The sequence below is a fragment of the Sminthopsis crassicaudata genome, chromosome 2 (genome assembly GCF_048593235.1).
Source record: "Sminthopsis crassicaudata isolate SCR6 chromosome 2, ASM4859323v1, whole genome shotgun sequence".
NCBI lineage: Eukaryota > Metazoa > Chordata > Mammalia > Dasyuromorphia > Dasyuridae > Sminthopsis > Sminthopsis crassicaudata.
Window position 1 is genome coordinate 447,648,002 of NC_133618.1, and position 144,179 is coordinate 447,792,180.

The 144,179-nt window shown below is 36.8% G+C and overlaps 3 protein-coding genes across 4 annotated transcripts in view; all 3 read right to left on the bottom strand.

Annotated features, from left to right (window-relative positions):
- Positions 1-31,131: 31,131 nt before the first annotated feature.
- On the bottom strand, positions 31,132-85,774 carry DHX35 (DEAH-box helicase 35). The gene is made up of 22 exons (XM_074292660.1): positions 85,598-85,774; positions 79,866-79,999; positions 73,021-73,113; positions 72,273-72,350; positions 66,275-66,379; positions 64,833-64,894; positions 63,961-64,030; positions 62,446-62,505; positions 56,648-56,760; positions 55,428-55,524; positions 54,336-54,494; positions 52,797-53,007; positions 49,243-49,367; positions 47,905-47,959; positions 43,978-44,073; positions 42,137-42,231; positions 40,790-40,867; positions 39,869-39,998; positions 37,584-37,665; positions 37,161-37,232; positions 35,367-35,478; positions 31,132-32,556 (listed from the first exon to the last, which is right to left on the bottom strand). Exons 1-22 carry the CDS (start codon positions 85,635-85,637, stop codon positions 32,512-32,514), a joined length of 2,112 nt encoding a protein of 703 aa, XP_074148761.1. The 5' UTR covers positions 85,638-85,774; the 3' UTR covers positions 31,132-32,511.
- Positions 85,775-98,201: 12,427 nt separating this feature from the next.
- On the bottom strand, positions 98,202-126,271 carry FAM83D (family with sequence similarity 83 member D). Its single transcript, XM_074292661.1, has 4 exons — positions 125,733-126,271; positions 106,139-106,306; positions 101,850-101,974; positions 98,202-99,737 (listed from the first exon to the last, which is right to left on the bottom strand). Exons 1-4 carry the CDS (start codon positions 126,201-126,203, stop codon positions 98,729-98,731), a joined length of 1,773 nt encoding a protein of 590 aa, XP_074148762.1. The 5' UTR covers positions 126,204-126,271; the 3' UTR covers positions 98,202-98,728.
- A 5,953-nt stretch (positions 126,272-132,224) lies between these two features.
- PPP1R16B (protein phosphatase 1 regulatory subunit 16B) overlaps positions 132,225-144,179 on the bottom strand; it is a 159,784-nt gene continuing 147,829 nt past the window's right edge. For both annotated transcript variants that reach the window (XM_074292662.1, XM_074292663.1), the window contains 4 exons: positions 143,496-143,571; positions 142,217-142,346; positions 141,936-142,104; positions 132,225-139,105 (listed from right to left, as the gene is read on the bottom strand). In XM_074292662.1, coding sequence (XP_074148763.1) covers positions 138,518-139,105; positions 141,936-142,104; positions 142,217-142,346; positions 143,496-143,571 — 963 coding nt within the window. In that variant the 3' untranslated portion in view covers positions 132,225-138,517. The remainder of the gene's footprint in view (positions 139,106-141,935; positions 142,105-142,216; positions 142,347-143,495; positions 143,572-144,179) is intronic.

Genomic DNA, 144,179 nt, shown 5'->3' on the forward strand with positions numbered 1-144,179 from the left:
GAAAAATCTACCCTAAAAATATTGTACATACATACATCCTAGATATTTGGAGTGCACATATGTTCCTATGTCTGGACATCTGACTATGGCTATTCGTCCTCAGTGTTTCTACATACATGTATAAATGCTCACAATCACACACTGTGTTTTTTGAGGAATGGAGTATAAAGAGTGCTGAAATCAGGAAGATAAAGAAGAAGTGAGATTCTAGGCTTGGGATATGAATTAATTGTACCATCATTCAAACCAATAAATGTTTCTTCAGCATGTCTGTGAAAATAAAGAGAAAAAGCATAGTAGAGTGGCCACTAGGGGACATACTGGGTAGACTGCCAGGACTCAGTCAGACTGAATCTCCTGAATTCAAATCCAACCTCAGACAGTTAATAACTTTGTGATCCCAGGCAAGTTACTTAGCCCTGCTTGCCTCAAGTCTGCCTGACTCTGAGGCTGATAAACCACCACATTTTTGTCGTTGTTGTGCAGTCATTTTTCAGTTATATCCAACCCTTTGTGACCCCACTTGGGAATTTCTTGGCAAAAATACTGCAGTGGTTTGTTATTTCTTTCTCCAGCTCATTTTACAGATGAGGAAACTAAGGCAAAGTCACACAGCTAGGAAGTGACTTGAGGCTGGATTTGAACTCAGGGAGATGAGTTTTCCTGGCTTCAGGCTCAGCTCAGTACCCACTGCACCCTCTAGCTGCATCCACTTGGCTTCTAGATTAGACTCTCTAGGTTGAGCTCTCTGCTTCCATAGTCACAGAAGGCAAAATGATCAAGGCTTCCTGCAAGCTCCCCAATAAGCACCACCTCTTCCTGAACAAAGCCTCCACTTATTCCCTCTGGTTGGAACTTCACAGCTTTTGTCTCTTTTATGTCTCCCAGTATAATGAAAGCTCCTTAAGGGCAGCAACTAATTTTTTTTTTTGGCTTGTGTGTGTTTGTTGTTGTTGTTGAGGTTTTAATTCCTTTTGTGTTTGTCCCCTGCACAGAATAAGTCCTTGATATTTGTTGAAATAATAAAATCCTAAAATTGGAACCTTAGACATCAGCTTGTATAGGAATGCTCTTCACAGTATCCTCGATCCGGTATTTGAATCACTTTGGACACCTCCAGTGTTGGGGAAGTGTCCACCTCCCAAAACCGAGCTAGGATCAGGTACACTTTCCTGTTTTATTGTGAAGAGCTCCAATTATAACCATACTTCATGCTAACCTTTGTATATTTTACTTATATGTATACATAATATATCTATATATGCAGAGACAAGGAGAAATATATTTGATAATTAAGTATGGCAACTACACATGGGCACAAACTCACGGGTCTGACAAGGGTGAGAAAAAGAAGCACTCACACAGACTCACAAAGACTCTTGCACAAGTTGGAGGCTGTGTATACAGTGGACACACCCCAAACTTACATAGGCACTGGTGGATTCTGAGCCTCCCCAACTGTTCTTTGCTTCTCGATGAAGCTCAGAAAGATGAATGGTCTCCTCTCAAAGACGAGATACCTACCCCACAAATCACTGCTCCCAGGCCCCTCCACCATCTCTTCCCTCTGACCCTCCCCCATTACTCATCCACTGGAGGAAAATGCAAAGAGTAATAATAATTAGACAAGTACAAATAGCGGGGCTGGGATATGGATGGCCTGCTTCACTAAATAAAGGGCTGTTTCCATGCCAACAGAAGGAGCTCCTCACTGATCTCCCAGAGCAGGAAGGTGCCCAGTCCCAGCCCAGGTTTGCTGCTCCAGCAGGGGAGCCAAGAAAAGTGTATATGGCCCTTTTATATGGGCTTTTGGAGAGCAAAGAAAGCCGAGTGTCCAATGTCTCCCATCCTATTCCAAAGGTACAAGGTATAGAAATAACCCTTCCTCTCTGATAAAAGTAGATAGAGAATGATAAGCATGTGCTTAGACTCTATACAATCTTGTATAACAGTGTGGTCCCCAAAACATTCTCCTACCTTCCAAAAACCCCTCATTCCTTTCTAAAATAAGTTTAACAATCATCACATCGGGGAACATGATCGTTCTTTTAAAATATCTGTTTTATAGAGCTGTTTTATGGAATACAGACTGAAAATGTTCTTTGTCTTCAGAGGAGAATGTATTCCCAGGAGGCAAATTTGGGGTACAGGGGAAAGTGGGACTGTAAGAAATAAATAACTCCTTGCCAATTAGAACTATACTTATCCAGCAAAGGAATAAGTTTCTTTGTGAGTGAGTGGATTAAATCCAGTCTTTACTGAAAATAAAAGCCAGTAGAGGCCAGATTAGTACCTATCAAGGACTTTCTTGTATAGAGTAAAAAGGCTGTACCAGATGACTGTTAAAAGTGTCCTTTCCATCACAGAAATACTAAGATTCTAGATCAGATAAAATTGTACAGAAATTTTTCAGTCATATCTGATTCTTCATGGCCCCATTTGGGATTTTCTTGGCAAAGATACTGGAGTAGTTTGCCATTTCTTTTTCCAACTTATTTTACAAATGAGGAAACTGAGGCAAAACAGGGTGAAGTGACAACTAGTAAGTATCTGAAGCCAGATTTGAGCTCAGGAAGATAAGTCTTCATGACTCCAGGGCCAATGCTCTATTCATATCAGACAGAATAGAAGGAATCAGATTAAAAAAAAAAAAAAAAGTTTTTGAAGGCTGCCAGACAGAAACAACCCTGGACCACTGTGAGAAAGACAAATGGACACATCCTTTCCATCCCCCGAACTTTTGATTTCATTGATTTAAGGAACTCCCTCTGTGGATATTCATCACACCAACATAGCCTGTTAACTTCTCAGTAGCAGTTTTAGAGTTGCATGGAGTGATGGAAAGTTGTATAATTTACTCACAATATCACTAACTAGTATGTGCCAAAGGGAAGATCTGAACCCAATTCTTCTTGATACGAAATCCATTGTACTCTTGAAGATAACAATTGCTTCTTTATGTCATCTACATATCAGTGACAGTTTAATCTAGGAAACAATTGATTATGGCTGTGTCTTTGATATACACTGCACACTTTATTTAGGGAAGTGGAAAGCCCACTTCAAAAAGAACAATTTCAGTTATAAAATATCTTTTTCAGAGCCTTGTAAGGTTTTTTGTTTGTTTGTTTGTTTCATTTTAGTTTTGGAGGCAGTCATGGTTAAGTGACTTGCCCAGCTCAGGTAATTAGTAACTGTCTAAGGTCACATTTGAATTCACAACCCATATGCTAGTTTTCCTGATTCCAAGGGCTACCACTATCCACTACAGCATACTGCCAATCTGTTTCTATATAAATAGGTACTTATATTTTTTCCCAAGTATTTTAACCACACACACATACCCACCAAAATCTTGTTTAAATTCCATTTTCATAGTCCCTGACAGACTTTCTAAGGTAAAGTAGACATTGCTCAGGACCTGTTTCCAGTTCTTACTCATCCTCATTCTCATCCTCAATGGGAGGACACAGAATGAATGAACTCTATAAAATAAGAACCTACAAGGGTTCCTTCTTCAAGAGAAATTATTCTGATGGGACTACAGAGACAGCTGCAGCAGCAATCAAGGGCAAGAGAAGACAAGAGCTGCATCCTGGAAATCCAGTCAGGGAGGGGACTGAGATGCAAGTACAGAAGCAGAGAAAATAGTACTTCCTTAGTCTAATACCTGAAATCATACAAAAAGAAATGGGCATTCACTACATTTTCACCTTTTAGATTGTTGTTTGCATAGTGTTTTTTTTCCTTATCATTTTTCCCCTATGTTTTTTTTTCCCTTTTAATCTGATTTTTTGTATGTGTGCATCATGATGAACATAGAAATATGTTTAGAAGAATTGTACATATTTCGTATTGGATCTCTTGTTGTCTTGGGAGGGGGAAGAGAGAAAAGGAGAAAAAATCGAAACACAAGGTTTTGCAAAGGTGAATGTTGAAAACTATCTTTGCATGTATTTGGAAAAATAAAATCCTATTTTTTTAAAAAGTGGACATTCAAATCAGGAAAGAGTTTGCAATATCCTTGCCTGATCCAGCAACTTTCCTTTTTTCACTACCAAAACATATGATACTCAGCCAAAGACCTTCACCCTTTGAGCTAGCACCTGACTAAGGTTCTGATCAAGGATACAGAAATAGCTATGGCAAACCTGCTACAAATTCTGAGAAACTGAGTGCCTCATGGGGAAGATCATGATTCCTCTAAACTCCAACCCATTGTCCATCTTTGGGCCCTACGTCTTTCAAAGACCTAAAAAATCCCTGGATTCATGCTCCATCATCCACATGTGGCTGCAAGGATAGAGCCTTGGTACCTGCATGTGACCAGAGGATATTATTCTAGAGGCAGAAAGACCCATCTCCTCTCTAACCCTCAGCAAGTCATTGAACCTTACAAAGCCTCAGTTTCCCCATATGTAAAATGGAGTTAATGATAGCCTTTACCTCACAGGGTAATGATCCAATAAAATATTTCCAACACTTTACAAACTATAAGTGCTACCTAAATGCTAGTTGTTTTGGTAAATAATGATTCCCCCTGTGTTACTATCAAGATGCAACAATCTGAAGTTAGTGACCAGAATAAAGGTTCAAGAGATCTAATTTCTACCCCTAGCTCTTTCTTTATGATTTTAGGCAGTGGGATTCAATTTCCACATCTGTGACATGAGGCTGATTTTCCATAAATCTGATCATTACTTTTGATCAGGACATAAGGGTACTGCTTCTCTAGGTAGAGGGGAAGGGTTATGTCTTTGGGATATATGTGTGTGTGTGTGTGTGTGTGTGTGTGTGTATACATAACAAGCATACCACATGTAAAACTAGGATATGTACAAGCCACAATGTAAGTACACAGAAAGCCAGACACCACTCCTAGAATGGATACTAGTTAGAATCCCCCTGTGCCTCCTATAGCCCCTTCCCCTGAGAGCCCCTTATTCTCAAACAAGAGTAAAAAAAAGAAAAAAAGGAGCCAAGGGTGGGGCCCAGATGGAGAATCTAGGTCTAATGGGAAAGCCTGGCTGGTCATTGTCGCCGGCCACCACAAACAAAGACAGTTTAACAAGAACTTTCCAGCTAAGTGTATTTTTTTTCCTTAAGACCTTCGCAGCCCTTACTCCCCTGCCCACATCAGCCTAGCTGTTCAGCTCACTTTATTAGTGAGTTTGGCCTTCAGTGTCTCGGCTGTTTGATCAATACTACAGGGGGGTCAGTGATATTTTCTCCTTCGCAGGGACTCGCAGCCTCTTCCTTTGGCACCTGATGAACAGCGATGCCCCTGGAGCGCTTATCTCCTATTGATTTTTCAGATCTCCTACCACATTTCCAGCTGTCCCACCATTTCCTCCCCTGTCATCAGGGTCCATTTAGCACTAAGTTATCCCCCCCACTCCCCAGCTCCCCAGCTCCCATCAGTACAGGGCTTCCCTATCCCCTCCCCTCCTCCTGAAATTGTCAAAAAAACAATTTCCTTCTACCCTTCCCCCTTTCCCTCCAAACCTTCAGTCGTTTATTTGTGTCTGGATGGCCTCTCTCCAACCCCTCCCTAGCCCACAGCGCTGAGCAGAGACTAGAGATATCAGGTTCCCACTCGCTTCATGGACCAGACTGACTTCTCAGCTGCCCCACTGGCCCCCATTGCACAGCTCCCTGGGATCCTCTCTGGGGTCACCAGCATCAAGGGTTGCCAGGGCTCTGCAACAAGATTGAAAATATTAACCCACACTGCCATCCCATCTACATTCTAGATCTGTTCTTGTCATTGTGATTACAACAAAGCACTAATTGGGTCTAGACCTGTTTCCACATCTATGAGAATTTACAAAAATCATTTATAAAATTACAATGACTTATAAAATGGCAGGTGGGATGGTATTGGACTAGTTCATCACTAAGGTACCTTCTAAAAAATACAGTAGGTTCATTGGCCTGCCAGCCTTACAGTGTTTTCCAAGTGTGGTCCAGAGAATCCTGGATAGTCTCTGAAACCCTTTCAGATGATGTGTATATTGAAAAGCAGTTTTATTTCTATTATGGCAAATATCTACAAATATAACTCACATAAACAAAAACTCTTTGGACAGATTCTCAATAATCTTTAATAACATAAAGGGATACTGAGACAAAAGTTTGAGAACCAGTGGTATAAATGATAAATTACTTTATTTTTTTTGGAGGCAATGGGAGTTAAGAGACTTGTTCAGGATCCACAGCTAGTAAGTCTCTGAGGCCAAATTTGAACTCAGTACCTTCTGACTCCAGGACCAGGTTCATCTATTATATCACCTGTCTGTCCTGATAAGTCACTTTATAAAGACAAGTCTTTACTATTCCTTTTCCTTATGTAAAACTTTTGTCAAGTATACTGTCCTCACTGAAGAGTCACATTAGCATCTTTACCAGTAGTGGCCTTTAGGCTAGGCAGAATCCTTATATGGTGGAAAGAGCTTTGGCCTCGGATTCAAATCCTACCCCCACCCCCCTAGTCTTACTGTCTACATGAACTTAGGCAAACTGCTTTACTGTTCTCGGCAATGTTCCTAGTTCTTCAGTTTCCTCATCTATAAGTTTCTCAAGTTTCAGTGAACACCAGATCCAGGAGCCTTTGTAGCTGGGATTGTGACAGCTGTCTCAGTTTCCCTTTTGATGGTCAAAGCTGAACTGCCAGACTCTGGTCAGAGGGACTTGAGCAGGGGCCACCTTCTGCCTCAACTTTTAATCCCGAAGACATCATGGGGAGGTAGAAAAAGCACAGAATTGGAAACAGAACACAGGTTTGGGTCCTGGATTCACTGATATTGAGCAAATCATTTCACTAAAGCTGGATCTCTGTATCTTTGACTGCAAAATGGGGGCGGGGGGAGGGAACTAGATGCTCTCCGGTCCCTCCCAACTTAGATGTTCTTCGATCCCTTTAACAAGTTCATTCCTCTGTCAAGTGTAACCTCGCAGGAGGAAGGTGTGGAGAATTTATGATTCTAACAGGTTTATTCCTTTCCCCAGCAGCTCGCTATTCATTTATGCAGACTGGTCTTTATTAGAGTCTGTGTGCATAACCAGGCTTAAGGTTCCCCCTCGTAAGTCTCCAGTGCCCTCTTGTGGACAGATGAGACCCAGAGGGGTCCCCCACCCCCCATTAATCATAGCAGCAGGAGTGTAAAATTCAATTTTACCTCTCCATTCATTCTGAGATGAGCTGAAGGCCGGCCTTGTACACATAAACCACACTTTACTTCATCAGAGCTCCGTAACAAATGGAGTGTCTTCTTTGGGGAGTTTAACCATCAAAAAGCCCCACGCCATTTAATTCCCGTCGCACTGAGGGTCAGGCTGGGGGCCCAGCATCAGCAAATGTCTCAGCACTCAGCTGTGCAGTAAACTCTGCTTTCCGGATTGTTCCTCAATATGAAATGATCAGTCCATTTATCTGCTAGAGCAGCCTGTCTCTTTGCTCTGCCTCCCAATATTTTTCCCACTGACCTGATCTGGACAATAAGCCAGAGACTTTTTTTTTAAGATATCTGAGAGTCCATTTGTTTCCTCATTCTTCCCCTTCACCCCCACCCCAGTCTTTCCAGAGCCCCAGTGCTACACATACAGAGCAGACCCCGAGGCCTGGAGATGCTGAAATTTTGTTCCCCTACAGTCTTTCACGAAGATAATCCAGGGGAGCTGTGGTTATCACTGGCTGTGGGAGCCTAAACAGCTGTTTTTCTGATTAGGTAGAAGTATATCTGGCCAGTATGTGCCTTAAAGGTGGGCTAAAGATAGAGCTGGGATAGTGCAGAGAGGAGAGGCTTTAAAAGGATAATTATCACTAAGGTTTGCAAATCACTTCCCCCTTGTAACAAGCTGGGAGGTAGATCCTAGTTTTACAAATGAGAAAACTGAGGCTGAGGATATAAAGTGACTTGTCAGTGTCAAAGGCAAGATTTTAATATAAGTCTTCTAAACTCCAATTCCAGCATGCTCTCTATTATCACTTATCTGCCTCCTCCTAAGATTTTTTTGTGGAAATGCCCCTAAGCTTGGGGAATGGGAGAGAGAGAAGACAGCTGGAGTCAACGATTTCCAAATCTTTCTCTTCAGCCCCTAAACCCCAAACACTTCGAATTTAAAATATCTAAAATTAAACTCACCATCTTTCTCCCATCCCCCTCCAAACTTTCCTCTATTAAGAATACCTCGTCATTCACAACTGATCATCTTTCAAATATTTTTTTTTAAAGAATACCACCATCTTTCCAATAAACTAGGCTGACTACTTTGATTCTTCTTTGATCCTTAGTCCCAGTATCCAATCAGCTACCAAAATTCTGAGTCTACCTTTACAACACTTCCTACAATTCATCTTGCTCTCTGACTGAATTAAGACCTCCATTACCACTCACTTAGACTAGCATTTGGCTTTTATTGTGGACCTTTCTCATCTCCATTGGTACTGTTTGGGTAATTATCTATTCAAACACACTTTTCTGAGCCTTTACCTATACATTTCTTTATAATAGACCAAAACAAAACATGAATTCCGAGCAAAATTATTTATTGCAACAGAATAGTAAAGTATAATGGGGAATTAAATAAGGTATTAATTGCAATTGACACCCATCTCCTACTGATTGTCACTTCCAAATATCTCCAAAGTGATCAATTCCTAATTAACTTTGTCCCTTCCCAAAGCAAAGGGACAAAACAGTTTTGAAAAGACTGGAGAGTAATACGACCAACAGATTCTACTTAGTGACCTCCCTCTCCAGCTCAATGAAACAATATTCTTGCAGCACTAACTGTGACAAAGGATGCCACTGGCTTCTCCATTCATACCAGTAGTCTAGAATAATCTGAGTTCTTTCACTACTGGTCCACGTTCACCTTTCTCTGTCCAAGAAGTAGCTTCCATTTTAACTTCTCTCCCTGTGCCAGTCTTTCTCATGAGACTTGAAGATTTTTCCAAATTGTACACACTGGAAGAGTACCTACCCAGGCAGATAATTATGAGGAAACATCACTATGCTGCAGAAGCCTTATGGGACTGTAGTTCAGAGACAATTCTTTTCAACGAGTGAGGCTTTCTTAACCCCAAGTAGTGTGAATGCAGGACCCTAGCACCATGCCAGTACAATTATAAGTTTCTTCATCTATCTTTCTGCCTTCTGCCTCTATGCAATCTGCAAAACAAACTTCATAAGGCTTAGCCATGTCCTTTCCTGTCCAAAACCCTTCAGTTCTTCCTATTGTCACTAAAGAAGAAGTCACAATAATATTTGCTTAGCATTCTAAGTTTTGAAAGTGCTTAACAGACATTACCTCCTTTAATAAAATACAAATGCCTTCACCTGGTATTTAAGATCCTCCACAAACTGGCTCCAATCTATCCTTCTGGGCTTATTTCGTTATTTTTTTCCATTTTCTTTATGCATTTATTATAATAAGAAGGTGTGATTTGAATCCACAAAATACAGTGAGATCTTGAATTAAATTTAATGCAACAGAATACTTATTGTAAGAAAAGGGATAATGAGATAGTGACTTTTTTTTAACTTTAGAAATTTGTGAAGACTATCTATTCAAAGACGAAAAAAGGTGATATTTGTTGATAAGTACCCGGCTTATTTCAAATAGAGATATGTTGATTTGGCCCAGAGACACATCACATCTCTTCCTTTATGCATTTTACATTCTAGCCAAAGTTCACTACCAACTAATATTTCCCCACCCCCACCCCCCAAAAAAGACTAGCATTTATTAAGCACCTATTATGTACCAGATGGGGCAGGTCGGTGGTACAGAATTCATGTGTCACTTGTTTTGGTCTATTATAAAGAGATATATAGATAAAGGCTATGGAAAGTATATTTGAACAGATAATTACCCAAACTGTACCATGAAAATGAGAAGGATCCACACTGAAGTGGCCAAATGCTTTTCAATAGTCTAAACTGGAATCTGGAAGATCTAAATTCAGATCTAGCCTCAGACACACTAGTTAGCCATGTGATGCTGAGCAATTCACTTAACTCTGTTTACCTCAGTTTCCTCATCTCTAAAAGGAGCTGGAAAAGGAAATAACAAACTACTCCAATATCTTTACCAAGAAAAACCTCAAATAAGGTCACAAAGAGTTGGACATGATTGAAATCATTAAACAACAAAAATGTTCCAAATGCCAAGATAACCATTAGAGATACAAATAAATCTAATCCCTAACCTTAATTTTCATCTGTCACCTCACACTCATACAAGCATTCTGTCAGTTATTTATGGTTCAAAAAATAAAATCTCTCATTTCTATCCTTGAGCTTACTTATCTTCTTCAGAGGCTTAGCTCCAGAGCATCTCTCTCATGCCTCTTAACTCTTTCCCTCCCCCCCCCAAGTTATGGATGTTTTTCCTCTCCTCAAATATCCCTAAAATTCTTCTTTTTCCTTAACAACCCTTTATCCCCTACCTTATATTATACTTATGTGTGAATTTTTTATTTCTCTCCCAACCCTTAGGAAAATGTAGGGAGATTAGGAAGCCTTTTGTTTTCATCTTGTATTTCTATACTGCTTTGCATATTTGTTGGATTTAACTGAATTTAATCAATAAGCAAACCTTTATTAAGAACCTACTATGTGCCAGAGACACTGTGCTAGGTTCTAGAGATACAAGAACAAAAATAGTCCCTTCTTTCAAGGAGTTGATTATTCTATTAGATGGAATGACAGGTGCACATGTAAGAAATATAAAGTATATCTAAGGTAAATATGCAATATTTACCTTAGATAAACCTTAGATATGGAGGATGGACAGTAATAGCTGTAGGAACCAAGGAAAGGTCTCATATAGCAAGAAATGACACTTTAACTGAAGTTAGGGATTTCAAGAGGTAGAAGGAAGGAGGGAGTGCATTCCAGGAAGGAGAAATAGCCTGTGTAAAGGTACGCAAAAATAAAGGAGGCATATATAACATTCATATGAGAAAGTGCAACCAAGCCAAGCTATCTGGACCATGGAGTGTGAAGATAAAGCAATGTGTAAAAATAATATGCTTCAATTTGCATTTAAGTCCATCAGTTCTTTATCTGGTTATGGATAGCATTTTCCTTCATGAGTTCTTTGTACTTGCCTTGGATCATTGTGTTGCTAAGAGCAGACACATTCATTGTTGATTATCACACACTGTTCCAGATACTGTATATAATGTTTCCTTGGTTCCACTCACTTCACTCAGTATCTTTTCATGTAATCCTTTTCAGGCTTTTCTGAAATCAGCCTGCTCATCAATTCTTATTGCATAATAGTATTCCATTACATTCATATACCACAACTTGTTCAGTCATTCCCCAATTGATGGGCACCCCCTTAATTTCCAATATTTTGCCAGCATGAAAATAGCTATTATAAATATTGTTGCACATATAGGTTTTCTTCTCTTATGATCTCTTGGGTTACAGACCTCGTGAGAATATTGCTGGATCAAATGGTAAGCACAATTTGGTTGCCCTTTGGGCATAGTTCCAGAGTGTTGAATCACTTTACAATTCCACCAACAGGGCATTAGTATCCAAATTTTCCCATATACTTTCCAACATTTATCATTTCCCTTTTTTGTCATACTAGTCAATTTGATGGGTATGGGGTGTAGTTTATTTTAATTCGCATTTCTCTAAACAAAAGTGACTTAGAGAACTTCTTCAAATGACTATAGATGTCTTTGATTTTTTTTAATCTGAAAACTCTTGTTCATATCCTTTGACTATTTATCAATTGAGAAATTTGAGCCAGAAATTTTGAGTCAATTAAAGCATTGTGCTAAGTAAACTGGGAAGGGGGAGAAAGAAAGAGAGGAGAAAGAAAAAGAAAAAGAATACTAAGGTTTGCAAAGAATTTTACAAATATTATCTCACCTTATTTTCACAATAGATCTTAGAGATATAAACTATTTCCCTATTTTACAGATGAAGAAACAGACCAAGGGAGACTAAAAGTTGGAAGTTTGGATAAAGAGGAAATTACTTCAACCTGAGGTATAGTCAGTGGCTTCAGTATTGGCTCTATTGGGAATATTATGGAAATATTCATTTAACCTCTCCAGGATTATGTCCTTATTAGTGAGCAATGTAGCTCTCCTAGCTCTGAATAGGTGAGATGCATCAGAGATCTTAAACCCAAAAATAGTCATCAGGGTATCATATAAAGAGTTTGGATTGTTGCCATCAGCCTAAAACTGAATCTTACCTGCCTTCTTACAGAGTCAAGAATCTTGCATGTCTCTAAACTTCATTTTCATTATACTTTTGATGGAGTTAAATGTTGCCTTCTTAGAGACTAATGGATTATCCTTCTGGTAAACCCTGTGGAGTTCTCGTTTTTTAAAATTTAGCAGCTTCTGAATTTTCCATAATTTTCATCAAAACAATCCTGATGTTTGAGTGTTCTAGCCCAGATAAGTAAATGCAGTACTATACACCAAGTATCTGAAAACTGCCCACTTCTTTTTTGCTCCATTACTACTATGTGTTGACTCAGCTTTCCCTAAGAGTCAGCAATAAACTATTCACATGTGGAGAAGCACTCTCATCTATTGATATCAAATCTTCTAGGAGTCATCTTGCCTTAAGGCTGCCATTTTTGTTGAATATAAATGTTTAGTTTAGAGAAAATAAGTCTATAATTAGTCCAGAACTGTACCACACATTGTCTCCTCGCTCTCATATCCTATCTCTTTTCCTCACAATGACATAATTTATAAATGCCAGTGATTGCTACAAGGATTCATCCATGATGTTTAGTTGCATTTTGGTAAATGTCAGTGATTAGAAGGTCATGAGATGTCTAAGTCTTTGGTAGTAACTGTTGCTATTGCTTTTTCCAACTGTATTCCTCCCAGTGACTCCCTGCTATGTCTGATGGTCTGTGCCTATCTGGCATTAATGTCAGCCAGAGTTACAAGCATGTCTTTTTTCAGCACATTGATGATGAGGGTCTCTTCTCTTTGTTCTCGTGAGGATTTGCCGTGGTAGGAACATAGGCACCGGTAGTGGCATAGCACTTTTCTGCAAATAGCAGTTGCATTGTCATGAGGCTATCATTCACTTCTTTTGCAAGGCATGCAAGCTAACTTGATTGCATAGAGGAATTAAGGGAGAAAAAATTTGGACCGTAAAGTGTTACAAAAATTAATGTTAAAAAACTATCTTTACATGTATTTGGAAAAATAAAATGCTACTGAGGAAAAAAAAAAAGAAACACCTGTGCCAGTTTTATAGTGTCCACTATAAATGTGTATCCAGCTCTAATTTCAGTAAGCTGCCCTTCATTTGCTTGTTTCACTTGTTTCACTCAAGACTTGTTATTTTGGTGAAGTATTTGATGAGTTCTCTCGCAAGAAGAGTTGTTCATCTTTCAGGTCTACTGAGTTTTATGTTGTCCATGAACATGCACATATTCCATATACTAATGGTAAGAGGACTCATGTTTAGAAAAAAATTTTGTACATTTTTTCCTGTGTTTTAACCACAGGATGGAATCATTGCCTTTCTCAGTAAGCAAGCTAGGCTGGGTGAAGCAGACAGTTTTTAGAGCAATTTTTCCTGCCTTTTCTTCATGCTGGGAGAATAGTGCAATCCTTAGAAAATTCTGCTCAGACCTCCAGGCTGCTGAATCCCACTGCAGTTTCAGTACCGTGGAGAGGGTTGTGACAGCTCCTAGTGTAACTGCATCTGCTGCTTCATCACTTATTTGTCACCACAGGATTTCAAGGTAGATAAAATAGTAAGACAGGAAAATCATAACATAGTAAAAGAATAAAATAATGGATAATGGTGGTTTTGACTTGAATGTGAATGGGATTTAAGTGAGACAAAGTTGCACAGTCATCAGCCTCACTTTCTTTTCCAGAGTAATCAAAGTCCAGTGGCAAGACAAAAATCAAAAAGACTGATGATGGCCTAGGATGCAATGGATGACCTTGCCATCTTCAATTTCTGACCAAGTTCTAAGTGTTCCACAGCATCTGCTTCTGGTCCATTGGAACAAATTGCTCTCATATGCCCATTCCACTGAGATGTTTTTCCCCATACTTGGGGTAGACATTACCCCAATTGCCTGATGGGTTTGCAACCATCCTGATATCTTCAACTAGATTTAGCCCATCTGCAGAGACAGTTTTGCTACTGTACATGCTACAGCTTCTTAGAGCCACAGGTGAGAGTTGAGTGAGAGGTCTGACACCAAAAGTGGATAAGCAGTTCTAAAAAGGTCTTCAAAAGACCTCACAACAGAGGTACCCTGTATATCCCATATGCTTCAGGAGAAATGCCTGAGGTCTGGCTAAGACTTTCATACTGTCAGTCAGGAAAGTTTGTGGAAGATCATGGGGAGCTTTGGTTGCCCACAATTCATCAGTATTATATGGCAGCTTAATGAAAATATGCTTACATGGGTTTTGGATAAAGGACAATATTCTAACATGTTCCCAACCACCAATAGTTTGAAGCAGGACTGTGTGCTTGCTCCCATGAATTTTCATCTTCAATCATGTTGTCTTCAATGATGTTGTTAGATACCTTCAATGAAGACAAAAGTGGCATCAAGAACACTGACAATTATTTAACTGTAAAAGGCTAGAAGCCAAGGTTAAAGTGGAGGGAGAGTTGATGAACAACTTTTTGTTCACAGATGGTGCTGTGCAGTCAATGCAGCCTCTGAGATTGAGATATAAAAGTAGGGACCAATTTTCTGCCACTTGTTCTAATTTTGGCCTGACAACACCAAGAAAAAAAATGTCTGTCCCAACCAATAGTATACAATCCATACATGGATTGTAGAAATGTTGAATACTGTGGCTAATCCCTTGGCAGCATATTTTCCAGGATTATACACATAGATAATGAAGCTGATGTACGCATTGCCTGAACTAGCTCAATGTTTGGAAGGTTCTGAAAGAATGTATGTGAAAGTAGTAGTATTAGACTGCCTACCAAACTGAAGGTCTACAGAACCTTTGGGCTGACCTCATTGTTATATGCTTGTGAAACCTAGGCAATTTACCAGTGCCATGCTAGAAAATTGAACCATTTCAATTGAATTGTTTTAGGAAGTTTCTAAAGCTCACTTGACAAGATACTAGACACTAGAGTTTTCCCTTAAGTTGAATTGCCAAATATTTAAACTACTGTACAGAGCACATCTTTAATGAGTTGGCCACTTAGCCAAAATACCAAATATATGTTTACCTAAAATATTATTTTATAGAGAATTCACACAAGGCAAGCACTTGCGTGGAGGTCAGGAAAAGCAGGACAAGGATACTTTCAAGGTCTCTCTGAAGGATTTTAGTACAATTGTAATTCATGGGAAATACTGGCCCTAATCCTAAATTCTGGGGAATGGTACATGTTGTATAAGCAAAAAATTGTAGTAGCACAATAGGAAACGTGAGATGCACAAATGTAGAGATATTGTCACCCTGAGTGTTCAAATGTACTATTTGTGCCCAACTCATTGTAGAATCTTCTGAACTTCTACTGTGCCTTGATCACAGCATGTGATGTGATTATGAAAAATGAGCAACAAAAAGGAAGCTAAGGATTTCAGGCAGTGGGAGTATGTAAGGAGAGCATTCCAGCCTTGGGAGAACAGCCTATGAAAAAGCATACAAGTAGCAAAAGGGAATGCCAAGTATGGAAAATGAGAGGTAGGCTAGTTTGGCTGAAATCCAAAGTCTAAAGAAGAATAATGTAAACTAAGTCTGCAAAGGTAAGCTAAAGCCATATGTAAAAGTCTTTATGTGTCAACCTAACAAGTTTGTATTTTATCCTAGAAGTAGGAGGGAAATAAGTGAAGATTTATAAACAGAAAAATGACATGGATAGGCTTAGCTGAAGATCTCAACAATTAAAATGGGCTCTTTGAAAGACTAGCTGTTGACCAGAGTATGTCCCTCTTACACATTTTTATTTCATATTTAAATTTTTTCTTGTGATTTGAAGGTAAGCAAGAATAAACATTTATAGCATTTCCTCCCTCAACCTTCTCCAAAGGAGACTTTGATTCCTGACAGACACTAGGGGAAACAGAATACGGTGGCCAGAGGTTGACTGCTCTGCTCCTCCTCAAGGCTAGTATTATAGCTACTCACCTACCTAAATATTATTAGTTTAGGGAAAATAATTTATAGGTTCAAGCTGATTTCCTGATCACTATCCCATAATATGAAAGAAGTATCCCAAAATACACATCCAGAACATGGCTCTTTTCCCACCAAATGCCAGTTTCACAAAGAGAACACATAATAGCAAATAAACTCATTTTTTTTCAAGTTGATAGCAAAACAGAAATCAGAAAAGTTGTACATATGAGAATAAATCAGGTAATACAGAGTAAAGGACCTAGTAGAATCAAGAGAGAAGAACTTCAGATTTTATTCAAACCTCTAGTGTATTTGGCTTGGGGCAGGGACATGATCAAGGTGCCTGCCAGTTCTTCTACTTCTACTATTGATTTCTTCCCAGAATCTTTATCTCCCTTTGGGGACATGAAGAGAATCTAGAACCCTGGAACTTTCTCTCTCAAAGCTGGAAACCAGAATCTCTTCTCTTTTAAAAGCTTATCTACTTCTGTTCCCTCATGAGTGTGAGGAACATTGAATAATTACTCTCCAAAAAGATAGTCTTATACAAATGGGTTTTGAGCCATTGGTTACATGCGTTTGCTTTTATTTTTCCCATATTCACAGAAACATGGATGTCTTGCCCTTAACCTCTTAAAATAGGTCTAAACTCTTCAATCTGACTGAAACCTTATCACAACCTACTGCTACCCCTTCCTTATCTTTCCAGTCCTGTTTCACATTGTTGCTGTTATTGAGTCATTTCAATCTAATCTAACCTTTCATGACCCCATTTGGAGTTTTCTTTGTAAGGATATTAGAGTGATTTTGCCCTTTCTTTTTCCAGCTCATTTTACAGATGAGGAAGCTGAAGCAACAGTTAAGTCCAGGATCACATAGCTAATAAGTATCACACACACACACACTTTTAAATTTAATTTGGATAGACTTGCCTATCCAAATTAAATTTAAAAGTGTGTGTGTGTGTGTGTGTGTGTGTGTGTGTGTGTGTGTGTGTGTGTGTGTGAAAAATACAAACAGGAAGCTTAGGTAACTGGTTTAAAATATAGCAAGAAGAAGAATTTGGAGACCAGGATATAAACCTAGGAACAATAGAAATTATAAAAATCAAAGTCACAAATAAAATTTACTTTAAAAAAATTTTAAGAACTATGTTACAGTTAAAAGGAATTTCCACATCCCTAAATCCTGATGCTGTAGAGGAAGCTATAAATTGTCCTCTGAAAATCCCCCAAAGATTGACCAGATTTTTTTATTCTGATATATTCAGAATTGCTATCCCTGATAAATTATTTATGGCATGGCTGGTAGATGAAAGCTTCTGCTTGTCACCCTTTCTGTACCCCCCCCCCTTCTGCTTGCCCCATCCCTGGGTTCTGCCATCCTCACCATTTCTACTTTTCTAAAAGCCAATCAAAGTTTCAGGGACACAATCTCAATCTGGCCAGCAGAGGCCAGTGCTTTCCTGCTTATCACAGTTTAAGCAGCCTCTATCCTTGCATTTATAGCAAATCCTCATTGAAGTTCCCCTGGGTCAATGTTTAACAAATAGGGGAGAACTGAGAGATACAATGTGTGAGGACATGTGTTCATGCATGTGTCTGCATGAACATGTGCGTGCATGTATGTCTAAGCATTTCTGAATGTCTGAAGTGTTGTGCTGGAGGAAGAGCTAGGGCCACTACATAAGGGGGTCCCTCTCTCCTGCCCTACAGAGTTGGCAGGATTACAGATGTGCCTCTATTTCAGAAGGGGGTGAGTCACTATGTATCTGTAAGCAATGGGGAGTCTTAGATATTTTTAAGGGGCTGTAGGAAATGACATGTTTGGAGCTGTTCTATTCTTTATGTAATATTTATGATTCCAAATGAAATGCACTGTGGCTTAATGAGAAGCATGCTAGACCTGGAAAACAGAGGACCTGGCTTCAAATCCCAATGGTTGTTTTATTAGTTGTCTATCCTTGGACAAGACACTTCTCTGAAACTTTTTATTCCTGTGTACCTGTATCTACTCCCACAAAGCTGTTATAAGAAAATAATTTATGTAGATCACTTTACAAATTTTAAAGTCTTGTATAAATGTGAAGGGAAAATTCATCTGACAGCATGTGCAGAGGGGTTTAGAATGAAGAAAACCAGGAGGCAGAGAAGTCAACTTGAAAACTGTAATGATGTTCTAGTTCTAGGGTTGTATCTTTAAGGTCTAGATAGACATAAGCAGCTTAATGAAAGGAAAACTCTTTGAGATAAAAGATCATAAGACTTACAGCTAGAAAGAACTTTAAATATAATCTAATCAAGTTATTACATTTTGCAGATGAAGACACTAATGCCCAGAGAGTCAATCTACCAAATAGCATTTACTAATCTCCAACTATGTGCCAGGTGCTGGGCTGAGCACTGTAGGTATTCATCCTTCTCCTTCATTTAAAAAAATAATTAGGGCTTTTTATTTTTAATATATATACAATGATTATTTTTGACATTCATCCTTACAAAACCCTATATTCTAATTTTTTCCCTCCCTTCCCCTCACCCCCTCTGCCTGTCAGAAGTTCCAATATATGTTAAACATGTACAATTCCTCTATACATGTCCACAAATATCATGCTGCACAAGAAAAAAACAGATCAAAAAGGGAAAAAATTAGAAAGAAAACAAAACATAAGCAAACAGCAATAAAAAGAGTGAAAATACTATGTTGTGGTCCACATTCAGTTCCCATAGTCCTTTTTCTGGGTGTAGATGGCTCTCTTCATCACAAGATCATTGGAACTGGTCTGAATCATCTCATTATTGCAAAGAACCATGTCCATCAGAATTGATCCTCATATACTATTGTTGTTGAAGTATATAATGATCTCCTGGTCCTGCTCTTTTCACTCAGCATCAGTTCATGTAAGTCTCTCCAAGCCTCTCTGAAGTCATCCTGCCGGTCATTTCTTATAGAACAATAATATTCCATAACATTCATATACCATAACTTGTTCAGCTATTATCAACTGATGGGCATTGACTCAGCCTCCAATTTCTTGCCACTACAAAAAGGCTGCCACAAGCATTTTTGCACACGTGGGTCCCTTTCCCTCCTTTAGGATCTCTTTAGGATCTTGTTCTTCATTTTTAAAGACAATCAATGACCTATGAAGGTGATATCTTGACTTGAAGTGAAACAGAGCTGTACAAAGTCATCAACTTCACTCTCCCCTCCAAAGTTCTCAAGAGTTCAGTGGCAGGGCAGTGGCCCAGAATGCAGTGGGTGACCTTGGTCTTTCTACTATGTTAAACATTAAAGAAAGGCAAAAAAGAAAAGGCAAAAAAAAAAAAAAAGAAAATCCCTATTCTCAAAGAACTTAACAGACTAAAGAGGGAAACAATATACAAGCAACTATACACAGACAAGATCTATCTATGGGATAAAGTAAGTAGTCTCAGAGCAAAGATTAAGGATGTGTTGGAAGGGCTTCTTGCAGAAGGTAGGAATTTAACTAAGATATAAATGAAGCCAGAAACTGGGAGCTACAGACAAGGAAGGAGAGAATTTGAGGATTACAGGGCTACCAGGAAAAACCCTCAGAGCAAGAAGATGCAGTATCCTGTGTGCTAGTCATGGAGAAGGAACAGTCAGGAGACCACTGTCACTACTTTGCAGATATCATAGTGGAGAATAAGATAGAAGAAGACTAGAAAAGTAGGAAAGGGCTAGTTTATAAAGGGCTTTAAAAACCACAGAAAAATTTTTATTTGATACTGGCAGATAACGATGAACCCCTGGAGTTTATTGAATGAAGGGATGACATGATCAGACCTGAACCTTAGGGAGATCAGTTTGATAACCAAGTAGAGGATGGATTGGAATGGGGAGAAATTTGAAGCAGAAAACAACCAGCAGGCTACTGTAATTGTCCAGAAATGAGGTGATAAAAGCCTGCACTAGGATGGTGAAAGTGTGGTGAGAAGGAGTTATATAAAAGATGTTACAAAATTACAAATAATAGTGATGAGGTTTGTATCCCCTGGATTCCCAGTGGTGATGAAGTGATGATGACCTTTTGGTCAGCCCACAGATTCAAAGTGAAAGATTCACTTATACTGAAATATTAATGGCAAAAATGAAGTTTATTGTTGGATAGAAACCAGTTTGATAAAAGACTGATTTCTACAATGGCAGAATCCTGGCACTGAGAAGAGAATGCCTTCTCAGTGGGCAGGGTTCTAGCAAACTGCTTGGGCCTTCTGCAAAGAGTGAGTCTAGAAACTGCCCTTTAAAAGGAGTCTTGAGGCTTCAGGACTCGGCTTCCCAGCCTAGATGCTTATCAGTGTCCAGCCCAGATCTCCAATTGGAATTAACACTTCCAATGGGTGCTTTTTGACCAGAATTTCTAATTGAATCAAAGGCCCTGGCATCCATGAAAGATAACTTATCTGGGGGGGGGGGATATGCCTTCCCCAGGAGGGGCTGAGTCTCTAAAAGGGATCACAAATCAAAAAGAAATATAGCTTCAGAGTGATAATCTTAAAGGGAATACAGCTTCAGTAAAGGGAACAGTTTCCCTCCCCCTTCAATATGATCTGACAACTGATTGGATCTAAAGTAAAAGAGTGAAAGCCTTCTTAGAAGACTTCAAAAAGGATCTTAAAAGAGAAACAACAAAAATGGAGGACAGAAATGAGGGCTAAGCAGAAGAATTCTGAAGTTTTTTGGGGGGGAGGAGGGAGAAGCCAACAGCTTGGAAAAGGAAGCACAGAAATTGATTAAAGAAAACAACTTTTTAAAAAATAAATTTGGCAAAATGGAAAGAGTGAGAGCCTTGGAGAAAAAGAATGAGAGCCTTGCTAATTGGAAGGGTAGTGATTCCCTTGACAGCATTAGGAAAGTTAGGAAGAGGGGAAGATTTGGGGGTAAAGATAATGAGCTTAATTTTGAATATATTGAGTTTAAAATGTTTTCTAGTTTTCAAATTTAAGATGTCGCTTGGGCAGCTGGAGATGCAAACCTGAAGATCAGAAGAGAGATTAAGATTGAATAAATATATCTGAGTTAAATGCAATAAGATATTAATTTATATCATGAAAGTTGATGAAATCATCGTAGAAAAAGAAAATGCAGAATAGAGGTTGAATTCAAATCCAAATCATCCTATTTCAAAATTCAGTGCTTTTCTTACTACATTTTGATGACTAATATGAGGAGGGCAGACAAGATATTAGAAATCTATTTTCTTAGCTCTCCTTAGCAAGAATCTAATTTTAACTAACACCTTATTACTTTCTAGTTATTTTGAATGGTTGTTAGGACATCATGTGTTTCTATCCTATTTAGCTCACACCAGAACTACTGATGCTGGGTAAGGAAGTGATAACAGGTCATTTTGAGAAGCCTGCAAACATTAAAATGAATTGATGTCAAATAAAGTAAAATGATGGCAATATATACAATTACTTCAATGATATCAATAGGAAAAATATCACAAACCATGCAGAACACTGAATAATTATAATGACTATATTGAGCACCAGAAAAGAAATAGGGAACTATGGGTATGCAACATTGCATAAATTGTCAGGCTAAACTGATGTGTTGGTTACTTTTGGTGAACTGTTTTTTCCTTTTTGAAAACTTTTTTTTTCCATGTTTGTAGCAGCCCTTTTCATACTGGCAAGAAATTGGAAACTGAGTGGATACCCATCAGTTGGAGAACTGATGAATAAGTTATGGTGTATGAATGTTATGGAATATTATTTCTGTAAGAAATGATCAGCAGGATGATTTCTGAGAGGCCTAAAGAGACTTATATGAACTGATGCCAAATGAAATGAGCAGAACCAGGAGATCAGTGTACATGGCAACAGCAATATCATAAGGCAATCAATTCTGACAACAACAAGATGATTGATGCCAGTTCCAATAATCTTGTGAAGAGAGCCATCTACATCTAGAGAGAGAACTGTGGGAACTGAATGTGGATCACAACATAATATTCTCACTCTATTTGATGTTGTTCACTTGCATTTTGTTTTCTTACTCATTTTCTTTCTTTTTTGATCTGATTTTTTTATGTTTATACAATTCTTGCTGCATGTTTATATATATGTATATATATATATATATATATTGGATTTAACATATATTTTAACATATATAACATATATTGGATTGCTTGCCATCTAAGGGAAGAGGTGAGAGGAAGAAGGGGAAAATCTGAAACACAAGGCAATGCAAGGTTAATGTTGAAAAATTATCTGTGCATATGTTTTGAAAATAAAAAGCTTTTAAAAATTTTTTTCAATCTGCTAAAAAGCTATTAGAAATAATTCAGAATTTTAGCAAAGTCGCAGGATACAAAATAAATCCACATAAATCCTCAGGATTTTTATACATTACCAACACAATCCAACAGCAAGAGATACAAAGAGAAATTCCATTCAAAATAATGGTCGATAGTATAAAATATTTGGGAATATATCTACCAAAGGAGAGCAGGAATTATATGAGAAAAATTACAAAACACTTGCCACAAAAATAAAGTCAGATTTAAATAATTGGAAAGACATTGTGTGCTCTTGGATAGGCCGAGCGAATATAATAAAGATGACAATACTCCCCAAACTAATCTATTTATTTAGTGCTATACCAATCAGACTCCCAAGAAACTATTTTAATGACCTAGAAAAAATAACAACAAAATTCATATGGAAGAATAAAAGGTCGAGAATTTCAAGTGAACTAATGAAAAAAAAGTCAGAGGAAGGTGGTCTAAGTGTACCTGATTTAAAGCTATATTATAAAGCAACAGTCACCAAAACCATTTGGTATTGGCTAAGAAATAGACTAGTTGATCAGGTTAGGTTCACAGGGCAAGATAGTGAATAAAAATAGCAATCTAATCTTTGACAAACCCAAAGATCCCAACTTTTGGGATAAGAATTCATTATTTGACAAAAACTGCTGGGAAAACTGGAAATTAGTATGGCAGAAACTAGGCATGGACCCACATTTAACACCACATTGTAAGATTAGATCAAAATGGGTCCAAGATTTAGGCATAAAGAACGAAATCATAAATAAATTGGAGGAACATGGGATGGTTTACCTCTCAGACTTGTGGAGGAGGAAGGAGTTTGTGTCCAAGGGAGAACTAGAGACCATTATTGATCACAAAATAGAACATTTTGATTACACCAAATTAAAAAGTTTCTGCACAAACAAAACTAATGCAAACAAGATTAGAAGGGAAGTAAGAAATTGGGAAAAAATTTTTACAGTTAAAGGTTCTGATAAAGGCCTCATCTCCAAAATATACAGAGAACTGACTTTATAAGAAATCAAGCCATTCTCCAATTGATAAATGGTCAAAGGATATGAACAGACAATTTTCAGATGATGAAATTAAAACTATTTCCACTCATATGAAAGAGTGTTCCAAATCACTATTGATCAGAGAAATGCAAATTAAGACAACTCTGAGGTATCATTACACACCTGTCAGATTGGCTAAAATGACAGGAACAAATAACGATGAATGTTGGAGGGGCTGTGGGAAAACTGGGACACTGATGCATTGTTGGTGGAGTTGTGAAAGAATCCAACCATTCTGGAGAGCAATCTGGAACTATGCCCAAAAAGTTATCAAAATGTGCATACCCTTTGACCCAGCCATACTACTACTGGGCTTATACCCCAAGGAACTACTAAAGAAGGGAAAGGGACCTGTATGTGCCAAAATGTTTGTGGCAGCCCTTTTCATAGTGGCTAGAAGCTGGAAGATGAATGGATGTCCATCAATTGGAGAATGGTTGGGTAAACTATGGTATATGAATGTTATGGAATATTATTGTTCTGTAAGAAATGACCAACAGGAGAAATACAGAGAGGCTTGGAGAGACTTACATCAACTGATGCTGAGTGAAACGAGCAGAACCAGAAGATCATTATACACTTCAACAATGATACTGTACGAGGATGTATGCTGATGGAAGTGGATTTCTTCAACATAGAGAAGAGCTAATCCAATTCCAATTGATTAATGATGGACAGAACCAGCTACACCCAGAAAAGGAACACTGGGAAATGAATGTAAACTGTTATTTTTACCTTCTGAATCCAATTCTTCCTGTGCAACAAAAAATTCGGTTCTACACACATATATTGTATCTAGAATATACTGTAATATATTTAACATATATAAGACTGCCTGCCATCTGGGGGAGGGGGTTGGGGGAGGAAGGGAAAAAATCTGAATAGAAGTAAGTGCAAGGGATAATGTTGTAAAAAATTACCCATGCATATGTACTGTCAAAAAAATGTTATAATTATAAAATAAAATTAAAATTAAAAAAAAAAGAAAAAGAAAAAGAAAAGGCACTAATATGATGGGAAAAAAAAAAAATGAGAGGATCCAAATTAGTTCCAATTGTTCAGTAATGAAGAGAGCCATGTACACCCAAAGAGAGAACTATGGGAAATGAATGTGAACCACAACATAACATTTCCACCCTTTCTGTTGTTTGCTTGCATTTTTAATGTTTTCCTTCTCAGGTTTTGTTTTTTGTTGTTGTTGTTGTCATTTTTGTTTTGTTTTGTTTTTTTGTTTGTTTGTTTTTTACTTTCTTCTAAATCCGATTTTTCTTAGTCAGCAAGATAACTATGTAAATATGTATACATATATTGAACTTAACATATACTTTAACATCTATTGGACTACCTGCATGTAGGGGAGGGGGTGAGGAGAGGAGGGGAAAAGTTGGAACAGAAGTGTTTGCAAGGGTCAATGCTGAAAAATTATCCATGCATATGTTTTGTAAATAAAAAGTTATAATAATAAAAAAAAAATTTTTTTCAAAAAGATTTTTTTTAAGTGTTGAGGTTGGAGAGGGGACCCCAAAAGATTAGGATTGCAGACTAGTGTCGTGAAGTATATCAAAAGAATCTGCAGGCTTGAACCCATATCCAAGGCAAGCAGCAAAATTTATTGTAATTGTAATGCCAATTGAAACAGGCTAAGTTCCAAAAGAATTTAGCAAAGAACCAAAAAGAGATAGATTTATAGGACAAAGAGCAGAGCTTCATGTTACTTATTTGTTAATTTTATGGCTTACAGGTAAGTTTGAGGGGTGGTCTATTCACTATTGTCTCAGAAATTTGGTTATCACTGACTAGCAGATTACCTGACAGTCAGCAATATTTGTAGGACTGTTCTAAGGCCAGAAAACTAGAATTATTGACAGATTTTTAGAACAACAGCACTCTAAGATCAAGGGGCCTCAGTAGCATTGATATAACTTAGGATAAATAAAAGGAGAAAAAAAGATTTCATAGGAGGGAGAGGGTCAAGGAAAGGGGAGCCAGCCAAAGGAAAAAGGAGCAGGATTTAATAGAATGAGAAAACTCCCTGTTCAAGAGTAGGAAAGAGGAGACCAAATGCTTTATAATTGTTATTCAAGGCCATTTGATCTAAGACAAAGTTGAAGTGAGGATTTAGACAAAGCTTCAGGTGTCTCTTATGCAAGGAAAACAAAGTTTTTCCAGCAGTGGATAAGACCATCTGCCTTACTATATGCTTATGTGGTTTGTTACATTTTATTTCTACTTCAAATCCTTGTCCTCGAGGTGGCATGGTAAAATCAGGTGGGAACAAAACCAAACCACTAGATTTAACAACCAGGATATTTATATCTCAGCTCTACTACCAAGTTTCTGAGACAAAACACTGATTTTCCTCATCTGTAAAATGAGAAGCTTTGGCTGGATACACTCCAGTTCCCTTCCAGTCCTCAGATTCTGTAACACTGTGACTAGGAAGTTTTGAAAAATGTTGCCTGGGAGGTTTTGAAAGCTAAGAATAAATGCCATTGACAGTTATCATAGATTTTCAGGATCTCAATGTAGGAAGCAATCTTAAGGACCATCTATTTGAATCCATACCTGAACAAGAACTTCTCTGTACGAATGCCAATGAACAGTTTGTTCGATTACCAAAAAGAAAACTCAAATGTAATGGATTGAGCACAGAACTCCAATTCAGGAAAAATTAGGTTTGAATCCTACACTTATTGGCTGTGACCTTTGACAAATTATTTAAGCTCTCTAAGCCACATCTTCCTCATCTTGAAAATGAAAGGGGTTGACTCCCAGATCCTAGAGGTCTTTTCTAGCTCCAAATTAATAAACTGATAAACTCCCAAGCCCAAACATTCGTTTCATCAAGTCTAAATCAGTTATCTCTATAGCTTATTCCCCCGTTCTGCCCTCTGGCACCAAACAGAAAATGTCTAATCCCTGTTCCATTTAATAGTACTTAAAATATTTGACTACATCACGTCTTCATTCACTTCAGGATGGAGGTCTGGGCACTCAAAGCCATGGATTTCTTTTTGTCGATCTTCCTTCAAACATATGCCATGCTTTAGTGTCTTTCCTCTATTTATTATCTCCATTTTATCTTGTATATATCTTGTTTGCCTTTTGTCTCCTCCGCTGCCCTGCGACGTGCTTCTTGACAACTGGGTCTGTCAAGTTTTTGATTGTCTTTTTGCCTACAGCTGTACCTAGTATTAGAGTTAGCTTTTAATATGTCTGTTGGCTAAATGACTCCCTGCCATAGCAGCCCAGACCAACTTACTTGCTAGTCAATAAACTTCATAAATTCAAAATTACAACCTCTACACATGCATTTTATGCTACAGATGGCTCCAATCAACTCAACTCCATGCTTCAAAAAGTAAATCCAAGCAGGTATCTTAGCTAGAGGTCTAAAACATGCCCTCCACAAAACTTAATACATTTTTGATTATAGAAATATTAACTTCCCAATAGCTACATCTCAAATGTTATTTCTCTTGGGCAGTATTATCGATACCAGTGTTGTGGATTTTATTCTAGTGTGCATTACACATTGTTCAGTCACTTCAGATGGATCTCTTCAAACCCAATTAAACCATTTCACAAATTCATCCCCTTAGCACAAAGGAGAGATAGAACAAGAATGCAGAGGATCCAATGCTACTCAAAAACCATTTCTGGGATGAAAAAGGTATTGAAAAAAGTGGGAATAGAAGTTGGAAAACCCAAAGGTCTGTTCTATGAATGTCTGGGCCTACTGTTCTAGACCTTTATCTACCTCTCTTAATCTTAAAAAATGTCCCAAAATGTAGAGAACAGATTTTGCTAAATTTTCAAGTTTGTCTGTAATTCTGAATTTGTTAAGTCATGAACCACATTTAGGTCTGTCACTTGAATCTGCTTGCCTCACAGATAACACAGATTGTTTTTTTAAATTTGTATTTCTAGTTGCTGTACTCTGTATATACTTCCATTTTCTGTTGTTTAGTTATTCTTATATATTTTTCTAGGTTTTCTATTGTACTCTCTATATTGGTTATTTTTTTTCTAATTTAAAAGGCATAAAAGGAATCCTAGAAGAATCAAAAATTGCAGTATAAGTAGGCTATAGGGCTAGGATGACTGGTCCAAATCCAGTCTTCATCATACTAGCTGTGACCTAGAGATCTTAATGCTCCAGGGCAACTTGCCACAACCATAAGTCACAGAACAGTTGTTTATCGAAATTGTTAGATTTCCTTACCAATAAAATTACAGCTTCAAGTGTATCCAATTGTTTAATATTTACTTTTTAAAAAGCATCTTTTAACTCACTTCCTTTTGTAATTTTTCTTCATGTTATTTGTTCTTAGGATTTTTTTTCTCAGCATTGCTAATTCTTCCTTAATTATACACATCACTCATTCACTAAAAGTTATTTCTAGGGTTATCTTATAGTTTCTTTTTCCAGTTCCTACCTGGTTTTTTAGCTGACACATTTGCTTTGTTATTTTTTATTTTTAAATTTTATCAGCACTTTGTAGAAGATAGTGCAATGGGTAGAATGCTAGGCATGGAGTCCCGAAGATCCGAATCTATATGTCATATATTTACTAGCTATTGTGTCCCTGGGTGAATTGTTTAACCATTGTCTGCCTCAGTTTCCTCAAACTAGCTAAGAAATATAAATATAGGAAATATAAATGAGGAATATAAAATAAGGAATATAATACCATCAGAAGATTATTATAAAGATATTTATAAAGTGCTTAGCACAGTTCCTGGCACATAGCAGGCACTTAAATGTTTTTCCCTTCCCCTTTGCTCATTGAAAATTGATTTTTGTTTTTTGTATACTTGTGTAGTATCTGCATTCCCTTTGAATTTGCATTTATTGTTTCACATAGGATTTGAGTGGCCTGGTTCTCTTATCATTTCATTCTGATATTTTGGGATAAATCTCTCCCTCTTGCCTTTAAGATCTCAGAGGTAGGGGCAGTTAGATGGCACAGTGGATAGAGCACCAGCCCTGAAGTCAGGAGGACCTGAGTTCAAATCTGGTATCAGACACTTAACACTTCCTGGATGTGTAACCTTGGGCTAGTCACTTAACCCCAACTGCCTCAGCCAAAAAAAAAAAATCTCAGCGGTACCCTGGACTCAGAGTTGAAAACTTACAATAGCAGGATATTCCTCTTAACCTTACACTAGACTAAAAGGAGGAAGGAGAAGTGTGATATAGTCTAAGAAATGGTTAATTCAAGAGTTGAGAAAACAAGGAACACAGGTAAATCCTTGGTAATTCAGAGAACTCAAGACTGAAAGCAAAGGAAAACCTTGAATAATGGATGAGGCCCTTGAACATGATTAGGTTTCACTGACAAGCAGATGATTCCATGAAACTTGAGGGACAGACATTGTTCCCTATAGCTGGCACATTTTGATGTCTCTCATTGTTCACAAGCATGCTTTTTGTAGAAGCTACAAACTAGAATAGGCCTCTATTCCCCAAATCAAAGGTTTATTAAGCAATTAGAGGTGATGCTCAAATAAGCGGTTCAGTAATATTTTCAATTCAATACCTATCTATTAAACGTCTGCTATGTACAAGACACTATACTAGAGGCTGAGGACATAAAGACAAAAAACTAAACATTATAAAATCCTTTTAAATTTTACATTCTCCTAGAAGGATAAAATAGGAACAAAGACAAAAATATAAGTAAAGGCAAATGTTGCAAGGAAAATTAATAAACAAGGTCAGAGAACAGCCATAAGATCATAGGTCTAGAGCTAGAAGGGTCCTCAATAGATATCAGGTTCAATTCCTTCCTTTCATGGATGAGGAATTCAAGATAGAGTAAATTATCTGCCCAAGTTCACAAAGGGAATAAATCTGCTTCCAATCTGGCTAGAATATAGAATGCATGAAGGGAAATGAGTTTTAAAGGATTGAACAAGCAGGCTGAAGTCAGACTGTAGAAGGACTCACAGGCCAGGCTAGGGAATTTTTCCTTTATCCTAGAGGCAATCAGGAATGTTTTTTGAGGTGAGTGCAATGGACAATGATGGATGAAGTTCCTTAAAATTAAGAAGGTTCTTTGTAAACCACGAGTAAGAAAGAAAACATCAATGAAGCATGACACCTTGGGGCACTAGTAACATCAGTAATTTGAATAAAATGATCTGGTAACTATCTGATCAATGTTTGCTCCACTGACTCTCTAGGCTTCTTTAACTCCATCCTGAGGCCCAGCTCCCCTGACTGGTCACTTACTTCCCAACTCCAGAAGCCTCAGCACTACTCCACTTTAACCCCTGACTCCACACTCCAGGCCTCTTTTCTTCCTTCTTGATGGTTCTCCTGCCCTACCTGATTTCTTTCCTTACCTTCATTTCCTGCTCCCTTTTATGTGTCTTCTGATAGGAATGTAAACTCTTTGAGGGCAAGGACTATTTGGCTTACTTGTGTTTTCAATCTGAGTGCTCATCATATTGCTTGAAACCTAGTATTTAATAAATATTTTCAGATCTATAGTGATATTTTTCCATTCATCTGATCACTATGTAATCACTTACAAGTGAATTTTAATTCCAATCTTATTTCCTTGCCTCCAAATACAAAATTCTTGAATTATTAAAAGCAATTCCAGTTTCAATTAATCCTTTTGATCATAACTCAGTACTGTAACCAAGAACTCCAACCAGTCAGACACAATCTGTAATGTAATTCTACTTTGTACTCTTTGGGATTTGGGATATCTATTATTCTGTTTAATCTATAGCAAGAAACATATGCCAACTTTACAGAGCTAAGAACACAGAAAACGTTTTGTAGACATGTTGTGGATGTCTCTCACTATCTGGCTCCCCAGGAACACGTTCTTTGCAAATTACAGACAAAACTTTCCTTTATCATCAGAGTATTGATTTCAAATAAATATTTTCAAATAAATTTTCAAAATAAAATTTTTCAAATTTTCAAATAAATTTTATTTCAAATAAATATTAATGCTGAAGGCACAAAACTATGACTAGATTAATAAAATGATTGAATTTAAAACCTTAGATGATGAAAAGCAACCCCCTCATTTTACAGATGAGTTAACTAAGGCCTAGAAAGAGAAACTAGCTTGCTTTAGGCCACAAAAGTAGTAAGAAGCCCAGCTAGAATTTGAACATAGATCCTTTGTATGAAATAAAGCATTTTCAATAAGACACCACACACATTTTATATGCTTTGGACATTACTGAGCAAGTATTATAAAGAGGTAGATTTTTAACAAATATTTCTTGATAATAATGTTTACAACTATTAGCAAATTCTACCAAGAAGGAAACTACACCCTTCTAAAATGACATTATTTTGGTTCCTGTGGAATCTGAACTCTGGAAAATGTGGAAGGAATTCACAGGCATCTGTTCTCTCTTTTCCATTCTTTGTCAATGACAACTATATTTGAGTCTCCTCACGTTGTGCTCTTAGGGTGCTTTGTGGGTCTTCCTTGCAGACTAATTCATCTCTGCACCATGAGCTAGTGCAAAGAGACTTAATACCCTCCAAAGGTACTGGCTATCAGAGAGTGGGATAACTTACCTTTCTTTTTTTTTTTCTCTCTATCTCTCCTTTTCTCAAAGGACTGGATTAATGAAAATGTTTCATAATACAAGTAACAGAAGCCAAGGAGAGGGAGGAAAACGTTTATTCTAGGTATAAATTCACTATCATGATTAAGTTTTGCTATTATTTACACATTTTAAAAATGGAAAGAAAAAAATGAAAGTACATGTTGGTGCCAAAAGTGGCCCATTCATCAAATAAATGTCAGTACAAAAATAAATTTTTAAGCTAAATGTTTTTAAAACAAATGTCATCGAAACAGTAAAAATAAATAAATAAATAAATAAACCTACAGCAGCTACTGTGTTTAAATGCAAACACTATTATAGCAAAGTAGGCTTGGGGCATCAGTATGACCAGAGCCTGCTGGAAAAAGGAGGATATCCCCTCCCAATACAGAGCCAAAATAAAGCCATTACTAACACACTATTAGTTATATTCCTGATTTACAGAAGTTCAGAGCATCTAAACTATTAATCCCTGCTTAAGTAGCATTCTCATGAGATTTTCCCAATTGGAATTTCATAAAATTTCACTAGTGTTGAAGCCAGTGGCATCAAGTCTAAGATGTCAAATCCCAAAAGAGGGAGCCAAGCCCACTTGTGAAAATGCATACATTCATTACAATTAGGGAATATGTGCTCATGGGTCCTAGGGGTATATCACTCACAAATGGCCCTTTAAAGATCTCCAAAATTACCAGGAGAGCCCTGAGTGATCAAGGGCTAAAAAAATACAGAGCTTATATGTAAACATATTGTTCATTTCACTTTAAATGGATGCCATTCTAAAGTTTTATACAGTGGGGAAATAGGGACAAAAGGCAAATGAGAAGCTATAGAAATTGCCTCTATTGCTTTAAGTTCCTGTTCTAATTAGGCATGCTCCAGGTATCAGAGAGATTTCAAGTAAAACTCCTGATGTTTCTTTCTAAAGTCAGATCCTTCCCTGGACTATTCTGCATTCAACAAGGCATTCAACTTAACATCCATCAAATCACATATAGTCCAAAGGGTAAGAACTGTAGTATGCAAAATTCTCCATCTTTCTTAACATGGCATTACACTATTTAAAGGCAGTTCTGTACTTTCAGAGAAGCTCCAGTTCTTACTCAAGTTACATCAGTATTTTCTGGTTGCCTACCCATGTTAAAGGGACAACATGCCCAGGCTAACTAATATGGCCACATCAGCCAAGTAGCAAAATGTCCACAATGCAAGCTCAGCTTTATCTTTGCCATATCCTGCTCATGCATCAACTCCTATAGGATCCTGACAGGCTTTTATACATTTAGTGGAACAGATTAATTGATTGAAAAGTACAGAACAGACAGCTTTACATCAGTGAAAAGTCTAGGATTACATGTCCCAAGGTTCAAAAACTACATCTTGGAGAATACCAAGAAGAAAAGGATCAGGTGCTGTCAACGGCAGTTGGATTATGGTCACTGGTCATCAACCTTGGCCCTTTTGGCTTTCATTGAAAGAGGCTGCAAAAGAAATGACAAAAAGATTATTAAAATATATAAAAATGTTTATGTTGTAGTATGCATTTAATATGCATTTAATAATTCACATCAAAACATTTTTCTTCCAGTATGCAAATAGGTCAGTCTCTTACTATTGTTCACTTTGTCCTTCAAACCTATACATCTCAGAAGACTCTGAAAGAAAACACCAAGTCACCTGTTTGCAAAATAGGACTTCTAATGAGGTTAACTATGATCTAGGACAATGATCCTCTCTCTGTGGTCCTGACTACAATTAGATTTTGTCTCCAAGGTATGAAAAGTATCCTTGAGAAAGTTCAGACCTCTTATCCCTCAGAACACTGCTTACATATAGAAGGTTCTAAGCAGACTGACTATTAACATTTCATACCCTAAAGAAGGGCACAAGAAAAAGAAAACTCTTTCTTTTCCTATTTTGAGAATGGAAAAGAAAAGATGCAGTCTCTCTTCCTTTCAAAAACAATGAGGGGCATCGAGATGGCATAATAAATAGAACACGGGCCCTGGAGTTAGGAGAACCTGTGTTCAAATCCAGTCTCAGGTACTTGACACTACTTGTATGACTCTGTTCAAGTCACTTAACCTCAACTGCCTTGCCAAAAACAAAAAAACAAGGAAAAGAGAAAAATACTAATGCTGATTAACAAAGAAAATGAGTGCCATCAACAGACTTCTTTTTCTGAAACTTCATTACTGGGAAAAAAAAAAAAAAACATATACATTAAAAAATACTTAAATTTTTAGTTAACTTTGAAAAATAAAGGTCATGTAAATAACACAATCAAGCCACACAGATACAGAACAGCCAGTAATAAAAAAATCTAGTCAATTATTTCAGGTAACTAAGACTTAATCTCAACAAAACATCACAAATACAAGTACAAAACAAATGTTATAGAATAACTGGGAAATATTTCTTAGCATAATCAGGCTACAGATAGAAGTCCAATTCTCAAACTGCCTTTGGCTCAGGAAATGGAGAAAAGGATGGAAACAAATGGGTCTGGAGAAAAAACAGCAAATGATGGGAAAAACTGAAACCATAAGCGGACAATTGGGAAAAGTAACAAGGAGAACACAAATGATTAACCTGAACTTTTGACCAGTTTCCTGTCATTTTCCATCAAACTTACAAAACTAGTTTTAATATAAATAAAAGAACTGATTCAGTTCGATTCTGTTAACATTGATCTTGAGACATCTTCAAATTTATGCTGCTCTAAAGATTTCCCTAAACTTAATTATTTGATCAAACACTTTGTAATTATTCCAGCACTTTTCAGAACTTTTTAAATTACATTTCTTTTTTTCCCCGCCCTGAGGCTGGAGTTAAGTGACTTGCTCAGGGTCACACAGCTAGGAAGTGTTAAGTGTCTGAGTCCAGATTTGAACTCCGGTCCTCCTGAATTCAGGGCTGGTGCTTTATCTACTGCGCCACCTAGCTGCCCCTAAATTACATTTCTAATGAAAAGTTTTGAATGCCTCATTTCTCAAGGAGGCATTCTCTTTTCTATCCATGAAAACTCCGGAAAATATCTGAATATCTATTTGTTTATTTCTGGTAGGAGCTTGGGTGGGCTCCTATGCTACTGGGACTTTAGAATGTCCTTGACCTAGTCCCTTGGCTCCACTTCACCTGAGCTTTATATACTGTCAGTTTGAACTATGAAAAAATTAGAGAGGTGAGAAAGAGATAGAGAGAAAAAAACCAAAGATTTTTATCATGAATACCAACTGCTTGGAAGGAGGGTTGTATTTTATGTTATTTTTATTCTTGGATAGTATACTATCAAAAGGCAGTTTTTTATTTGGATTTTACATAGATACCCGATGCATCTTTTTTTTTTTAAACTTTTGCTAGACTAAATCAAATTTAGTCCTAGCTCATAAAAATATTTGATTCTGTATCTATTCTGCTTACATATATTAGAGACATGTTCAATAGTGCATTTTTTTTTAAATCATGCCTTTCAAACTGCCACTGATCTGGCTAGTTTCTAGACTGAAAATTTGTATTAGAAAATTTAGGGGAACAAGGAATCCTCAATTTATAAACTATTTGAAGTTCTAAAAGTTCTTTCTTATTTGTAACTTGAAAAGTCTGTCACACCATAGATGACATGTCATCCATGTATAAATAAAATCTGACTGTAAGATACAGATAGGGCTTATTAGTGACTTTGGGGCTAAACTGCAAGGACATAATAAAGCTATCATCCCTGAATACTGGTTCTATCTAAGCATACTTGACTGGACATATAGCATGATATATTATATAATCTAATAAATAATTAATAGAAGATTGGACATTGAACAAAAATACATTCATTTAAACCATACTTTCATTCCATGGCACACTACCTAGAGCTAATCACAAGAGCCCTGAGAAACAGAAAAAAAAGAAAACACAACCAACATTAGAAATGAAAAGTAGGCAAAAGTTGAACTAAGTACCCTTCAATATCTAAAATAAATTAATATTAAGTATCCTACCATTTACTTTGAGTACACTTACTTTCACAATCTGTAACAATTTTCTATATTAAAAAGACAATGTTTTATCTTTCCTTTGAGAATCTCTGAGCACATTATTGAATCAAGGTGAATTTGGAAAATTCTCATGAATTTATTATTAAGAAATGTTGCTTGGGCCCACTTTCAAGAATTCTTGTTCCATTTTTTGAAATCTAAACTTTTCAAGTAAGGTTACAAAAGTAGTGAAATTAAAATAAAAATGGGAGTAAATGGAGTACTCTCCCACACACGTTTAATGAACTCTGAATTCATACCGTTCCCTGCTGATAGAAATGTGGTGCCAACTCCAACAGCCATGCAGATTCAATAGCAGTCACATCTCTCATGTAGTATTTTGAAGTCTGTATGACCTCATTGTAGACAACCCTGAAATGACAAAGATAGAACATATGGAATTCCTTCCACTGGAAAACGTTATTTCCAATCCATTTTTAGGAGGAATGAGCAAACTGAATTATAATTTCTTGTTTTTGTACTATTCTTCTTACCTAGGAAGTCTTTATATCTTTGTCTATTAAAATCCTACCACTTCTTCAAAGTGATTCCTTTTCTCCATCAAGGCTTTCTTAATCCTTAATTCCTTAAAATTTAGAGGGCCTAGTACATAATAAACACTTAATAAACTGACTTACACCAAAATACAGGTTGAGAGGTATTAGGAGTAGAATTAGCACTGAGAAAAGACCATCAGATTTGGTGATTATGAGATCAACAGCTTCTGTTGAGTGAAGCTGGAGCTAAAATATAAAAAGGTAGAGAATCAAAGGATAGATGTGGAGGCAGAAAGTGTTAAAGACTTTTTTTCAAAGAGTTTGGCTAAGAATAGGAGGAAAGATACAAGAAGAGAATTGGAGGGGACGATAAGATCTAGTGAAGGGTTTTTAAGAATGGGGGAGAATTGGAATTTTTTTTTTTAAGTAATAGGAAAGGAACTCATTAATAGAGAGGTTGAAGATTCAAGAGGAGAATAATCTTCTCCAATAATCTGCAGGACAAGATAGGAGAGAGTGACATAAAAAATCATATATAGAGGAGTTGACTTTGGCAAAGAGATGGGTCATTTATTTGTCAGAGACTGGAAAAAAAAAAAGAGGAGAAAATATGAGGTGATGACAAAGGGTTCCAATAAATATGAAGAGAATGGGAGAAAGTGAAAAGTCAACTTTTTCGATAAAATAAGAAGCAACATTTTCAAATGAAAGAAAATTAAGGTGGAGGTGGTATTGGGGGAACTGGAAAGGAAGAGATGTTTTGGAATAGCTTCTGGGAAGAGTGGATAAGGAATCAATGAGAGAGCACTGAAAGGCATTCTTTGCTCCAGTGAAGCAAAGTTGAAGTTTAATAATGTGAATTTGTAATGTACTCAATCTGCAGTTCTGAGGCTTCCTCCAGCTTCACTTGAGTAGCTCAAGGGTATGAAGATAAAAGGTTATTGTTAGTAGTAAATCCTGGCTCAGATTTGGCAAGAAAAAATAGCAATAAGATAAGAGAGTAAGGAATCCAAAAGGAGAGTACAAGTATAAGATTGAAATAGCTAATTCTGAGACTGAGTTTGGAGGAGTAGGAAAGTAAAAGTTAGAGCAAGAGTAATAGACTGAGAAAGTAGTGACGTATGGAAAAAATGGAAGTCTTAAAAAGGGGTGAAGAAAAGGAACAGGAGCTAAAGCACAGGAAGAGGTAGAATATCAGGAAGATATGGTCAAAGAAGGAAAAGTCAGAATTTCTTATTAAGGAACCAGAATACCTTTGAGTGGTGATAAGCTCTAGTGTATGACCATTCCTATATATGGCTAATGCAGAGTTAAGAACAACATCATAGGGCATAAGGAGATTGAGAAAACTGGAAGTTTAGGAATATGAAGGAAAATCTACATGAATATTAAAATCCCTGAATATGATGGCAATGGTTGAGAAGGAAACAAAAATAGGCATTGACCTCCTTGAGAAATATGTTGGTTGTCAAATGAACCAGATTTGGCTTGGTGTAGTTACCCCCTGCTCTCCTCAATAGAAACACTACAATTATTATCAAACTAAAAGTAACTTACCATCGAGGTGGTTTTTCCGCATAGAGTACCGAAGTAGGATGTATATGTAATTCATGATCATCACGGATAGTCCTTAAAAAATTAAAAATAAATTAAATCCAATCAACATTTAAAAATTTACAACCAGATTTTCCTATAGACATGTATCATATCTTAATGAAGAAAAAAGAATGAACTTTAAATATACACAAAGAAAATATTTTTCCCCACATTCCATTTTTTCCTTTTCTCCCCTTCCTTTTACCTCCAAAGACTAAAACATTGTAGCAAAGGAAAAGAAAAAAAAGCAACATATCCACAACTTTTTTAATAGTTTGACTTTAAATACCTACTTTCTGTATTTATCTTTATCACCTTTTTGAGTGAAGGCAACATTATATTTTCAATATTCCTTTATTCATTGATACATAAAATATTACTTACCTATAAGCTCCAGTGGAATGAAACTTAGCAGCATTAGCAAAGAATCCAGAGACAATACATTTTAAAACAGGATCTGGGTCACCTAAACAAAATTTAAAAAATACAATTTATGAAACAATTTTCTATCAGATATTTTTACTTTACTCAACTAATGTTTAAATGAACAAGCTTGAAGATATTTTAATCATCTATAAAATTTTATGGGGCTAAACAAATACTTGATAACATAAGTACAACAAAATCAAGAGACAAATATCATATTATATACATTTCAATCATAAAACAAATCACAAGGAAACATAAAATTGTACATACATTAATAAGAAAATACAATTGCTTCTCAATATAGTCTTCTCAAAAATTCTGTCTGTAAACTGCCATACTCCAGTTACATGTTCCATGAAAAAAGAAAATGTCTCATAGTTCTGAAATTTTTAAAAAATATTCTGTACCTGAATGACCAGGGTCCAAAACTAAACTAAATAATTTGATCTGACTAAATGTATTAAAATTTTACAACTTAATTTTACAAATTCAACCATTAAATTATACCTCTAGTGTTGGATAGTGCAATCTTTTCCCTCTCTCATACAAAGCCTTTATTTTCTAAAGTTTTCTTTTAAGAAGTTTTTCATTTTCTGATATCAAAATTTGTAGAAAATAGCATTATTTCAAATGATTATATACTTTCTTCTTTGACTTTCTAATGCTAAAAAAAAAATTCATTTTATAATACTGTAGTCTGCAAACTTTAAAATAATATCCACATCAACAAAAACATATTAGTAGCACTGAAAAAACCAAAGTGAAAACACCAGAGCTTCTATACTGACCCCATCTGAAGTTTATTCATGATTAGCACAAAATAGGGACTATGAAAGTAGAACTATTTCCTTTAGAAAGGAGGAGAACAAGTCCTAAAAACAAGTGTGCATTGAGACAGTTTCAAAGACAAACGTAAATTTTTTTTTAAAATTCTCTATTCAGAAAAGTAACAAACTTTTTAGAAACAAATATTTAGAATTTTTCAATGTCTAATAATCTTACTTTGAATGTGGATGTATACAATCATCATACAGACTACAAAAAATTATTTTTAAAAGTATACACATTACAAATAATGTTCAGAACAGGGGCTAGAGAGGCTGGATAAAGTTTTAATATTCTATATAAATAAAAGCACAAGAAAACTGTCCCAAACTCACCTTTTTTCTATTGTAAATACTTGCATCTATTGATGCAGTAACAATAAGATAAAATCAAGATCTCAAAAGTCATCTTCAATATAAAAAGGTAATTTTCTTCTGCTTTTAAGACTAAATGAACATTATGCACAATGAATATGAACTTGTTGCACATTAGTCAGCCTCTTAATAGCTTGAATTTATACATTTTATCAATTAACTACTTAACATACATCCTTGAACTCTTTCTAATTTTTGCATTGTTACCAGAGCAAAGGTGCAAGGTTGAAGAGGGATCTTTGAAGAATCCTGTTGAGGTCATCTAAAATCCCAATTATTTAGTACCAATTGGGTAGTCTCTAAAAGATATTAATCAGACTAATGCATTTTTGGGTAAATTCTAAAGAAAACTGAAAATTAAGCTTTCTGAAAATTTTAAAGAAACTAAACTTGATTCTACATTTATCATTCTGCACTTTATTGAGTGAATGACAGTATTTTTCATGAGTATATAAAGATTGTCTAAAGTATCCATTTAACTTCCTCTTGCAGAGGTCATGTGAGAAAATGAAATTCTTACCAACTGTTCTCTGAAGTGGATGTTAGTGGATGTTAACTGTAATTTTTGTTAGCCATCAATTTTGTTTTGGGGCTCTGAAATCATAATAAATATCCATGGAATAATATCTGATACATAAAAGCTTACTGCATATTCAAGTTGTCATTTGTAATCACAGCTTGTAATATAAAATTACAGTTATAAGGACTGCAAGCAGGTTTTGGAAAAATCTATTCTTGTAAAGAGAAGTGAGCAGAGTAGAAAAGGAAGAGCACTGCCACCACCTCTGACATTAATAACTAACTAGAGTGAGTCATCTAACCTCTTAAAATTGACTTTCTTCATTACAGAAGAGAGGGGAAAGCTGTAGTGTCTGTTGTACAAGAATCTTCTGAGGATTAAAAATGTGAAATCACTTTGTAAACCTTAAAGTAGTAAATTTTAGTATCAGTATTAATTACAAAGAAAACTCTAGGACAAAATAAACAGAACACAGGAGGCCAAGTTCTGAACAAAGTTTCCCTTTTCCATTCTATTCTTACCTTCACTGGATTTCTTTGGTATCTTAAACTTGACAAGTAGCTTTTTCAACTGTTCCCTTACAGTGGCAGCTCTCATAAGCCCCTTATAGTTAAGGAAATGCTCCTGACACCACTGTGAATTCCTACTGTGCTGCAAGACAAAAAAAAGGGAGGGGGTTTGGGAGGAAGGGAATAGGGAATACAAGGCACTGTAATTTTGTGGAAGGAACATTACACTTGGGAGTCAGAGGATATGAATTCTTATTCTTGTTCTAATATTGTGTCTCAATTTTCTAATCCATAACATGAGAAGAGTGTACTAAATGATTCTCAAATGTCCCTTCCAGGTAAATCCAGATAAAGAAATTTAAGTCATCACTTTTAAATAGCTGAACTTCTCTAGCAGGTTAAATATAAGTTATAAATGTTAACTTGAATTCAGCTATATTTGTGGCACATAACATTAAATATAATTCAAAATTGATAAGATATATGTATACTTGGAGATCCTTGCACTAGCATAATGCTTATAAATTAACAACTGATGTGTAGAAATGTCCTAGATAACCTGACTAAATCAAATTTGAAAAATTAATCTTGAAATATAATGGATTTATCCACACATTAAGAGACCATCTTAATTAAGAGACAGGTCTTCAGAGCCATTTCACCAGACTAGTGGCAAAACCAGATTAAGAAGCCTGAGAATCCTATAGAATGCTGGTCAGTCAATCTACTAAAACATTTTTTGTCTAAGGCAAATGATTCTCCTACTCTATCCAACAATAAAGAGACCAATAACCAGAGATTATGTAGGTATTCCTAAAAAATAATAATAAGAAGAAAAATGGTAGCTTCATCATTATCTTCATAAAACTTCATACTCAGGGACTTGTGTTCATTTAAGCAAAAACAATATAGTAAGTATTTTAATTAGCTTACTTTAATAAAAGCCTCATACACATTAAGCATAGTAAGATGGTCACCTTCTTCCACAGCAAATTTTCGGTGTTCCCGCATCTGAAAAGAAAAATGTTTAAATTTTTATGTAGTCATTAACTACAATATAGTTTTTATACATCTACTACCCTCTCTCCTATGTTTTTTCTTTCAGAGAAGCAACATCAAATGTCATCCCCATCCCCTAGGACTCCATTTTTTTAAATTTATTCTTTCTTACTTATTTCTTCATATTCCAAGATTGGGCAATGTCATCTGTTCCCATGGATTCAATTACATATACAGACAGACACTATCAAAATCCTGTCCTATCCAGAATTCTTATTTGAAACCTAATCCTACACTGCCCTGAATTTCCAACTTCTTTAAGTGGCTTTTAAATACTGCTACTACTTACCTTGGCCCAAAGCCCTGACCATGCTTAATTTTTTTTTGCAATCATATTATGGCTTTCCATTTCTCTAACAATAGTGTGGAAGAACTCAATTCTTTATTACAAAGGGTTTTGTTTTTTCTTAAATAGAAAACACTTTGTATTATCTCTCTTTTCTCAGATCATTTTACTTATTTCCTTCACTCTTCTCTGACAAGTTTGTTCACCATTCCACTTTATCTAATTGTCTCATTTATAAGAAAGCACCAACTTAAATTTTTGTCACATATGATACTGAACTAGGCTCTTCTTTCTACATATAATGTCCCTGTCCTTTAAAGGATATAATGGACTTGTCAAGCAAAGGTTTATGGGATGATAATGGAATAATAACTCACATGTATAGATCTGCAAATCACTTTTTCCCCAACAACCCTATGAAGTAGATAATACAAGAATCATTCTCCCCACTTTAAAGGTTCTGAGAAGACTTGCCCAATGTCACACAAATGCAATGAATAATCAGAGGATCTTGAGGCAAGAGTTATGACTGCAATGGTCAAAGTGATTTCCAAGTAAGACAACAGTGTCAAAAGTAGTATATACTCAGCTAGGGAGATGAAAGAGAAAGTTTAAAAAGAACAGAAGATAGAGGATAGATGTCTGTGACAACATAGACAGAAAGCACTATATTCAAAAGAAATTGTGAAGGAAGTGGTGGCAGGATTTGGCAATAAAAGTGGTTATGTGCAGTAATAGGCAGAAATGAGGGGAGGGTTATTTTAAGACTGTAAGACAGACTTATAGAGAAACAATAAAGACTGTGCCTAGTGATGGGAAAAAATGGGCTAAAAGTAGAAAGATATGCTTTTTCTTCAATAACTTTTGCTGATATAATCAACACTGAATTAAGTTGTCTGAAACAGGTTTAGAATTAATATAAAAGTTGAACTTACAGCCTGATTTTTCTGATTTGGTGGAATTACAAAAACATTCTGAATCTGCATCATGGCTGCAATGCTCAAAATTTCCTGAGAACAGCCAAAATTTCCTGTAAAACAAATAGCAGTTCTGACTTATGGCATGAAATGTCTCAAAGAACACCTGGTCAAATCTTCCAGGTACTAAACTGTTAATTCATTAAGTTACAAATTACTATTATACCAAAAGTATAACACACAAAGCAAAAATATTTAGAATACTTAATGCATTATTTGTGGACCTAAAGGTAAAGTAGGCATTAAGAAATTTATAGAAATTGATTATAACACAACATGGTGATTCTTAAAAGAAAGCAGCCAGACTATTAACCAAATAGGAGAGGACCAGACTATAGTTATTCACCTTTACTTGCTGTTGTTTCCTTCTACCTCCCAAGCTCTCTCCCTGCTACCAACAGGGATACTCCACAGCCTGTGCTATAAGAGTAGGAGAAAGAAAAGAGGCAAGGAACACATGGATTTTGCCACTTTTATTGTTCCTCTGCTCTTTGACCATTGCCAATACACAAGGTTAATAGGAAAGGAGTGTCAATTGTCTCAAAACTCAAAATATCTCACGTGCTTAGGCTTATGTCTTCAGGATTTAAGAATTATGGCATTAGGGTAGTATGTATTGTTAATAAGAAGAAATGCCTTTCTTTAAGTAGAAAAAACAGTTTACATTGAGAAAAATTCTTCTCAAAGTATAGATGATTTCAGAAAAGCCTGGAGAGATTTACATGAACTGATGGCTGAGTGAAATGAGTAGGACCAGGAGATCGTTGTATACTTCAACAACAATACTATATGATCAATTCTGATGGATGTGGCCATTTTCAACAATGAGATGAACCAAATCAGTTCCAATAGAGCAGTAATGAACTGAACCAGCTACACCCAGCAAAAGAACTCTGGGAAATGAGTATGAACCACTACATAGAATTTCCAATCCCTCTATTTTTGTCCACCTGCATTTTGGATTTCCTTCACAGGCTAATTGTACAATATGTCAAAGTCCAATTCTTTTTGTACAGAAAAACAACTGTTTGGACATGTATACATATATTGTACTTAATTTATGCTCTAACATATTTAATATGTATTGGTCAACCTGCCATCTGTGAGGGGGAAGGAGGGGAAAAATTAGAACAAGAGGTTTGGCAACTGTCAGTGTTGTAAAATTACCCATGCATATATTTGGTAAATAAAAATTATTAAAATAAAAAAGTATAGAAGGGTCAAAAAGGGTCAAAACTTTTAGCTAACCCTTCATTTCCATTTGCTCTGCTCATTTTCAACTCCATGCACATCATGATCCCATATCAAATACATACTTCTCTGCCCCTTTCCACCTGCTTCTCTGCCCCTTTCCACCTTTCTATTGTATATTCTTTCCCATTAGGTTTTAAGCTTATAAAGGGCAAAGACTATCTTTTTTTCCTTATAAGAATCTCTAGCACTAAGCACATTGCTAGGCAGGTTAAGTGCTTGATGTTTATTGACTAAAAATGTTCACACTATAATGTTTTTGAAGCAAATTAATTTTTGCTTATAGAACTGAAAAATCTATAAAGAGAGACTAAGAGCCTAATTGGTCCGTTGCTTCATGCAACTTTCAAGATTAGGATTAGAACAGATTTTCCCCAAATCACTCATGCTTACACTAAGCAGTTCTTAATAATATGAATGTAATTTCTTATCTGACATCTTATGTCACAATTTAGAATTTCTTAATTTTTAAACTAACCATATAATATGATGATAGAAATATTTCTTTCATAAATTAAAATCAATGACAGTCGTTTGTTTATTCCTACCTGATTCTAGCAGCATCTTTGCAAACATAGGATTCAAAGGAAACTCTGCTATTCTCATGCCAAGAGGTTCAGTTAGGTGACAGTGTTTGTCCAGACCTGACAAAAGAATGGAATTAAAAATTAATGAGTATGGATTGCTGTTTTGAAAAAAGCAGAGAAAAGAACATTTGTAGAATACATTGAACACAGAATACCACTGTATGTGGAAGGGATATTTGCTGAATTAAATATTGGGAAACCAATTAAAATAAATAGATTATTCATTTATGGTCTTGGAGTTTATTTTCATAAAGCATATTGCCTGATAATTGTGTCCTATACATGTGCCATCACTGAAAGAAAATGACTCCTTTCCTCAGGATACATAACTTCTATCAAATGATATAGAAAGAATTTCTTTTCATGTCTGAGTTTGATTAGGTAGTCATGAAGAATGCTTCTAATCCAAAATTCTGTGATTTTATAAGTAGGTATATTTGAACATATACTCTAAGCAATCATAAAAAACAGAAATAGGGGCATCTAAGTGGCACAGTAGAGAGAGTACCAGCCCTGAAGTCAGGAAGATGTGAGTTCAAATCTAGTCTCAGACACTTAATACTTTCTAGCTGTGTCACTTAACCACAAATGCCTCAGCAAAAAATAAAAATAATGATAATAATAATAATAATCTGGACCTTAGGGCTGCTGAAGTGAGGACCTAGGCAAAGTACTGTAATTAAGGTTATATTACTTCAGAATAACATGTGTGCATGTTATTTTGAATATGTTTGGAAGATGTAGATGGACCTACCTTTGAAGTATGAGGTCAGGGGTCTTGGAGAAAACCAAAATAAAGGGGTTGGAAATCAACAACAGAAAATACTAGGAAGAGTAATTCGGAAGAGTATAGAGACAGTACTGGCTTTAGTGAACACCATGTACCAGCACTACAAACCCCAAAGAAGCTCTTCTCTGTTAGAATGAAAGAACAAGGAATCATTTATAAGAGATAATAGTGATATAAGGATTATTGCCATACAGACTGAAAAAGGAAAAAACCAAAGATAAGAAAGTAAGAAAAGATAAGAAACATAAAGAAAGATAAATCCTAGTTTATTTAAGGAATAATTATAAGTATTTCAAGTATATAAACCACCTTATTTGTAGGTTTTTACCATGTATTAATGTTTATGTGATATAGTTTGAGTAGAAGGCTAAAAAAAAAGGTACAACAGTAAGAATATGAAATAGAAAAGGGTCTAAAATGTCCAAAATAGAGATTCCATTACTAGGCATATAACCAAAGGAGGTCACCAATAAAAAGAAAAGTTCTATATATATCAAAATATTTATAATAGCACTTTTTATGGTAACAAAGTAGATGCCTACCAATAGGGGAATAATTAAACTAATTATGGTCCATGAATGTAATGGAATATTATTTTCCTGTAAGAAACAACAAATATGATGAATATAGAGAAGCAAAGCATATTAAGAGACTTATATAAACAGATAGAGTAGAGTAGATCCAGGAAAACAATACACATAATTACAACAATGTAAATGAAAGAACAACCATGACAAAACAATCAAAATTCAACGATGCAAAATAAAGAATAAGCTTAGCCCCTAAGAAGACATCTCTTCTTCCTACTTGTATACAAAGGATCCATGCCATAGAACTTTGCATATAATGTCAATTTTTTTTTTCAATGTATTGAGTGTGCTTTGGCTAATTATTTTCTCTCTTTTTAAAAAAGTTCCTTATAAAGGATGGTTCTCTAGGAAAGGGAAATCTAAGCAATGTAACAAATTTATGGTCCCTTACTTTTTGTTTGTCATGCATTTTATCCTAGGTTTCTTCAGCTTTTAATCAAAAAAAATTTTTTTTAATGTTTAGCTTTACAAATTTGAAATAGATTTTTGACAATCAAATTAGGTTCAATTCTAGCCCAAAAGCAAATACAGACCTGAACATTTTTCTTTTTTTTTTTAATAGCTTTTTATTTACAAAACCTATGCATTGATAATTTTTCAACACTGACCCTTGCAAGTCTAAACAATGAAAAAAACTAAATAAATCAAGCCCTGATAGGTAGCATTTGCTATTTTCTGAGGCATATATTTATAAATTAGATTAATCTGGCTCCAGCATACCCTTAAAATGAAGTCTATTTTTTAATCTCTTCACCTAGGCAGAACTTGGTCATTATAACTACACTGTTTTGTTTTTTTGGTTGTTGTTGTTCTTTTCATTTATGATTTATTGTTGTTGTTGTTGTTGTTGTTTTTGCTGAGGCAACTGGGGTTAAGTGACTTGCTCAGGGTCACACAGCTAGGAAGTGTTAAGTGTCTGAGGCCACATTTGAATTTAGGTCCTCCCAACTTCAGGGCTGGTGCTCTATCTACTGTGCCACCTAACTGCCCCCATTTATGTTTTTATAGTCATCATATATATTCTTTTCCTCATTTTACTTGATTTCAGTTTTACATCAGTCTGGTCTTTTCCTGCTTTTCTGAACTCTTATATAATATGCAAGATGGTTAAAAACAGGAATTATCTGATTATTAACTGATTAGTTTTTATCATGTTTTGGTCTACAAGCAAAGAAAGAATGAAACTGAATCAATACTTAATTTGATGGATGCTTGCATACTAACAAGCAACCCCAAATTCAGATTATTCAGACAAAACTCTAAAGTGATCTCATTTAGTTGCTAAAAAGTGGCCTGTTTAAAAGGAAAACATTAAGTATTCATTTTCAAATAGACAAATTATTAACTTTCCTAATGGTTTATATTCTGTTGTTTTGAGAGTATTGATAAGAACATCTGTACCCACAAATCCCAAACAACTTAATTCAAAACTTAAAAGATTTTTAAAAGTGTTTAAAACCAATCAAAAGGTTTTTCCTTCCTTAAAATTTGACTAACTGGAGAGTTGAGAGAGTGAATTTCAAAGAGGAAAGAAGTTTACAAATAAAGGAAAAGTCTAAATTAAAAAGTACTTAATAAACTTATAAAATGCAACAAATATTAACACACTATACGATGCACATAATGGTTACTTTAAAATGGTTATTCAAAAGAAGTGAACCTTTAACATCATTTCTTGCATTTCATAGGTTAATTAGCTACTGCTCCTACATATATTTTGTATATGTTACCATATAGAAACATTTTTTATATTTTTCTGTCATTTATGAATTTTGATAAATGAAATTTATCTCTATTTTATTAATTCTCTATAGCTTAAAAAAAAAGAAATTACAATTATATCCTATGGTAATTAATATTTTAAGCTTAAAACAAATAAATAATATGGTTTTAGAGTTGGAACAAGACCCACCAGAAAGGAAAATCTGTGTTTTTTTTTTTTTAGTTTAAATTCAGACTGTGGCTTTCCTCTACATTCTGAGATAAATATCCCCTGGAGAAACCTAACCTCTTATCTGTTGTTTAAATGGCTGCATGACTCTTAACAATTTATCTTCTGCTGATATACTTTATAAAACTTTATTCAGAGCATGACATTAGATATTATCAAAAAGATTATTACAATATCTTTTTTTCATAAACTTGTTATTTCCATATAATGATTTTCCAATGAGGACATGTCTATAGAAAAAACTAGTATTTAATGATCTAGTTAGCTCAATGAAACAAAACATAACTTTTACATTTTTTAACCTGTATACCTGAATCCTCTGATTCAGTTTTTTATCAGTATGGATGCTCATTCCACTGATATGGATCAAAGACTTTCCATAATTTCTCATTCTGTAAATTTTTGTCTGTTTTTCCATGTATCCTCCACAAAGGCTCAAATCTTTCTTCTTATTCATTTAATATCCCAAAGAATACCAATGTGCTATCTGAATTAGCTTACTGTCCATTTATAAAGCTATTATAAGTAAAAACACAGTAAAAGAAAACTATGCTCACCTCCCAAAGCATACAGTAGCTCCAAAGCCTGAACCATAGATTGTGCTGGAGGAGGCTGTGAAGGAAACAAAATTTAAGTTTAAAATTGTATAAAGCCTTCTGGGACCACTGCTGTAAAACTATGAAGATTTCCTCTCTCAATTGCTGTGTATCTATTCTGAATAACTAAGTCATATTACTTAGTACACTGAAGCTCTCCATCTCACATGAACAGGGATTGATCAGATGTCAAAGAACAGATATTTATATTCTTTTTTTCTGATAGAGGATTATAATTCAGTTTCTACTTTCTGATTCTGTAACCTAGTTTTTCATATAACCTAGTTTTTAAAAATTCTCTATTTTTTATTGTATAGACATAGTGGGGGGTGGGGGGAAGAGAATAAAATCAAAAAGTACTAAACTTTGAACCAGTCTAGAATGAGACAGAACAATGTATTTTCTTGGCTTCTTTGTTATGTGTTCATTTGTTTCATTCTATGCAAAAAGTCTGGGATATGATATTACCCTTGCTTTTCATGTTTGTTTCTTTTTATTACTAGAAGCTGTACAATTTCATGTAAAAATCATGAGAACAATATCATATCATACATTTACAAACACTTCCACAAAACATTTTCTACATGCCCTTATTTCATCTAAGCTTCATAGATTAGGGTGACAACAAGTATTATTATGCTCTTTTGACAAAAAAGTTGAAGTAGACAGAAATTACATAACTTGACCAAATACACAGAATTAACTAACTGGATAATAGCAGACATGTAAAATGGAACACAGGTATCCAATGATTTTTTCAATATGCTTCAAAGTTCACATCACATTGATTTTATAAAGTGCCAGAAAAGGATTTTGAAAAATGCACAATTTATGAGTAATGCAACTGAAAAAACTAATGCTTAAAACAAAAGCTAGATTTTTAAAAAGTCAATCAGCTTAATTCCTTTCACAGCATAAAATATATGGGTTTTCTTGCTATAATTGGCCTGGATGGTCAGATGAGATTTTGTACATTTCTTACTCAACAGCTAATCCATTATGGAATCTTTACATTGCTTTTAACTGGGAAATATGACTAACATTTATCTTAATTTACTTTAAAGAAATATGATTTGGCCTGTGGCATTTTTGATGCTCCATAAAAATAAACTATGTTACAAACAGCAAATGGAAAGGAGAATTATTCTCATGCATTCTAAATATGAAATTATAGAGAAATCACCTTTTTAGTAATGCTCAATTATTATACTTGGCCATCAATCTTAAAAAACTAGGTGCTACATTGTTAGCTCTACTTTTTTGCCCAGTAGAGGGAGCTCAAAACAAGACAGGACTTACAGACATGAAGTGGAATCTAAGGACATTGTCAATTCCTAGTGCTTTTAGCTGCAAGATGACAGGTGCCAGGTTACTACGCTGCATCTCAGGTACAGTAGATTGAGGCAACTTTTCGAAGTCTTCCTCTGAGGATAGGAAAAAAAAAAAAAAAAAACTTCTGGAATTAAGCTTCACAATCATAACATCAACAATTTCACTTCTTTTACAGCACTTTAATGTTAACAAACCACTTTCCTCACAATCAAGGAGATAGCTAGCACTAAGGTAATATTATTCCCATCTTACATTAAGGAAACTGAGGCTCAGAAAGTTTAAATGATTTGGTCAGTCCTGGACAGATCTACTAACTGTCAGAGCTAGTTTTCTGACTAGAGATTCAGGATTTTACCATACCACATCTGCCTGAACTATTGATGAGGAATAGAAATTAATAAGCATCAAGAGCACAAGTATAACTGTTAACCATGAAGAAGCATCTTCTTATAGAAATACACAGGATCATAGATTCAGAGAAGGGATCTAAACATAATTTAGTCCAATATCTTCATTTTACAAATAAGGAATCTGAGGCCTACAGCAGTTTAGTAACTTATCTAAGGCTACACAGGTCAAGAAGATAAACTAGGATTTGAACCCAGATCTTCAAACTCCAAATCCTACAGTCTTCCCAATGCACCATGATAGCTCCTTTAAGATAGAGGAGGAAGAGAAACAGATGGGTAAAAGAGACAGTATAGTACAGTGGAAAGAGCATTACATTTGGAGACAGAAAACAGAGTTATATTCCATCTCTGACACTATATGTGTGAAGTTGTCAAAATTTCTCACCTTTCAAGGTCACAGTTTTCCACATGCAAAATAGGAGGGATGAATTAGACAGTGTTTGCTATTTCTTCTAACTAAATCTATGATACTATGAAAATTGGAGAACTCCCCTCCTAAAGCAGGAAACAAGCTATGTTTAACAAAAGAGAACAAGAGTGGGATCTAAGAAGATCACATTCAATAAGAGATTATCAAGCAACAAGGTGGGACTAATTAAAATAGCAAGGGATGAATTTTAATGGAGAGTATCAATACGACTTCATTACTTTCTCCAGCAAAAGTAGGTGGTCATAGTTAAGAATTGATTCAACAGCAGATTATGAAGATATTTTGTATAGTCCCTTAAAAAAATTGGTGAGACAGAAAGAGTATTTTTACAGAAAGATATCAATTGTTAGCAGGATGTAAAATAACACTGCTAGAAATTAACATTTTGATACCTAAAAGATATAGGGAATGAACTTTTGTTTTAAAAAACTGTTAAAATGTGTATGAAGAAAGAGCTTCCCAAAAGTGAGACAGAAAATTACCTATAGCATAAATATAATGACTAAAATCATAGTGTGAATTATGTAGACACGTCACTTATATGAAAATCTTGATGATTAATTTTTTATTATTAAATTTTATTTTTTTATTTATTAAATATGAGTAAAAAGAAAGTTCAAAATATAAAATGGAGGAAAGACTGCATTGAATACTTTGGAGCTACAGAACATTATAGCCCCTTAGTTAATTTGCATTTAACTTTTATTTCTAAAAAAAAGTAAAATTCACAAAATAAGAAGTGATAGATAGATATATATATATTTTGGTGCCTGAATGAATCATTAAAAACCGACTGCTGATTTCATGAGGAAGACATGGTGATCAATCATCTTTTAAGTGAAAGAATGACTTTGTTCCAAGTGGTTCTCATTTAAGCTATTGTAGATAAAAGGAATCCAGGATAGGAATAACCTGATTTGAAGAGTAGTGACAAGAATCTGTTGTGAAAGCAGAAGACACAACACTGGATGGAAAAGCCATGCAATTTAATCCGTGGCAGCTAGAAGCAGTCAACTGAGAGAAGGCTTCAAGTGATTCCTAATCATTGGAAGTTGATTTCACCAGCAGAGCTTCAGCTATACTATTACTCTTTGGTGCCACCCAGTGATTTAAGAAAAACTAAGAGGAAGAAAGATACTTTCAGATGCTTTGTATCCTGGAGAGCTCAGATTGGCTCTAAGAGACAACTAAACAATGTTGCTGTGTAATCTTTACTTACTGAACAAATAATAATAAAGGATCTGTGAATAATTTGCTAAATGGGTCTGTTATAGCCCTATTTGTATAGCCTGTCTTGAAGCATTGTGCAGTTCTGTGGTTTAGCTTATTCACCTTCCTTAACACTTTTTAAAGGACGGATCTAAGTAGAAAGAAATGCAATTTGTAAATGCAGTTTGGGTAAAGAAAAAAGGAATCGCTTAAATGAGTGCTGTGAAGGCCAAAAGACAAGCAGTAAACAGAGTAGTTTTGTCTGAGGCAGATGTTCCATTATGGACTGATAGGATCAAAGCTATCGCTTAGCAATTACCCTTAACAGATGAGTTTTCTTTTCATATGTGCTTCCTCCCTTCCAGGTTCATTTAAGTGTGTACTCACTCTCTCTTACAAATATTGAAGGCACTGGTATGAGGGGGATTTTCAAAGATCCAGATCTTAGATTTTGAAATAGTTAACAATGATGATGAGGGCTAAAATATAGGTGGCTGAAATGGAAGGCAAACAAAAATGACCTAGATAGTTCAGTAGTAAATAGAACTGTGGAGGCCAGAATTTTCTAAGGAGCAACAAAATGGACTTATTTTTTGAGAGCTGTTTTGGAAATTATCCAAAGTCATGCAGAACCAATTGTGATAAATTAGGTGATTGACTGAATGATATAATATAATAGCTAACATTTATAGAGTACCTACTATATGCCAGGCATTGTACTACATGCTTTACAAATATTATCTCATTTGAGGCTTATAAGAACGCTGGAAGGTAGATACTATTCTTACCCCTATTTTACAGATGAAGCAAACAGATTAAGTGACTTGCCCAAGAGTCACAGAACTAATAGGGTCAAATTTGAACTCAGGTCTTTCTGACTCCCAAGTCCAACACTCTTATCTACTTTGCCATCTTGCTGTCATTATTATTATTTGGGGTCAAAAATAAGGTGTGACAATAAAGTAATGAGGCTGATTTTCTTGTGTGGTATGTAAATTAGGTCTGAAAACAATTCCCAAAGAAGAGTTCCAAAACGAACAACAGCAGCTCCTAAAATATATACAATGCTTTCCAAGTTTTAATGGGTACAATACTATGTGGATGCACAAATTATGGTTATATTTCTTCTTAAAATTGCTTCACTGCCTTATACTAATAGGTCACATATAACAAATTCTACCTACTGAAAAGGATGTTAATATCTACTGGATGTAATATGTAGTTTTGTTCCTTAACATTAAATGTTTGCCAATTCCTTTTCCTCTTTGCAGAAGAAGACTGGGAGTGTGGAATCTAACAATCAGATACATTGATATACTGGTTGGTTATGCTAAATTTTTAAAATATTAATCTTTATTACAAGGAGTAAGTCACTGGATGTAATAGAAGAGAGGGACATATTCAGAAATAAGGATAACATAAAAACAAGAGATCAATAAAAATAAATTTTTTTTAAAAATAAATATACTAACCTGTATAGAGTCTGTAACATTTTCCAGAGCGGTTGCGACCTGCACGTCCTGCTCGCTGATTGGCTGATGCCTGTGACACTGGAACTACCACAAGACATTCAATAGCTGTTTTAGGATTATAGGCTCGAAGTTTCATAAAGCCACAGTCTATCACAAACACAATTCCATTGATTGTAATAGATGTTTCTGCAATGTTGGTTGCCACTATCACCTAAAGATAACCAAAAATAATTTTTAAAAAGTAGGCTGATCTTCCAATTTTAAACAAAGATCAAATACAATCTTAAGATACAGAACATGTTTTAAAGTAGCCAAATATGCTGAAAATTTTAAGTCCTTATCTCCAGATACTATAGAAGTTTTCTTGATATAGCTAAGGAAAAAACATGCCTTTATAGAGCATGTTCAACTTTTTCGTAGGGTCTTTATAAAGCTTTATTTTTACTTTGACAGTTACTCTCTGAAATAGGAAGGTCAAAGATTAGAGAAATTAAGTGACTTGACTAAGATCATATAGAAAATTACTAATAAAACCAGAAATAGGACAAAGCTCTCCTTCCCTTCTTTTGCTCTCCACATTCTGACCATACCATATTCCAAAGAAACATGATGGGGGAAAAATAACCTGCTGCCAGAATATGCAAAATCTGAAGTGAACCTATCAATTTCCACTTCCCCCACTTCCCACTCACTCAACCATTCCCACCTACCAAGTGCTAAAGGCAGCAATCATAAACCAACTTCTGACCTGCCTATGTATTCTTGCCAACCCAGTGGAAAAGCACAGCAGTACAGCACTTGGGGAAACCAAGTGCAATGAATAGAAGACTTGCTGGATCCTCCAGTTTTCCAAGATGATGCTCCCTACTGACTCCCTGCCAGGCTCAAAAAAACCACACCCAAACTTGAATTTGAAGGTGATACTAGAGGCAAACTGATTCAAAACAAGTGTACCAGAAACCACACCTCAAGATTCTAATAGTTTTCTATAATTGACTTAATGTATCAGAATATATACTGGGTCCATCACTAAATCATGAGGTAAATTTAAATATATCGAAGAAAAGCAATTAATTTCATATTCTGAGATTATGGCCTTTAGTTCAAGCTCAATAAGAGAGCAGAGTTGTCAATTTCAGGAACCTAACCTAGTACTGTTTTATTTTGTTATACACAGAGGCAGAATAGAATAAAGATAATGGACTTAGAAGACCTGAATTAAGATCCTGGCCTTATTATGGAAGACAAATCCCCTAATCTTTCTAAGCCTCAGTAACCTCAAATCAGTTTCCCAACAAAATCCCTATATCTTTCTCAAACTGCTTATCTAGCAATTTACTATGGGTTTTTAGATTTACTGCTTATCAACATACCTTTGACTAAGATATCTCCATAAATAAATTAAAAATTATTCCTATAAATATGGATCACTCAGTTTAAAAAAAAAAAAAAGTTATATCTCATCTTTGAAAACTGTTTTAAAATAGTACTAAAACCTTTAAGCACTATATATATTGGAGGTATCATTATTAGTGTTACCTTTCTGACATTATGTGACATTCTTTCAAACACCTTCATCTGTTCAAATGAAGGCAGCCCAGCATACATAGGGAGAATACGGAGGTGCTTTTTCATACCAGTCCGAGATAATGCCCGTGCTTGTTCAATTAACAAAGAAACAACCGTTTCAACTTCTTCCTAAAATTCAATGAAAAATGGGAAAAGATGAGAAAAAGCAAAGAGCTTTTGTGATATTTAGGGGAAATTAAAAATGAAATTCATGCTCAACATCTTTAGAAGCAGTACAGTGTGATTAAAAAAAAAAAAAAAATGTCACTGAATTTCAAGTTTAAAAACCTGGGTCAGAGACCCAACACTTTATATAGCTGAGTATTAGATATATAAAAATAACATTGCCAAGACAACAAATTTCAGGCATAAAATCTGTAACTCAAATAAATAAAAGTTCCTGGGGGATCAAAACAGCAGCTCTGCTACTCAGTTTTCCTATGCTGTACTGAAAGCCAAACATTGCATATACATTCATTGCAAGCTGTGGCCTGCAAGGCAGAAGCAAGCTTTCTCCAAGAAAGATCTTTATGTTGTGGAAAATGTTTAACAGTGGAAAGGATTACCACTCAAATAGTTGTTTGAGGAGTGTTCTGATAACAGACCAGTACTGGGGCTTTGTTTCAGCCAAGCCATTTGGCACCATGGGCCTGTCATTAAAATATTCCTGGGAAAAGCTAGATGCAGCAACAAGATTTACACAACAAAAATCATATGTGGAAACATGAATCTCATATAAACAAGAAAGTCATATGGATTTAAGGCTTACTGGCTGCACTGTTCAACATTGTACAAAATTAAAACAATTTAAAACATGATTAAACACTTCACACAATTTAAACAATGTGATGAATTAGTTCAAAGCATAGAAGTTTGTCAATTTTCTACAACTAAGAAACCAAATGAATAGTTAAAAGAAAGCATTAAGAATCTACATTCCAAACTATTCTATATGTGTGTATGAAAGGAATAATTACTGGGGAAGACTTATAATATAAAGAAGTAAAATAATAAATAAAATATTAATTCTTAAGAGAAAAATAAAAGGTCCAATGAGATTACCTGGCCAGTAAGAAATGCCAATATATCACCATCACCCTCTGTTTGGTGAATTTTCATCACAGTTTCCACAGTTGATTTGACATAATCTGGAACAGGACTGCCCCCCCCAAAAAAAAATCAATCAATAATTACCTTGTTAATTTAGTAACACAATCTCATGAAAATAAGAAGCCACTCATCAGCATAGGCCTGACTAATTGAAAATTGGTATACAGAAGAATATATGAGAAATGTGTTACAAGAGAAATGTGTTACAATGTTTTTCTTCTAAGTAGGCATCACAGATATTAAGGGTTTTCTTTTAATATTATTTTATCAAAAGAGGAAATTAACATATCTAATACTTAAACAGATATGTTTTCCTTTGTAAAAACAGCATTCATGATTCCGTGGGGCATACATTACAAGTTGATTTGTCTTAGTAAGGTTAATCCACAGACAGCTTCTTACCTAGTATTCACTGTTATTTCTCAAAAAAATGGTTGAGATTGAAGGGCACAATCTATAGCCATTTAGAATTCAAATTTATAACAGTCAGAGTTGCCTACCTATCTAACCTTGCTCCTTGCCTTTTTCTCTTTCCCATGCAAGAGATAATAAGTATTGCCTACACATATCTCTCAAGAGCCTGAAAGTGGACAAAGAAGCAGAAAGCTGAGAACCCAATTGAATCAAGCTTCTACCTGTCAGGAGTCCTACTTGCCCCAGGCCTGAAAATTAGGATCCTAGATCAAAACTTAAGAGTGCAAGACTTTCATTTTATAAATAAAAAAACTAAGATTCAATGAGTTGTGAGTTGTCCAAGCTCACTCAAATAGTGTCAGAGGCACAATATTTAAGCCTAATTCCTCTATTATTTTCATAGGTAAGTAGAAACAAGTAAATGTACAGTGTTGAAGAAGACTCCAAGCTGCATTTACCTGCTTGAAAAATCAGATTCTATAAAGCCAAGAGAGCCACAACACTAAGGTTCTAAAATATCACTTTCATCAAATTCTTTCCTTTCAACTAATATAATAGAAGAAAAGTCATCTCCATCTGAAAACAGATTACCTTTCTAAGAAGCTTATTAAATTACTAAATTTTGGTAGCTGACAAACAATTTGATTTGACTATGTCCAAATGGCAGTTCTCTATAGAATCCAGCATATGCTACGTAATGTCTTATCACAAGTATGTTTTTCAAAAGGCCATTTTAAAAGAGTAAAATAACAACAAACCTCTGTAGATAAAAGACATCCACCGGAAACGTTCTCCCTTCCACAGTAATGATTACACAGGTATCCCTACCAGGGTCACTGGTTTCATTTTGATTAAAGAAATCCCGAAATTTCTAAAATATTATTTAAAAAAAAAAAAGTGAATAATTTGCCATATATCTCCAAAAAAAAGCACATTTCAAAACAAAAAGAGGAATTAAGTCCAGGGGCAAATGGGAAACAATGTGATAGGACTATTGCTGTAGACAAAATAATGCATTTAGAATGAAGATGACCTGGGTTAGAATCTAATACCTACTATCAGTAAGACTATAGCAAGTTTCTATGGGTAAGTTTCTATGGGCCTCGGCTTCTTCATCTGTGAAATGGGAATAATAATAACACCTGTAATAATACTACACAGGGCTGCCATGATGCTCAAATGAGATAAGGCAGCCTGAAAATTTTAAAATACTATCACTATCATCATTTCCATCATACAAAAATACTATGCAAATGGCATTATACCTGTAGCAATAATGATAATGAAAAACAGATTCCCCTTTAAAACTATAATTTTAGGCAATAAAATTTTAATCAATTTCTAAAAATGGTTTAAAAAAGGAAGCCAGTCTTCAAAACTTCAATCAACATGACATACTCAAATTAATACTCAAATTAGTTCAAAATGGGAAGCATTTAAGCATTACTTCTGACCTGCTTTCATAAGATGCCTCATCTCAGATAAAAATCTAAGTATGCATTGTTAAAGAGTGCAATTTGATGAGTATTTTTAAAAAAATATTGTTCTAAACTAAATTATATGTCTTAAGAAATTTTTTTGTTTTAAAGTTATCTCATTTCCTGTGTATGCTTCCCCCTGCCAGAAAACTACTCCAGATAAAATGTTTTAAAAGAAAAATAAGATAAAAAATAAATATTTTAAGATCTGATTATAAGATAATAGTTACACAATTATTATGTACAATTTTCTTGGTTCTGCTTACTTCATCCTTTCATGTCTTTCTCTGCTTTCCCACTGTTTCATACAGAAAAGTAATATTTTATTATTTTCACATATCATAATTTGTTTAACTAATTCCCAATTGATAGGCATCTGATTCGTTTTCCAGTTCTTTGCTACCACAAAAAGTGCTGTTAGAAATATGAGTGTATGTTTTTATCAGTGATCTCCCTGGGATATATATACCTAGGAGTAGCATCACTATAAGGAACATTTTGGTCATTTTATGTGCACAAGTTTAAATTGACTTCCAAAATGGTAGTGCTGATTCACAGCTTCTTCATAGTTTGTGCCTTTTTTTCTGCAGTAAACAGTCATCAACCATTATCATCTTCTGTCATCTTGCCAATTTGCTTAGGTGTGAAATGAAAACTTAAGATTGTTTTAATTTGTATCTTTCTCATTACTTATGATTTGGGGCACTCTTTCATATAGTTAATTGCATTTCTTTTTTGAGAACTGTTTATTTGTATCTTTTGATCATTTATTTATTAGACAATAATTTTTGATCATACGTATGCATTTTTATGTGTGTCAGCTGTAAATATGCATGGAATAACAAGCTCTTACTGAGATATCTGACAGATTTTTTTTCTTATTTTACCACTTTTCTTATCCTAAATACTACTATTTATATAAAAACTTTCCAATTTCATGAACAATAATCAAAATTACCTATTTTGTCTTTGTAATTATTTATCTCATTTCCTTTGGCTAAGATGACAGGAAAAGATCATGATAAAAGTTGGAGAGGTGGGAAAACTGGGACACTAATGCATTGTTGGTGAAATTGTGAACTGAGCCAACCATTCTGGAGAACAATATGGAACTATGCCCAAAGGGCTATCAAACTGCATACCCTTTGATCTAGTAGTATCATTACTAGGCCTGTATCATAAAAAAGGGAAAAGGACCCACATGAGAAAGAATATTTATAGCATCCCTTTTTGTAGTGGCAAGAAACTGATACCCATCAGCTGGAGAATGGCTGAATAAGTTATGGTATATGAAAGTTATGGAATATTATTGTTCTATAATAAACGATCAGCAGGATGATTTCAGAGAGCCCTGGAGAGACTTACATGAACTGATGCTAAGTGAAATGAGCAGAACCAGGATCATTGTACACAGCAACAAGAAGATTATATGAAGATCAATTCTGATAGATGTAGCTCTATTCAACAGTGAGGTGATTCAGGCCAGTTCCAATGGTCTTGTGATGGAGAGAGCCATCTGCATCCAGAAAAAGGACTGTGGGAATTGAGTGTGGATCACAATATAGTATTTTCGCTTTTTTGTTGTTGTTTGCTTGCATTTTGTTTTCTTTCTCATTTTTTTCCTTTTTAATCTGATTTTTTTTTATGCAGCACAATAAATGTGGAAATATATATGTTTAACATATATTAGAGTACTTGCCATCCAGGGGAGGGAATGGGAGGAAAGAAGGGAAAAAAAAATTTGGAACACATTTTGCAAGGATGAATGTTGAGAGCCATTTATGCATATGTTTTGAAAATAAAAAGCTTTCAAAGAAAATTATATTTCCTATCAAAAGTTAAAAAGTACCTTACCTTCTTCTAATTGATGATATAATCTTTAGTATTCAAGTCACATATTCATTTTTAATTTACTGTAGAATATGGTGTTATGGTGTAAGAATATGGTGACATAAATCTAATTTCTGCCTAACTACTTTCCAGTTTTCTCTACAGTTCCAATCAAAGAGGGAGTTCTTTTTAAAGTAATGTATGCTTTTAGGTTTACTAAACCTTGGAGTGAAAAGAAAAGATTCACAATGTAAAAATCCTAGAATGCAAATAGAGTAAAGTAGGTGCTAAATAAAATTCCAAATTACATTTTTCCAAATCATTTCACAGAATGAATCTATCAATATTTATTGAATATCTACTACATGAAAAACAGCATAAGAAAACCTATTACAATGTTCTCAAACTGAAACCACTTTTCCTAAAGTTCAAATGACATCTTAATTGCCAAACCTAATGGCTTTTTCTCAATTCTCATCCTTTCTGACCTTTCACATCCTTTCTGATCTTTCAGTAACATCTGCTATAATTGATCACATTACTCTTTTCCCTCAGTTTTAGTGACACTGCTCTCTCCTGATTCACTTGTAATCTGGATGACTGCTCCTCTTTTTGATGGATCTTCATCTACCTGAAATCTACTATCCATGGGCAATACCCTAAGGCTCTGTCTCAAGTCCTATCTTCTCTTGTTATTTTCTGACATCAGCTCAAGGGTTTAATTATCATCTCTGCTGATGATTTCCAGATGTATGTAACTAGCCATGACGTACTTTTAAACCGCCTCTCCAATGTTATCTTCTGTCTTTGGACCTTTTGAACTAAGTATCCTATAGTCATCTTGAATTTAAACTATCCAAATCTAAACTCATCTTTACCTTTCCTTCCCAACTTCCACCGCCTTCCAAACTTAAAATCAAGGGCATCACTAGCCTTCCAGTATCATCCTCAACTCCTTAACTCCCATTTATCTCATATATTTCCATCCAATCAACTGCCAAATCCTGCCGTTTGTACTTCATGTCTCAGATCCATCCCTTTCTCAGTATTCATACTGTCATCATGCAAGTTCAGGTCTTCACCACCTGTTTTCTCAGATGACTACAATAACTTCCTAGGTGGTGGTCTTGCCTTGCATCTCTCCCTAATCCAATCTATCCATCATATTATTGCCAAATTGATTTTCCTAAATAACAGTTTGAACTTTTGTCATTCTCCTTGTCCTCTGCTGACATTAACCCCTTTTTATCTCTTTCTAGGCTTCTGACATATTACTCTTCTCTATGGTACAGCCATATTGGTCTACTTGCAATTCTTTAAACACAACACTCCATCTCTCATTGCCTTACCTTTACATTAGTTGTCCTTCATGTCTATTCTTCTTCAGCCCTACCTTCAGAACCTTTGTATTTAAGATTCCATTCAATAATCACTTCCTGATGGGAATCTTTCCCAAACCCTCTAAAATTGCTAAAGTTATCTTCTATCCACTCTGTCCAAACCTTTTTATGGGCATGTTGCCTCCCCAGTTACCAAGTGAGCTCCTTGAAGGCAGGGTCTGTTTTACTTTTTCTTTACATCCTCAGTGTAACATAGTGCCTGACACATAATAGGAACTCAATAAATGCTTGTCTGCTTGCTTCTGCAAACTACAGATATAAGCTTTTGTGCAACATTCAATTCTAAGGGAATTTTAGGAAGGATATTAAAAAACAGAGGTCATCCAAAGAAAGGGCACCAGGATTATAAAAGGCCATGACATATAAGGTTCAGATGAAGGAACCAAAGTGAGTGTAAAACCTAAAAAAGAGAAATTAGCCTGAAGATAGTCTACATGAGGCCTTCCCTGAACACCCCTCTCTCCCTCTTTTATCCCCATCAAATGACTTTGTATTTGTCATTTCCCCAGATAACATGTATACTATTGAAGATAGAAACTCTTCCGTTTTTGTCTTTGAACTCCTAGTTCCTACACATACTATATATTTAATAAACATTTGTGGCCTGCCCATGGGCAGAATTAGAACAGTAGGGAGAAGTTGTCAAGTGACAGATTTAGATTGGATCAAAGGGAAAACTTCCAAAGCTTTTCCTACTCCCCAAAGATTTTCAAAGGCTAGGTGACTACTTGTTCACTAAACTGTAATAGGGATGGTTTAATCAAATATGGCTAAGTCTATGATTATTCCAACCTCAAATATGTTATAAAATGGTTTAAAAAATTAAACAAAATTTCATTTCATAAAATCTTTTATCATAAAATACTGTTATTTATGAAAAAACTTTCTAATGTCTACAAAATTCTCCAACCCACCTCCCAAGTCAATGCAGTTTAAATTGTTTTTTGTTTTTTGTTTTTTAAATAGGTGATCTTCAAAATGTATTAAATATCTGTCTGGGAAACTTTTTTCCCTAAATTCACCAACCATCAAACAAATAAAGACAAAACGAGAACACCTGGTACAATGCTCAAAAGTACTCCTCAATTATTAGTCATTTTATAAGTATTTGTTAAAATGGACATGTACAAATTGATGAGCTAATTACAAGAAAACCTCTGAACTAATTAACACAATAATTTTCTTCCTCCTATCTTGCCTCAAGGGAGCTAATAAAATTTGACTTAACAATGTCCATCTATATGAGCTTCTATGTGAATATGAAAGAAACCCATTTTTAGCATATGGGGAGGGAAAGGAAAATTATGAATTATAAAAATTCACTAAATATAAATAAACAATGACATATTAAAACACTGTCCAAATAGTCCAAATATTATTATTTTTCATTTTAGTCTTTTACCGAATATAAATATGGAACTAAACTAAGAAAATTACATTTATATAGTGTTAGTCAAAATATAGTCTTTTTAGTTATAGGCTGAAAAGCTGATCTTGTTCATTTGCATAAACAATTTACAATTTTTATTTTACAGTTAAGGAAAATTTAAAGATAAAAAATTTCATACTTAAAAAGCAATTAAATTCTATCCACATAAAATTAAAAACTTTATGTAAGAATATAAGTCACTTATCACAGATTCTCTTAATTAGCTACAAATTAATTTGAAAAGTTGAAAAGAAGTGTCTTCCCATCATAACTGAATCTAGGACAACGCATGAAATCACAGAAAAAACAGGTCATTCTACTAAAGATGAAATCTTTTTGTTAGAGGTAAAATTTTATCTTTCTGTACAATAGTACATGTGTTTAATTCAAACAAAATAGAAGAGGTAAACAAGTGATACCTCTGCATCCAGAGTAGCTGAAGCGACAATCAATCTAAGATCCCCTCGTTTCTTTTGAATCTGCAAAATAAAGAAATAATGGTGAAAAGTGTCTTTTTCTAATAGAATTAAATGCTAGCTTAGACTATGCAAAGGAAAGCAGGGAAGGGTTTAAACGGAGTAAGTAAAGGGTATATGTAAAAGACAGACAAGATGGCACAAGAATGGCAAGGTGGAACAGAGGGTAACACAGATGAATGAAAATCAGATATTTTTTGTTTTGGTGTATATGGTTGGAGGACTAAGGAGAAAAAGGATGGAAAAGCTTGTATATCAAGGGGAGACCAATGTATATATGCAAGTATATTCCTGTGTGGAGGAGAAGAAATCAGTCCATGAGAAGTGAGGTATAATGAAAAAAGCACTGAATTTAGGATCAAAAGACCCATAGGTTTGTCTCAGGGCTCTCTTATTTATTAAATGTTGCCTCTGCACAAATCATCAAACTTTTCCAAAGGTCAGATTCTATGTCTATAAAATGGATATCAAAAAAGTAAGCTAGTATTATTACTACTATAATTATTATAAAGGAGGGAAGTACAAGCTAAAGCAGATACCTGGATATGAGTTTTAGAGGTAGATCAATGGTATCAAACTCAAGTAAAAATGGGGGTCAACATAAGCAGAATATTTAGTTTTAAAATGTTATCTATGTTTTATTCTGCTTTTATTTTGTTAAATATTACCCAATAACATTTCAACCTGATTAAAACTATACTTGGGAATGCTGCAGGCTGCATATTTGACACCTCTGGGATAGATTGTGTGGTTGAGGAATGATAAAAAACGCACACTAAATGTGTCAAGTATTTATAGGGAAAATATAAAATGGTGTGCAAAGTTTCAATTTGTGCTTAATATGATGGATGGCTGCATATTTAAAGGTAATTACTAATGAAGTGATCTTGACATCTTTGACAGGATGGGGTTATATGCATCATGGTAAGAGTATATTTGGGGCAGGCAGGTGTAGGACTGTGCAATTAAGAGTATGTTCTTATACTGGAGAAGTAGAAAATACATAGAAGATACATATAATAGGAAATGAGTAAAAGTTGTTAAGTGAACATGCTTTTAACATTGTTTTGTCATTATATAAAGATAAGCAGTACTAAGATTGGGGTGAATGGCTACTAAAAATGGGTGAATGATAAATTAAATCCTTTTTCACACATAAAACATCTGCTCCTTACCAAATATGTAATATAGATATGGATGTAGTTAATTTTTTCTGGAATCAATCCTGATTATGAATCAAACAGAATAATCTTTGTTGCATGAAGTATGAACCAATTTAAAGACATATTATGTTGGTTTACTGGAAGAGCAACATATTAGCAAGACAGACACTTCCCTTTGTATCCTGATAATGCAGTGTCTGTTGATCAAGCAGTGAGTAGGGAAAAGATAAATGAGAAGCAAATGGTACATATTTTACTCATCTATTCAAAAATTCCCCCAGTTGTACAAGTTTACCTTTTTTAACAAGCCAATAGCAATATCTGTATATAAAGTTCTTTCATGGGCTTCATCCAGCATAAGAGCACTATTAAAATAAAAAAGAGGACAAATTTCAATGATAGTAAAAAAAAATAAGTCTTCCCTATATAAATAATCAAATCTAGCTTTTCAAAGGTATTTTGGGAATTGCCTGTGTATTACTTTTTAGTGGTGGCAAAACAAGTTATTTGAAAATGCAAATAAATGTTTGTGCCATCAACTCAAAATTTAATACATCTTCAAAGAACAATACTGTGTTTATTTTCATCTCTAAAAATTTTAAATCAATACAGTATTTAAAAAGGCATCAATAATTCATTCTGAACTGCATTATAGGCAGAAAAACTGTGTGTCATATGAAAAAATGACTGCATACAGTGGCTAATAACAGAGGGCAAGACAAACTCAAAATCATAACTGACCTAAGCATAGTCAAACATATTTCAGTGTGAAATTTGTGCTTTATCTAGAAATATAAAAGCATATCCTCACCAACTTTTATCTTACAAACATAAAAATGTAAACACATAATAGTGCTCAATCAGTAACTACAAGATTTTTTTAATTAACTAGTCTTAATTTCATTAATCAATTATACAATCCCTTCATTTGGATTTCATTATGTATGTCCTATATCGGTATGTAAGTGGGAAGAATTCTGCATACTTTACTGATGTTTTAACTATTATGTTTTTAGACTATTTTAAAATGTCTGCAAAGTGTTTCTACGACTTAAACTGTAAGATCACTATTATTTCATTATTGTGAGTCTGCAAAAAGAAAAGTTTATTTTAAATATTCAAGCATTAACAAAGTTTGAAAAATACTTGTCAAGAAAAGACATTTACCTATATTTTGTTAATAATGGGTCAACCATCATCTCTCTGACCAGCATTCCATCAGTCAGAAACTAAATACCAAACAAACAAAAATACAATTGAATAATTTACAAGATAATCTCACTCAAAAAAAAAAAAAAAAAAAAAACCACAACAACTTAAATGAGCTAAAAGTGTAATCTATTGACAAGATAATCTATTAACAAGATAATTACCTATAATGCCAATTCCATTTCAACAGTCTAAGAAATACCTAAGTGTTTTGTCTACTAATTATGGTTTGAAAGAAGTAGACAATCAAGTGGGGCTTGTCCTTTTTTAACCAAGATTTTTGTAAAGAGGATATTTAAGATCTTATGGTACATAAGTGCACGAATATGATTTGGGCACCATTTTCCTTGGGCTTTTATTATTGATCTTGCATATAAAGGAAGTAGTCAAAGATATAACTGTAGTTTTCCAAAGTATGGAAGTAAGTTTACATACTTCCTAACAAGTAAGTATGTTTACACTAGACAAAGACTGAAAATTGATCATTGTAATTTAACCTTATCTGTTCATTCTGTAGCTCACATAATTGCATCTATGCTGCAAATCCTAAGATATCATTAGGAGATACTCATGTCTAATCTTTACTTCACTCCAGAATTCCCATTTCAGGCATATCTAAATCTGATTCACTTCTATATCTTAATAGAAATCTCATTCTAGACTTGGAAAGGTAGAACTTGGAAGGGTAGAACAGTGGCAAGCCTATAGTAGGCCTTTAAATTCTTTTTGAACTGAACTGCTACATTAAAATGAAATGGTGAAATAAATAAAAATGTAATATTTTACTCACTGCTTAAATACCAATTATTTTCATCTTGGCAAACATAAAATATAAACACAAAATATATAAAATATAAAGATGGAGAAGTTAGAATGGGTAAAAAATAAAAGTATTATTTTTATGCTTTGATTTATCAATTTCCACTACGTGCTTAAAAGTCTTAAGTCCTTTTAAATGTAAATATTATAGAAAAGCCATGTGATATCATGGAAAAAAACACCAAGCTAAAAGTCAAGGCACCCAAGTTCTGTCCTAGTTTTGTTTGAACAAGTCATGTAATCTCTTAGGTCCACACACAATTGCTTGAGGGAATTCAATTAGATAATCACTGAGTTCTCTAGCTTTAAATATGTACTATGATTATATCCTGATTAATTACTTCCCAATTAAACTAAAAAGTTTCTTGAGGGCAAGGACCAGGTTTGTATTCCTTAGGTCTTTTCTCACAGTGCTTATTTCAGGACAGTGTACAACAGGAATCTGATACATTTTGAATAATTGGTAATGGCATTAAAAAAACATTCTCTATATAAGCATGAATCCTGTTATTTCTTTAAATAAGAAGCACTTATCTCTGTCCTTAATAAAAAGAACTAATGGGGAAGTTTGAACATTTCACCTTAATTCTTGTAGCTTGTGGGTCAGTACAGTCATCAAACCGAATACAATATCCAACTTCATGGCCCAGCACAGCACCCCTTTCTTCAGCAACTCTCCCTGCAACCTTTGAGGGAAAACAAGGGACAAAAATATTATTCTACTGCATAAAACTTATTAAATACTTAAATATAAGCTTCCTGCAAGTAGCTGTATGTACACTACTAATAGGAAAGATGATTAAAAAACAAACAGAATTTATGGTAATCTCTATTTCATTTAATTTTTTCAGATGTTTCCACTTCATCTTAACAAAAAAAGAGCCCAGATGGTATAGATGAGAGTGCCAGACACAAAATCAGCAAGATATAGGTTCAAATTCTACCTCTAACCTGTAAGTTATGTTACAGTAACTTGTAACAGTTCTACCTAACACATAACAGTTGGACCAAGATACTTGAGCTCTCTCTCAGGCTCAGTTTCCTTATTTGTAACATTTAACTTACAAGACTGTTTTGAGATTCCAATGAAACATATGTAGAGTGCTTTGTGAACTTTAAAGCACTATATAAAAGCTGTTATTTATTATCATAATCATCATTAACTAGATTAGATACTTCTTAAAGATAGGCAACATAAATTATATTTATTTGTATTTCTTATAAAACCTAACAGAGTACCTTGCTGACAAGTAAGGAAAGTAATCCAAAAGAGTACTGATTTGATTTAGGTACGACAAAGTAAATAAATATATTTTCAAAATAAGCCAACACAATTAACATTTATGAAAATTTCTAAACAAGACTGAACAAGTAAGCCAAGCCAATTATGCAGTTAATAACTTCTTATTATGATCATTAATGGATTGCTCTAATAGTTAATTAACAAAGAGCTGCCTTTAGACACCTGCTCACTCTTTCCAGTTGTACAAGCTGAAAAGAAGTAAACAAGTGAGGAAACAACAAAAGTCAAGATTAAGAACAAAGCACCATATTTTCACTCAGTTAAAGGGAAAGGATGAGTCACAATTCTTCTACACATCTGTCAGTACTAAAAGAAAAGACTGCTGGGGGAGGAGCAGTATCTTTCTTTAGATCCATTAACTGAATGGGTTAATATAACAATTCAAAATAATTTCTGAGATGTTTAACACAGGACTACTTGTATTATAAGCACTCAAATGGATGATGATGATGATGATGATGATGGGAGAGGAGATGTAGCATGCAATTATAGCACAAGGAATACCAGACTAGAAGTCAGGGAACAGAATTCAAGTACTAACTACCAATTGCCTATGAGAACATAGATAAGTCATACATCTCCTTTAAGCCTTAATTATCTCATCTGTAAAATGAGGACAACAATATCTATACTATTTATTTCATTAAATTGTTAAAAGAAAAGTGTTTCAACATATCCTAAAAGTGCCATAGAAATGTAAGTTATTACTATACTAATTTTGCATTTCCCAAAGCAAGTAGTTCTGTAGAGGTAAATACTAAAAAAAATACTGAAGAGAATTTTCATTGTAAGTCTCGCTGCAACCTCAACTATCTAAACTGTCATTCCACCAAAATATAAGCTCTCTAAGGGCATGACTGTGCAAAACAATGCATCTCTAAGTGCTGTGGAAAACCAACAGTTCCTAGTACAATCCCACACAACTCTGGGCACCAAAAAAGCATTTAATAATGATGATATTATCTTTGAAAACCAGATTTCCACTAAGTAAGTTAGTAGTGAATCATTGCCCCACATTAATGGCAATATTTGCTTTAGTAACACAACATTAGATACGTAGAAAAAGTTTTAAATTCAGTATTTCATTAGTTAAACCCCACCAAAAAAATATAAGGAAACTGAGGAGCTGTTAAAAGAGTGTGTCCATATGGGATCATCACCTGCCTTTTGTCCCACCCACTCACATATAATCCCTTCTTCAAAACCCACTTAAGATCTGCCAAAGAGCAAATGCCAGCAAATACAAGAAGGTTGGGCTCTGACTCAGAGACCCACTCTGTCACTAACTACCTGTGTGACTCCAAGAAAATCACCCACCCTGTCTGGGCTTCAGTTTCCTAATTTCCAAAATTAAAACCTTTAAATGGATGACCTCTCTAAACCTATTCCACCTAAAAATCTATGATTCTACAATCACGTTAACAATAAGTATTATAACTGTAATTGAAAGGAATATTCAGAAAAAGGAGCAATAAATATCTATTTATATAATTCAAAAAGTACCAAAGTGATTTTGCTAGTCTATAGCAAAGCACAACTGTGATGTAATTATAACTGTAACGTGAGTTCATCAGCAAAACTTATATAAAAGTATAAAATAATTAGAAATCTAGAAATCATGTAATCATAACTTTAACCTTAAGAGCTAATAATGCACACAATTACCACCCAGATCAGTTCAGTCAAAACTATATAGATAAAATATGTTTAGACCACAATTGAACTGGGCATGATAGTGATGTGAAGGAACGATTGAAGGGCACAGTGACGGGGATAAAATTATTGTTTTGTGGAGAATGATAGGAGAATCAAAAAGAGTACTGATTTGATTTAGCCAGAACAAAGCTAACAAGTATGTTTTCAAAGTAAGCCAACACAGTTAACATTTATAGAAATTTCTTAACAAGACTCTACAAGTAACCTAGACCAGTTATGCAATTATTAACTTAATATCACAATCATTAACTGATTACTCTAATAGTTAATTAATAAGGAGTTCCCTTTCTAAATACAGTAAGAGAATACTGAAAAATCTGGTTTAGTAATAGCTACAAAAAATGTTGGGGGAAGAAGGGGGTTAGGGAAGTGGTATTTGTATAATCAGAAAATTCTCCTATTAATACAAATCAGCAGCTACTTCAAAACAGTCCCAGAGAGCTGTGGAAGGATCTAAGAAAGTAACTTGCCCAGGATAACACAACTAATGTACACCAAGAAGTTGCCTTTATGGAAAATGTGAATGTGCCTAAAATGTCCATATCTTTTTATCAAAGGATATCAAAGCACATGCATAGGCATAAGATGCTAGAGGACATAAAAAATAAAATGTGTTAAATATGCTAAAAACAACACTTTTGGTGGCAGCAAAAAAATAAGAGTTGAAATAGGTGCCTATCAATTGGGGAATGGCTAAACTGTGATACATGAATGTAATGAAATATTGCTGTACCATTTTATAGCAGCTCTTTTTGTAGTGGCAAAATATTGAAAATTTAGAGGGTGTCCATCAATTGGGGAATGAATGAACAAATTGTGATATATAAGAAATGGTGAAGGAAACCATTTTTGGTTTGTATGAAATGATACAGAGTCAAATAAGCCAAGCCAAGAGAATAATTTATACAGTCACAACACTATAGAGAACAACACCTCTGAAAGACTTAAGAACTGATCAAACAATGACCAGTCACAATTACAGAGGAGCAATGATGAGACAGAGAAGTGATTTTAAGGATGCAGATTACCATGTAGGGTTTTTGGACATAGTCAATGAAAGAATCTGTGTTGTTTATGCATAATTGTTTAAAGGGGAGAAAATAATTATTTTTTTTAATCTTAAAAAATTAATTTAAAAATAAAATATTATTGTGCCATTAGGAAAAAAATAATATGAAGAACACAGAGTGGCATGAAGTAATTCAGAGTAAATTAAAAAGAACCAGGAAAACAATATATGCAACAATTGACAATATAAGCAAAAATAAATAAAGAAAGAACAAAACAAAACTGAACAATGTAAAATTACAATGATTTAAGTCTGGCCCTGAAGAATTAAGAAAATGCAACATATTCTTTTCACTGCAGAAGGGGGGGGGCACGACAATAAGTGTGAAATATTATAATTCAGCATGTTGGTTAGTTTTATTGAACTGCTTTTTTTTTCCTGGTTTCTTTTTAAATCTTAGTAATAAGAGATAATTGGCTTAGAAAAGAAAAGAAGGTGAGAAAGGGGAAAAAAAATAGATACTTAAAAAAAAATTTTTTTTCCCAAGTACCTATTCTGTACAAGGCAGTATTAAGCAGTTTACAAATGTAGTTATACCTTCCACATCATGACTTTCCCCATCATGCTTTTGCTATAGGTTAGTATAAGATATTAAAAGGGAATTTTCTGATGAGTTTTAAGGCACACAAAAGGCACCAGACAGTACAGAAAAACTTTAGTAACTCAGAAATGCATAAAACATATGCATATTATTGTATAATATCAATATATTTTATCTTTTAGTACCATAACAATTAAGACTTCTTTTCTGGCACAAAGGGATGCCCAAAAAGTTTTACATGAATTTTTCCAAATCACCAGGATATTATACACCTTACTTATAAGATATGGAAGGGAAAACTATAATTTTATTTCATTCTCACAACAAGCTTTGGAGGTAGGTGCTATTATTATCTTTCTACAGATGAGGAACTGAGGCAGAGAATAATTAAGTGACTTGCCTGAATCACACTAGTAAATGTCTTAGGTCTGACTTGTACTCAGAGCTAACTCTATCTACTGTGCTACCTAGCTTCAGATGAGATGGAAAGATATGTTTAAAAATTAATGTAATAGAGAAACAAAAGAATCAATAAAAATAAATTTTAAAAAATAAAATGCATAGACTATTATTAATCTGGAAAAATCAGTCAGGTAAAGAACATTTACTATCTAGACTAAAATATTCAATAAGATGGCACAGAGTTGGCCTATCAGAACATAGACTCTGCAGATGGACAACAAACATTATTCCAGAATTTAATAAGGGAGAAAATAACCTAAGTGCAAAGTTCTGAATAACCCAAAGCTTCGCCCATGGTTTAATTTTTTTTTTTGGGGGGGGGACAGAGCTTTAAACATCATCATTCTACTTATAATATTATTTGTAAAATGCTGATGTTTAACACCCTCCCCCCCAAAAAAGACCATAGAAGATCATAGAAAAACCAAATTCTAAGGAGAATAAAAATTATGTGTCACCTAGAGGACAATGTAGAGGGTTACATGATGGGCAACATACTCCAAGGAAAAACTAAGCAGGAGAAGTGGCATAAGGAACTATTATTAGAGAGGTTTTTGACCAGAAAATGAGATAGGCCAATCAAAATAGCAAGAGTGAGAAAAAAACTAATAGACAGTCCATCCTACCTCAAACACTAATATGGCTGATTACCGAACCTATGTCTGCCTTAGCTTCTTAATCTGTGAAAAGGAAATACCACCACCACCTGCTTCTTGGGATTGTTGTAATGATCAAATTAAGATTATACTCATGAAGTACTTAGAAGTGTCTGGCACACAGAAAAAGGAAAAAGAGAAACAGCTTCTAAGCTTGATGGATCTACTTATGTACTACACAAATTTGCACATGTCATTTCCTTTAAAAGGAAGATCTTTACCTCTACAAAAATTTGTGGTTAATTTTGGGTGTACATTAGATTCCTGAAAAACTTGCCTCTAAAATACTGATAACTACTACAATTATTTTAAAGTGACTGTGGTTAACTTAAACTTGCTCTCAAAAGAGAGGATTTACTGCAATATTCTCGGATAATACCCAAATTGTGATGTGTGAAAAGCAGATTAACCTAAGCAATAAATACAAGAATCAAATAAAAATCCTCTCCTTTTACCATCATAAAAAGATTCTGCAATCCAACTGTTAATTGCTAAATATCATTTTATTAACATTCAGCTATATCCTCAAACAACTTAAGGCTTATTTATTCAAATGCTGGCTTGAATTTTTTCATATGCATGACTTAAAAAACTGTTCAGTAACAAACATAATTAATTTTATTATTATTTCTAATCTGTGAACAATAAAGAAAACAGGCCCTCACCGAAGAAAGTATCATATAATCACTGCATTACACACAGAATTTATCAAAAAACCTGGCGGACCATGAATCCACAATCTTTCTTCACCTTTAGTATTTATAGTAATACATAATCGCTCCTGAATTAAAGACAGAATCTGGGTAGGAAAAGAAATGTTAATGAAACTTACTGAAACAGCAGCCACTCTTCTTGGCTGGGTCACTCCTACTACTCTTCCCTCTGCTGTCCAGCCAGCTTCTGCCAGATACTACAAATAAAAAAAAATATATCAATGTTCCTCTATCATATATATGAACAATTTAAGTTAACTGGTTGATTTTCATCACTATAAATCTTTTTCTTTGGTTTCAATTGTTCTAGAATTGAGAATCTCTGTTTCACTTTTCCATTTCTTGTCAAAGTCAGGTAGGCCTTATTAGTTGGATTACAAAAAATGCTACTGAAATTAATCAAAAACGCACACAATTATATGATCATAAATTTGGAGCTGGAAGGTAACTTAAGAGACCATCTAGTTTAACTTTATCACTTCACTTGGCCACATATTTGCCCAAAGTTACAAACATGGTGACAGGAATGATTCCACATTTAGTGCCTTTTACATTGTATCAAGAAGTTCATTTTGCTCATTTTGAGAAACACATTCAAATTTAATAATCCTCACACTTCAGAAACATTTAGTGCATGGAGATTCAATAACTTAAGAAGTTCAGAAGAAAAGTATTATGTTAAAATATAGCTATAAATAGGTTTATAAGTTCAGAAAAATAAGATAATGATTACTAATATACTAATAAGAATTTATTTAAAATAGCCCAAATGGTTTCAGGAAAAAAATCCCTGGTAACTAATCATTTTTCAAAAATATTTTATTTGATTCTAAACAAAAAATGAGCAAATATGAAACACATACTCACCTGTGGAATTTGTGTAGTTTTCCCACATCCTGTTTCTCCAACAATCACCACTGTTTGATAGTTTTCTATCAAATATAAGATATGATTTCTAAGCTGAAATGGAAAAAAAAAGTGAAAAAGCAATGAGCTCTATGAGTCAACAAAAACAAAGATTCTTTATAATCTTCGAAATTAGTTCTTTTTAAAGCACAATTTAAGCAAGCATATTTTAGAGATGCCTGAATTTTTATTTCTAAAGATATTCACAATCCAGTTACTTATAGATTTTATCCACAGATATACTTCAATAGTGAATTTTTCTTTATTCACAAAAAGCAAACAAAACCATAAGTTGCTCAATAATTATAATGGAGATGTATAAAAGTACTATTTATATAAAGACATACTGTTATTATCAATATTCCCTTTCCATGATTGCCCTTCAAGTGTCTGAGGAGTTATCTTGTCCTCTTTTCTAAGACTTCTCTTGTTCAGGCTAAACATTTCCAGCTCCTTTAATCATTTTGATTTTGTATATGACACTTAGAATCTCTCCATAAGCTGGATCATTATTTTCTAGACAAGCTGCAATTTATCAATGCCTAGAGCTGAGGTTAACTTTAAACTTTTAAAAAATATATTTTTAAACCGTATTTCAATAAAAATGGGAAATCATATCCCATATCTTCAAAAACATTCTAAGCAGAGGTCCATGAACTTCACTAGACTCCAAAGGAGTCCATGACACAAAAAAAGATTAAGAACCTAGAGACACAAAAGGAATCCTAGCACCAGGGACAAATTCATTTGATCAAGTGGAACAAGACGATAGGACAAACTAACATTCAAATGTATAGTTAAGGTAAATTAGACAAATGAGATTTAATGAGGATAAGCAATGACACTAATGTGTTTGATGGGTACAGAAGCTGGGGTAGAAAAGATTATGAGTTTGGTAAAACTTACTGGAGAGGAGGTAAAATGACCTGGACTCTGTAGATAACTGCAACAGGGATCTAAACAAAATGAAATTAATTTAAGAGAGAACAGGTGGTTTGTGACAGATGTATCAGAAGGAGGATCTGAAAGTAGTATGGTAAAGTGAAGAATATGCCTCTAATTTCTGGCCCTGAACCTCAGGAAAAACAGCTGGCCTGGAAGAAAAGGTCAAGAAATGTAGGATCTTCTGGTAAAAAATGAATTTCAATGAGCATTAGCAGATGGAAGGAATATGAAAGGAAGAGATTAGATATACTGACTCAGTTAGCACAAATCCTGAGGGCATCTCCTCCAGCCCTTTATTTTACAGAATATGAAACTGGGGCTCAGAAAGGAGAAGGGACTTTCCTACAGTCACACATTTCATGGCACAGTCAGAATTGTGACATGGGTTTTTAACTCTCAATTAAGCCAGCTACATGCACTGTGTCACCACAGAGTAAGGTCTCAGAGGTTCAAGGGAAACAAGGTAGGGAATGACCAGAATGGAGAAGGCCAAGTGCTGGGACCCAGAGAAGGTGGCAGAATGGGAGAAGGAAGGAAGGACTGTAGCCAAGGGCTGCTACTGATCCAGTTATCCCATGGGCTTAAGGTTCTCAGATGAGGTCCTATCTAGGCACATTCTAGAGCAGAGAAAGGTAAGGTCTGGCAGGAGAGAGGTTGTGCAGCTGGTTGCAAGCTTTTAGGAGCTGACAGGAGAGGGAGGAACTGGGTTAGTGGGACAGCCAGAGCTGGGGGAGAAGAGGAAATCTCTTTCACCCCCACATCCAGATGTTGGTATCTAGGGAAGAGGCCAATTACTGCATGCCTGTTTAGGCACAGTCAGTATCTCTCTCAAAATATAGTACTCAGAATAGAAAATAATAAGCTAAATGTGGTCAAACCAGCAGAGATACTCCATACTGATCAAAGGGCTCCAATTACCTCCAGCTACTAGCATTTAATAGAGTTTGTTTTTCCCCCCTGAGGCAACTGGAGTTAAATGACTTGCCTAGGGTCACACAGCTAGGAAATGTTAAGCCTCTAAGGCCAAGATTTGAACTCAGGTCTTCCTTGTGTGGGACAGGTAAGGTGCAAGACTCCCTTCCCAATCCAATTAACTAATCAGAGATATCATCAGGTACAGAGAGAAAACATTTATTTAATCGCTGCAGAGAGGCCCAGGCACATACCTGGAAGCTATCCCAACTCTGCCATGTGCTCCTGGAACCTGACTTGCTTCCAGCTTGTCCAGGGTTTAAAAGCAAAAGACTCGAGCCTTCTCATTGGATAGAATAACAAAATATAACCATCCTAGACCAAGGATCACTAATGCTGGCTGCCTCCCACAGGTCATGTCACTTCTTACAACTTCCTGCACCTCCAGATTCAAACTCCATTCCTCCAGAAAACAAATGACCTCTCAAGGTCCCAAAGTTCTGGGAACAGGGATCATGTGACAATACTGAGAAATACTTCATCCAATCAGTCCCATTCATCCTGACTTCAGTGCTGGTGCTCTATCCACTGTGCTTAATTGCCCCTAATAGTTTTATAGTTTACAGAGTGCTTTACAAAAATGTCATTTATTCTTACCCTAGGAGGTAGATGCTATTATTATCCTCATTTTACTGCTGAGGAACTATCCAGTTAAAAGTTTAGTTATGTGCCCAAGGTCATGCCACTATTCTCTGAGGCAGTATTTGAACTTAGATCTTCCTGACTCCAGACCCAGAGGCTTTGTCCATTTTGCTACCTTGCTACTGCTCTGGAATGTAGCTAAGATCACCTGAGGTTTTTTGGCAGTCACCTTACACTGTATTCTCAAACTGAACTTGTAATCAATTAAAATTCCCAAGTTGATTCTAAGTGAATTCTAATTCTAATTTCCTAATTTTAACAAACTGGATACTCCTATAATTTTTAAGAACCTAACCTAACTGCAAGGCTTTAAATTTATGCCTACTCAATTTCATCCTATTCTTTGTTTTGTAAGTTTTATGTGACTGTCAGATTTGTAAAGTAAACGATTTTTTAAGGAAAACAAAAAAATTGTTTGAAAGTTCTTTTAGTTTTGTCCCTTGTTTTGTACTTTTGACTGCTTTGGTTGATGTTGACAAATTTTTATTTTATTTTTCTTAAATTTGGCCTGTCATTCCAACTGAGATATCACAGTATTAGGATAATAGATTTGGAGCTGGAAGAGACCTTAGATGTGATGTAGCCCATCTTCTTCATTTTACAAATGAGGAAATTGAGACTCGGACATATTAGGTTGACTTGTCCAAGTTCAAAAGAAGATATTAAGTGGCAGAGCTTAGAGGTGAATCTGGCTTCACTAACTCAGAACCCATCAATCTTTACACAAGTTCCATAATCCGACCTCTCATATCTATTGTCCCTGGCATATGTCTTCATTTAAGTCATCTGGGCCAAAGTTGAAATTCCATAGAACACTCCTCTACTAAGCCTCTTCCAATCCATTACTGATCCAGACATTCAGTACTTATAAATACATCTTACTTATACTGTAATTCAGTGAATATTCATTTGTCTTATTTACAAATATATCACAATAGATTATCAAATAACTTACAAATGAGTACTAAACAGTAAAATCGGGGTGATGATACTTGTATTGCCTGTTTCACAGGTTGTGAGAATGAGAAAATGTATATATTTTGTGACTTTAAAGTGTTCCATAAATGTAAGCTATAATAACTAGACAAAATAAAAATATAAGATTATAGCTTTCTCTGACATACCAGTCTGTTAAAAAGGAAATCCTGTCAAAAAAGGAAAATTGGTTAGCTAGTAGAACTTATTCTTACTGAATCCATGCTGGCTCCTAATAATTACTACTTTTCTTTCTAACAATTTAGAGAACAACTACTTAATTACCCATTCTAGCATTTTGCTGGGAAGTGACATGAAGCTCATCAATCTATATTTACTGAAACCCACATTTTTTGGAAAAAAAATTATCAGCTTGTCTCTACCCTTCTAGCACCCATCAAGTTCCCACACACACACCCCACCTCCCATCCAACCCCGGACATTTCCTTAAAAAGCACAAGCAATTTTCTACACTGAGGTACACTCATCTGGGGTAAGATACTATAACTCGTTTGTAAAAACCAGGTCTTCTCTTATTATTTCCTCACCTATTTTATACTTGTATTTCTACTTAATGATGTTCATCCTATTTTGACAGACCTTTAAATCATCTCTTTAACAGAAAAGATGGAAGTAAAATATTTCTGCAAACCATTAACTTTATGCCATCTGTCTCAAACAATAAGCCTATCCTGTCATTAGATCACAGGATCACATATTTAAATCTAAAAGACACTTTTCCTTATCATTTATCTCATTAATATAATAAACTCGCTTAAATACAAAGTATTTAATTCTCTAAGTTTAATTCATTCTAGAATTTTCCCTCTCTGATTATTCTTGCATTTTGTACAATTCTTTAATATCCTTCCTTATCAATGATTTCCAACCTTATCATTCCACTGAAAATGCTTTTCCAAAATTACCAATAATCTCTTCTTTGACAGATCTAAAAGCTTTTTCTCAGTCTATATCATATTCTCTTGACTCTCCTCAACAAGCTGCTTGGGTTTTCATGACTATTTCTCTCTCTTAGTTTTCTCCTATACATATTGTACCACTCCTTACTGGATTGTAAGTCTCCTTCACTGGATCTTTATCCATATCATGTCTCCTAACTGTGGATGTCCTCAAGGGGTCTGTACTAGGTCCTATTCTCTTCTCTCTCTGTTCTATCTCACTTGGCAATTTCATCAGTTCCCATGGATTCTATTACCATTTTTTGGTAGATGATTCCCAGATCTATATATCCAATCCCAGTCTCTGGCCTATGTTCCAGTCCCACCTTACTAATGATCTTTCCTTCTAAATCCTTCTGTCTTCTGAATTTCTCCATCACCTACTCTTATCTTAAGAGTACTACCTTCTTCCAGGCACTCACTCTAAGTCTTTCCCCACTTCTCAACATAACTATCACAGTGATCTTCTCAAGCACAAATCTGACTATGAACCCCACCTACTCAAGAGAGTCCTTTTTATCTGTAGTATCAAATGTAAAATCTTGTTTGGCATTAAAAGCTCTTCATAATCTGGTCCCTTCTTACCTTTCCAGTCTTCTTATACTTTCCTCTTCTCCATAAACTCTATGATCCAGTAACACTGATCTCCTAGATGTTATTCAAACACAATACTCTATCATCACCCAACTTCATATTTTACCACTGTCTGTCCCTGCCTGCAATGAATTCTCCTCTCTCCTCCACTTCTTAGTTTCCCTGGCCTTCTTCAAGGATCAGCTTAAATGCTACCTTTGCAGAAGCCATTTCTCATTCACCCCAGATCTCAAAGCCATCCTATATATATATTAGATTTTTAAAATATTTTGCCTAGTTTTATGAAACCTTTTTTTCTTTTGCCTTTTTAAAAAAAAAATTTTTTTTTTATTATAAAGACTAACTCTCTGAAGGTAGAGTGGGAAATGCAGGTAATATAAAAAAGAAGTTCATTAATAAAATGTATTTAAAAACTGAAATTAATAGTTATACACTCTTTTCTACTTATACAATCCATCTCAGTTGAGTTCCACACCCCCCCAAGATTTCGATCATTATCTCTTAAGCAGACAACTCCCAAAGCTATATCTTTCTTGTGTTTCAATACTTCCATCAGCTAGATTTCCCAAAAGTATCTCAAACTCATCATGACCAGAACAAAACCTATGATCTTTCTCCTCAAATCCACCCTTTCTCCTATCTTCTCTACTTTTATCAAGGGCACAATTATAATCCCAGCTACCCAGATTCCCAAACTAGTCCCTATGGAAATTAAAGCACTCATCTTTGATTCCCACCCTCTCTATAATCTAGCTCCTAGGGCTTGAACTGATTGGTGACTGTATGAATGAAAACTTGCCCATTATATCTACTGGTGGCATCAGACATTATGTCCTATTTCATCTTCACATCCCATCTAGTCAACTATCCAGACCTCTATCACATACTCTCTTTGGACACACTTGTCTCCCCTAACCTATTTTCTACCTCTTGACCTTTTCTTTCAGAAAAGGTCATCATCAATTGACTACCCTGTATATCAATTCAACATCTCTGAGATGCTACCCTGGGCAACAAGCTTCACTTCCCTAGCCACTACTATCCAAAAGCTGTCTTACTCTATCATTCTGAAAGTTCCTTTAGATCACAAACTGCCTCCCTTTTTATATTCTTTATATCCAGCCCTTAATAATGTATCTAGCATATAATAACCATTTAATAAATGTTTTTTCACTTATTCTTTTTTCATCTACTCTTCTCTCTCACTCCCTCATTTCCACCTAGTTTCCAATCTTGTCAACTCCAACTTTATATCTCACACTGCTGTTCCCTTCTCTCTATTCAAACAGCCATAATTCAGTCTCTTATCACTTCTTGCCAGGAATACTGCAAAAGCCATCAAACTGCTTTCCATGCTGTCAGTCTTTTCCCTCTCCACAGAGCTACAAAACTGATCTTCCACAAGAGTTCTAATGAGATCTTCACTTCTGACTGTTGGAATCCCTAGACTCAGTTCAAATACTCAATTGTTCCTAATTCTCTCAATTTTTAGCACTCTCGCTGCCTCTCCAAAATTACTTTGCATACATTTTCTATTTACTTATCTGTGTTCATGTTATTTATCCCCCACAAAAAGTAAACTCCTTTTATTCTGTAATTTAATTTCCAGTACCTGGCATAGTGCTTGGCATATAATAGAAGCTTAAATTTATTAAGTTTCCAATTAACAAATTCTTGATGAACTGAATAAAAACTGAGCATATTGCAATAATATAATACCTTAAAAACTGGTAACTTTTGTCTCTGCTGTTCTATAGAAAGGGCAGCATGAGGATTATAAATGACAGTGGTTCCAGAGCTTTCTGCTGTAGTTTGTCTCTCTTCTGAAATGCTGATACCTGGGCCTTCTGTGCCTGAAAGATAAATATTTATTGAAGTCCTGTCATCTTATAAACAGATAAATACATAAGAATTAAAATATCCAATGCCTCTTATATTATGTTACTAAAGTTCACCTTAGGAAAAGTATGTATTAGAATAGGAAAACTTTTACCCTACTGCAGATTATAGCATTATCCCATGGAACTCTACTTTGTTAAATTCTGGTGATATATTTCAAGGATAGGATACCAACCAACTGGAGAAAAAAAAAAAAAAAAGTAACCAGGAGGATGCTGGAGAGCCTAGAAACTTTGAAGTACCTGAAGATGTTCATAATGGGTATGATAGACAATTTATGGTGGGCAAAAGACATACATGAAATCAGTCTTCAAGTACCTGAAAAGTTGACATATGGAACAGGAATTGAAATCAATTATTCTGTGAGTACCTATAGAATGCCTACAATGTATAGGACACAGCACAAGAAACAAAGATGAAACAAAAAAGCCTTTACTTTCATAGAATTTACTATCTAAAGGAATTATTCCATGTGATTCTAGAAGGTTCAACCAGATTAAAATTGTAATAAGGCAGATTTTTTGCTAAATATAAGAATAATTTTCTATCAATTCTAGGTGTTTAGTGAAATAGAACTGAACTTTCTAAGAGTGGAAAAGTTCAAAATAAAGTTTTAATATCTATACAGAATATTATAAAGCAAGTGTTCTCAACTTTTTTGTACCAATATTCGTTTGGCAGTCTCATGAAACTTACAGACCACTTCTCAAAATAATGTCTTTAAATGTTCAAAATAAAATGCAAAGATCAAAATATTTTTAAAAATTTAAATACTCCAAGTTTAAAAATGTTATAAAGAGATTCTAAATGTGTTTAGAAAAATTGCACATGTTTAACCTATATAGGATTGATTGCTGTCTTGGGAAAGGGGAAAAAAGAAAGAAAGGACGAAAAATTTGGAACACTAAGTTCTGCAAAGGTGAATATTGAAAACTATCTTTGCATGTATTTAGAAAAATAAAATATCATCAAAAAAAATTTTTAATTAAAAAATAAAAAGAGATTCCTAGATAGATTTGGATATAAAGTTGTAAAGAGCACTCTATCCCCAGCACCTACTTCAGCTACCTTCATGGCTGCTGAAACAAAGTGCTTGCATTTCACTGGAAGATGACTTCAGCTGCTTGAGGCAGACATCCCCTAATTCTCAAATGGATTTGAGGCCTGTCAGTTTACCTTCAACCTGGTTTAGCCCGTCTGTTGAGATGGTTAGCTCAGGTGTGGTTGCAGCACATGCAACAGTTTCTTGGAGCCATAAGTGAGAGCTGGGTGAGAGGTGGACACCAAAGGTGGATGAGCAGCTTTGAAAAGGACTTGACAAGCCCTCATACCGAAAGTACCAGTTCTTCCTGAATATACCACATACCCCAACACTTCAAATTTGAATTACTAACCCAAAATTTACTAACCCACTATCCCATCTAAGAACACTTCAAATTCTAAGATTCTATTTTACTCAAAGGTATTTCTCACTTATTTCTGGGCTTATATTTTCCGAAATACTAGAGCAATTGGAATTCTAACTTCCAAATAAAATGGATGCGATTATATCCAAACCAATTAACATATGGCAAATGCAAATTTTAAATTTATTATGTGTTAATTGTTAATACTTAATTTGTCCTACTATCACCTTCATTTACCCCTAGTCTATTTTACCTTTTTAAGCTTCTTTCACCTTCCAATCTTTCACTTTTAATCTTTCTCTCTTGGACCCCTATCAGAAAGAACATATTCTTTTGGTAATCCATTTTTCTCCCAATTTTTCTTTCCTTTCTTTATTCTTTTTTTTTTAAATACTGAGAGTTTCCCCATTTCACCCACGTTCTAAGTTTAGCTGTTCACTGTCTGATCCCTGGGCATAGGAGTCTGGGGCTGCTTCATTTCTCATCTGGATTTCTGATAATCTGATGACCCTATGCTCCCAAAGGCTCGCCACATTAATACTGAACTTAGTGTTACATTCAAAGGATATAATCCACTGTAGCTCAATACTCTTGAGCTTAAGAGCCACAAGCTTCGGCATCCACAAGGGCTAGAACTACAGTTTATCACCACATCTGACTTTTTTTCTCTTAAAAAATATGTTATATAGAATGATAGCTTTCTGGGAGAAGAATACAGGGGGAAATTTAAGAAATATTAAAACAATTTTTTTAAAATATTCCCTTTATTAGATAAGATGACAGGAAAAAAGATAATGACGAATATTGGAGGGGATGTGGGAAAATTGGGACACTGATACATTGTTGGTGGAACTGTGAACAGATCCAACCATTCTGGAGAGCAGTTTAGAACTATGCTCAAAAAATTAGCAAATTGTTCATTCCCTTTAATCCAGCACTATTACTATCTTCTGTAACTACTGTGTTGGGAAAATTACCCATACATGTGCTTTGTAAATAAAAAAAAAAAAAACTTTAATTTAAAAAAAAAGATAAATACATACACACACACACACACACACACACACACACACACACACACACACACACACCCCATTATCAGTTTTTACTCCACCCAAACTTCCTCTTCCCCACTAACCTTTTTTTTCTCCTACAAATACCCTTCAGTATTTACCTAGTCTCCTCCCTTTAAAAGATTTCTACTCAACCAAATCAGAAATTCAATGTTTTCTAAAACCAGTAAATACCCCCAGTCTACTCTATACTTCTTTATGATCACTTTCAGTCTGAGCATTATTCTTTACTTACAACAATGAAAGTCATGTCACTTATTAATAATACTCATAATTTCATAATTCATAATAATACATATTCATTAATTTAAACACCTACTTTCTTTCCCTATAAAATGTAACTGTTATTTCAATTCAATATTCCCTTTTCCATGATGTTACATATATTTTTCAAAACCAATACCTATAACTTGGCTCTTTTCAACAATGAGCTGATTTGGGCCAATTCCAATAGACGTGATGGAGAGAGCCATCTGCAAACCAGAGAGGGGACTGTGGGCACTGAATGTGGATCATAACATAATATTTTCACCGGTTTTGTTGTTGTTTGCTTTTATTTTTTCTCATTTTTTATTTCATTTTTGATCTGATTTTTCTTGTGCAGTGTGATAAATGTGGAAACATGTTAGAAGAACTGCACATATTTAATTATATTGGATTACTTGCTGTCTAGGGAAGCGGGATAGAGGAAGAGAGAAAAATTTAGAACACAAAATTTTGCAAGGTTTGTTAAAAATTATCTTCTCATGTATTTTGAAAATAAGTTATTTTTTTTAAATTTATGTTTATAACCAATAAAATCATTAGTTCCAAACATAATTTTAAAGTGATTCTATACTTTAAAAATCTAATAGGGGCAGCTAGGTGGCGCAGTGGATAGAGCACCAGCTCTGAATTCAGGAGTTCAAATGTGGTCTCAGACACTTAACACTTCCTAGCTGTGTGACCCTGGGCAAGTCACTTAACCCCAGCCTCAGGGGGAAAAAAAAAAGAAAAAAGAAAAAAAAATCTAATGATATCAATACATTTCAGACTATTATTGAACTTTATTTAAAAAACAAAGGAAAAAGAATCAGAAGGAAAAGAGTTACCACTAGCATTAGTCTATGAACAACAAAAACCTCAGAGCAGAACTTAGCCAAAATGAACATTCTTGCTTTAAATATCTTAGCTTAAACTGAGTTTTATGGGCCCATATCTCTATATAAACTCTGAGTAAATCTTTCAGAGTGAAAAAGCATTTATTTACTGTCTACACGTGAGCAAGGCTCACTTAAAATAGCAAATGAGAAGGGAAAATGAATCCTAACTCTTCTAAGGGACAAAAAAATGCGGTGTACAAACTTCCCATTTGCTCAGTAATAAACTGCACTAGTAACATCCTACACTAGTAACAAATTCCTCTGTTGTTTAAGGCAAGAAGCAACGCTCTTTTCCCTCTTTTGTATTGATTCCTTAAAAAATCCAAATCGTCCAAATAATACAAAAACTAGGAAATATTCTCTAAGCCCAGGCCTTCAAGACTTTTTCTTAATTTCTTAAATTTTTTCTTATTCTAAGAATAGCTGGTAACTGTTCCTCAGTAAATAACCAGTGATTTAAGACTGCAATTACAACTTGCAGAAAAAGTAGTTTATAAACTATTTGCCTGAAGACAAAGGGCAGATTATGACTAAAACCCAGTCCTGAATTGCCAACTGAAATATATAGGATTAAAGGTTAACTAAGGAAGAAAACGTGAGCGAGGGGGCGAATACAGGATGGGGAGACGTTGCAAAATGCGCTGTACAAGACAAAAAGATGCCTTTAATTACTTAATGCTATTGAAGATGAACAAAACAGAAGCCAGACCTGGCTCTTCAAATAGCCCTCTTCACTCAGAGGACTGCTATCCATTTATATCCAGGTTTCACATTTTGACAAAAAAAAAAAAGGGTGGAGGAGGAGGGGGGAGGGGATAAATACATACCATTTATTAAGATACCTATTAATTACATCCGAAGTTTTGTTCTAATTACCACTGTTCAATTCCTACTAACCCGTTAGTTGCCGGCAACTTAAAGTGCTGAATCATAAGACATGGGGAAAATTCGAGTCTCCAGAGTATTTGCAGAGAAGAATTATGTCTGGAACGTCGATTCCGAAGGACTCTGGATGAAAAGCCCTCCGCCCCCTAAGGGAGGACGACGCAGCGGGACTCCTCATGGAAGCATCGTTCTCTCCCTCCTCCCTCTTCTCCTAAGAAACACGGCTAACAGGGAAAAGTCTAGCACGACTTCAAACATATGACAGGTATCATGTTGTCTGCTTCCACTCAATTAGCGAAGAGACCATTTGGAACTCAAAAACTACTTTAAGTGCAAGTGAACGTTTAGAAATTAATAAACAATAAGGAAAATGGAACTTTAAGGCGCTTCCTAGTTGGTCCCCAAGAGATGAGGGATCTCATCTCCGAAAACTCCCCGCGGGCCTCGGAGCTCTCCGCGCCTCAACAGGCGGCCCACACGAGCGGGAGCGCCTCTCCGTCCCGTAAACGGGCCCGAGGCTCAGGCCCGGGAAGTGACCCGAGGCAGCGCGGAGACCAGAAGGCGCGCGGGCAAAAGGGAAACCAACTCTGTGACAGAGATGTATGAAACTGCACCGCGGTGCCCGACTCTAGCCCTAGTTCTGGGGTCCGTCACGTCTTAGCTGCGCGACTCCGCGCGGGCCAATTCCCCATTCGGAACCTCAGTTTTCGCATCTGTAAAATGGGAATGAGACCATCTGCCCCGCCGACCTTGTCGAGAGGAAAGCGCTTTGTATGGAATGGATGCGGTCACCACTCCCGAAGCCCAGCTTCCTCCGAAAGGTAGTGGGGACTGGCGGGGGCAAAGGGGTAGTTCTCAAATCGGGCCGCGGCCAAAAAACCAGGGAGGAGAGAGACTGAGCAGGGACGGCGGGAGGCAAGCTCAGACCTCGGACTTAGGGCTGCCTCCTCTCAAGCGTACTCCAGGAGAAGACTCCTGAATGCCGAGGCCTCGGGCCGGGCCAATCCATCCACACGCCCCAAGCCCGCGCCCCTTCAGGGCCTTACCCGGTTTCCAGAACTTCACGGGTCCCATGGGCGCGGCCATGTTGGGGTGAAAGGTCACAGCGAGGGCTCCGCCCCCGGCCACGAGCGAGCCCGAGAACGAGCAAGGAGAGGGGGGCGGGGCGGGGCGGTAGAGATATCCGGCGCTACCGCGGGCTCTGCCTCAACTGCACAGAATTCTCGCGGTCTCCCCTTTCCACTCCCGCTCCCACACTAGGGGTCTACGGCGGCGGCGTCAGGGGACTGGGACGTTCTCCCGTCCCGGCGCTAAGCACCGCCTCCCCCCCGCGGCGCCTCACGTGACTTCGCCATTTGTTGGGAACGGTGGAAACCTGCGGACTGGCGCGGCTGTTAACGCGCGCCCCTTGCGGGGAGGGGAAGGTTGGAGAGCCCGCGTAAAGACTCTGACTGACTTACCTCATAGTCTAAATCCATACATTTTTTTTCAGATAGCTATAACCTGACATCCTCCAAAAAAAGTGTTGACAATTAAGAAAAGCAAGTGTGGCTCGGAAGAGAAAATACCCCCCGCTGTTCAGAGCTGAGGAGGCAAACTTACCTTAAGCGCGTCCTGGGGGCGGGTGCCAGTCTCCGTGCCACGCAAGAATAGCCAGAAGCCAGTGCGGCCCCTCAGGGAGCGCAGAGATCCGAGGGGGAGAGCCACAGTTTTGTATTTTTTCAGACTTTCTCCATAGATTGGTCAGTTCCACAGATTTCTTCCTTTTTTGTCTTAAATTTGGTATTGTTATGTAGGTCGGCTCTGGAAGGAGAAGGAGGAATGAGGAGGGAAAATCTATCAATAAAAACTAATTAAAAAAAAAACCAGGACTCTGTGGTAAATTAGGAACGGGGCAATCAAATATCCCATTTCTCTCCATTCCTTACAGGGGATACGAAAAGAGGAAACAAAATAAAGCCATCCCTGCCTTCCCCTCAAGGAATTTTTCATTCTATTAGGATAAAACATGCACCCATGGAGAAACATAAAAAATTTCTATGGATGAGGGAATGAGCAATGGGAGAAATCAGGAGAAGCCTTTTTGAGGGTGTAGCGCCTTAGTTAAACCTTGCAGGAGGGTTACAAAAAGGGTTAAAAAAAACTTATTTGGATTACTAAAGTTCTGGAGAGAGTTTTCTTCCTTCCCGCACAAAATGGCCTATGTCAAAAGAACTCTTGGGCTAGAGATAAAATGTTAGGTATGAAAAGCAATCAAAGAGTATTTATGTATTAGACAGTGTGCAAAGCACTGGAGATGGAAGAAAAAGTCTGTCCAGAGCCTGAAGGAGCTCAAGTTCTAAAGAGACTGCTACGTGCAAATAGCTTTACACATACGAAATATTTACAAGATAAATGGGAGATAGAAAGATAACAGACTGTGGTGAGATAAATGCTAGGGAAAGTGGAAAGGTTAAGTGATGGATAACATCTCAGACTGGAAGTGCAAAGATTCTTAAACTGGAGATAGGTATGTTTTGAAAGAACTGCAAGTAGGCTGTGTTCACAGAATCCATGAAGGACTAGCAAAGAGAGGTTTTAAAGGACTTTAAATGTCCCAGAGGATCCTGTAGTCACTGGAGTTAATAATACTGAGTGGTTTCCGAAAATCACTTTAGCTTAGTGGGAGACAATGGCAAACAGGCCACTTTGGCTGGATTATGGAGTATATGAAGAGAAATGTGAAATTAGCTTAGAAAAATAAGTGGGTGACAGATTTTGAAAGGCTAAAAATATCATAGAAAGGTTTGTATTTTATCCCTAAGCAATAGGGAACCACTGAAGGTTCTGGAACAAGGTGATTTAACATGGCAGAATTCAAGATTTAGAAAAAATCAGTATAAGAGTTACTTTTGAGAATGAATTGGAAAGGAAAAGACTTAGATGCAGGAAGGTTGATGCAATGTTATGCTATAGTCTCCTTGAACTGTTCTACCTCAGTTTCCCTGTATTAGTTTGTCTGCTTGTCCTACTGAGTTTCCCTAAATCAGGGGTTCTCAAACTGCAGGGCCAGATGGGGCCCGCTGTGAAGACTTTTATGTGGCCCGACAGCCCCACAAATGGGCTGAGGGCGAATCTATAGAGTGTGAGTTTTTGTTTTTACTATAGTCCGGCCCTCCCACAGTCTGAGGGACTGTGAACTGGCCCCTATTTAAAAGTTTGAAGACTACTGTGCCTAAATTGTTCTGCCTCAGTTTCCTTAACTGTTCTGCCTCAATCCCCTTAGTTGCAACCCTCCCCCTTTCATTAAGCCTGAGGGTCACTGCTCTAAGGTTATAAATTGTTCATGAAAGACTCAAAATAAGGGGAGATTAGACTTCCTGTCTCCTAACTCCTTCTGTCCTCAAAAATTTATGGCACTACCCCCCTCTAAATATCCCAAAAGATAAGATTATAAGATACTTCAATTACATCTTTACTTCTGTGTACTCTGGCTCCCTAGTTTCCCTACCCCCCAACCAAATTTATGGTCCAGAAACTTCCTGCTCTTTTCTTTCTTTAAGAGTCCTATTTAAAAAAAAAAAAAAAACTGGGATCCTCATATTTGCCACTGTATACTTTGAGACCAGAGTCCTGTCCAGTCAATCAAACTCTCCAATTAATAAAATATTTAAAACTCTCTAATCTCTATCTTGCCTCAGTTTCCATGGCATTACAGCAAGAGTTCAGATAAGAGATTGAAGATGGAATTGGTGGAAGTTGTGTTAGTGGAGAGGAGATGAATGTGAGAGACAATACCAAGGCAAAGTCATCAACAAGACTTGGCAACTCACTGGAATTATTGAAATTCAAAGAGAATGTGAAGGATGGAGGATGCCTAAGAATTGTGTTATTGAATTGAGATTTCTAGTTCAGCATGTTAACCTATCACAATTCAAGCAAATAATATGTACTAAATTCCTACTGTTCAAAGTTTTGTACTTGGCAACTTGGAGATAAAAGTCTTCTGTAATATTTCTAAGAGCTGACTTGCCCACATTTATATAGTTAATCCAGGGACAAGGAATATATTAAATCAACACATCGCCTCAGTAATTAAAAAGAATAATTTTAGCACTGGGAATATCTTATCAATATTATTTAAAACCTGAGTGCCCCATCCCTAAAAAAAAAAATTGGTTGTTTTGTGTGGCAAAGATTTATTTCCATGGGTAATATTTGTGTTCCACAACTGTAGTTGCATGAATTCATCAGGTAATTTTTAATTGGTCTCTGTCCTCAAAGAACTTAGAATCTTGTAGGGGATAAATTACCAACACAGATAAGTATAATCAGTCCTAAAGTTGCTTCATCTCCTTATGTTGTGTCTCAGATAGTACAAAGAGTGAGCTGACCAATAGAATTTTCCAGGGTTCCAGTATCTTATAACCTAGTACTATAGAATCTAAACTCAACATCCTTGGGTAAAAGGAAATATTTACTTATTGGGCCTGTTATATTTACTTATGTGGATTCTAAAAATCTCTCAATAATATCTGAGAAGTCCATATGCTTTCTAAAGGGGCTTATGACACAAAAAAGGTTAAGCCTTAGTCTAAATGTTATTTTTATTTTTTCTGACTTGTTATTCCATGATGTCTCAAATGATTATCATTTTCATTTCTTTATGTGTAAAATCAACTTACAAATTTCAAACAGTTAATTCCACCAATTCCACTGTATTTTAAAATTATTTTTAAAAAGAGGGACTGCTCTAGAAACTGAATGGATGCCTATCAATTGGAGAATGGATGATTAAATTATGGTATATAAATGTTGTGGAATATTATTGTGTTATAAGAAACAATCAGCAGAATGATTTCAGAGAGACCTGGAAAAACTTGCATGAACTGGTGCTTAGTGAAATGAGCACAACCAGGAGATCCTTCTATACAGCAACAACAAGATTTTTATGATGATCAATTCTGATGGACATGGCTCTCTTCAACAATGAGATGATTCAGACCAGTTCCAATTATTTAGTGATGAAGAGAGCCATCTGCACCCAGAGAGAGGACTATGGAAACTGTGTGGTTCACAACATAGCATTTTCACTTTTTTATTATTTGCTTACATTGTATTTTGCTTCTCATTTTTTTCTGATTTGATTTGATTTTTCTTGTGCAGCAAGATAATTGTATAAATATGTATGCATATATTGGATTTAACATATTTCTACCATGTTTAACATATCTTGGACTACTTGCCATCTAGGGGAAGAGGTGGAGGAAGGAAAGTTTTGCAAGGGTTAATGTTGAATAATTGTCCCCACATATGTTTTGAAAAATAAAAAGCTTTAATAAAGGGAAGATAAATAAATAATGGGGGCTGCCTTAATAAAGTTATTTTTTTCAATCAAATATATATGCATATATATATATATATATATATATATATATATATATATATATATATATATATATATATATATATATACACATACATACAGGCACATATATGGTCATATATGGACTTCTTTGTCCATTTCTTGTATAAATACTCATACTATAAAGTTAAGAATTGGCTTTTCCAGCATGTAAGAGGCAGGTTTAACATGCCACTTCTATGAATTCCTAAGTCTTCCTGTTGCAGAAAGAGCACTAAACCTGAAAGCTAGACCTGAGTTTGAATTGCCATCTGACACGAGGTATTTCACTAGGCAACCCAGTTGACTTGAGTCTCACTGGAATTTAACAAGCATTTATTGGTACCTAACAAGTGTAAAGCACTATTTATGTAGACACCAAAGATACAAAAACAAAATAGTCTGCTCACAAGGAACTTCATTTGGAGAGATTTGGCACATAATCAAGGAACAACAATGTATATTCAAAATTATACAAACTCATTTCTAAAGAGAGGGAGTGTAAATAATTGAGAATCAGGTAGGAACTCGTTGGCCCTTGAGCTAGATTTCAAAAGAAACTTGGAATGTTACAAAGTAGAGGTGAAGAGGGGGGCATTCTACTTGTACAGAATGCAATATATAGGATTAATGATCATAGAAAAACAGGAATGGACTTGTGTGAAAAAAACCGAGAGAACTTTGTGTATACTAGCAGCAGTATTGTTTTAAGAACAACTTTAAGTGAATAACTCATTTTGACTATTATAAATATCCAAATTAACTACAAAGGACATATGAAGGAAAATGCTATCTGCATGCAGAGAAAAAAACTGATGAATAGAAGTATGTGGGGAATGATTTTACATATATGTGCTTAGGTATGTATTAATACATATCTATAACTATATATGGATATATATGATTTGTATCTTTCTATGATAGCCTTGGAGAGGGAGAAGGAAGAAGAGGGAAAAAAGGAAAGACAAAAGAATCTTATAAATATTGTTTGTGCAATAAAAATCTATAAGATCAAAAGAATATATGTGTTAAAAATAGGTTGTAGAATAAACCCATATCCAGTCCCCATCTCCAAAGTTCTTATATTGTTTGTGCAATAAAGTTCTCCAAGATAAAAAGAATATATGCATTAAGAAAAAACAAAAGAAATTTGCATAACTTTATTATATATTAAAAAGAATAGTAAGTTGTACATAATAGATTTGCAGTGTTGAATGCCATCATTCCTTTTTATTACGCTATGTTATGGAAATGCTTGTTTTATTCTATAAATTAAATTTTTAAAAAACCGCTATTAGATCAATATGGAAAACTGTTGGGAAAAAAATACCATATTGGAAAGCTTCAATTTATCCTAGAGGCAACAGGGAACCATTGAAAAATTGGATGGGGGGAAAGGGGAATGAAATGGATAAAATGGGCAAATCTTTACTTTAAGAATAGAAAACCAGCTATTTGAAGGAAGGATTGGTGAAGGGAGAGGCTAAGACAGAAAAACCAATTAGGAAGGCATTATGACAGTTCAGGGTAGTAGTGATAAACATCTGAACTATGACAGTAGTGTGAGTGGAGAGAAAAGGATGAGAAATATAAGAGATGCGCAGTCAGAATTGTCAAGACTTAGCAAGTGATTGACTTTAAGGAAAGGAAAGAGTCAGTATGACTCCTTGGGCTGTGAACTTAGTGTGATAGAAGGATTGTAATATGATGAACAGAAAAGGGGAACTTGGAAAGAGAGATACATTTGCTGGAAGATATGTACCCTGATAGGGGATAGGGTTTCCTGAACTTGTCCTTTTTGAGTTACCATATTTCCAGAATCACTAGACCCAGAGAGTATGTAGGGAGGCCTTGAATGTGTCAATGATGAAGCCCCTGATAGCTTCCCTATATATATCTTTGGGAGTCAATACAGGCACCAGTCTCTATCAGACTGAGAAATTATTGGTGCTGAATTTATCTTCATAATCTAGCGGTTCCCAAGGGGGAAAATGCTGTCTATCACTTGTCATCTTTAAATACTCATAAAATGAGAATATTTGACTTATCTACTTCCAAGGATTGTTTTGAGAAATAACAGATTTCACCTTTTAAAAAAGCATTTAGATAGCCTTTCAAGTTTTGCAAATAACTTTATATAGTTTATTAATTATCTCCTGTAATCTCCCCACTCCTAAGGGTATGATTTATACCCCCATTATACAGATAGCAAAATTGAGACCCAGTGAGGTTAATGACTTGCCCCAGGAAGACAATAGCTAGTATCAGAAGTAAAATTTGAACCCAGATTTTTCCTCAATCTGGTACTCTTTGTGCTATACTCTGTTGCCTCAAATCATATAAAAATCATTTAATATTAAAAATAACTTGGAAAAAAAAAGAATAACTTCGATGAGTTGTTAAAATGGGCATAGGACTGAAATATGAAAACCTTTTAGTTGATTAAAAGCTTAGTTGTGAAAAGTATTAATCAATTTGTAGTGGACCCAGTTGGCAAGGTAGTATAACTTCTCCTAGGTTGTGAAGAGACAAGACATAAATGATATTGAGCAAAGGAACTAAGAGTGGAAGAAAATATAACTGAATTGGTATAGGATAATGCATCATGAACATGACAGGAGATTCCTTCAATGGATGAGTCACTACACTGGAACTCTGCAGAATTTGATTTAGATGTTCTTGTTCTTATGACAAATACAATTGTTACCAAATTCTAAGAAAAGATATCAGACCATGCAACACCAATAGAATTATTAATCTGACATATGAACAAATATATACTCAAGTAGATAAAATTAGGAACTCCAGTTCATAGCATCTGAATCAAAAGCCCTCATATCATTAAATTATTAACTGATTAAGTTGCTTAATATTACAGTCACATTTCCCATAGTTTTCCCTTTTCTCTCAACATTGTCATCTTAGTCCAGGCTCTTGTCACCCCTGTTCTGTACTACTAATAGTATATTGGGATGGATTATTAAGGTGCAATTATTTAATAACTATTAGATCAGCCTCAAATTAGGGAAGATTTAAACAGCTGACCTCTAACTAAAGATGACTTGTTCAGAAAATCCTTTATAGCATGCCTTCATTTTAACCTTGTAATTTAAGAAATCTTTTGCTATATAAGCTCAAAGTAAATATATGTTGTTAGATATAAGAAAGAATATCATGAACAAATTGAAAGAACAAAAGTTAAATTGCCTTTCAGATGTGTAGGGGCACAGTTTATGACCAAATAAGGAACAGAAAGCATTATAAAAGGTAAAATGGACAAGTTTGAATGTAGAAAATTAGAAAGTTATTACAAAAAAAAAAGACAATCCAATTAAAATGAGAAGGAAAGCAACTTACTGAAAAATTTACAGCAAATTTCTTTGATAAAAATTTTATTTCTAAGATATTTAAGGAATTGATTCAAATATAAAAAGAATGAGCTATTTTTCAACTAATGGTTTAAGACTATGAATAAGCAATTCTCAAGAGAAGAAATCCAAGCTATCACTAGCCATATGAAAAAATGCTCCAAATCAATAATGATCAGTGAGTTGCAGGTGAGCTGGAAATTAACGTCCTATCTTATGCTCATAAGATTGCCAAAGTTGATTTTTTTAAAATGATAACTTTTGGAGAAGTTATGGGAATACTGGCACATTGATGCACTATTGCTTAAAGAATGCATTGGTACAGTCATTCTGGAAAGGAATTTGGCACTATAATAAAAAAGTTACTAAGATGGGCTTACCCTTTTCCCTAAAAGTACAGCTACTAACCTTAAGAGACCAGAGAGAAAAGGATTTTTTACACACACACACACACAGATGTGTGTCTATACTCATAATAAAAAGACCAATATGAGTTCAAATCCAGCCTTACACACCTATCTGTGTGACCCTAATTAAATTATTTATCCTGTCTGCCTCAGTTTCTTCAAATGAGATAATATTTGTAAAGTGCTTTGCAAACTATAAAGTGCTATATGTTGGATTTCTTGCCACCTTGGAGAAGGACGGGGGAAGGGAGGAGAAAAAAAATTTGGAACACCAGGATTTGCAAGGGTGAGTGCTGAAAATTATCTATGCATATGTTTTGAAAATAAAAAAGCTTTAATAAAAAAAAGTGCTATATAAATGCTAATTATAGAAATTATAAACAAAAATATTTGTAGTAGCTCTCTTGGTAAAAATTTGGAAACTAAGAGGAGGTCTATCATTTGGGGAATGGCTGAACAACATATGGTATGTGACTATAATAGAATTACTTTTCTTGTGTATAAGAAATAATGGTTTCTTTGAAACCTGGGAAGTTTTGTATGAACTGATAGAATAAAATGATCAGAATCAGGAAAACAGTTTAATATGATTAAAAAATATCATAAAGACAAGCAACTTTAAAAGATATAAAAACTCTGATCAATGCAATTACCAACCACTATGCCAGAGGACTAATAAAGCATTCTACCTACTACTTTCTGAAAGAGAAGTAATGGACTCAGGGTCCAAAATGATATATTTGGGGGGGGCATGGCCAATGTGGGAATATGTTTTGCTTCACTATGCATATTTGTTATGAGTTTTCTTTTTCTTTTTTCCAGTGGCGGGAAGCGGGAGATAGAAAAGTTTTCCAATCACTGAAAGAATTAAAATTGAATTAAATTGAATTGAAAAAGAAAAAAAAAACTTTTCTATTCCTGATACAGCAATAAAGGCAAAACTCCCTTTTGAGAGAGATGCTCACCTATTCATTTCTACCTCCTTGAAAAAGGCACCCCCAGAAGAGACATATATGCAGGTAAAGTACTTCTTTAAAGCTTTTACTTACTTGGCAATATTCATGACATTCCTCAGAGGTACCCATCCTATAAATGAATAAATTCTGCCAGGGAATTGCAGAACTAGACTAGGTGTCAAGAGACCCCTATAAACAAAACTATGTACAATAAAAATGGAAGAAATAATTATTGATCCGAGAAGTGCAAATTAAGACAACTTCGAGATACCACTACACACCTCTCAGATTGGCTAGCATGGCAGGAAAAGATAATGACGAATGTTGGAGGGGATGCAGTAAAACTGGGACACTGATACATTGTTGGTGGAACTGTGAACAGATCCAACCATTCTGGAGAGCAATCTGGAACTATGCTCAAAAAGTTATCAAACTGTGCATACCCAGCAGTGCTACTACTGGCCTTATATCCCAAAGAGATCTTAAAGGAGGGAAAGGGACCCACATGTGCAAAACTGTTTGTAGTGGCTAAAAACTGGAAACTGAGTGGATGCCCATCAAATAGAGAATGGCTGAATAAGTTATGGTGTATGAATATTATTGTTCTGTAAGAAACTATATTAGCAGGATGGTTTTAGAAAGGCCTTAACTGATGCTGAGTGAAATGAGCAGAACCAGGACATCACTATACACTTCAACAATTATACTATATGATGATCAATTCTAATGGACGTGGCCCTCTCCAACAATGAGATGATCCAAACCAGTTCCAATTGTTCAGAGAGAGAACTATGGGAAATGAATGTGGACCACAACATAACATTTCCACTCTTTTTGTTAATTTGCTTGCATTTTTGTTTTCCTACTCAGGTTTGTTTTTTTTTTTTTAACCTTCTTTCTAGATCTGATCTTTCTTGAGCAGCAAGATAACTGTATAAATATATGTGTATATATATTGGATTTAACATATACTCTAACATATTTAACATGTATTGGACTACCTGCCATTTAGGGAAAGAGTTGAGAGAAAGGAGGGGAAAAGTTGGAACAGAAGGTTTGCAAGAGTCAATGTTGAAAAACTACCCATGCATATGTCTTGTAAATAAAAAGCTATAACTTAAAAACAAAAATAAAAATGGAAGTAAGGTTTCAAAGTGAAGATCCCAAAGTAAGAAACAAGAAATGATACTTCAGTTTCCCATTCAAGTGCCATAAAGTCCAAAGTCAATTTCAGTAATTGAGGTTGAGATAGCACCCCAAAGTGAAATACACATAAAAGAAATGGCCAATTAGGATGTACTGCCTCTGTTGATGGAAGTGATACCATGTGTTAGTTAGCATGTAGGCTCGATAGCCATTGTTTTCCAGGAAACTGAATCTGTTGAGGGTCAATGGAAGAAACATTTCAACCATACTATGACCAGCTGGGAAGCCCACATGCCTTCGTGGGTACTGCTGAATCCAAATGTAACCAAAAGCATTTAAGTGTGTTCAGGGGATGTTTCCTGTTAGGATTACAAGGTGAGAACTCAGGTTGTCTGGACAGTGACAAGTCTCAGACCCAATGCTGCCCTTCTTTTATCCTCCCAGAGAATAGGCATGTGAGAACTCAATGGGGCGTGGGGAAATACTTCCACCAGTGAACTTGCTCCTCTTAGAATTCCTAAGGTGTAAACTCCCTTTAAAGGCCCAAAGCAAAGGTCTGAGCCAGAGAACTGTCAAGTCAACCTGAATTCTTACCTTATAATTGTCCAGACAACCCGAGTTCTCACCTTGTAATCCTAACAGTTTCCATTCTAAAGGGAGCAGGGTATTTAGCCAGTGAATACTTCTTAAAAGATAAGATCAATGACCCTACATACTTAGGCACACCTTGATAAATGCTCACCTATTGCTCAGATCAGGTGGTCATCAATTTACAAAAAGAACTTTAGAAGTATTTTTTTCATTTTGTATTAAGAATCTGCACAAATAGCCCATTTTTCTGCTGCTAAATAGTAGGCTCCTTGAAGATAAGAGACTATATACTTTATGTTTACCTCCCAGCATTTAGCTCAGGAGAGGGGCTCAATTACAGTTTGTTAAACTGAATTCTCAGTCCATTCGTGCACAATGGTGGAGCTTCAAACATGGGTTAGTTTGCTTCACTGTATTTCACTGTCTCTGGAACAGAGTAAGCTATCTCACAAAAACAAAGAATACTTTATTGCCTTGGGAACTCCTTGATGGAGGTATCCCCTACAATGATGATCATGACCCATTGGCCATCCCTGCCCCTATCATGGGACTCCTGTGCTTTCTTGCCCCCAACATCAGGGCTGGGGCTCTCCCCACTGTCCCACCTAGCCGCCCCTCCCATCAGGTCTACTTCACAGGCCGAGGTCCTGCTCCAGACCTCTTGAAATGGTGTGGCTGCCAGCCGGGGCCCAGGGCTGTCCATCTCTTCTCCCTCACTTTTGCTTCGTGACTGGGTGACCCCTTTCTGATGAATGTATGAAAAATAAAATCTCAAAATGTTCTAATGACAATGGTCCTGTAGCATTATCTTTTTTATGCAAAAGACAGCACAATATTACTCTTATAGAAAGCTTTTGGTACAGGTGAGTCAGGTAAAAGAGGAAGTGAACATTTAAACTTCTGCCTCCCTTTTGTCTATGCAGGGGAAGAAAACTAGACAAAAAAATAACACAATTCCACAGCCCCACCAGTCATGATTAGCAGGGTGTAGAAACCAGTTGCATTGCCTACCGCTGAAGGAGCAATCTAGGATAATTGTCAGTGTCCTGGGCTTCCCCCTGTCCCTAGATGCATGTTGCTCAATCTGTACATAGTCAGTACAATCATCTGATGGAGTTGTGCTTCCAGTGCCACTGGAGTTCAAATCAGGTTTTAATCCAGGAAAGCACAGTCCCCCAGCCCTCACTGGCTGGCTAAAGGAAAGCAAAAGGGAAACCTCAGACCCTTGTAAGTTCAGTTTTAGAAACTTAAAAAACAAAGCCAAAGTACAGATGCTTGCCTAATTTTTCTAGCAGGCTTTTTATTAAAGTAGCTTGCATTTATGTAGTTTTATAAGAGTTTATCTGGAGCGTAGTCTTAATCCTCCATAATGCTAATAAAGATCTTATTCTCATCTTTAAATTTTCTTATGATTATGATAATAATAGCTCTTCAAGGTTTAGAATTTAACACATGAAGTTTTATTTGAACATCATAGTAGACCCTTTGCTATCATTAGCCCCATTTTACGGATGTGGAAATGCAGGCTTGCAGAAGGTAGATGAGATGCCCAAGATCACATAGCTAGTAAGTATCTTCAGCGGGAATCAGACAGGTCTATCAGCATTCTCTGCAATATGCTATATTGTCTCTCTATGAGTCTCTAATTCCATTGGAATTCTCAATTTCTTTCCCTTTTAACAGCAATAAGTTTATTCATTGGTTGTCTAGTTATTTCCTAACTCATGAAATATCCCTCTAATATTAAAGGTACAGTTTAATTCTTATAAATCTATACCAAAGCAATCAAACAGAAATTCTATCCACATGAATATTTATTTAATACTAAGAACATACAGTTAAAAAGAAAATTCATTTTGACCTAAGGAAGAGGTTTTTTTGGTGTTTTTTTTTTTAAATAACAATATAAGGCGTGTAATAAGAGCATCAGCATCTAAAATAAAATAGATTATATATTCATACAAGGAAAATACCCAAGTGCAATTCTATGTCTCGCCTGAATCTTGAATATACTAGAAACCCTCTAAATAGTAGCCCATAAAAAATAACTGTTCTAACTGCAACCAACATAAAATTGTACAAGTCAACATAAAATAAAATTATCATTACTTAAAATAATGCATACTACAAAGGATTCAAAGAAAACAGGCTGGTTAAGATTGCATGTTTTAGGAGGTAAAGGAAGGCACCTTGGCACATAGGGCATTTTTAATCAAGAACACTTAGACTTAAGTAGTCTGCAGAAAGGAGGGCTCACTGGCAAGACCTGCTGCACTGCTGGCAAGAGCTCATTTGATGCCCAAAGTCGGCTAACAAGAAACATCAGTCACCGGTATGAAGGGTACAATGCAATATCCCGAATGGCAAGTAAATTGTTGCCAACTCCACTAAGTGGTGTTCTGGTATAACTCCCAGGATTACAGCCCAAGTAGCTTTCAGCCAAAACTGTTCTCCTAGACAGCAAGGTCAGCATGTGGTTAAGCCGAGATCTGATGCCAGAAAAGTGAAACTGTCTCTCTTTATTCAAGTTTCTGAAAGAGTCCCTCAAGCACACATCCATCTGGGGGTTGTGAGAGTATTTAGGATAGCCAGGATTCAGAAACTCAGTGGCTCTAGTGGAGGAATGGGAGCCAACAGAACTCGCCACAGAGCCTTGGGAAGACAAAGAAGAAAAGGACCTCACACTGGAGGATGTCGATGGAGCAGTGGACATTTTAGATGTTGGGGATACATCTTTTGAGCGGGTCCCCTGAGAAAAGGATGGTTCCACAAGTTCACTTACAGTCTGGGTGGTGACAGACTTGGACAAAAGCATTGTTTGTGAACCAGTTGCTCTAGTCATCACCACAGTTTGGGTTCCATCACACACTGTAAGAACGTGGGTTTGGGTCCCCACCTCACAGGTGTTCATTGCCAGCATCGTCTCCCATGGCTCTGTTTGAGTGGAGACATCATTCGCTTTTAGGAGCTCTAATTCAGCCTCTTGACTTAGGCAGTCCTCCTCACTAATGGTAGAAGTCTCTGGATCATAGCAGGTAGTTTCCATCTTCTCCTCCACAGGTACCTCCGAACCCACATCGGCTTTGCTAGGAGTACTTGAGAGTCTGGCTAGCCGCATCCTCAGGAGGTTGCCCAAAGTGAGTTCCCTAGACGGGGGTTTTCTGTTGATCAGGTGGTCAAACTTGTCACTGTTTCTACATACAGACAAGAGCTTAGAACTGATTGGCTTTGACTGGGCGTAGAGAATCCGGAACTCTAAGTCAAAATGCTCAACCACTTGGCCTGACAGAATGACCAAGTTGCTGCTATTTAATTTGCCATCAGTCCAGGTAAAACTAAAGATAAGAAACAAAATCACTATTTAGAAAAATTTAGTTGTAATTATATGTCATAAAATATAATGCTAACAGATTTATACTATTAAAACTTTAATAGTCATGAAATGACTATTAAATGACCAGAAATGTAAATTAAAATCAAGTGTGGATCACAGCTATAGGAACACAAATCAAACCAGATAACAGTGTGAATTTTTTTAAAAGCAAAAATAAAAAAAATTCACATCTGAATGAGTATTTTCTTCAAAATAATAGCCTTAGGGGATCACATGCTTATTGTAAGAATGTTTTGAGCACAAGCAACATGAATGGCTTTTCTCTTTTGGGATTTTATCTTCAGACACAATTTATAAGACACAAGAAAATCAATTGCATTCTTTACACATCATTTTGGCCTAAAGGATTTATTATTTTTCAACTTCATTGCTTCAAATATTTTCATAGGATCATAAGATTAAGAGCTTAAAGAGAATCTACAGATCATGTATCCAACTCTTATTTTATAGATGATAAAATTGAGGACCCAAAAGAAGAAATACTTGCTGAAGGTCACACAGCTGTTATGCAAGAGCTGGGATTTGAACTTGAAGCCCAAGACTCTAAACTTAACACATTTCTGATTGTTTTTAAACCCCAAATTTCATAAAAGACCAGTTTTCTACCACTGCAGAGATTAAAAATAAATAAAAATAATTATTGCTGACATACTGAATGTTTTTACCTTTTCATATTTATCTCACTGGTCTCCTATCCCTTTCTGCTAAAATGAGAGCTACACCTGTCAGAATGAAGGACGGAAGCAAGAGTCCTCATGTTTTCTTCTAGACTAAGTATGAAAGGCTATTGATTTTATCTTTTCCCTTTTCTTTCCTTCCCAGCTGCCCCAGCTCTCCTCTAGAGTCATAGTCATTACACTAGATAAGTTAAATGGCCTGAGGCAAATGCTTCTGTGTTACAGCAATGGTGAACTGGAAAAATCTGCTCAGTTATATAATAAGCAGAATGGTTCTTGTCATCTTCCTTCTTTCTTCTGTTCCACTTTTGCTCACTCCAAAAGACTCAATCCAGTTTTCCATTGAATTCCTAATCTCTGAGCTCTTCTCAGAAATAAGAAATTTGATTCAACTGGGACAAAATTCAAAAACCAAGGACAAACAAAAAAATAAAAATAATAATAAAAAAAAGCTAACAACCTAAGTTTGCTTTTTATAGAAAATCTATATATTAGAATTTACTAGTTTAGTTTGAGGTATTAAGCACTGCTATAGATTCCTAAAGGGCCAAAAGAAAGTGTCGAGAGCAAAGCAAACATGGATGTCCAATTTGGGCCTTCCCTGGATCATCAGAAAGTATGATCTTGGGACCAATCCCAACTTCTGTGTCTGAAAGAGTAGGAGACATGATTTAAATGAAATAATCCTTTTTAAAATTCAAAGCTTCATCATGGTGGATTTATAATATTCTACCAGACTGTGCAATGCCTAACCCTGGGGTCACAAAGTTTCTACTCACAGAATGCAAGCTCTGGCAAACCTTCATCAAGGTAAAAACAGTTGTGAGTATTAATTTTCTGATGGGCTGTGTCTCCTGAAACCAACCTAATTATGAGAAGGGATAAAACCAGAAAGCTAACCATCAGAGAATGATTTTTTTGGAGCAGCATCAATTTGTGAAAATCAATTTATAAAAGATGTGGAAGGGGTACTAGTTTGTATTAGTAAAGTTATTAGTCACTCTCAACAAAACTGCAGGTTTTTCTTCTAGATTTAATTTTTTTTCTTTGAAGGGAGGGTGACTCAGACTTATTTCATTGGTATAAGGATATTTCGTGAAGAAATTCAATCAATTCAAATCTCCTACTGTTCTGCAACTTACAGTATCAGAAAGTTGCCTTGGGCACTTAGAGGTTAATTGTCATGCCCAGAATATGCCATGAGGAAGGTTTGAAACTAGGTCTTCCAGCCCCTAAGGCCAAGTTTGTATGTAAATATAACTCACTACTCCATGCTGCCTCTCTTTTCTAGAATTAAATAATTTCATATTTTCAAATACTTAACTATGGGGAGAAAACAACTTACCTTTTGCAAAAAAATTTAAGTTTGAACTTACCCATAAGAGCCAGTTGCTACTCTAATGCCATCAATCAACATGAATTTCTCATGGATCTTCCCAACAATCTTAGTTCCTGACCTTGCATAGTATGTATTTCCAGTAATAGTTCGAACTGTCATAAGCTGTTTTGGGAGAAAAAAAAAAGTTTAAAAGTCTTAAGCTCAGCTATCCAACATACCAGTGATATAAGATAAGATTCATTTATGGTTGCAAACTAAGTCTACCTTTTTTTTTTTTTTTAAATAAAGCTTTTTAATTTTCAAAACATATGCATAGATAGTTTTCAACATTCACCCTTGCAAAACCTTGGGTTCAAATTTTTTTTCTCCATTCCTCTTACCCTCTTTCTTAGATACAACCCTACTTGTTGGCAGACAAATAGCTGGTAATCACATCCACCTACTTGACAGAATTATCAGTTTATACTCCAGGGTCAATCTAATTTCTCACTTTGTACTGCCATGTACCATTCCTTCATCTAGACAAATTATGTTAAACTCAAATAGAAACAGGGCTACTAAGCCATACAAAAGGATCTCTGCAGACTGCATAGTGACTTGAAAAAACACACATTAATATCATCTGTGTTCTATTGTACGTTTGTTTATTTTGTTAAAATATTTCCCAATTACCTTTTAATCTGGCTTCAGCAATACTCTGAAATATTGTGGAGGGAAATCTGGTGTTTGATATCTCAGGGCTAGACTATTCTCTTAACATTCTTATTGTCTATTTGTGATGCACTCAAAAGAAAGTTGTACCTGTTTCAACATTAGCAGAAAGCCCAAACCCCCAAAATTAATTTTGGAACAAATTTTGGTAAATATGGAAAAAGTTTAAAAAAAAATAAAGACAAACAATAAAAAGTCATCATTTGGGAACGCTCTCCTATTTTCCTCCCTCACCTTGATAACGTTGCAAAGCTAAATTCAATACTATATTTATTCCCCTGAACCCTATTTGTTTTCACAAAATTAACAATATAGTTAAGAGCTGCTATCACAAAAGTACAGCAGTATAGAGGAGAGCATAAAAAAGGAAAAAGGACCCACATGTGCAAAAATGTTTGTAGCAGATCTTTCTGTAGTGACAAAGAACTGGAAACTGAGTGGATGGCTCATCAGTTGAAGAATGCCTATATAAGTTATAGTATATGAATGTTATGAAATATTGTTCTGTAAGAAGTGATGAGCAGACTGATTTTAGAAAGGCCTAGAGAGACTTACATGAACTGATGCTGAGTGAAATGAGCAGGACCAGGAAAACATTGTATACAATATCAACAGCAAGTTTGTGTAATGTGATAATTGTATAAATATGTATGCATATATTGGATTTAACATATATTTCTGCCATGTTTAACATATATTGGACTACTTCCCATCTAGGGGAGGGCATGGAGGAAGGGAGGGAAAATTGGAACACAGGGTTTTTCAAGGGCTAATGTTGAAGAATTGCCCATGTATATGTTTTGAAAATTTTTTTTAAATAACAAAAATAAATAAACCTTAATAAAAATAAAATATATAAAAATAACTTAACAAAAATATTAAATAAACTTTCATACTTAGAAGAAAAAAAAGATTGTGTGATGAGCAACTATCATAGACTTAGCTCTTCTCAGCAATACAGTAATCCAAGACAATTCCAATAGACTTTGGATGGAAAATGCCATCTGCATCCAGAGAAAGAACTCTGGAGATTGAATGTGGATCACAGCAAACTATTTTCACCTTTGTTGTTAATGTTTTCTTGTGGTTTTTCCCTTTTGTTGTGATTTTTTTTTCTTAACATGACTCATAGGGAAATATGCAAAAATTGATTATATGTGTATAACCTATATCAGTTTGCATCCTGTCTTGGGGAGAGAAGGAAAAAAATTGGCATTCAAAATCTTATAAAAATGAATGTTGAAAACAATAAAATAAAATAAAATAAAGGAATTTGGGGGAGAATTATTTTGTAAAGCAAAATTTTTTTTGTATTGCAAAAAATCACTACTACCACTAAAAAAATAAAAAAAAAGAAAAGAAAAGAAAAAGAAAGAAAGAAAAGGGCACAGGCAATGTGTCATAGAATAAGGTCCAAGTCTAATGCTTTCCCTACACTCGTCTTTATTAGTTACAGTGCTGCCAGTAGAACCTTATGGATGGTACTGGCACTGCTGTAAGTTATATATTCAATGATGGTCTTTCCAACAGCTTCACTTTCTTATTTTCATACTTGATGTCAATTTCTTTCCAAACTGTGGATCTATGATAATCTGCTTGATTGAATAAAAGTATTGGAAATTGCAGGCTTTTATTAATACTTTAATAACACGACTGACATAGGCAAGTCAAAAACCATTTAGTGGTCTGTTCCTTAGTTTCTTTATCATAGCAGGAAGCAGAATAAACCTGAGCTCTTATAAAATGCTCTCGAATTTCTGCAAATAGAAATATTTAACAAAGAAGCAGATATATTGAGAACTTAAGTAGTAAACAACAGATGCCAAACAGTAGCCAATTTTTCCTGAGTCCTAGAGCTTGTATATTTTAAAACTATCGCTCTAATTTTATTTTTTTGCTGGCAAATCAGATCCCTTTGGAAAGGCAACATGGCACAGTAGATAAAGATATGGCCTCAGAATAAGAAAGATCTGATTTTCACTACTGATCAGAGAAATGCAAATTAAGACAACTCTGAGATACCACTACACACCTGTCAGATTGGCTAAGATGACAGGAACAAATAATGATGAATGTTGGAGGGGCTGTGGGAAAACTGGGACACTGATGCATTGTTGGTGGAGTTGTGAAAGAATCCAACCATTCTGGAGAGCAATCTGGAATTATGCCCAAAAAGTTGTCAAACAGTGCATACCCTTTGACCCAGCATTGCTGTTATTGGGATTATATCCCAAAGAAATACTAAAGAGTGGAAAGGGACCTGTATGTGCCAAAATGTTTGTGGCAGCTCTTTTTGTTGTAGCTAGAAACTGGAAGTTGAATGGATGTCCATCAATTGGAGAATGGTTGGGTAAATTGTGGTATATGAAGGTTATGGAATATTATTGCTCTGTAAGAAATGACCAGCAGGAGGAATACAGAGAGGCTTGGAGAGACTTAAATCAACTGTTGCTGAGTGAAATGAGCAGAACCAGAACATCACTATACACTTCAACAACAATACTGTATGAGGATGTATTCTGATAGAAGTGGAAATCTTCAACATAAAGAAGATCCAACTCACTTCCAGGTGATCAATGATGGACAGAAATAACTATACCCAGAGAAGGAACACTGGGAAGCGAATGTAAATTGTTAGCACTACTGTCTATCTACCCAGGTTACTTATACCTTCGGAAGCTAATAATTAATGTGCAACAAGAAAAAGGTATTTACACACATATATTGTATCTAGGTTATATTGTAACACATGTAAAATGTATGGGATTACCTGTCATCGGGGGGAGGGAGTGGAGGGAGGGAGGGGATAATTTGGAAAAATGAATTAAAAAAAAAAAAAAAAAAAAAAAAAAAAAGATCTGATTTTGAGTCTCTCCTCTGACATTTACTATCTATATTATGGCTCTGAGCAAGTCATGATTTCTCAGTCCCCAGGAAACTCCAAGACTCTGAGTTGTAGGAGTTTTTTGTACAAATAAAACTACAGGGCCAAGATTCTTTTATATTAACATAAAATGAATATGGTTATTCTTAATGCTAAGTTAAAATCTGGCTTCAGAAGCTTACTGGCTATGTGATAACTTCTATCTGCCTCAGTTTCTTTAACTATAAAATGGGGATAATAATAGCACTACCTCCCAGGGTTGCTGTGGTATAAAATGACTTGATATTTGTAGTGTTTTACAAAACTCAAGGCCTAATTTTTTTTAAGCCAGCTATTTTTTTCTAATTAAAAACTACTTGTAAGTAAATTCCCCTAACAAACCTATATACTACCAACTCTAGTCCCCACTTAGTTATTTATATATACAATTTTAAAATTCAAAACATGTAATTTTAATCAGGATCAGAATCAGGAAAAAAAGGCCTTCTTAACTCCACATGAAATTAGAAGCCTGTTTACTGTAGAAATAAATGTAACTAGTTCCAAGGACAACAAAAGATCTAAAATATTAATTAGTCTACTAGATAGAACTAAGTTGATTTTTTTTTTTTTTTTTTTTTTTTGCTAAGGCAATTGGGGTTAAGTGACTTGCCCAGGGATAAGATAAATTTTTAATAAATGTAGTCAGTATCAATATATTTTCCCTTGCCATTAGACACTTTGGTACAAACCTTTTCCTGTTCAGGATGAACTCTTAGATTCACACACATATCCAGGAAGTGACGGATTAGACCCTGGTCCAGAAGAATGTAGACGGCCACCTCTTGCTTTCTACATACTTCCTGTAGGTCTCTGAAGATGTCAATATCTGTGAATGACTCCATAACCACAGCAATAACCTAAGGCAAGATAGAAAGATGGGAACAGAGCTCTTACTTCACAGCAGGTATAGGTCCCTTCTAGCTGTCAAGACAGTCCTTATGTGGGAAGAGATGGAAGGGACTTTGACCTCACAATACTTATCCAACTGCCCATCAGCAATTTCCATTTTCTCTTCTCAATTTACTAATCCCAGTATCTCCTTTATAATCCTATTATCAAATATGTTCAGCACAAATATGTTAGACTAAAATATGTTTTATTTTGTTTTAGTTTGGGGGAAGGGATTGGGAGTCTGTAGGCTGACCGGAGAGTTTGCTTACAAGTCTGGCTGTATGGGGTGACTGTGAGAGACAAGGAGTCCCTCAGTAGCACCCCCAGGCCGGATCAGATAGTGTTCAGAAAAAGAACAAAGAAGACTTAGATGGCCCATGGTCAGGAACAAGCTTTCCCATGGGAGGAAGCATCCTTTGCTGTTCACATTAACTGTGATACCAAAGTTGCCATACTCCAGCTCCCACCATACAAATGTATCCTAATAAAATTTAATAGCTCCTATGTTCCAATGGTTACATGGCCCAGCTCTCCTTCAATTGTCTTTTGACTTTCTAATTCCTCAAAGGTAATTTATGCCCACCAGCTTCAGTGTGCACCTTGTGGGGTGTGTGGGAAGTCCAGGGAATGCTGTTACCTCCCATGTGAGCCTGGCCGAGCCTTTTCCAGACTGCTGACCACCCGGAGTGTCCAGCCGTGGCTCCAAGAGGGGCCACACCCCACTAAGCTGCCTCAGCAAACAGGCGGGCCAGGCTGGGATAACTGTCGGGCCTCCAACCCATCAGTAAGTGAGGGGAACAGCTCCCCCAGCCTGTGAAGGCTTCCCACAGTGAGATGGAAACCTGGCTATGGAGATGGCTGAAGCAAGTGCTGTTCTAGTCAGACCCCAAGGGCCGGTCATCCCTTGTGACCACTGAAAAGGAAGGAGGAATACCGCACCTGCTGCCTGCCAAGAACTCTGTAACTGGGGTCAAAAGTTACCCAGGACCCTCATGCCAAAGTCATAGGCCTCTCCTTAGCTCTCATCCTCCCCAAACTTGGTATCACTTTACCTTGTCGACTTTGTAAAGGTTGCCCTGCTTTTTGCTCCTGTGATACCACATTCTACTCTTTGTCCTTTACCCTCTCCATCTTTTTTTCATTTCCCTTGCTGGCTCTTGTGTCTCCCAGCTTCTAACCATGGATGTTCCCAAGATTCTCTCTGGTTCTTCTGTCTCTACATTTACTTCCTGATTTAGTTCTCTCTCCATCCTTTTTCTAAGACTCCTGGGCTAGAAACTTGAAGTCATTTACATTCCTTTTATCTTCTCTATCTAAGGACATCAACTATGTAGAAAAGAAACAGAAGAAAAGCACACTAGAATTTAAGAGTCAAAAGTAGAGTTCAGCTCTATGATCTAACAGTGGTGTATGACCTTACCAAGTCATTTCCCTTCCACTGAATTTGTTCTCTTTTCTAAAATGAGAAGAGTGATCTAGATCAAAACTCCCTAAACTGTGGGTCATAATCCCACATGGGGTCACATAACTAAATGTGAAGATCATGAAATCTATAACCAACTCTGAAAATGTTGAAGATGCCCTAGTTTCTGGAATATTAGATAGTGTGCTAAGATTTAATTCTTTATATCAAAATCAACAAGCACATTGATCTCATTAGGATGTAAATTTGCTTTCATTTTAATGGTAAAATTATATGTATACCAAAGAATTGTTTTAGAATAAATTTCTTTATTACTTATTATTTTTCTTTTTTAAATTTATTTTTATAATTTTTTTATTTTTCAAAATATATGCAAAGACAGTTTTCAACCTTTGCAAAATCTTGTGTTCCAAATTTCTCTCCTTTCTTCTTTCCCTAGACAGCAAATAACCCAATAAAGGTTAAAAATATACAATTCTTCTAAACATATTTCCACATTTATTGCTTCACAAGAAAAATCAGATGTGGTTTATTATCAGTAAATTTTGATCTGTATACCTATTTTATATATCTATATACCTGGGGTCACAAAAAATTTCTTGGATAAAAGGAGGTCACAAGTGGAAAAAGTTTAAGAGGCCCTGAACTAGATGATAACTAAGGAAACTAATGCACCATTGGTAAAGTTGTGAACTGACTCTACCATTCTAGAGAGCAATTTGGAAATGTGCCCAAAGGACGATAAAACAGTGCTTACTTTTCCATTTGGCAATACTACTATATTCCAAAGGCATTCAAGAAAATGGAAAAGGACCTTTTTGTACAAAAATAGTTGTAGCAGCTTTAACTAGAGAGATGTCTCGGAGAGTCTGGAGAAGTTCGATGTCTTATCTCAAATCACAAAGTCAGAAAATGTTAGAGGCAAGAGTTGACTTCAGGCTTTGGGGTCTCCCAGATTATTCACTATGCTTTGTCTCTGCTCCAGTGGGGACACATTAGGTAAAAGCTCTCAGTTTGTTGATTAGATAGCAGTAGTTCTGAAGCTACTGTCATGGCCTTTTGGGGCTGTGAGGGACCACTACCTCGTGGTAGAGCATTATTTTCCAGCAAGGTTGTGTAGGTGCTGATTACATGCCAAACACCTTTACAAGTCCATGCAAAGGAAGCTAACTACTTGCCAAAAGCCAAAGTTAAGAGAGGATTAACATTTCATTTTCATTCTAGTCACTGGAAACTGTAGATCTTGGCTACCAGTCTCACCAATCAGCCATCAAAAACAAAGGCCCTTTGTCTACTTTGGCAGAGTGCCTGGAGATTCATGCTTTGCCCAGGTCTGGGAAAGGTGAGTATTCTCTTTAGTCATCTTCTTCCTCACCATCCCTTCTAACCCTGAGAGTTCCCTAAACAGCACTGGTCCCTGCAAAGTGGAAGATAGGACTTAGAAATGTTGGTAGGAAATGGGATTATATTACTAAATTAGGAACAATTTCATATGTTTTTGAGTGCAGTCTATAAACATCTATTATGGGATAAAAGTAAGGACCGAATATCAAGTTTCTATGATCACGCTTTTTTTCTACCTCCTCCCTTAACTGCTCCACTACCTACCTGATCTTATACTAATCCAGACTCTCCTGGGAATATTTCCTAAGCAAGTGTACTTATTCATTTAATAAATGCTCACTGAATTAACTTGAAAAGTATAACTATATCATTCCTGGATCGATGCCTTCAAATATTATCATGAAATGATATTTTTTTTCTTTTAAATCTAACTAGGCTTCATAACATCAGCAGCTTCACTTGGGTGTCAAAATGATTTTTGCCCATGCTGACCCCCCTATCTTGTGAAAGGGTAAGGAAAGCTTCATGGCACTTGGCCCCAAGGCCAGGAAGGGACCTGGGAAGCTTCAGATTCTAACCTCGAAAGAATAACTGATTTCCCCAAGCAAAATAACTGCCAAGTTCCAAAAAGTAACTGGGAAATAGTGGAGCTTCTCTAAAAGTGAGTTAAGGAGAAGTACAGGCTACCTTCCAAATCAAATATTGATTTGCCATTTAGTGGAACAATGGCATGACTAATGCCATTATGTTATTAAGCATTAGATTCTTGCTCCTTGTTAATTTATTGACTTCACAAATATCACACCCTCTCCCATTCAGGCTGTGAGTCAAAGATCTAAAAATCAGCCCATAGGTTTTAAAGATTTCCTTTCTCCATTTTGTTTGTATCTTATATCTAAGCATAAAGCCTATTAAACGAATTTCTCAGAGAAGGTCTTTTTCCATTTTAGTCAGAGACACTCATTAGAAGGCAGTCATTCCTTGATGCCGGGGTGGTTGCCTAGCTAGGTGCTGTTAGATATTCATGCCCGTGTGAAATAAATGTGGCAAGCTTTCTGGAGTGCCTGCTCATATTGTTTGACCAGAACCAAATGAGAAACCCAAAGCTAGAATAGAAAGAGACCTAGTTCTCACTACCTGAGGTCTGACAAAGGAAGCAAAAGGAGCGCTCCACCCTAAAGAGCCTAGGACAAGACACACCCCACTCTGAGAATACACTGCATTTCTCCAGTCATTCCACACAAGCTAGAACCCGTTCTTTTAGGTCACAGAACCACAAAATGTTGGAGCTGGAAAGAGCCTTAGAGATCATTTAGTCCAACTCCTATTTTACAGATGAGGAATTAGGACTTTGTGAGTTCTCTAGAAAAATACTGATTTGCAAATTGTAAAGTTCTAATATTAACAAAGTAACTATTTACTAGATTTGGTTAGGTAAGATTCAGACAAGTTGGAAGTAGGAGGAGTGGGCCTTGATTCTTGTACAAGTTCACATCACTCTGATTATAATAGCCATGGAAGTTATGACCTATATATTTTGTCTGTTAGGAAAGTGAAAGTTAAGGATCTAAACCTTTATTTTTTTGTTTAAATTTTTTTTAAAAGATCTTTAAAGTTTTTAGTTCCAAATTCTATGCTTCCCTGTTCTACCACTTCCCTGAAACAGTAAACAATCTGAATAGGTTATACATATGCAATTATGTAAAACATTTCCATAATAGTCATTTTATACAATAAAAAAATGAAAGGAAGTGAAAAATATCGTGCTTCAGTCTGTATTCATTCAGTATCAGTTTTCTCTGGAGGCAAATAGCATGCTTCATTAAGCCTTTGGGATTGTCTTGGATCATTTTATTGCTGAGAATAGCTAAGTCATACACAATTCTTCATTTAACAATATTGCTATTACTGCATAGAACATTCTCCTGGCTCTGTTCACTTTGCGTCAGTTTATGCAAGTCTTTCCAGGTTTTTCTGAAATCATCCTCCTTGTCATTTCTTGTATGTAGCGCAATAGCATTCCATCACAATCATATAATCATATAGCCTTTTAGCCATTCCCCAATTGATGGGCATTTCTTGGATTTACAATTCTTAACCACCACACACACACAAAATAGCTGCTACAACTATTTTTGTACAAATAGGTCCTTTTCCATTTTCTTGGATGCCTTTGGGATATAGTAGTATTGCTTAATGAAAGAGTAAGCACAAATTTATAGCCCTTTAGGCATATTTCCAAATTGCTCTCCAGAATGGTAGGGTCAATTCACAACTCTACTAATGGTGTATTAATGTCCCAATTTTCCCAAATCCCCCACAATAGCCAATATTTCCTTTTTTTGTAATAAGGGCCACTCTGATAGGTGTAAGGTGATACCCTCAAAGTTATTTTAGTTTGAACTTCTCTGATCAATAGTGATTCTAAAATTTATTTCTGAATTATTCTGTTTAATAAACCCCACTTCAAATCTGGAGATCAAGAGATTGGATGAATTAGAGCCTTACACTAAGAATTTAAGACTAAAAACCACTGCAGTGTTTTTGGGTTGTTTTTTTTTTTGGGGGGGGGGGGAAATTATCTACATGCTCTCATTTTCTTCTGTTAAAATGAAGAGAACTAGCTGGCTTCTTTGATTTAAAAAGGAAAGGGAATAAATTTTTTTTAAGCACCTATTCTATGCCAGGGATTAGCACTTTCTGAATATTACCTTATTTGAATATTAAAAAAAGTTTAAAACAACTTCTGAAGAAATAAATGACTGAAAGCATCTTTTTCCTTTCAATAGAATGTGGGAAAATTTGGATGTAGAATACTTGATATGTTATCATCTGTAGTCATTATATTGGTTGGTTTCACTAAACTATTTTTGTCATGGGGAAGGACTCATGGGGAAATCAAGGTTCTTTTTTAATATTTTGTTTTAAAGGTGTCCATTGTCTGGTCATCATCTAGTTCAATTTATTTGTTTCATTTAAAAACAAAATGAAGTCTGAATAAGAGAAATAATTTATTCAAAGTCAATTATATATAGTAAATGGCATAGGCAAGATTTGAAAATGTATCTTCCAACTTATCAGGGCTATTCCCTGTAAACTAGTAATTCTCAATATAAGGACACCTTTCCTACCCCTTCAGGAGCAGCTAGATGGTACAGTGGATAGAACTCAGAAAGACCTGAGTTCAAGTGTGACCTCAGACATTTAATATTTCCCAGCTGTATGACCCTGGGCAAGTCACTTAATCCCAATTGCCTCAGCAAAGGGATCACAAAGTCAAAATTATTTTCATAATAATATTAAGAAGTTATTTGCCTTTTAAAATATTCTTTCCTGAATTGTCCGTGTTTAACCTGTATTGGATCATGGTTACTCTCCAGGAGAGAGGGAAGAAAAATTTAGAATACATGTTTTTACAAAGGTGAATGATGAAAAACTATCTTTGCATCTTTTTGGAAAAATAAAAGACTTATAAAAATATATGTATATAATTATTCATTCCTTTCCAACTACATATCCTATAGGGCTAAATTTTCTTCACCTACTTCAATGATTAATTGCAGAAGCAGTTATGACAACCCAGTTGTTTTCTATTAAGCCAGATATTAAAGAGATTTGAAAAAAAAATATCCCCCCAAACATCCCCCCAAAAGAGAAAAGAATCTATTTGTACAAAGATATTTATTGCAGCTTTTTTTTTGTGATGGGTAATAATTGGAAATCAAAAGGATGTCCATCAACTGGGGAATGTCTAAACAAGCTATAGTATATGATTGTGATGAAAAATTATTGTGCTAGAAGAAATGACAAGGAGGATGATTTCAGAAAAACCTGGAAAGACTTGCATGAATTGATGCAAAGTGAAGTGAACAGAACCAGGAGAATGTTCTATGCAGTAATAGCAATATTGTTAAGTGAAGAACTGTGAATGACAGGTGTTCTCAGTAATAAAATGATCTAAGACAATCCCAAAGGACTAATAATGAAGCATACTATCTACCTTCAGAGAAAAAACTGATATTGTTTGAACACAGACTAAAACATATAATTTTTCACTTTCTTTCATTCTTTTTCTTTTAGTTGAGTCATTTTGTATAAAATGACTAGTAATGAAAATGTTTTACATGATTGCATATGTAAAACCTATATCTCATTGCTTACTAACTTGGATTAGAGAAAGCAAGAAAGGAACAGAATTTGGAACTCAAATCTTTTTTTTGAATTGTTAAAATTTGTGTTAATATATAATTGGAGGGGAAATAAAATATATTAAATAAAAATTCATTTTTATTAGTTTCAATTCTAATATGGCAAATATTGATAAATATAACCCATACAAACAAAAGCTCTTTCTCTCAGTACTTTCTAAGAGTATAAAAATGGATCTTGAAGCCAAAAAGTTCGAGGACCTTTGCACTACACCATGATGCATGGTACTTATTGTATTATTTCAGCCATGTTTAATATAAAGCTATTATGACTAAAAAAAAGTAGATCTGCCAATTTCAGAGTAAAGTTTTTAGAAGACTCTTGAATTGATCAACACATATATCTATCATCTAGACTAGTCCTGGTACCATTATAAATATGGAAATATTTGCTTTGTATTTATTTTTATTTAGTTTATGTTGTCTAGTAAAATGTAAGCTTCTTGAGGACAGAGACTGCTATACTAGTACATAGTAGAAGTTTAATAAAAGCTTCCTGAATTTAAATCCTTTTGAGTTCTGTTCAAGGGATGTATTAAATTCAAGGTTACATGGTAGATGAATTATTCTAGCCCCAGTTCTTTCTCAGGTTAATTTAAACAGGAAGTCTCTGCCAGTCATTTCTTGCCTCAGTGCCTCAGTTTCCCCTCCCCACCTCATAACATTAAAACAAGTATGTGTACAAAATACAATTGGAATTCTGCCAGTGGAAGGCATTTAGTCAAAGGCATAACAATAATTTGTGTCCTACACTCAACATCCTGTGATACAGAATGCTACCTGCTGACTAATCAGAGCCCCAAATTCTATTTCCTTAAATTACCAAAGTTTACTTGCCACGAGATTTCCTGATTGACATTCAGATTTTTAGGTACTGGGAATAACAACCTTAGTATGTATGTGATGGATGGGGTGGGAGGAGAGATATATACAAGGGAACATGGTTCAACTTCCTGCTCACTGAAGGAATTCCTTTTATAGCATCCCTGATAGATGAACATCCAGAATCTGTTTGAACATTTCTAAGGATAGAGAGGTCACTATGGCCCATTCTATTAGTTATAATTATTATTCAATTTTCTCATATTGAGCCAATGATCTGTTTCCCTATAACTTCTATTTGTCAGTCATGGGTCTGCCTTTCACAAGACAGACTAAATGTGTACCCTATAACTAGAAAACCCTGATCTCATACCAATATATCTCTTTTTTTGTCCAGGCCAAACACAGCAATTCCTTCAATGACATGGTTTTCAGACCCTTTTATTTACATCATCTTCCAGTTTGTCGCCTTTCACAAGACAGACTAAATGTGTACTCTATAACTAGAAAACCCTGATCTCATACCAATATATCTCTTTTTTTGTCCAGGCCAAACATAGCAATTCCTTCAATGACATGGTTTTCAGACCCTTTTATTTACATCATTTTCCAGTTTGTCCAAGTTCCTCTTAAAATGTGGCACCCAACCAAAACTCATCCTATTCCAAATGTAGTTTTGCCCAAGACAGAATACAGCATCATCATTACCTCTGTGGCCTGGGAAATATATGCCAATTACTACAGTTCATTTATTATCTGAAGCGAATGAAAAACTCAGCTTTAATCTCAGTGCTTTTAACTTTGGGGCTTCTAAAATACAATTTGTGAAACTGCCTGTCTTAGAATTAAGGCACTAGAAAAAAATTTCCCCATGCAGAAGCTTCCTCACCTTGGGGACTACCACAAAGTATATACCATAGAACCATCCACTATACATTTAATAAAATGCCTCTACTCAGCATTATAAAAATTATAGTTTGGATATCTTTTTGAAGGGCTGAGAGCCTTTGTTCAAACAGGGTGTTATAACTTCATGCCAGGAAGGCCCAAGCTACTCCATGGGTGGAGAATTAAACAAATTGCTGACCTAATAGAGGGATTGACAGTACATGATTACATTCCCTTTAAATTATTCCAGCATAAAGTGTAGAGATAAGATGAGGCTTAGAAAAGGAAAATAACATATGCAGCAAAACCTTTTTTTTAAGCCATGATTGCTATTTATTTTTAATGCTAACAGTATGGGAACACAGAACATAACTTAGTGGAAAGGACATTAAATCTGGAATACAACCCTGCATTCAAGTCCTGGTTCCATCTTGATACCTTTAGACAAAATTACTTTACCTCTGTGGGCCTCATTTCCTTTATCTTTAAATTAAATTATTTTTGGGACCCCTTTCAGCCCTCAATTCTATGGTCTTCTAATTAGCAAAGAAGTTGATTCTTTCTAATTATATACTCCTCCACTACATACAATATTTGTCATCTTTCACACCAAATTCAACAGAAATAAAATCTCTCTAGAATTCGTCTTAATCTTTTCTCACAATCACATTATTACTTGAAACATTTGCTTATTCAAGAAGGAAAAAACTAGGAAGATCAGTCTCATTCTGGTCCATCTATGACCTAAGATAACTTTAGTTAAAACTGGAAATATAAAGTCAATTCCCATGAAATCTAATTTCTCCTATATAGATCTGTACATTTAGGCTCAGGCTGGATAGGTTCCTATAAGCCCAGCTTACAATATCAACATGAAAGACCTAACAAGAGCAAACATTTATGTAGAACTGGGCAAAACATTTTAAATAAGCTCACTTCAGCTTCATAATCCTGTGACATGTACACTAGCGGTATTATTATCTCCATTTTACAGGTGAGGAAAGAGAAGCCCAGAAACACTGCATCTTGCCCATGGTCATGTAGTTATTAATACCACCAGAGTCTAAACCTGGGTCTTCCCCATCCCAAACCTCTCCTCTGTACCAGCCAATTCTCTCTAGCATTCCAGAATCCCAAAAGAGCAGACTGAGGCAAGAATGGAGCCAGGGATTGAGGTGCACTTAGCCCTTAGGGTCCCTAGCTGATCTAGACACTGAAGCTCCTGTTTGGATGGCTATTTCAATTTCAGAAAAGCTTAAATGATCTGGCCTCTCGAAGGAACAAAAAGTACTATTTCTTACAACAATGCCCGGGGTCATCTCAGCTAGCTCACAAATCCAGCTACATACTTCAGAATTGCTCAACATGGTCATCAATCAGCAACCAGCAAGGAGTTGAGCATATGCTCAATAAGTGGGTGTTGCTAATGATAATGACAACCTACAAAAAGTTCTTCCCTTTAAAGAACTTAAAAATAAAATAATTTTATCCATTAAATAATTTCAGTGAAATGGAAATAGAGAGCTTATTGATCTTTGGAGTTAAATAACTTTTAGAAGCACCTCTCAAAATCTCAAGGTCTCTAAAGACTATGTATTTTTCCCTTTAGGCCAAGGCGTCCACTGAATTTCTACTCTTGATTTCTTGTGGTGGGGGTTTCCCTATCTTTTTTGATGGCTGTACATGGAGAAGTACTGGCAGAGCCTGTCCAAGCTGGAAAGGCTTCAACTATAGACTGGATGGTAGATGAGATGTCTGTCCTTTGAGGAACTAAAGACCTGCTTCCAGAATGACCACAGGGACCCCAGCATCTTCTAAATGCCTTCCATTTAGTTGTATCAGGGTTACAATCTGTTCCAGAGGAGGCTCATGATTCCTCATAGATCCTTGAAATACTACAGTTGGAACAATAAAAGAATGATGGTTATGGGAAATCTTCCTACTCTAAGTGGAATATTCTCTGTGTAGGAATCACAAAGCAATCAAGTAAAAAAAAAAAAAAAAAAAAAAAGGAAGAAAAAGAAAAGATTAGGAAATGTGAACTATGTAAGAATCACTGTATAAGAGCTCCAAGGAATATACAGATAGCAAATCATCCATTAAAACACAGGAGAAACAAAAATAATTAGTTGATTAGTTACTATCCCATAATTGTGATGCATTTGAGATATCTAGGAATATTTTTTATTCAAAGAGTAACTAATTACTATGTTCAAATCCTGTTTTTGTGGTTTGGAGGATCAGTTGTGTAACTTTTAGGTGAACTGCCCATCATCCATGGTGAGGCCTCCAACAAGATTCCTCAATAGCTACTCAACTGGTCTACACTCTTGCTTATAGTAGCAGATAACTTGCTCATCAATAATTATCACTCCTACTAACCCTTAAATTATCAGAAGGATCCCAGATGTTGAGATCATAACAAAAGGGCCCCTTTTGAACGGGGGCACGTGGCTACAGTCTGACTGCTAAAGACTGTGACCACATAGACATGATGAATTAAGATGTCACCCTCCCTAACCCCCCCATTCTAGGGATACCGGATGCTCTAATAGTTAGTTATGGATCTACATAACCAGTATGTTAATAGAAGACTGCTTCCATCCAGTATTTCTCCTAAATCGTAAATGTTCTGAATTTAGGCCCCCATTGACACCACAAGAAATATGTTTGTGCAGGAAAGACAACTTTACTTTAATTCAAATTCGATTAGACAAAACACAAGTTTACTCTAGACAAAACACAAGTTTACTCTGTGCTAAGTGGTAGAAATTAACACAGGAATAAAACAGTCCCTGCCTTCAAGATGCTCCATGGAGGAATGGGAAGGAAGAAAGGAGTAGGCAAAAGAATGGTAGGAGGAGATACAATCCATTGCCAGTCAAGTATAACATGAAGAAAATTGAGAAGGGAGAGGATGCTGACTACTTGTAGGGAGAGAAGGGGAAGGAAAATCATGAAAGACTTTATAAATGGAAGTGACACTGAAGCCAAACCTTGAAGGCAGACAAGGATTCTAAGAGGTGAAGATGAACAGGGAGTTCTTTGAGGCAGTTTGTGCAAATATTGAGAAGAAGCAAGAGATGTGGGGCTTTAATTGGGGAATAGTAATGATTGAAACAAATCTATGAAGGGAAATAGTATGAAATGGATAGGGCAAGAAGGTAGAATGGCTGTGAAGAATCTGAAGTGAGAGGCTATAGCTTGCATTTTATTCTATGACCCCCAGGGAGTCATTGCTCCTGATGTACATTGATTCAGGGAGCAGGATATTCAAAGCAGAAATTCATGAATACATCCTGGTTTGTATTTAACTAAGAGGATAGATCAAATTAGTGGTGAAAATAACAATTCTGTTTCATTGGGGTTGTACAAATTGGACAGATCAGCTTTTTCTTAGATAATACCCTCCCTATTTTCTTCTCCTTGTCCTATATAGTTCACTGGGGATACATGATTAAATGATGGAGACTGTTTTATACAAGACTGACTCTTTTAAGACTATGTTGTTCCCAACTGTCAGTTTGTGGTCTAATTCCATCTACAGCATATAAAATTGAGTGTATGCTCACATCCATCAATTACTTCCTTTTTAAATTTCATTGCAGGGCAAGGCTGACTCTTTCTCTCCTGACCTTGGTCTCGTCCGCCCTCTCCCTCCTCCTCCCAAACCACAGGGCTGGCCCTTCATCCTTGATCCACATTCTGCCATGCATCCATAAAGAGATTTTGCATTTCTGGCACAACCTTGTCAGGGGAGGAAAGAGCGTATCGATTTCAGTAACCTGGTCTCCTGGTGATACTGAATATTAAAAACCCCAAGTGAAAAGACAGGGAAAGCTCGGAGGCTTCCCAGTAAAGATGGCACTTGAGTAGAGGCTGAGAGAGGGATGGCAACGTTCAATCAGTCCTGCCTTGAAAGGACTCCCTGTTCAGCCACGCTTGGAGACCACAGCTGAGTGCTGGACCACAAGCACTTATTGCAACATCTATGCATAGCATCCTCCAACGCCCCAAGTGCTAAGTAAGCACCAGAGGCACCCAGAGGAGACAGCACAAAACTTAACCAGGCCCTGGCCTGTAGGGGGGTACCTTCCCCCCTGCACAGCTCCCTAAGGCTGGGCATTTCAGCTACTGGATGGTGAAGTAGGCACCCAAATGCTGCTTCTTATTCCAAGCCTGAGCTTGCTTTACCACACCTTCAGAACCCTAAAATACGATTAAGATTTTAGTCAGAAGAAGGTAAGAATAGGAATCTCAGGAAAAACAAACAAAAGTGCGTCATTGAGAATAAAAATGTATTTGATAGATGGGAGAAGGCCTGTGTGTGAGAGTAGGCAGTAAGGGTAGAGAGAGACAGGGTAGGTGATATTATGAAGGGCTTTGAATGTCAAAGGAAATTTGGACCTTAGTAATGAGGGGGAGAAGAGTGCAGGAAAGGAACTTGAAAGGAACAGCAGTATTTTGAATTGGTTGGTCTGACAAGGGATAGAAGATGGGCTAGAATTGAAAAGCTCTTCTCATACTGCACATAACTGTAAATTTGCTTTACAACGCTGTGACATCACACTCCCTTTTCAAGGAGTCTGATTACTCTCCTTATCCTATCTTTGTAGCAACTAGGAGGCAAATGGATAGAATGTCAGACCTGGAATCAGTAAGACCTGAGTTCAAATGTGGCCTCAGACACTTCCTAGCTATATGACCCTGGGCAAGTCACTTCACCCTGTTTGCCTCAGTTTCTTCTGTAAAACAAGCTGGAGAAAGAAATGGCAAATACTCCAGTATCTTTGCTAAGAAAACCCCAAATGGGGTCATGAAGAGTCAGACATCAACGAAAATGACTCAACAAAGTCACATCTTTAAGCTTTTTTTCAAAAGAGAAAATAAATACCACTAGTAACTTTACAAATTTTTTCCCTCCTCCTTCTCTAGGATCTCCATTCCTTCCTATTTTTTAAGCAATTGATTTGATTTATCAGGTCCTGATTCTTCCTTTATACCAAAAAACAAACCTCTGGCTAGACAAACAAAAATAAAGATGAATCAATTATTAGTTGAATCAATTAGGTCTGAGAGGTGATGGAGGAGAAAAGATTGAAATAGATCAATGTGCTACAGGAAGCAACAAGTAAAAATGGATGTTATATGGTCATTCAACTTTCTTCCCAGAAATTAATATAATAATGACAATTAAAAAGCTATATTTACATAGTGCTTTAAAGTTTAAAAAGCATTCTACAATTTCTCATTTGATCCTTATAATAACCTTATGGGGAAAAGCTCTCAGCTCTTTAACATTTCTCTGTCCATTATTAATAAAATTATTGTACCTAAAACAGTTATCTCTATGAAATTTCTTGTCATGTTGAACTATCTCTATTTTACTATCAATATTAAAAACCACTTGTTTATCTTGGAACCAAGAAAGGGAGTAGATTATGCAATACTTACTTCCAACCTGTAAGCCTCAAAACAATAACTATAACCTGATAAGATCCTTGTATTTCTGACACTTTACTAATCCTAAGAATGAGAAGTTGATGATATCCCAAAATCCTTCAGTGAAGAGGTAATAGTTCCCTATGTAAAATGTAGATTCAAGAGACCAAGTTACTTTAAGAGGGAGTAAAATACATATTCTCAGCCCCATTGACACCCTGAGAAAATAGTTGTGGTAGCTGAATAGTAAAATTATAATTTTAATAAGAAGACTGCATTAAGTGATTGGGGATTCTACTACCTGTATTCTCCTATCTTACATGGCTGCTGTGAGTATCAAATGAGATCACATATATGCAATCCTGAGCTGCAACATTATCACATTATATCTCCTCTATTAAGTCATCTCTGAACACTCCAATTATGATTTAGAAGGCAGAGATAATCCATATTAAATAAGCATTATTTACTTAATTAAAATATTAAATATTGAGCACCTAACTTATAAAAGGGACTATAGGAATCCAAAGAAATATAGACAGAGGCACTGCCCTCACAGAGCTTACAATCTGAATAAATAAGACATATAGGCAGTACCCATGTCATTTACCCTGCAAAATAGCCCAGGTCCAGTAAAAATACAACCATCTAACTAGGTGACCATAGGCATTCCTCTTCCCAAACAACTCCCACTAATGGCTATTTTCCTCTACTATTATTCCCTTCACTATCAATGTTTTAAACCTTTAATATTATCTAATGCACAATTCTCTGCTTAGTCTTCCTAACCTCCCCCCACTTTGCTTCAGTACCAATCTAGCACAGAGCCTACAAAGGCAAAGAAGAATGCCAGCATACTCTTCCTTTCCACTGACAGTAACCACTTCTGGGATTCAAAATTCTCAGTGCTGCCTTCATCTCTGCCCCTATCCTTCCTTCTCCCTCAATCTAAATTTACTCTTTATACCCAAATCCCCACTCCAGGAAGAAAACCCAGGGTTGCCTCAATCTGGTTTCACCTCCAACACAAACAAACCTTACTCGAGGCTGTCCAAGGTGGGAGTGTCAATAACTCTATGATCTGAGGGGGTGTCTAGTTCAACATCCTTCCAGTTGCAACAATTCCTCCCACAAAAACCACATGACAATGGCCAACCTGCTTCTGCTCTAGCACAGGAGTCCACTTTTCTCAGAAGGCAGCCCTTTTCACCATTGTATAGCTTGAAATTTTGGGTGATAGGACAGGAAGGTTAGGATATGGAACACAGAATTTTCCTTTTTTCCAAGTTAAAATCTGCCTATGGGTACATTGTTTTTTAAATTACAGAAGAAATCTAGTAGCAGATAGAACATGTCAGGAAATGCCTGTGATGTAAAATAAAAAATATTACATAAAAAAAAGCAAAAATTCCATGTATTGTAGAAGCTCTTAAAAAACTGGAAATTAAGAAGATACCCAACAATTATAAAATGGCTAAAGAAATGATGTTATATTAATGGAATGGAATACTATTGTGCTATAACAAACAAAAGGGCTGGTTTCAGAGAAATCCAGGAAGACATATAAATTGATGCAGAACGAAGGGAACAGAACCAGGAGAACAATTCATACAACAACAACATTGTAAAAACAAATAACTTTGAAAGATTTAAAAGTTTGATCAACACAATGACCAACCATGATTACAGAAGATCTATGATGACATTGTTACCCACCTCCAGACATTCAAGAAGGTCAGTGTAGGAATTAGTTTTGTGCAACTATGCAAATCTGTTGCAAGGCTTTGGTTTTTCTTTTCTTCTAAATAGAGGTGAGGGATGGGAATATAGGAAGAGAAAGTAGAGGGGTTAGTTGGAAAAAAAATTTAAACTCCCAAAGTAATAAAACTTCACTTTAAAAGTCTGTTTCCCTGTAACTTCAATATATTGGTTTTACTCCTGCCCTATAGGATGCAGAAAATACTATATCATAGTATCCTTCAAATATTTGAAAATAGCTATCAGTTGTTTCCCCACCCCTACTTCCCCCATTCTCTACCCCTGTTTTCTCTGGGTTTTTTCTATAGAAAAAATCTTGGTTGTTTTAGGTGGAGTTGTGGATATAGCAGAGACCTAGAATAAAGTTCTTGATCCATCCTCAGACACTTAATAACTGCAACTTTGAACTAAATCATTTAACCTGTTTGCTTCAGTTTCCTCAATTGGAAAATGAGGATAATAAAACTGCCTGCTTTGCAAGATTGTTGTGAGGATCAAATGAGATAATATTTGAAAAGTGTTTAGCACAGTATACGGCATACAATAGGTGCCTATATAAATGCCATTAGCATGGAATGCTTTTTAGAATATCAACATCTTTTAAAAAATATAATATGCAACTCAGAGCAGGACATAACGTAGGTCCTTGTTAATAGCTGAATATGGTTTTGTGTAAATGAACAAGTTTCAGGAGGGACATAAAAAGGTAAATGTGAATATGGAAAAAGAAAAAGATGGCAGCCTCCTCACCAGTTAGGGTCTATTAAGTAGTAGAAAAGTTTAGTACATATATTGTGATAGTTTACCTTAGATTGAGGGATTATCTGAACTCCTGTGCCTGCATTTGGGATCCTCCTCCTTAGCAGGGGGCTTCCACTTGCAGGGGATATTTTCCTCTCTCCAAAATTAAACTTTTTTCGGCCTGACTCCTAACTCGGACCTGCTTTGTTTTGACTCTGGCCACCTGCAGGTTAGAGTCCTCCATTCCATTCCCCAATAAATAGAATTTAGGCTCCTTAAAGGAAACCTTTTTGGTTTTGTCTCAGTGTCTAGAAGTGCTTTTCATGATGTAAATGCTTAAATGTACAATGGAAAGGCAAGGGTGTTTGGTAAAGATTCCTAGAATGTCAGGGCTGGAAGGGATTCTTTCATTTTATGGGTAAGGAAACAACTGAGAAAAATGAAGTATCTAGCTTGCCAAAGATCACATATCTATGAAGCACCAAAGGCAGGGCTTCAATCACTTTTAATGCCGAGAGCACTTACTCCTCCACCAAGGTTCCTTTTTAAGCAGGCAAGACCATTCCATTGAGTATGCCTTTTAGAGAACCCAAGGTACTTATTAAAAATGGAAAACACCAAAAACATTTCAGAGCTCAGGCTCTTGATAAAAAAGGAGGGGAAAAGCCGCATAACCTCTCATTTGCATTGGCAAGTTAATTCTTGTTCATACAGAGCATGGAGGATGCCCCGAATCCTGCCACAGAGTTGGATCTAGCCCTGAGGAAAGACTCACTGAGAAACCTCACAGGTTTACTAGAGAGGAAGCAGCTCATTAATGTTAACTTGTCTAGTCCGTGAAGACCATCACCAATATTATTAGTAAAGACATGTACATCTTAAGTCACATGTTTGGCTATTGCCAATTACACAAATACTCAAAGATTGAAGCCCTCAGAATGAAGTAGGAAGTACTAGGAACAGTACTGGACAGGAAGCACAAAGATCTGGGTCCAAATCCTACCTTATTAACCACATGATTACACAGAACAGATTTAGATCTGAAAGTGATCTTAGAAGTAATACAGCCCAACTCTAACTTCAGAGGTGGAAAGTTTGAGATGTGTGGACAATTTCTCTATAAGGTTACCCAGGTACTAAGGGGCAGAGCTGGGAGAAATCTGGGCTTTTAGCAATGATTTTAGAGACAAGTCAGCAGAAGCCTATATATTGTCAGATGCCCAATTACATAATTAGGTCCCCAATTACAGGTAGGAGGCCTGAGTGCTTAGGTGATTTTTACATAGCGTGACCAATATTTCTCCTTGCACAGGATCCTGTGTACAATCTCCCTCCTCTCCACAGTTGTCTAGGAAGTAACCCAGACCATTCTTGGTGACAAACTTAAGCCACGACTTCCACTAGAGTAGGCAAAAAGGCAAAGTGGGTACAACTGTTTTCCCTTTCAAATCCTTTTCCCAGCTCCGGCTACACTTCGCCCTCCTCATGGGTTCCTGCCGCCTTCAGATTACCCTGAGCGAATTTAACAAAGCCTTTTTTACAATTGAACAAAGAAATTAATTAAGATATGAATGGCTGCTAAACTGAAGAGTACGGTGATCTCCAAGTGAACTTCTAATTGTGGTAGCTGAGAGAGGGGAAGAAGGGGAGACCTGAAAGGAGGCGGCAATGGCCTTTTCCCCTCGGGTCTGCTATTTTCCAAAGGGGAACTAATCTTTTTCTAGTCTCGGGAAGGAAGGCCCCTGGACAGGAAAGTTGAGCAGACAGCTTTACCTTTGGTCAGCAGCAGCCTCTCTAATTTTTTGAAAAACTAGCATTAGTAAAATCATTAATTCTATTAAAGTAATTTTTACTTGTTTAAATGAAAGGTCTTCAAAACTTGATGACCGTTCCCTATCCCCCAGTTCTCTAGACCCAGAAATCTCAGTGATTACTAGACAGCCTCATCTCAACACCTGTCACATAACAGCGCCGCTCAGGGCCGGAGCGGAGTGAACCAGGCACGTCGCCTTCTGGAGAGTAACATTATTTAACAGGTCTTAGGGCAACTGGATTGGCGTCCTACAGAAGTAAATAAAGGGCTAGGTTCTTCCCCTGTTATTCTGGCTTTCGAGGGCCCCTCCACCCAGAGGATAGCCTTTTAGGAGGAGCGAAGCGAACGGGGCAGTGTTCCGCCCCCGGGGGGCAGCAGAAGGGCCTCCTCCGCGTCCCTCTGGAAGCGGTGCCCTCCTGTTACAGTCTTGGAGACACAGAAATGATCTGAGCTCGGGAAAGCTTGGGCGCTTCAGGGGGCTCCACATAGCCCGGCGAGGAAGCCCAGGATGACTGCTAGAACAACACCCTACAGGTGTGGAGAATTTTCAGAGCGCTTTCCTTACAACCCTGGGAGGAACGCGTTGCAAATATTATCCTCTTTTTATAAATGAGGTAACTGAGACATTGGGACCGCTCAAGTGTCTGCGCTGGGATTCGAACCTGACTCGCATAACTTCCATTCTTCCCGTGCCTCTCATGAGCCCCAAAGGCCAGGATTCTTTGAAAGGACCTCGGAGCCTTAAGTTCTCGGCTTCTGCAGGGATGACAACAGCCCGGGGAGCTGCTTTCTGGTGCTCAGTTTCCCCCCCACGTAAAAGGGCTTACTGCTCCCCTGGGGCCGGCCTACGCTGACTGAGGCTGCAGGAGCTGCTTCGGTGGCCCCGGAACTCCACCCCACCCCGGGACTGGAGCCGCCAGGCTGGAAGCTGGCCGGCCAGCCCCTGCGCTCACCTCCTTGGCCGAGCGGATCTGCTTGCGCACCGCGTCCTTGCAGCCATAGGGCGACTCCTGGAAGCAAGGCTGGAAATGCGCCTCTACCCGGGTCGGGCCGCGGTATGCCCCGCGGTAGAAGGCGGGCCAGCCCAGCTCCAGCACGGGCGGCTCGATGTCCGACTGCTCCGGGAAGTAGGTGAGCGAGGAGCAGTCCTGCGACGAGGCAAAGGACTCTTCGGCAGCGCTGTCCTCGCCGCGGGCCCGGGGCCGCTGGGCCGTCTGGAGGATGCTCTGGATCTCCTCCTCCGAGAGGAAGCAGGTCACGTTCTCCCGCCGCAGGAAAGCGAGAAAGGCCTCCCGGCCTCCGGTCACCAACTCCTCCACGGCCAGCCGCTGCGCCTCGCTGTACAGCTCGGGCAGATTGGGAGGGCCGCGCGGGGAGAGGCACGAAGCGGCCAGGTCGTCCAGGAGCTGGGACGGCGAAGCCATGGCGGGCCAGCCGGCAAGCAGCAGGAGAAACGGCTGGGGGCCGGCCGCGGCTAGTGCTCCCGAGCCCGGTCCACGTTTTATAAGGGGGATTTAAATTCAAACGCGGCCCAACCATTGGTCAAAGAACCGCCCCGCCCAGAGCTCTGGCGGCCAAGCCCCGCCCACAAGCAGCCCGCGGTTGGTTAGCTGATTTTAAACTAGCTCTCGCCGTCGGCGCGGGCGGAGAGGAGACTCCGGGCAAAGGGAAGCCCCGCCTACAAACCGCTCCAAACCCCGCTCCCGGGACCCGGACGGTCTGGGAGGCGGACTAGCGCTGCAACCACTGCCCGGCCTGCTTTTGGCCTGTGTACCCCTACGTTGCCAGGTGTGGAGAAGAGCGTGCAGAGAGGATTAAGCTAAGGTCAGGCTCCAGTGTGGGCCGAGAGCTGTTTCTCTGCCTCTAGACCCCGAAAACTCGGCTCTCCCTGGCGCTGGGTTAGGACTCCCGAGAAGTTCCTCCTGGAACTCACCGCACCACCGCAGGGCTTGTCCGGGAGAGCGGCTCTGGGGCGCCCCCTGCTGGTTCCAAAGAGCGACCTTAGTTCCTGCCCAACCTGACCAGGAGAGGCCCCGTGATTGATTGACTGCCCATAGGAACCAATATGTATACAGGCCTATAAACAGAGAACGGTTCGAGATCTTGCTCCATCCCTAACTAATAAAATGACATTTTAGATGGCGCTTTGAAGTCTGCAAAAGCACTCAGATGCGGACCGGAGAAGGGCAGAGAAGGGACTCATAGCCTCTGGTCCCATTGTTCATTCTTACACAGGACTAGCGAGCTTTCCCTCCCTGGCTCTGTTTCCTCCTCATAAAATGGGGAGTTTGGACCCACTTTCAATGGCCCAACTCCCCAGATCGGGCGGACTTGTCCTACTGCTGACATCCTGGCTCTCCCCAATCTAGCCCCAACCTTAACTCATAAAATTCTCCACAGGCTCCGCATTCCAGCCCAAGTGAGCTGCTCTTTAATCCTGTTTAGATGGAGTTGAACGGGGACCTGAGAAGTAATTAAGTTCCATCCTTTTATTTTACAAATGAGGAAACAGATTCCAGAAAAGCTCATTAGATGAAGGCCCCGCCTACAGCAGGTGGCAGAGCCAGGATTTGAACTAGGACTTCGGAGTCTGGGAGTTGAGCATTCTTCTCAAGGTATCCTGCATCATCGCCCACATGTGGAATGGACTTCCCCTCACTCTTCCTTCAAAGTCAAACTTAAGTAATGCGGTAGAACCAAAAGCGGGGCCAGTTTAGCCCCTCCTGTCTCTGATGTCCACATCCAGCCTTCTTTCCCACCCTTGGACAGGTTTGGATGAGAACAATAGGAAAAGAGCAGTTGTCTCTGGGCCCAAAAGATCCATTTGCATTACAAATAATACAATAAAATAACATTTCCTCATGATCAAGTTGCCTGGTTCCTAATCAGTTGACATAAGCAGGGGAAAAAAATGAAATAATTCACTAGAGTTTAGTCTACCATCTGAGAGACCACCACAGCAAAACATCACTATGTATGATGATTCACCAAATGTTAACTATATCTGCATTTATTGGGGGAGGCAAAGGTAAGAAATGCTCCCCAACCATCAGCTAGTTTTGCTCATTCACTTATGATTACATGTATTACGTGTAATTGGGGCTGATGTCTTTAGAGTGTTGTCGTTAAGTTTCTGAAGATTCTTTCCCAGGATCCATCAGTTGCATTCTTTTTGTGGGAGAATTCCAGGAGGAACAAACAAGTAGAGTGTTCCTCCCATCTTTGTTACCACATAGAAAGTGTGATGGGCAGGGTTGAGTGGTCATGCAATTTCTGAATACCTACCCCTCTCCCCTGAGTTTTTTGTAGATTGCTGTTGCTCGAATGGTAGTAAATGGAAGTGATGGAACTCTCCCTATGAGCCCCCACCTGCTTTCAGTCCATAGGAGGAAGGAATAGAGAGAGTCAGAGGTCTGGTCTTCTTGGCCACTAGCCAAGAGAAATCAGTGCTTGTGGAAGTTGTTGATCTTCCAATTGGGTTTCCTTCCCACTCATGCATTATCATGAATATCTTATGTCTGATTATAACCAAAAAATGAGGCAGATGCTATAACTTTATGTTGTAATCAGAAGGTTAGAGATTTGAGAAGAGGTTTTAATCCCTTTTAAAAGGGAGTTGGGGTTTTGGGGAGGTGAGATATTATCTCCGCTTCATCATGAACTGAAAGAGTAGACATTAATCCCATTTGAATGTTTTACAAGCAAGAAAGACCTATCCTAACTATACCTTTAGGCAAATGTTTCCTACTAATAGAAGAGAATATCAGCATATTGCATAAGTTACAGATACCTATAGACTTAAGAGACATACTTTTGAGTCGAATAAACGCTCAGGCAGGATCACTCTCATGTGGTATACTCATATTTTACAAAGCTCTATCTTCATTAGTAGCAGAATTACCCTCAGACATGGGACATGATCATCTATCATAGGTGGAGCTCTCATAGCTATTACACATGGATGCTTTCCACAAACATTCACTGTTTCTATTATGTTTGTGGCACTGAGTTAAACACTATGGGGAGTACAAAAATTTTAAGATATCACAGTCCCTATCCTCAAAAAACCAACCTATAGTCTACTGGGGAGATTTTGTCACGTATGCAGGTAAGTGTAAATATAGGTATGGTGGTGAAAAGGAGAGATTTAATGTTCAATGAAAATTTGAGGAAGATGAGAGAACTTCCTGGAGGAAGTGGCATATAAATTGGACCTTGAAGAGAAAGAATTATGAAGGATAGAAATGAAGAGGAAGTGCTTTCCAAGGGTGGCCTCGGCAAGTGCACAAAAGTGGAGATGGCATATTTCCCAGAAAATCTGAAATAAAGGAAAAATGTAGGTGGAAGAAGGACTGTAGGACTTTAAATGCCAGGTGAAGAAAGCTGCATTTTATCTTGTAGGAAACAATAAGTCACAGTTGGCTAACTGACCTGGTCAGACTTGTATGATAGGAATAATATTTTGACAGCTGTTCGAAGAATGGATGGAAAGGAGGAAAGAATAAAGGAAGAAAAAATAATTGAGAAGCTGTTGCAATAACCTAGGTATCAGATGACGGAGGCCCTATGAATAAAAGCATTTTCAAGAGATGTCATAAAAATTAAATAATTATCAAACTGTATATACCCTTTGATCCAGCAGTGTTAATACTGGGCTTATATCCCAAAGTGATCTTAAAGGAGGGAAAGGAACCTGTATGTGCAAGAATGTTTGTGGCAGCCTTCTTTATAGTGGCAAAAAACTGGAAACTGAATGGATGCCCATCAATCGGAGAATGGCTGAATAAGTTGTGGTATATGAATATTATGGAATATTATTGTTCTGTAAGAAACGATAAGCAGGATGATTTCAGAAAGGCGTGGAGAGACCTACATGAACTGATGCTGAGTGAAATGAGCAGGACCAGATCACTGTACACAGCAACAGCAAGAATATACGATTATCAGTTCTGATAGACATGGCTGATGATGATTCAAACCAGTTCCAATTGTCTGAACATGAAGAGAATCAGCTATACCCAGAGAGAGAAACGTGGGAACAATGTGGAACACAACATAGCATTCTCAGTCTGTTGTTATTTGCTTGCATTTTGTTTTCTTTTATAGTTTTTTTTCCTTCCTTCTTGATCTGATTTTTCTTGTGCAACAAGATAACTGTACAAATATGTATACACATATTGGATTTAACATATATTTTAACATATTGAACATGTATTGGATTACCTGCCATCTAGGGAAGAGAGTGGGGAGAAGGAGGGAAAAATATGCAACAAAAAGTTTTGCAAGGGTCAATGTCGAAAAATTACCCATGCATATGTTTTGTAAATAAAATAATAAAATAATTTAATAATAAAAATAATAATAAAAAAAATCAAATAACATGATTTGCCAACTGATAAGACATGGGGATTGGAAGAAAAGAATCAGAGCTGAATTTAAAGTTGTGAGCCTGGCTTCTATGACTTTGAGAATGACGATCAAAAACAGAGAAGCTAAAAAGCCAGGTTTAGGAGAGACACATCAAGTCTAAAATGCTGTTAAATGTTCAAGTGATGTCCAGCAGGCATTGGTAGATGGGGATTGAAATTAGGAGAGTTAGAACTGATTATATGGATTTTAAAGTCATCTCTATGAAGATGATAATTGGATTTATGGAGATGGGTATGGGGTATGTAGAGAGAGGTAGGCAGAAGACAGAACTTTTCCGGACAGCTGAGTACAAGGCTAAAGTCAGGAAGATCTGAGTTCAATACAGGTTCAGATACTTACTGTATGACTCTGGGTAAGTCACTTGATCTCTGACTGCCTCAGTTTCCTCATCTGTAAAATGGGTATAATAATAATGCCATCTACTTCCCAGAGTTGTTGTCAGGATCAATTGAGATAACAATTGTAAAGTACCTGGCACATAATAAGTGTTGTGTAACTAGTAGCTATTATTATTTGTGGGAGAGAACTTCCATATTTAGAATGTTAGAGGAGAAAGATGAAGTAGTAAAAGATATGAGAAATCAGTTTTCAAGCAGTTAGAAGAACTAGGAGAGAAGCTTCACAGAAAACAATGAAGGAGAGAGTATGGGGAGGGGAACTTGGTCAGTAGGATAAAATGCTCCAGAAAACTCAAGAAGAATAAAAATAGGGAAAAGATCACCAGATTTAACCATTTAAAAGGCAATGGTGAATTTTCAGAAACTGAAAAGGCAGTCTCAGTAAAACCATGGGATCAGATACCAGATTGTTAGTAGATGGTAAAGTGGAAGTGAGGAATATAGATTATCCTTTCATGGAGTTTAACTGTTAAAAAGGAAGACAGGGATAGGACCAGATCTGAAATGAGACTGGCATAACTTGGGCTTTATTCCTAAGAATGTGGAAATTTAGGTGACCCTCTCCATTGCATTTTTCACTGAAAATTAAAAGAATTGAATTCATTGCTAGTAAACAAAAATAATTAGCTAAAATTGGAAGGCTACCAGATGGCTCCCCCCAAGCTCTATCCTATTGTTTTCTTTTTTTTCCCCCTAGTCATACATGTACATTAATTTTTTAAAATACACATTTCTTTATGAATCATGTTGGGAGAGAAAAATCAGAACAAAAGGTAAAAAACAGAAGAGAAAAAAAAACAGGAGAAAAAAAAAAGTAAACATAGAATGTGTTGATTTGCATTCAGTCTCTACAGACCCCATTCTAGATAGGTGTTCCTCTGGCTCCCTAGTAGCCTTCTGAGCAAGATCCTTTCAAGTGGAGTACGTATGGTACTGGTGTCCCAGGAGAGGCTAGAAGAGTGTCTTGGGGTCTGTTCCACCATGGGACCATAGTCTCTAAGCTCTTATTTCCCTTCTCTTCCCATGTCCCCTCTCATTTAACCCAGACCAGTGTTGTTGAGCTTGCCAGGACACCAACATTTCTGGTTTCAGCTTAGTTCACTTGAAGGTCTGGAATTGTTTTTAATGGGAGAGAATATCTGAACAAGTTTCTAGTTAACAAGGAAAGAAAAGATCATAAGTAAAAACCAAAGACAGGAGAGAGGAAAATGAAAGAGAAATTATTCTACCAGCTACAAAGTAAATTGTTCCAGGGATCTGTTTTGAGGGCCCTAAAGCATCATTTTATTTTGCATTACAAATAACACTCCTCTAGGTGAAGAGAGCAGCCAGATAAGTTGGCAAGTAGAATGTTAGTTTTTGAAGAAGAGGAACTGTTTTGTCTTTGTGCTCTTATAACCCATGAGATGCAAGAAAAATTACTTGAGTGTGAATCACCAGATGTTTTATCAGTTGCCACTGATTGTGTGGGGGTGGGTGAGTGGGAGCCGGGAGAGGCCTTTCTCTCCAACCATCTGCCAATTTGTTCCTCAGTGCCCTCCCTCAATGAGTTCCCAAATCCAACTCAGCCAAAATGAGAAGACTTCACCCTCTGAAATAAATAGTGACAATAACAAGTAGTATTAAAAGAAATTTAATAGTTTTAATTAAAAAATTCATGTCCTATGAAGGACACTGCCATTCAGAAGTTGCTCTTATCCCAGGTCCCCATCTGGGGTCCATACACACTGTCTCCATACAGTGAGAAACCACCAGTTTGACTTCAAAGTACAGCATGAAGTCATCTCCATATAATATCAAAGATTGGTGGTTGTCTTTAAAAAATGTTTTAAATATATTACTCTGTTGATTACCAATTTTTTTTACACAAAGTTGCTAATACAATATACAGTGTTCATACATTTCTCACATAAAATACATTTTGTTAAGTGTTTTATATACATCAGTGGCTTCAGACCTGGTGAATTATTTATTGCAGGGGGGCTAGGTATCTTCAAACATGTCCTGGATGCTCAGATCCACACCCTGCAACAGACCACTTAATATGCTTATCTACAACGGGTACTTTGTACCCCTGGAGTCCATTGCTGTATTCAGCACTCCAGAAATGCTTTTGTGGTTTCAAAACCAGCCCCTAATTTTACTGCCTGTGTGGTAGCTCCAGTCTCATATTCAGATGGCTACTGGGACCTAACCATAACCCTAACTCTTCTTACTGGATGCCAAAGGAGAGAGGGAGAGGCTTGCTTATAGATGCCAAAAAATTAAGGAAAATACCCTTGTGGTATCTTATGGGGGTAGCCCTTTGTAAACGCTTTTTGGACTATTCTGAAAAATACCATCGTGTCCTGAAACAAATCTAATAGGAGGAGAAATCTGGAAATGATATAGTTTAACTTTGTATGTAGCAAACTAAAAAGAGAAAAAGCCCCCATTAAAACATTTATGGCTTAAAATGATTGATTTTGTTTGATTTTGATCAACTAATTGGCAACACTTTTTCTTCTCGTGAAACAAAATTTAAATTTAACAACTACTTATTAAGTATCTGCTACATGCACAGCACTGCATGGGGGAGACATAAAGATAAATAAGATGAGGTACCTGTCTTCATGGAGCTCACAAGCCATTAGTTAGGTCTAAGGCCTTAGTAGTTACCTTAGGACTCCACTGATAGCTCGCTTCACTGTCAGCAGCTGCTCAGGCCTGAGTGGCTGGGAGTGACAGTGACTTTGATAAGCCCTCCCCATTTAGCTTCCAGCCACAAGAGAGCTCATACCTAACGGGCCCAGGGGTGTTGAGAAGGCAGAATGTTTCTAATTCTCAGTCATCTGCTATGAAATAGAAGCATTTGTTAAAATATAAACATATAACTATGCTAAGCATGATTATATTTTATAGTAGCTGACTGAGAATAAGAAACATCCTGTCACACATGTGTATATAAACACACACATACATACACGTGTTCATATAGGGATAAGTGGACACCCACATCAGCATGAATAATCGAATAATGAATAAATCTCTTTTGGCTTTGGGGTGTTCTGTTTGCACCTATGGTTGAACAGGGGTGTTCCTGGTGTGGAGGGAGTTCACTCTGCAAAGCAAAACCTGGTGCTGGGGATGTACTAGGGAGGGTCTGAGTAGTTTCTCCACCCTCCCACCGCCCACACCCTGGGGAAGCACGCTTCTTCAGTTGATGGCAAATCTCAACAAAGGTGGAAAGACCTTTGTTCCAGGTCCTGCAGCCATACTAAGCCAAGATCTTGCTGGTTAGCAGGAGTGGGCATCCGGCATGGGGGGCAAAGTCTTACAGAGGAGGGAACTAAGGTCAGGAGAGGTGAAATGGCATGCCCAAGGCCACGCAGGTAATGTGTCCGAGAGGGGATCCAAACTCTGGTCCCCGTGATTCCAAGAGGCAACCTCCTCCCAAGCTGGCCGGCGGCCTTCTGAGCCCACTCTAGGAGGCACAGATTGTTTTCCTCTGTGTTGACTAAATCACCCGGACTCTAGCACTGAGAAACAAAGGGCTGATGGAGAGAGGAGGCTGTTGGGTCTCCTGCTGGACGTCTGTGGGTCGGGCTGCGGCTCTGCCTGGCCACGGCAGAATAAGCCCTCCATTTGGGAAGAGTCCAGCCGGACGGCTGGTGCAGAGGTCTTCAGGTTTCCCACGCAGGGCCAGAGCTAAAGCTACGCGTCGGGTGGGGCCCGGTAAGGCCACATTTAAAGTTAGGCCTCGTACCCGGCAGCCCTGGCTTCGTCACTTTCAGCCCATCAGTTCCTTTGTCGCACCCACAGCAGAAAGTTAATAGGCGGGCAGAGCTCCTAGCTCCTCCAGAGCCAAAGGCTCTGGTTATTAACTTGCCTAGCTACCGGATAGAACACAGGCCCTGTTTGGCTCCATTGGGCTCAAGGGTTTCTGATTTGCATTGATTAGGCACAAGAAAAGACAAGGTTTGGGTTTTTTTGTTTTGTTTTGTTTTGTTTTACTCACCAGGCTTTTTTCTGTTATCACATTCCTCTGTTTCCAAGCAAAGAAGCTGGACAAGGCCATTTCCTATTTGTAATGCCCTTAAAAGAAGGAGGTCTTTACTCCCTGGTTGAAATGCCGGGTCTCAGTGCTTTTTCCTTTTCAGGTTATCAGTTTTATCCCACTGCTAGGGGACCCTGGAGCAGGGCCCATAATAGCTGCCCAGGAGTAGATGTAATAGATAAAATCATTGTTCTTCCAACTTCTCAGACTGGCAGACCCTTCCCCGTGCTCCCCACAATGAGCAACTTCATATTCAGCCGTGGCCTCTTTCCTGCCAAAGCACAGGGACTTCTACAACTCTTCCATGATAATTGCCTTCTTTTGCGGAGATTGGAAGCCATGGAGAACCTGGGAGAACCTCCACCTCATACACAGCTATACCTTACGTGAGAGGCCCTGAACAGGCCTCAGACCAGAAGTGGACACATGGGACTGGCATGCTTTAGAGTCCCTTCATATTTAAGACTGAAGTCATCAGGTCTTCATATCAGCAACTAGAGAGCAGATAAAGTCAATTCTTATCTCTTTGCTACCGCACACCTTGTCACCTCATCCAGCATGGAAGCCAGTGTGAACTGAAACCTGTTGGACTGGTCTGCAATTAATAAAGTTGCAAAGTCCAATGTACACAGTTTGGGGATTGAATCCTGCCCCAATCTCTGGACATGTGGATATTTTAAATGGGCCCTGGCTCTCTTCTTTGTCTTGTCCTCATCTGAGCTGCCCAATCTAAGCTAATCAGGATGCTGTTTACCTCTTTACAATAGCAAGGTGCCAGGTCATATCTCAAAAACCCCTCCTTCTCCCCAGCCAGCTCTCTGGCTCACTGAAAGACCTTTGCCAGCCCTCTATTTCTACCTCCACTTTTGTTTCTCCATCTCAGGTTCCTGAAAACAATGGTCTCAGCTTCTGCAGTTGTCTAGGGTTTTGTGAATCAGTCAAATCATGATGGCAAAGGGCTGTTAACATATAAAACACAATGTAAAAATTATCAGGCCTCAGTGAAGGCTGAATACAGAGATGTGCTTGCACATACAAATGTATTTGTATACATACACACATGGCTGAGACATCTCTGGAATGGCTTTTTTTTTTTTTTTTTTTTTTAAAGCCTGGATCTGGCTGTCTCAGCCAGGCTGAAAGTACAGTTGGCCACTTAACACAGATTCCATTTCTAATCAGCATGGAAGTTCTGACCTTTTTTTTCCCCATCTCATCTTGGATGGTAACCTGGTAGACCTCTGCTCCAGGAGGCTCACCATACTGGTATTACATTTAGTACAGATACCCAATCTGCAGTGGACTAAGCAACCCAGAACTACTGAACTTAAGGATTCTACCAGACTCAGTCTTTCTGGTAGCAAACCCTGCTACCACCCCCAGTCTGAATCTTTAATAAAAAGTTAGTCCATTGGCTTGCACAGAAATTTGTTCGCATATTCAGGAAATTATGCAACTTCAAAGCTGGTTAGAACCTTGGAGGGGCTGTAGCCTAACCTGTACCTAAGAGAGATCTACTATATAATATCACCAGCAAATTATTTTGTGACCAGTTTCAACACTTCCAGTGACAGGAACTCTACCACTTCCTGGGGCAGCTTAATCTACTCTAACTTATAGAAAGGGGGAGGTAGAAAGGGACAAACAAGCACTTGTTCCCCAAACCCTGGAAACTAGAACTTGGGCACCTCCATAGAGCTGAAAAGAGGTAGTTTTAAGACAAATAAAAAATTTGTCCTGATTACAGTTTGGAAAGGAAACATGTGAAACTCATTGTCCTCCTACCCCCAAGAGGTGACTGAGGCTGAATATACAAACAGCTTTCCCCAAGGGAGTAAATATATTCATGATGGTAGTCAATGGGCTAAGCTGAAAATTTAAGTTGTCTAGGAGCAATCAAGTCCCTTGATGGCTCTTATCAGAGAAAGAATACTGGACAGAATGGAGTGTAGAAATGATGTTGGAGTGATTTTTTTCTGTTTGTGAAGTCTAGGTTCCTTTGGGACACAGGCAGCCTAATAACTCCAGTCCTACAACTGGCTAGGCCCTTATTACCTTCCTGCATGCTGTGCTTCCTGAAGAGCCACTGAATAAATGGCCTTGTCAGTCATATGCACCATGCTTGCCTCCTACCCACCTTCTGTCACCTTTAATGAGAACCAAGCACCTTTTATTGGGGCAAACATTACCAGTCCTGGCAGGAGTTCCATCAGTGCAGATCAGTGACTGTGCCTCCAGATCCATCACCTTCCCTAACCTGTGTTTGCAGTTCATCAGAAAGGAAGCTCTTTACCTACAATACAGGGGCACAAAAACAAAGGCGGATGTGCTGGAGAGGCAGTGAAATCTTTCCAGAATCTTGTACTGACCACTTATCCCAATCAAAGATCCTACTTTTGTTACAGGCACCTGGGGACATTAAAACACTGCAGGGGATTAATTGGTGCTTTAAGCCAAATAACATTCCTACAGTGATGTTTTCATAAATTAGCAATACAAACTTCTATTTCCCTAGGCAGATGACTCAGTAATCGAAAACTGGTTAGCCTGAGTTTTATGCAATCCAAGTATCAAGAACTGGAAGGAATCTTAGAGATCATCTAGTCCATCTTACTCATTTTTATAAAGAAACAGGTCCAGAGAATTTAACTAATCTGCTCAAGGTTGCACAGCTAATAAGTAGTAGTCATTATTATCCCCCAGGTGCTTCAATTACAAAATCTAGAGATCTTTCCCTGACACAATTGTGCCTTTTCTAAATACTGTAACTAGCTTTTGGTAGACAAAAGCCAATATGAGACTTCTTGATTGGAGACAAATGTAATTTTCCCTTGGCTTTTACTAGTCTTGAAACAGTTTTTTTTTTTCCTTTTAAAATGTTGATCTTATAGATCTAACTGGAAAATTCAAGCGTTTTAAAAATCAAATAAGATTGAAGTAACCTGGTTTATTATCTGTAGCACTGGATTTTCGTGGGCACTGTGGACTGAGGCATTATCTTAGGGGGATTCACAGGGAAGCTTTTTCTCACTCTCATACATAGGTCCTCACCTCCCTTGGAACAATACCCTGAAAAGAGTCCCTATTGCCAGCAGTCATGGACTGTGGCTATGGAACTTGGTCATTCATCTATTCACTTAAACATTGAGTGTCTACTATGTGCATGGTGCTCGATTAGGTGCTATTCGTCTCTAATTTCCAAAATGATGCAAGGTCCTTGATTTCTATTAAGGGGTATTCTTAGGGAAACACCCTCAGCCACCCTGCTGAACATAACCACAGAGTTAGCACCAGCTAGGGCCTTGCCACAGTCTGGGCCCTCACTCCTGCTACGGATCTTGAGCTGAGGTTTGGAAAGCACCTCAAATTACAGACATTCTCTGCTGTCCCCATAGATCCTATGTCATAAACAAGCGAGTAGCTGTGTTCTCAGGGCCACGCTGGCCGTATACCTTTCTGTTATAGCCACCCCCTTTGGTCTTTGGCACAAATGGGCCACAAACGGTTTTGGGGGGTGGGTGGGTGTGGATGTGTGTGGGGGGGTGTGTATGTGTGTGAGACATGGAGTGTGAATGTTTGCACACTAGGACTGGCAAGGGTTTCACAAGAGCAGAGCAGGATTCCTCATGTGACATTTCAGACATCTGGCAGTCATTTGCATGAAGCTAATAACTGGTATTCTTCATTCAGAGGGTGATAAGGGCAGTCCAAAGTAAGCTCTCAGGCGTGTTGCAGTTCAGCAACACCCCTGAAAATGAGAATTAGCCTCCTGTCTACTCTCCATCCTCAGGGCTTTCCTCAGGCCCTGGCTCCCAGCCAGGTGAGGAATGCTCAGTGCCTTGGCCATAATGGTCCTCCTCCCTCCTGAGTCCGACTAAGAAATCCGACAACAACCTCGCACTTTCTCTTCCATTTCCTCCATTGGGGCCTTGAACTTTAGGAGAGGAGGGTCCCCACTGGCCACCGTGTAATATACAGAAGTCCCATTGGCACTGTAGGGAGAAGTTCTTGTTCCAATCAGGGGGGTCTTGCTCTCGCTGCTGCCCTCACCCACCCCTGTCACCCCACCACCCAGGTGGGGGTTCAGAAAGGGGTGGCTGAGGAGCTTGGCAGCTGCCCTCTGCCGCTTCAGCTCCGACAGTGTCTGGTGGCTGGGCTCCTTGTACACGTTCCAGGCCTGTGGCATGTCACGGAGGCTGGGGCTCCCATAGGGAAGAGAGGCACTCAGGGTGTAGTCTGGCACCTCGTGCACCTTCCAGATGTCACCATTGGCAAGAGAATATGGGTGGGTGGTGGCTGGAGCCCGGAGTCCATTCTGAATGGGCATGTCTCCATTAGACAGTGAGTATGGGTAAGTGCTGACTGGAGCCCGGAGGCCGTTCTGCATGGGCAGCTCTGTGTTACCCAGTGTGCTCTTGGTCATAAATTCAGAAAGAAGCAATGGCTTTTCCAGCATAGTGTTCTGTGAATGAGGGAGGAACAAGGAAGGAAAGTCACCAATTGTTAGTGTCATCCCACTATGAAGAGGTTGTGAATAAATGGAATTTTAACTCTACCATTGCTCCCACCATACCAGTAAATGAACAAATGACTTATTATGAAGTTCTTATGACATGCAAAACACCACATTAAATGAAGGGGATACAAATCAAAAAGTAATACAGGGCTATCAGAAAATCAGATTTCTACTTCCCTTTAAATCAAAACAGTCAGCAGAAGGTTCTACAAGCCCATACAGATCTGTAGAAAAACTCTCAATGTCCCCAAGGAACAGAGGGCGGAGGCAACACTTTAGATTCAGGGTTTTTGCCCACTTCTTTGAGCACCTCAGGTTTCAGTCAATTTGAAAACATAAAAACAAATTCCACAAACAGCAAAAGTAGGAGATAATTCTGTGCTTTAGAGAAGGACTCTTCACTTTGTAAAGTGATTGATCATCAGTCCTGGTGTTAGAAGTCACTCAGAATTCAACTCTCTGGGTCAGTTTCTTCGTGTGCAATATTAAAAGGTTATGCTAGGGGTACTAGTAAGAGGTCAAAAGTTTTCATTGTATTTTAGTTTCAGGACTCCTTGTGCCCTAAGAAATAGCTTTTATTTATGTGGATTCTATCTATCAATATTTACCACATTAGAAATGAAAACTGAAACATATATAATATATATACATATTATAGTCATGTCAGTTGTAAGTTAACTTCTTTTATGAAAAAAACAATAAATTTTCCAAAACAAAATTTCTGGTGACATTTTTTATATTTTGTTAGTCTCTTTAATTTGGCTTATTGGAAGACAATTGGATTTTTAAGTGTGCTTCCATATTCAGTTGGTTGTGATACGTTATTTTGATTTAAGTATTTGAAGAAAATCTGCCTCATACAAATATGTAGTTGGAAAAGAAAGGAGTATCTTAACAGGCAAATAACAAAGATAACTTTGACCTCAAAGACTACTTTAAAGTCTCTTCGGGATTCCCAGATATTTTCAGATCATACTTTGGAAACCCTTGGATTATGGTTCTTTCTTATGGTTCCTTTTAGCTTTAAATTTATGCTTTTAGTGCCTTATATATTTTTCTCAAAGACGATTTGACCTGGCATAGGAGGTAGAATGTTAGGAAGACAGAAATCTTGGGGTAAGTTTCCTGTGATACAAATGGCCTGGGTGACTGGGACTCACTTAAACCCACCTGCCCCAGGGCTTTGTAGATGAAGTGTTGCTCTGGGTAGAGTCCATGCCTTCTGGGGAATCCCCTAAAACAATGAAATCACTGGTGGAGTCTAAAGGAAGGGAATGATTCAATTTGAAAATCTGGGGTCCAAAGACAGGTCTTCTATAGAGGGGTCATGGGAGCACATGGATATGGAGAGATTGCTGTTAAGATTAAAAGAGGGAGTACCAGGCCAACGATATCTTAGTTCTTCTAGGATAAAAAATTAAAAGCTAGTTCCTTTCAGGTACAAGAAACTCCTGCATTTTCCAAACTATATTCTATCTAACCTCCGTGAGATAGAATTTCTGAGAAATAGCACTAAGATTTCTCCAAGAAAATTTTCAATGCTAGCAGTACTTTTTCCCTTGTAGGACATTAAATATGAAATTATGTATATAAAAAATGCTTCTTCTTGTTATTATATTGCTTTCTCTTTCACAAAGAATTTTGCTTCAAAATTCTCTGAAGCTTTTTCTAATCCCCAGTTTCCACAAATATTTATGTTTTCCATCGACATACAGGATATCACAAATGTTTTGGTGTTACTTAAGCTTTGAAAACATTAAATGGCAACAAGACTTTTAGGGCACCTTGGATTTCAATGCTCAAAGTGTTTGTTGTGTGGACAAATCAGTTTAAAAAGAGCAGATGTATCATTAAGTGGAAAAAGAATGGCCTGGCATCTAATATAGTCATACAGTATGCAGGCAGCAGGGGGCGCTGTCCCCCCACATTTCCACACTTTCCAGGTTGGTCTATACCTTTGGCCCCACTAACCAAAGCCTAGAGATAGATTTGCTTTCCCAATGATTCGTTTTTTTACATGTTTATTTTCCCCTACTTATGCAAACTCCCTGAATGACAATATGGAGACTCCCTGTCCCCTCTATCCTTCCCAATTCCTTCAATAAGACTTCAGAATTGTTGATCACTGAAGTCAGTGCTGGAAGGAATTCACCTTCCATATGAAGGGGGAGTCAGTATTCTGTCTTCCTGTCTCAGATACCTTCAAGTTTACCAAAAGCTGACACAAGCCAGGCCTTCATCAGCCTCAGCTCCAGGTCCGCATTCTCATGTTTGCCTTTTTCCCCCACAGACCACCCTTGACATTCCCCAGGCCATGTTCTAGAATCCCACCCACCATGCCCACTATCACCCTCCCTCTGTCTCATTTTGACTTTGACCCCTACCTTCTAGAACTCTAATCCTCTCAACTTTGCCTTGTTCTTTCACCTTTACTTTCATAACTCTATCCCTTATTCTCAGTTTCTTCCCTTGTCCCTCACTCTCACCTTCCATTCCTCACAAACCATCCTTGTCCACCATCCATTTCTCATCCTGTTTCTCCATCCCCCCCATCCTCATCTTCTATTTGCACTCTCCACCTTTTGTTATGTAACTCTTAACCTTCTATTTCTAACTACACCAATAATCTAACCTTCAAATCATGGCCTCATCCTCATGAAATGAGAAGCCCCATCACTGCGAGTGTTAAAACAACGATCAAGACTAGAACAAGGGGACTCTCCATCCCGGGTCCTGGTCCCATCTAACAGGAAGGCTCCAGACCCGTCCTCCTTACCGGGTCCTTGTTCTCCTGGTCAGAGCGAGTCTCTCTGACATCTCCATTGTAGATGGAGTTTCTCTGCTCCTCCGCTGAAGCTCGCTGCTGCCACACGATGGCTTCTTCCTCATACTCCTTCCGGTACAAGTTGGTCCTGTCTGACAAGCTCGCTCGTCTCACCACCTTCCTGAGGAGAGAGAAAGAATCCTTGGCCCTTGGACGCGGGGGGGGGGGGGGGGCAGCATGATGGGCACGGACCCCTCCGCAGCCCTGGCAGCGCCCAAACAGGCCCCACTCACCCCCGACTCCCTGCACTGGACGTGCGCCGACTCAGGGAAGACTTGTGTCTCAATTGGGACTTCATGATTACATCATGTTTGTGCTTCAGCTCCAACAGCAACACCTTGAACTCCTCCTCCTCACACAGGTCTAAAGCAGAAAGACAGGGAGAGTTAGGTTGGCACAAAGTCTGGGCCTCCTGCCAGGGGGGTGAGGACCGTTGGCCTGGATGACAGCAGTGAGGCAAACAACCCAGCACAGGCTCCACAGAAGCAGCCTGACCTGGGAAATGGGCAGACAGAAACGGCGCAGCATCCAGATTTAGGAGGGGCGACCTAGTGGGAACACCATAGGAGAGAGCCCTGGGCCTGGAATCAGAAAGACTCGCCTTCCTAAGCCCAAATCTGGCCTCAGACACTTACAAGCTGAGAAAGCTGGCAAGTCACTTCACCCTGTCTGCCTCAGTTCCCTCATCGGTAAAATGAGATGGAGAAGAAAATGGCAAAACTCTCCAGTGTCTGCCAGGAAAATTCCAAATGAAGTCACAAAGAGTCAGACATGACTGCAAAATGACTAACCAGCAGAAAAGGAAGAATACTAGTCTCTTTTCTTAGAACAAAAAAGAACCCACTCTAAAAGGTGTGAAGAGAGGAAGCAAAAGACCAAGACAATAGCCAGAGGCAAGATGGTATCATTGAAAGAACCTTGGATTTAGAGGCATAAGATCTTGATTCAAATCTTAGCTTTACCATCCTAGCTGTGTGAACCTATGCAGCTCACATAGCTTCTTTATTTTTTAAACATGTTAAATAGGTATAATAATATTTATAATACCTATTTCATGTTATGATAAAATGAGATCATATACATAAAATGTGTTATGTTTTGTTTGTTTTCCTTCTTTCTCTCCCTCCTTTAGATATAAAGTGATTTATAACACATAAATGATATAGAAATGTCGGCTATCATTATTTTAGAGGCCATTTGATGTAATGAAAAGAAGTTAGCCATGGAATCAGAAAAGTTCGAGTTCAAATCAATGTTTCTTTTTGTGACTTAAGTTTCTTAGGCTTTCTGAATTCCTCATTTATAAAATGAGGAGATTGAATTAAATAATTCTTAAAGTTCCTTCTGTTCTAAAGCCTATTATTTCTGTTTCGTCATTATTAGAATATAGAGAGGAAAGAGTAAGCTAGAAGTAAACCAGGGCACTCCAGAATTGAGAATGTTTAAGAGAAGAGGAAGAAAGATCCCACTTGATTGCAGAATGAAAGACAGAGAAGAGTTAAGAAATCTGACCTATTGGCATCTCATCCATGGATGTCCGAGCACTGAGACTGGCTCCATGGGACACCAGCAGCTCCGCCATCTGCATCTGAAACAAAGAGACAAAGCTGCTGACAGCAAACTCCATGGAGCTTGTATGAGGACCACGGGACAAAATCCTGGGCACCTGGGATCCATGGTAACCTGATAATGATACTGTGACCAGAGTTTGTACCCCTCAGGAAAACTTCCCATCTCCCTTTTCTGTCCAGGGATATCTGCCTTTTAAACAAGGAGAAAAGGAAGGAGCACTGCTTATTCCAAAGGAATACATTAGTAGAGAATTTTAGGTACCAAGGAAATGGCAGGAGCAGGGTGTGGGAATGAGGGAGGCTATTACTCATAAAAATCTTCAAATTCTCCTGAAACCACCATCTAATCTCCACTAGTCAAAAATGGCCCTCTTGTAGTACAAAGACTGATTTTTGGAGTCAGAGGACTTGGGCTCAAATCCTGACTCTAATTGATATCTGTGCAACCATGAGTCTCATTTTTCTCTGGGCTTGAAAGAGGCTGGACTAGATCTCTGTAAGGTAACTTCCAGCTCCAAATTCTATTACACTATTTATGATCAGATTTATTCAAACAAAAGTCTGACTCTAGGTACTCTAGGGATTTATAGGTACTTCCTAGGTAACTCCAAGGAGCTTCAGTGAA

Excerpts from the sequence above, each read along its gene's own strand:
- FAM83D (XM_074292661.1), bottom strand. The coding sequence starts at position 126,203 with ATGGCTTCGCCGTCCCAGCTCCTGGACGACCTGGCCGCTTCGTGCCTC. Across the intron at positions 106,307-125,732 it reads AGATCCGCTCGGCCAAGGAG|GTTATTGCTGTGGTTATGGA; the intron begins GTGAGCGCAGGG and ends ATCTTGCCTTAG. Across the intron at positions 99,738-101,849 it reads GTAGCAACTGGCTCTTATGG|TTTTACCTGGACTGATGGCA; the intron begins GTAAGTTCAAAC and ends TCTTATCTTTAG.
- DHX35 (XM_074292660.1), bottom strand. The coding sequence starts at position 85,637 with ATGGCCGCGCCCATGGGACCCGTGAAGTTCTGGAAACCGG. Across the intron at positions 62,506-63,960 it reads CTATTGGCTTGTTAAAAAAG|ATTCAAAAGAAACGAGGGGA; the intron begins GTAAACTTGTAC and ends TTTATTTTGCAG. Across the intron at positions 49,368-52,796 it reads ATGTTACAGACTCTATACAG|AGGAAGACTTCGAAAAGTTG; the intron begins GTTAGTATATTT and ends TCCTATCCTCAG.